Below are 140924 nucleotides of genomic sequence, written 5' to 3' on the forward strand. Positions count from 1 at the left end.
GACAAAAAACTTATGGATGGTGAGGGGAGGGCAAGGCCATGCCCAGCCAGGTTGCCTGGGCAGCTTCTGGACATGGCTGGTTCTTTTTTTTTTTTTTTTTTTTTTTTTTTTTTTTTTTTTTTTTTTTTTTAAGGAAACTCCCTATTTAAAAAAAAATAAAAAAATATATATTTTATTGATTTTTTACAGCGAGAAAGAAAGTCAGAAACATCGATGAGAATCATCGACCAGCTGCCTCTTGCACACCCCCTACTGGGGATGTGCCCACAACCAAGGTACATGCCCTTGACCGGAATCGAACCCGGGACCTCACTGAGCCAAACCGGTTTCGGCTATGGCTGGTTCTTGAGTTGGGCTTTGAGGTGGGAGTTTTCCATCCGGTAGAGGCAGGGTGAGGGCACTCCAGGCAGAGGGACAGGCATGGGCAGGGCCTGGAGGTGGGAGGCCCCCAGCTCAGTAAGGAACAGCAGGTGGCCCTGGGGGAAAGCTAGTCCTGGAGGCCTGCAAGGCTGGGCCCAAGCACCTATAGTTACCTCCCCCCGGGGGCAGCCTACACCCTGGGCTTCCCCCCCTCCCTCAGCTGCAGTCTTGCCACAGAAAAACGGAGACTGTTTGAAGCTGTTGACTCCTGGAGATAGGGGGCCCCACACAGACACATTTCCTCTTGGACTCCCCACTCCAGGGAGGGAACAAGGCCTCAGACTTGCCGAGGGTGTGAGAGGGGTTCTCTGTCCTTAAAGGAGACCTGAGGAGGTGTCACCAGCCCCACCTCTCTCCGAGAGACCACATGGACAGTGGAGCAAGCAGGCGGCCCAGCAGCCCCAAAACCCGGCTGAAATCCTGCCTCAGCGCTACAGATGCTGCCTGCTCTCAGCCTTCGAGGGTGGCGGGGCACAGGGGTGCTTGGGAGAGGAGCAGGCAGGCTGGGATCCTGGCTGGAAATGCCTGCAATGCTTGTTTTTTCTTTTCTTTTTAAAAATATATTTTATTGATTTTTTACAGAGAAGAAGGGAGAGGGATAGAGTTAGAAACATCAATCAGCTGTAACCAAGGTATGTGACCTTGACCGGAATCGAGCCTGGGATCCTTGAGTCCGTAGGCCAATGCTCTATCTATTGAGCCAAATTGGTTTTGGCTGCAATGCTTGTTATTTCTATTTTCTTTTCTTTTCTTTCTTTCTTTCTTTTTTTAAAAATATTTTTATTGATTTTTTTACAAAGAGGGAGGGAGAGGGATAGAGAGTTAGAAATATCGATGAGAGAGAAACATTGATCAGTTGCCTCCTGCACACCCCCTACTGGGGATGTGCCCGCAACCAAGGTACATGCCCTTTGTACCTTGAAAATCGAACTGGAGACTTTTCAGGCCAGTTTTGACTATTTCTATTTTCATTCTCCCCTCAAACTGAGGCCCTTTCAGACTTGTTAAGCGTTATGAAATGATGTGTCCTCTTCACTGCACCATCCCTGGGGGCATACAATATATGTCTATCCCATTACTGGTGGTGTTACTTTGATCACTTGGTTAAAGTAATGATTGTTGGGTTCTGGACTGTAAATTTATTCTTGCTATGAAAGAGTATTTCGTAGAAGCGATACTCTGAGAATACGCAATGGGCAACCAGATGAAATACAGGAAGCCCACATTTATTTGAATTTCAGATAACCAACAAGTATTTTTCAAAAAGTGTATGACCATCTTCCCAAATTACTTACCTAAAATTCAAATTTCATTGTGTCTTGTATTTTTAAAAATATATATATATTTTATTGATTTTTTTACAGAGAGGAAGGGAGAGGAATAGAATGTCAGAAACATCGATGAAAGAGAAACATTGATCAGCCGCCTCTTGCACATCCCCTATGGGGGATGTGCCCGCAACCAAGGTACATGCCCTTGACTGGAATCGAACCGGGACCCTTGAGTCTGCAGGCTGACGCTCTATCCATTGAGCCAAACCAGTTTTGGCTTGTACTTTTTTTCCTCTTTCTTTCTCTTTCTTTCTTTCTTCCTTTCTTTCTTTCTTCCTTTCTTCCTTTCTTTCTTTCTTTCTTTCTTTCTTTCTTTCTTTCTTTCTTTTTTTCTTTCTTTCTTTCCTTTTTCTTTTCTTTTCTTTTCTTTTTTTTTTTTTTAGCAAATAAGAGATACTTAATTTTAATTTTTCAATGACAGTATACATTCAATATTATTTTGTATTAGTTTCCGGTGCATCTTGTATTTTTATTTGCAAGACCTGGGAACCCTACATGTGACTATCTTGTTCCAGATCCAACTTCAACCCAACTGTTTTGACATCCATTGACGATTCTGAATCAATGGTTCACCAAATTCGTTGTTTTCTGACTCCATCATTCTTTTACACTTATTTATTAGTTGGCACTTTACCTGCCCACCTTTTTAGCCACTCTTTAAGGTAACAGGCGGACAGTAGGCGCTCAGGTACTTATTAGTCCCAGCAACGAATGAACCAATAAATGCTCAGGTTGGTTGGGTTGGGAGACCAGCTAGCCGCGCCTGGCAAGGGCTTGCCTTCCTCAGCCAATCACCGCGTGGTCCCGAGGCCCCGAGCCTTCTAGGGCCTCGCTCCGTGCCCTCCTTGCTCCAATCACAAGCAAGGCTTTCCCGGACAGGGACCAATGGGCGCCGGCGGGGGGCGGGGCCCGGCACGCGCCCGCGGTATAACAGCGCTGCCTGAGCGCGCGCTTCGCTTCGGGCTCCGACGCGGCGCGGGGGCATGGCCGCCTCATCCCGCGTGTGCGCCTTGGCCACCCGGCTGCTCCGGCCCGCACGGAACTGCTGCTTCCGCCACCGTCCGCTCCATCTCTCGGCTGTTCGGTAAGAGAGCAGGGAGCACGTCCCGCCCGGGCTCCGAGGGACTGACTTCCTGAGCATCTGCGTCCGGGGCGGCTTGTCCGCTGAGCGCACCGGCGGGTCGACGTGGCAGCCGAGCGCGACTGCAGCCTGAGACCGGGGTGCCCGCCCGGGGCTGAGGCCAATGTGGCCATGCCAGCCTTTCGGAGGGAGTCTGTCTCCCCGCAGGCTCGGGGCGTCGATCTTTCCCGGGGCCAGTCCTCTGGCGGGACGGGGTCCCCGGGGCGGAGCAGGGGTGACCGGGCGAGACCTCTGGGCTGCCCTGGTGATGCCAAGGTCCGTCTTGGTCTTGGGGGAAGCAGAGGAGGCGCTTTGGCGCCCTGGGAAGGGTTCAGGGTGAGCAGCTTCGGCGGCAGTCCTTCCCCGGGGCCCTAGCGGCGGCGACGGGCGGTGCAGTCTGATGAAATCCCCGAGCCACCCGGCTCCGGGGTACCCGCCCCGCTCCGGGGTACCCGCCCCGCTCCGGGGTACCCCACTTCCCACGGCTCCTGGGGGTGGGGGTGGCCTTTTCCCTCCCGGGGGAATACACGCTGAGATCACCTGGCTGCAGCCGGTCCACGAGCTGGTCAATGCCAGGCAGTGTCATTTGATAAATGCCAGGAAGGAGGAGGGGAGCTCTGCGTTTCCATTGGGAGGTAATAGTTTGTGTTTTTTTCCCCCCGGGTGGGTTTGTTGGTTTTCCCCGGACCTCACACTCTCCATCTTAAACCTAGATTGCAGAGCCTTTGGGGTAGCTGTGATTTCTTTCCCTAAAAATCTGTGCGCTTTTCCATCTTTGGAGTCTCAGCATTGCCAGCGACCTAAGCCTTGTAAGAGCAGCCCTTACTCTCCTGCAGGCGCGGTGCTGTGCTCCCTGTGCGAATTCAGAGGTGATGAACACTGCTCCTTATTGGAACTCCCCTGTCCAGGGGCAGGACACACGTGTGTCCTCTCCTCTTAGTGTAAAAATGTTATTAGAGCCATCACCAGGGAGCTGTAGAAACACAGAATGCGGATTCATGCGCTCCTGAAAGAAGACATGGGCTTGGGCGGGGACACTCAAGGCTTTTCTTCCTTTTTTTTAAAGGCTTTTTTTGGTCTGACCCTGACCTGCCTCTCCAGTATCTCTGTTACAGTCCGTTCTCCTCCTCCTTCCTCCCTTCCCGAGTTTGGTCACTTGGGCCGTGGCTTTTATGACTAAGTAGAGATTTATAACTGTCCTCTAGTTTATTGCCTACAGAACTGGACCAGTTTGGTTGCTCCAGCAACAAATACCCTCCTTTTCCTTACTTTTTGAATGAACAAGTAAACTTCCACATCTCTGAGGGCAATATTCAGTTTGGTATTCATGGTCTCGTTGTATTGCTTTACTGCTGGCATGTAGGACTTTCAAAAACTTTATTATTATTATTATTATTTCTAAAGAGGCTACCTTTATTTCTTTTTTTTAGGGGGTTGGTCTGAGAGTTTCACGAACATAAACTCGGTGAGAGAGGGAGAGAACTGTAGTTTTGGAGGCAGAGGTTTGCATTTGTAACTTGTATCTACTGTCTTCAGTTTCCCCTTCTGCATAACAGGGTTATTATAACAGCCCCAAGGTAACAGAGTAATGAATGCAAAAGTCTTAGCAAAATACCTAGTGTCGAATAGATATTAGTTCCATCCCACTTTGTGTCTGTCTTCATTCGTTTCTGGTCCCATTTGTGGATAACAAGAATTCTTTCTAAAATAATCTGATCGTGGATTGAAAAAATGCACCTGGTGTTAATTGGATTAGGAGGAGAGTGGAGGTGCTACTGACTAGAATTTTAGTTTTGATTTTGAATAATCCTCGTGACTTCTTTCTAATTCTTAATTTTAACGGAAAGTTTCCTAAACACATCCTGAAAGCACTAATTGCAAAATAGGTATTAGCTACTATAGTTAATGTATTTTTGGTTTCCCATGGAACTGAGTCTATTTGTTTATTTTGAGGTATCTGCCCTTTGGCAAAAAAGATGATGGGAAGTTAGGTAATGACTCACTTGCTTCGGGCTGTTCCGCACTTTGCTGAGCTGTGGCATGCAGAGGAGGGCTGAACGGTTACTGTATGAGAAAAAGCAGTGTGGCTTTTCTGTTTTGGTTCTTGTTATTCTTTGATAGTTTTGTCTTTTTTTAAAAGTATATTTTATTGATTTTTTACAGAGAGAAAGAGAGAGGGACAGAGAGTTAGAAACATTGATGAGAAAGAATCATTAATCAGCTGCCTCCTGCACCACCCCCACCGGGGATGTGTCCGCAACCAAGGTACATGCCCCTGTCCGGAATTGAATCCGGGAACTTTCAGTCCGCAGGCCGACGCTCTATCCACTGAGCCAAACCGGTTTTGTGTCCTTAACTTCAGTGTATCATTCTTAGCCCAGATGTTCTGTTATATTCTAAGTTTATTGCTTTCAAAGGAATTTTTTAATGAATTGCAAGCTAAGTCCTTCTCATGGAATACTTATATGTGGATGGAGGTGTGTGTGTGTGTGTGTGTGTGTGTGTGTGTGTATATATATATATATATATATATATATATATATATATATTTTTTTTTTTTTTTTTTTTTTTTTTGAGGCCTTGTGCATGAAATTTGTGCACTGGGGCGGGCGGGGGGGAGGGGCGGGGGGAGTGTCCCATCAGCCCAGCCTGCATCCTCTCCAATCTGGGACCCCTTGGGGGCAGTCAGACATCCCTCTCACAATCTGAGACTGCAGGCTTCTAACTGCTCACCTACCTGCCAGCCTTGTCACCCCATGCAGCCTGCTGTTCATTCATTTGGTCGTCCCTCAAGAACCCCCTGCCAGCCTTGTCCCCCCACGCTGCTGTTCGGTCATTACTGTGATGGCATCCTGGACAATTTGCATATTCCTCTATTAGTATAGATATATCCTTATGAGTATATAAGTAGATAAATATATCTATTGCATATTAAGGTTACATATGTATGTATGTGTGAATATAAATCTAAACAATAGAAGAGAATAAGAAATTAATTTTTATTGAATATATATACGCCTGGAAGTTTATATGTTATTTCATTCAATATAAATGAGTGTCCTAAGCCCTCCGTAGTTTTTCACTCTATAGTGTCCTAAGATTGCAAAATGCTTTTCTGACCTGGTGGAGGTGGGGTATTCCTGGTACTAATACAGATCAGGCATGTTGCCAGGGGTACTTGTATCATCCAAGTCCTTTATTTCTTCTTCATATATTTTTATTGATTTCCGAGAGAAAGAGAGAGATAGAAACACCAGTGATGAGAGAGAATCATTGATCAGCTGCCTCCTGCACAGCCCCAACTATGGATTCAGTCCTCAGGCTGACGCTCTATCCACTGGGCCAAATCAGCTAGGGTAGCAAAGCCCATTTAATGAAGACCCCTTCAACTTCAGCTAATTCTGAACTGGATTTGTAAATATTAACATGTTTTCAATTCCTTAATGTACCATGGATCTATGTGAAATGATATTAATTTGTGCTGTGCTAGTACTATTAGATATAATCTGGGTAAAAGTATTTGGTTGTAAAAAAAAGTATTTGATGTGCTATATTTTGATATCCTCTTAAAACCTCACAAGATGCAAATACAGACTAATATAAGGTTTAGATATAAAATTACTGTTTTGGCCGAAACCGTTTGGCTCAGTGGTAGAGCATCGGCCCGCGGGCTGAAAAGAGGCAGCTGGTTGATGATTCTCTCTCATCGATGTTTCTAACTCTCTATTCCTCTCTCTTCCTCTCTATAAAAAATCAATAAAATTTATTTAAAAAAATAAAATAATAAAATTACTGTTTTGTATCTAAGACATTGAGATGTAAAGTACTTAATCATAATGCAAATAAAAAGACAATAAAGGCTTAAAGACTGTTAAAACTTTAAAATTTGCCCTAGCTAGTTTTGCTCAATGGATAGATGGTTTTGCTTACCAACTGAAGGGTCCCAGGTTCATTTCCGGTCAAGGGCACATGTCTGGGTTGCGGGCTCCATCTCCAATAGAGTGTTTGCAGGAGGTAGATGATCAATGATTTTCTCTCATCTTTGATGTTTCTATCGCTCTCTCTCCCTCTCTGAAATCAATAAAAATGTTTTTTAAAAAAAACTATTTTAAAATTCTATTTTAATTAGTAGGCCTTGAGAGTTAATCATATCTGACCATACAAACCATCCAGTACCTTGATGTTGTCCTTGAGAATTAAATATGTGTGATGAGCCTGGCTGGCATGGCTCAGTGCTTGAGTGTCAACCTGTAAACCAGGAGGTTATTATTCAATTCCCAGTGAGGGCACAGGCCTAGGTTGTGTGCTCAGCCTTCAGTGTGGGGCATGCAGGGAGCAGCTAATCGATGATTCTCTCTCATCATTGATGTTTCTATCTCTTTCTCTCCCTCTCCCTTCCTTCCTGAAATAAAAAAAATAAATAAAATAATAATATATATTTTTTTTAAGTGCCAAAAGGGGAAATAAGATTGTTTTAATGTTTCAAACAGTTGTGTTTCATTGGTCTTGAGGTTAGAGCATTCCTCATGACCTGGAGGACACATCTAAAGGGAAAGACTTGTTTTCAGTGACAGCTTTGTGCTTAAGGAGCAGATGCTTATCCTACTTTACGTAATGGGAACTTTGCTGTAAGGATTTGTGTGGAAATAAGGATACAGGAGCCTTCCACATTGGAATGCAGGAAGAACTGTCTGACCAGCTCCCAGTTCTTGTTGGGAAGAGACAGCCTTTCCAAGATCTGGACACGGTTTTGGTGACGAGGTCCCTTCCCGTCCTAGTTTTCTCACTGCCCCACCCCAACCAGCAGTTTTCCCTCCAACACCACTACTCTTCCCTCTGTCCTGTGACTGGATGCTAACAAAACGGGCGAAGCACAAACTACAAAAGATAAATCAGCACATAGGAAGAACTGTTTAACCTCACAGTGGAGAGGGGGTAAAATAAAACAATGATTTTATTTATCTGTTTATTTAGCCTATCAATTTGTGAATGTGCAGGAGAGGCTGTGACATTAAAAGCCCACACTCAGGCAACAAGCCAGTCAATGAAAGAGAGACACCACATGACCTTACTTATTTATGGATGATAAAGAACATTATAAACTGAAGAACCAAAAGATAGATATAGAGACAGTAAAGCAACAAGCAGACTGTTAAATTACAGCGGGGAGGTTGGGGAGATCTGGAGGAGATAAGAGATCAACCGAAGGTCTTGTATACATGCATATAAGTACAACAACCAATGGACACAAAATTCTGGGGAGGGAGGGTATGTACGGGAGGGGGGGGCAAGGGTATATGTACGAAAATAATTTAATAAAAAATAAAATAAAAGCCCACACTCAGGACTGAGACAGACCCCACTTTGCCAAGTACCAGCTGTCATTCACTTAAACCCTCTGACTAACTGTATCAGTCAACTTTCTATGTAGCTGAATACAGATTTCCCACTTGGAGCTTGCTCTTCAGATTGCACGTGATCCTCAGGTTAGGCACCATGTATTTTAATTTAAACTTTAGGTTTTGGGTATTTCCCCCCCTACGATTATTGAGAAATCGACATATACCACTGTATAAGTTTAAGGTATACAACATGATGGTTTGCTTTGTCTATATTATGAAATGATTACCAAATAGGTTTAGTTAACATTCAAATCATTTCATGCAGACACAACAAAAAAAAATTTTTTTCTCCTTGTGCTGAGAACTCTTAGTCTACTCTCTTAACAGCTACCTTTCCTCTGTATCATGTGGCAGTGTTAACTATAGGCATCATGTTGTGCATCACATTCCTTGTACTTAGTTATCTTTAACTGGGAATTTGTGTCTTTTGACAACTTTCCTCCAATTCCCCCTCCTCTCCCTCAAAATGGGGGTATTTCATACGCTTTTTTGTAGTCTGATCTTCACTTTTTACAAACACTCAAGCTAGCATTTGGTTTTGTGACTGTTGCCTCCTGCAGAAATGAAGCTGTTGTCATTTCTGGAAAGAAGCTCGCCCAGCAGATCAAGCAGGAAGTGCGGCAGGAGGTGGAGGAGTGGGTGGCAGCCGGCAACAGGCGGCCCTACCTGAGCGTGGTTCTGGTCGGCGAGAATCCTGCAAGTCACTCCTACGTCCTCAACAAAGCCAAGGCTGCTGCCGACGTGGGTAGGTGTCCCTCTCGGATCCCGGTCACTTTAGAGTGAGGCTTCTGCTTTTATTTTATTTTTTTTTTAAATATATATTTTATTGATTATTTTTACAGAGAGGAAGGGAGAGGGATAGAGAATTAGAAACATTGATAAGAGAGAAACATTGATCAGCTGCCTCTTGCACACCCCCTACTGGGGATGTGCCCACAGCCAAGGTACATGCCCTTGACCGGAATCGAACCTGGGACCTTTCAGTCCGCAGGCTGACGCTCTATCCATTGAGCCAAACCGGTTTTGGCGAGGCTTCTGCTTTTAGAGTGAGGCTTCCCCCGTGGCAAACCCCATGTCATTTATTACTCTTTTTTTTTTCTGACTAGAGACCCAAGCAGAAGAAGCTAATATGATTGAATAATTGACAAATCTTCGTCAGAAACAGGGTGTATCTATTAGGGAAGCTTATAGACTATGACAAAAGAAATATGATTTGGTTTATCTTTGCCTCTGGTTTTAACATTGGACCGGTGGCCTTGAGCACTTCTCCTTTTCTTGAGCAATGATAGGTATCTGCCTGAGGTGTTTGAGCACTTGCCTTTTAAGGCAGTAGCTGGGGGTGGGGCAGATTGAGGAGACCTCAGGTAGCCTAGGCCACAGCATAGAGTTGAACGAAATGAATAACTGACTTCTGGGAAATACCTTTCGATTTCTTCACCGGTGGTTCCAAAGCCAGTTGAACCTTGCCATTTAGAAGAGGTTGAAGTTTTGAATGCCGAAGGCGTGGGTCTGGGCGGGCGGTGGGAGATTTGTGGTGTAGGTTTCGCTGTAGCGGAGATTTGTGTGGGGTAGACCAGAGGTGGGTGGGCTTGTCTGTGGGTCAGTAATCTGAGCAGGTGCCCTGTCTGTCCTTCTGAAGGGCTGTGAAAGGATTGACGTGACTGGGCAGTGTTACTGGACTTTACTTGGTATATACTTTTTTCAATTGGTAAACTCTTCTTTTCAGTTGGTAAACTATTCTTTTTTTTTTTTTTTTTTAAATATATTTTATTGATTTTTTTACAGAGAGGAAGAGAGGGATAGAGAGTTAGAAACACTGATCAGCTGCCTCTTGCACACACCCTACTGGGGATGTGCCCGCAACCAAGGTACATACCCTTGACCGGAATCGAACCGGGACCTTTCAGTCCGCAGGCCGACGCTCTATCCATTGAGCCAAACCGGTTTTGGTAAACTCTATTCTTTATTCCTGAAGAGTGAGGATTCCTGCCCTTCTCATTGGAAAACCCTTAGATCCTCTAGAAAATAGCAAGTTGTGTTTTCCTAAGACATTGGGAGGTGCCATGCTGCAGGGGGAACGGGGACTTTGAAACTGGAAGATTGGTTTCACTACTAGCTGGCTTGTTTCAGTTTCGCTGTGCCTGTCTCCTGTCCACAAAATGAGGTTAATGAGGATTACATAAATAATAGACAGAAACATCAAGCTAGCATTCTGTAGTATATATATTTGTGACGTTACTGGTTCAGGTTCGTTTTGAGCTGATTCATGCTTTTCGGCTACCAGGTGGATATGATAATAAAAACCTCAATGCAGAAGCTGTGGCAGGCAACATTGCATTACTCATTAAATGCCTCAATACATATATATTCTAATATATTTTTATTGACTTCAGAGAGGAAGGGAGAGGGAGAGAAATAGAAACATCAATAATGAGAGAGAATCATTGATCAGCTGCCTCCTGCATGCCCCCCTACTGGAGACCAAGCCTGCAACCCAGGCTTGTGCCCTGACCAAGAATCAAACCCGGGTCACTTCAGTCCACAGGCTGGCGCTCTATCCACTGAGCCAAACTGGCTAGGGCATGCCTCAATATTTTTTAACTTTGAAATTTTCTTATAGGAATCACCAGTGAGACAATTTTGAAGCCCGCTTCAATTTCAGAGGAAGAACTGTTGAACTTAATCAATAAACTAAATAATGATGATAACGTCGATGGCCTCCTGGTTCAGCTGCCGCTCCCTGGTGAGTTTTGGGCTCTACCATTTAAAAGGGTTTCTAAGGAGTAGAGAGGCCTGGTTACTTTATACTGCTGCTGGCCCCTAGTGTGAATCCGACTCAAAGGAGAGGTAAAGTTCAGAAAGTGCATTTTTTATTAGGTATGGGGCAGACTTACTCAATGAGGGGAAACAGAGTTTGCCACCCTAAAATACAGCTTTGGGGTTATTGATTATTTTACCCGTATTTTCTGGTATATAAGACGACTTTTGAAACGGAAATAAAGTCAACCGAAAATTGGGGGCAAAAGACCAAAATTGCACAAAAATTACCTGCAGATCTTGACGGCAAAGTAAGTCTTTTCTTTCAAGTGGGGGGTAGTCTTATACAGCGAATATAGGCCTAAACCTGTTTTAACTGTAAAATTAGGGGGTCATCTTTTAGATAGCGGTCCTGCTCCAGGCAGGGAGATAGCATCAGAGATATGAACCTGGTGTGATAAGCAGAGAGAAGGTTAGCAAGCCCCTTTAATCAAAGTCTTCTCTCAGTCCCATTGTTAAAGATGGTCCAACAAACATTTATTCACCAAACGTTTGTTTTTCCATCTCCACGTGAGTTACCTTCCAGTTCCCAACCACAACCTCCTTTCTCCTTAGCTCACAATAGCAAATAAGCCTCAACTCCCTAATCTGTTCTGGGTCTCATTATTTTTCTTTCATCAGAGAGATAGGTAGAGAGAGGAAACATTGATCCATTGTTCCACTTGGTTATGCATTCATTGGTTGACTCCTGTGTGTGCCCTGACCAGGGATTGAACTTGCAATCTTGGTGGGTTGGGAGGACACTAACCAACTGAGCTCCCAGCCAGGGCCAGTGTCTTGCTCTTATGGAATCCTGGAATATACATAATAAGTTTGGACATACATAATAAGTTTGGACATTTTCTCCTGTTAATCTATCTTATGTTCATTTGGTTATTAGTCCAGCCAGAAGAATATAGAAAGATAAATTTTCCTCTCCCACATCAGAATAGCAATTACTCCCTGATTTGACATTGAGATCTTGGTACCAGGAACAGGGCAGGGAAGCAGTCATACAAGAGGCCATTGGCTTTGATACTGGCATTTGGCCTTGATGTGTTCCTTCTGAGTGGACGGAAGAAGTAAATCATTGAGGCACGTAGAGGCAAGTTGTAGAACAAACCAGATAGGCTAGGGTCAAGCAGGAGTAACTATGCAACAGTGATAGGCCACTGGTCCGGTCTCTCTTTCAGAGCACATCGATGAGAGGAAGATCTGCAACGCTGTTTCTCCAGACAAGGATGTCGACGGCTTCCATGTGATTAATGTGGGGCGACTGTGTTTGGACCAGTATTCCATGTTACCGGCTACCCCGTGGGGCGTGTGGGAAATAATTAAGCGAACTGGTAGGTCTGTCCCACAATTGTATCTGTTAGTATTATGAAAGTAGTACTTGCAAATAGTAAAAGAGTGAAAACTCCTACCCGTGACCTCTAGTCTTACTCCCCAGAGCCTTTCTAGCAGTTGCCTATGACTGTTTACTTTTTTAAATTTAATGTTATTGTCGATAATATTAAGAGATGTCTCCCATTTTTTCCCTTATTGACCCCCTCCACCCAACCCCCACCCCACCCAGGCCTTCCCCATGCTATTCTCTGTGCCTACGGCTGTTTAGTTCTCTGCGGACAGAAGCCTCAGAGAAGGAAGCTTTGGTAGTGGTGATAGTGCACATGTATGTAACATTGTGTAGTTTACAAGATGTTGTCTTTAAGTCTTGAAGTGATAGGGCCAATTGACTGAGGCAATCAGCTTGGCGACTTCATTCATTATTATAATGAAAGTCACGTCCTAGGCCGTCTGCCTTTTCCTTTGGTGCCATAAGATAGTCTGGCATTACTTTTCAATATATATTATTTTTTAAAATAATTCTTTATTGTTGAGAGTACTACGTATGTCCCACTTTTCCCCTCATTGATCCCATATTTGTTTTTAAATAGGTATTCCCACCCTAGGGAAGAATGTGGTTGTAGCTGGAAGGTCCAAAAATGTTGGGATGCCCATTGCAATGTTGCTACACACAGATGGGGCGCACGAACGCCCTGGAGGTAAGCGAATCGCTTTCAGGAGAGTGTCTTCTCCCTTTTGGGAGACCTTCAGAGGCTGTCCTGGGGACCAAGTGTTCGCTTCGTTAAACATCCAAGGAACATTGTATTTGTTTGCATTTGTTGTAATTTTGTTAAAAGATGTCCTATATAATAAAACCCTAATATGCAAATTGACTGAACAGTGGAACAACTGGCGGAACGACCGATCGCTATGATGCACTCTGACCCACCAGGGGACAGAGCTCCACGTAAGAGCTGCCCCCTGGTGGTAAGTGTGCTCCTACAGGGGGGGTGGCTGCTCAGCTAGAAGCCAGGCTTATGGCTGGTGAGCACAGCAGCCGTGGCAGGAACCTCTTGCCTCCACTGCAGGTGAGTGGTAAGGAGCAAAGGGATCGGGCCTAAGCCGGCAGGCAGACATCCCCCACACTGTCCCAGACTGCTAGAGGGTGCAGGCCAGGCTAAGGACCCCTCCCCCACCCCCCGCCAGTGCACAAATTTCGTGCACCGGGCCTCTAGTTTGGGGTATAATCTTTGTAGGAGAAGCTGTACTTACTGTCACCTAAAAGTTTATTTATATTCATTTATTATGGAACTAGTTCAGAAATGGATAAGCCTCAAAAATTATAAGTATAAGCATGGTTGTAGGCAAATAAAAGTTTTCAGTTATGGCTTTGATAGTTGGAATTACGAGGCAATTTGGTAAAAGTCACAAGAAGTTGAGTATTAATTAAAAAAAAAAAAGACAATTGGCTGTCCAGAAAATATGGCACATGAATTAAGCCAATTATTTTCTCAGACATTGAGTATCTGCAATGGTTTGCCTAGTTGACACCTCCTCCAATCCCAGCTTTGATTCAGAAATCAAGACATTTACTTTTTAATTCATAGGTGATGCCACTGTTACAATATCTCACAGATACACCCCCAAAGAGCAGCTGAAGAAACATACCATTCTTGCAGATATTGTGATCTCTGCTGCAGGTAAGAGCACCAGGGAAGGGGACGGAAGGACATCCACAGATGGACCTCTTGTCTTAGAACTTGCCTGCTCCACTGCCATTCCTTTCATTAGTGCCCCAGGATGACACCACGAGCCGCCTGCAAAGATGAGGAAAGAGTTGTGCTTGGTATAGTGGTTTCTGTCATTTCATCATGGACTTGATGGGATGAAAGTTATTTCTATAGTCTCAGAGGATTTCTATTTACTCCAGGAAGTTTAAACGTTTCCTTGGTGAATGGTTCTTGTAGGTATTTATAAAACAAGCTAACTAGTTCTTCCAGGTCTCTTGAAATTGAAATTAGATAAGAATCTGACAGGCGATTTCCGATGTTTCAGTAAGGTGATCGATCATTCCTGTTTCCATTTCCCCAGGCATTCCAAATTTGATCACAGCAGATATGATCAAGGAAGGAGCAGCCGTCATTGACGTGGGAATAAATAGAATTCAGGATCCCGTCACTGCTAAACCCAAGTTGGTTGGAGATGTGGATTTTGAAGGTAAATAGTATAATTTTAAAAAATATGTAAAATCAATAACTACCACCATTAGTGGGCCTTTAGGACTAATCATTTTCATATAAGTTTTAAGCTCATGTTACTCTGGTAATACCATTTAAAAGGCTTTCATCAGGAATTAAGAGATGTTTTTTAAAGTTATAGACATTCTAGCCAAAACCAGTTTGGCTCAGCAGTAGAGCGTCTGTCTGCGGACTGAAAGGTCCCGGGTTCGATTCCGGTTGCGGGCACATCCAGGGTAGGGGGTGTGCAAGAGGCAGCTGGTCGATGACTCTCTCTCATCGACGTTTCTAGCTCTCTATCTCTCCCTTCCTCTCTGTAAGAAAAATCAATAAAATATATATTAAAAAAAAGTTATAGACATTCTAGAATTATTTTAGTTGTTTATATCATAACATTATGGACAGCAGGTATAAACTTTTCAGGGAATTGTTTTTCCTTAGTGTTATTTCATAATTAAAACATCTTTAAGACTTTATTTTAATTATTTTTATTTTTATCGATTTTGTACAGAGAGGGAGAGAGATAGAGTTAGAAACATCGATGAGAGAGAGTCATCGATCAGCTGCCTCTTGCACACCCCTTACTGGGGATATGCCCGCAACCAAGGTACATGCCCTTGACTGGAATCGAACCCGGGACCCTTCAGTTCCCAAGCCGACGCTCTATCCATTGAGCCAAACTGATCTCGGCCATCTTTAAGACTTTTAACAAGTCTGAAAATTTAATGAAGTGATTTCCCTAAACCTGTGGGCAGCAAACTTTGGCTTTCTGGCCCCTAATTAAAGTAGGCTCTTCCACAAAAATACCACGGCCTGAGCGAGTCTATTTTGAAGAATTGGTGTTAGAAGAAGTTTAAGTTTAAAAAATTTGGCTCTCAAGAAATTTCAATCATTGTACTGTTGATATTTGGCTCTGTTTACTAATGAGTTTGCCGACCACTGCCCTAAACCATTGAGTCTCCTAAAAACTGTTACAGATTTCTCATTTTAAGAGGAGATCCCAGCCCTGGAATGTTAAAACAGTCCAGGAAAAAGCCATGTTCTTGAAAATTTGGCACTTCCTAGTACTGTAGGTGTTTCCTTTCAGTTCATAAGGCATTATGTTTATCTGAATTTTACGCTGATATTTCTATTAAAGCAGTCAGACCCAAGCCTAGGTAACCAAGTGTTTTTTTCTTTAAGATTGAGTTAAAGACCTGGCCAGGTGCTCACCAGTTGGTTAGAGCAGTGGTCGCCCACCTTTCGGACCTCACGGACCACCAGTTAACTCCTGGGTTAGAGCATAGTCCCGATTCACCAAAGTTGCAGGTTCAGTCTCTGGTCAGGGCACATACAAGAAGCAACCAGTGAATGCATAAATAAGTGGAACAGCAAATAAATGTTTCTCTGTCTCTCCCCCTTCCTCTCTCTAAAATCAATTTTAAAAGATTGGATTTAAAAATGTTGTTTCTTTCCAGAAAATTGCTCTGCTTGGTATTTTGGGCAAGCAGTATGAATAAATATAGCATATAAAATTAAGAAAATGTTGCCAAAACCAGTTTGGCTCAGTGGATAGAGCATCGGTCTGTGGACTGAAAGGTCCCAGGTTGGATTCCGGTCAAGGGCATGTACCTTGGTTGCGGGCACGTCCCCGGCATGGAGTGTGCAGGAGGCAGTTGGTCGATGTTTCTCTCTCATTGACGTTTCTAGCTCTCTATCCCTCTTCCTTCTTCTCTGTAAATCAATAAAAATATATATTTAAAAAAAAAAATGTTTCTCTCTCCTCTCTGAAATTAATAAAAATCTATTTAAAAAAAGAAAGAAAGAAAGAAAGAAAATGTTGTAGGCAGGTATTAATTGAGGTAATGCTTATAGTAGACCACCCATACAGTCAATCTACTGAGATGTTTCGTTTTTTTGTTTTGTTTTGTTTTAATATATTTTATTGATTTTTTATAGAGAGGAAGAGAGAGGGATAGAGAGTTAGAAATATCAATGGTAGAGAAACATCGACTAACTGCCTCCTGCACACCTCCCACTGGGGATGTGCCCGCAACCAAGGTACATGCCTTTGACCGGAATCGAACCCAGGACCTTCCAGTCCGCAGGCCGACGCTCTATCCATTGAGCCAAAACGGTTTCGGCGAGATGTTTCTTTTTAAGTAGACTTGCTATGGAGGAAAGTGTGGCTGGTAGATTATAGGTGATTTAGATTTATAAATATTCCTTGAACAACTTTGCTTAGCATGTACATGTTATTTTGTTAGTATGTTCAAAAGCCTTTATTCTTGAGTAATTAGATGTGATTAATACGAGTTTGAGGTTTATGAAGGTGCTTATGTATATTATTGCTTTTTTCCCCCCCAATGCTTCCCATGTTATGTTAAAATACACACATGTGCTTTGTCATAACTAAAGCAGTCTGCTGTCTTGTTTCTTCTACACAGAAGTCCGGAAAAAAGCCGGTTACATCACTCCGGTCCCTGGGGGCGTTGGTCCCATGACAGTGGCGATGCTAATGAAGAATACCATTATCGCTGCCAAAAAGGTGCTGAGGCTGGAAGAGCAGGTGGTACTGAGGTCTAAAGAGCTTGGAGTGGCAACTAATTAACTCTGTGTCTTCCGGGTCATGAACAGTGCTCCACGCCAGCTCAAGAGGCAAAACAGGCCAATAGGAATGCAGCATCTCTTATTTATTCTGCTGACAGGGTTTTAAACAGTGCTTTGTATTTATTGAAAGCTCACATGTATGGGTGCTTGTGCACATAGCTCTCCCCAGCACCTCACCAGGGACCATGCCATTATCATGCTGGGTCATGTGATCGGGCCAGGAGAGGAGCCGTTAGCCTGGTGGTGGCATGCGGGTGGACACTCAATAGAGAAGGGCTGCTCTGCTCTGTCAGACCTTCAGTTACAGATTGCCTTCTCCAGGATTGCATTTCCCAAGTGCTATTCCAATAAGGGTTGATGCTCACTTTAGGTTCCAAACCTTTTGAGCTCAACTGGTCAAACCAAAGGAAAAATGTTGCTAGAAAAAATTAGGGAAACAGTACAAAAAAAGAAATGATAGTAATTTGAGGAGAAAAAATGTACCCTAATTTTATACTGACTGATAACCAGAAGAAAAGCTACCCGTTAATAGTGTCCTGTCGCTTTAAAGCTACATTAGTCATTGGGAAAATGTCTGTGTGCTATTAGCCTTTATTTTATGCGTGGTCCCATTCATGAGGTCCCCTTTTGGTTTTCTGGGGTCCAAGGCTTATTTTATAAGTAATTCACATGTATTGTCATATTTGGTTTTTCCTATTTCCTTAATTGTTAATTTTTTTGTACTGTTTGGGAGGTCTGTATGGTTTCTTCAGTAGATCTTGAAACCTATTTTTGAATAACAAAACTTGGCTTGATCATCATGAGGGCGGTTGTATAAGTATGCAATTGCCTTTTCCACCAAAGAATTGCCAGCCTGCTGCCTGCTTTCTCTGATGTACCTATTGGCTTTCCCCGATAGGTTTTTGAGAGCTTGAATTAATATTGAATTTAATCAGACTTTCTGATTAAGTTTTTTGTTTTATTTTATTTTATTTTTTTAAAATAAAACACTGACTAGTATGAAATGAGTTTCTGAAATACTGTATCTAACTGCTACTGTATTGTCTTAGTTGTGACCTAACCACAGTGTCCTCATTGGCTATAATCGATCCAGCTATTTCTGTAAGTGGTAACACTCACTCCCGTGCCTTACACAAAGTGGTTTAAAGAGTGTGGAGAGACTTGCCTCGTCCATTTAACCTCCAACAGGTTATGCCGAGCCGGGATCTTAATCGGTGAGATTCACGTAAGTGGTTAATGTTGTTCTGAGTATTTTCTAAATCATGCATTCATTTTACACATTGTTCCATTTACAAACAACTTGATGTGCTTCCCAAGTTTCTCCTCTCTTGCTCATCATGTGTGTGTGTGTGTGTGTGTGTGTGTGTGTGTGTGTGTATGTGTAACTGATGACAGATTGGAAGGTATTGGTGCACGTTTTGTGGCTAGAATAGGTCCACCAGGACTGGGAATTCTGGCTCTCTCGCAGGCAAAAGCAGCTGTGGCTCCAGGCAGCTCGAGGCAGATGGAGAAGGGAGAACAATGGGGATTTGACCTATTCCCTCCTGTTCCTCTGCCAGCTGCCTTGATTCTTTTGATGATTTTCTGGAGATGAAAGAAGATGCTAGTTTGTTAGAGATGTTTTTTTTGTAAGTGAGAGTAGCTGGTGTCCATAAACCATGCCTGCTGACTTACCTAAATTATTAAACACGGAGGAAGGTGAGCAGACAGGATTACATTTTATTGAACTGCAGTTACAGCGGGAAAATGGACTGACCCGAACGGAGAAGTAACATGTCACCCTGTTCAAAGCTAAAATGTTAAAATGTTAGTGTATATACAAAATATAAATGACATATGAGGTGAAAATTACACTGATCAATTTACAGAACAAAAAAATTAACATTGTGGTTTTTCAGTTTGTTTGATTAATCCAGCACATTTACTCCTGAATCCATAACATTTCTACAATTCAATTTGGACAAAGTGCTACTAAAAATCAGCCAAGTTTTAACAGTGAGATGTTAAGGGTAGGTTGTTAGCTCCCCAAGGATAGGTACAGATGAAGATAAAGACTTTATACTTAAACTCAGGTGATGCTTCTAGATTAGTGGGCAGCGAAGTAATTCAGCTGCTATAGAAGTAACAGGTTTAGAGTTTTACCTCTTGGCAGTATCCCCTGGAAGGGAGCTCTGAGATTTAATTTAATAAACAAGTAAGAGCTTTCTGTGGGCCAGTCACTACGAGGCTTTAGGAATTACAGAAACCTTTAACTGTTCTGTTGACTCAAGTTGTTAACAATCTAGTGTCATTTGTCTAAAAAGTAGGAATAAAGAAAGAGCACCTGCATTTGTCACCTTGAATAAATGTAACCAAAGTGATTTACTCAAAGATTCAAATCCTAGTTGTTTTAAGTCAGGTGCATTGTGGCTATTAGGCACATAGTAGTTGTTAAATGAAAACTTGGTTGGTGTTGGCTAAACATGGATTAAAGATAAAGACTGATCTTGTTCCTTGAGGAAAGGATTTGCTTCATTAATGATGGGTTTTAATCCACCCAACTTGCTTCCAATCATTCCTTGAAAGCATTAGTCTCATATTACAAAGTTATAATCTTTCCAAATTTGACATCAGCTCTGCCCAACTGCAATGTTGATGTGAATGGGAGTTTGACTTTGGGATGGGGCCATTGAAAACTTGCAGGAAGGACCTACCCACGAGTCCTGACATTCGATTCTGGGCATGAAAAACCAGTGATGTTAATTCAGAGGATCATTTTGTTGATTTAACGTGGTTTGAGGTTTTACTCTATTTTAAAAATATTTATGCTCTCCAGTGTGTTGGTTCTTTTATTAACAGACTTTTCGGTCTGGGAAAGCCCCAGTCACACTTCTGTGCTGGAGCAAGGCCCGTTATGCAGAGAGGTCAGGCCTTTTGAACGATCCTTAGCAAATGGAACGAGATGGAGTAGAAAGATAGGACTTTGAAGTGTTTCCTTGTATTGTGAAAAATTACAAGATGAATTTTTCAGCCTTGCTCTACTGAAGAGCAGGTATTTTAATAATTCTTTCAAAATCATCTAGATCTAGACACTTAAAAAAAAACAAAAAACCCTATTTTCAATAAAAATGGACTGTTGCACCTTTAACCACAGTTTTGGGAGGTAAGCCTTTTTTTTTCTTCAAAAGAAACGTTATAATTTCTATGCTGACTTGCATTTTAAAATAACGTATAACATGTTGCTTTAGTTATTGCATAACTACAAAGGAAAGGGGAGATTTTGCACCTAAGTAGTGCTTTTCATTGACGATTCCCAGTTTTTTATCAACTGGAATAATGACTGTTGGGTAAATAAGGAAACGGGCTCTGAGAAGTTCAGGGTTGTGGCCCAGGCCCTCAGGATAAAGACTAAACCATGCCCTCCCTCTGCCCCCCCCCCCCTGTCCCCCTCTGGGGACTCTGTGTCCTCCTAGAGGGAGGTCTCGCCGACAGCGTCTCTTCCATACATGTCCATGTCTGTGAAGTCACAGTCTGACTCCATCTCTATCTTCACCTGCGGCACCATGAACACTGGCCTCTGAGAGTAGCTGAAAGCAGGTGAAGCAGGACAGGAAATTTTGAAGTGCAAGGTGATGCTGAGTGAGAAAAGGGAGCGTGGTTTACCCAGTGTTTGGTGTTTTTGTGCCATCCCCCGGAGCAGGGCTCTAACACAAGTAGTTCTGTCTCATGAAATCTTATCACAGCAACTAGCGGTATCCTACCTGCTTGGCCTTCAGCTACAGACACTGCTATTGCCCTGTTTCAACCTATTCACATTGCTGCCAGAGCGAACTGTCTGGATCACAAACCTGTCTGTGGTCCCCCACTTTAATCTTTCCGTGGTTTTCTACTTCAAGATGTAGCACTGAGCACCTTGGCGCACAGGCTCCTGTGCTCACCCTCCTGTTCACTTGCAGTTTGACTGTGTTCTTTGGCCTGTGTGTGTGTGTGTGTGTGTGTGCGCGCGTGCTTCCGTGTGCATTTTCAAATGGCATTTCTGGTCTGTTCTCATGCCTGAAATGCCCTTTTCCCCCTTTTCCTCACTCTAGTGGCTGGTGGACTCCTGTGTATTAATTCCCAGGTGCTCCAGGTAAGGCAGATCGATCCTTACACCGCTGTCCATTATTATTGGCACAGGGTGCTGTTCGTCCCTGTCCACGTGCCTTCCTGCTTGGTAGCTTATGATGCTAACCTTTGTTAAATTATTTCATGTTGCTGAGCCTTTTTCTCCACTTTTTCTCCTGCTGCTCCGTGGTCTCCGCCTTCACGGGTTTGGTAAAACACCGGTGCAGTTGGGAGGTGCCGCTGCCAGTTACCACATTTGTCCCATGCTTTGTATAATTTAACAGCGTTTTTGAAATGCCCTATCTTGGTCCAAATTTCCTCTCCACTGACTGAAATTGGGGCAATCAGAAATTCAATTTAGTGTAGGCTATTTTAAAGGGAACGTAAGTCAGGGCGGACAGATTGCTCTTCTAACACATTTCTCTGTGAAGGTCAGTGGAAAGGGTAGAGGAGCCTTGCTGGGGAGGCGGGTGAGAAGGCGGGCAGGGAATACTGGGGCGTGTGACACTCCTGGCTGGAGCAGCCCCGGCCAGCTGCGAGGGAGGCTCGTCCTGGTGACGAGATTCCTTTCAGCGGGGCCTGTGATAGCAGTTCTGACTTCGAGCTCAGAAGACCCGGTACGTGTTTCCTCAAACCCTTGAGAGAGTGCCGTGTAAGTGGAGGGTTATCTGCCTCCAGACACCTTCACTGTGACCCAGTACTGAGGGCTTTCCGTCCAGTGTGGGGCACAGTGTAAGCAGGACTGGCCCTGCCTTCCCTAGTATTAACTGAGACAGACTGGTTTGCCTCTGAGTTGTTCTTTTCCATTTTTGAGCCTCCTTTGTTTTCAGCCATCAAGGAGCCCCACTTTCTCCATGGGCGGCTCTCATTTAGATCAGATAGGAACTGCCTTGTGTTGAATGCTTTCTGGACTGTCCTTGTCTCCCCTGATCTTTGATATTCAGTTCTTTTTCCTTGATACCCCCCTGACTGCTAACTAATCATGCTATCATTTGATTGCACAGAGTATTAGGGTTCCTGATGCTTGGGACCTTAGAGTTGCCTTATCTTGGCTTTCCATAATATACAGTACTTAAGCCACATCTGGTTTTCCTCTTAGGTTGTTTTCTGTTTTTCAGTATTTACTTTTCATTTTCACTTTCCCTAATGGTTTATGATAAATTCCTCCCCTAAAATTGAATACCTTTGTGTGTTGTAATCATGTTTTTATGTCTAGAGTACAATTTTGTTATTGCACACCCACTAATCCGGACTGTCAGCCTTTCTCTCCTCGGCAGACCACAAAACAAAGGCCTTTTGCTGAGACACTGGCGAGGCTGGGAGTTCCTAATCCCTCAACCTTCCTGGCCACTGTTTAGTTTCCTATCCAATACCCAAGGAGGACACGTCATGGCTGTTACCTTCGGTCAAGTTCTGAGTCACTGAAGGAAGAGTCAGAACGAGTAACTCCAACTGGAAGATCTTTTCCCTGGCAGGAAAAGTAAAATGTCAGAGGCGGAGCAGATTTGAGGACTCCACTAGAGGAGATCCTTTTTCCAGTGCTTCCCTTACCCATTCCGTCTCCTTTCTATTCTCTGGCCCCAGGGCCAACACTGCACAAGAGGGTTACGGGGCCCTCGCTAGGCTGGGTGGTTTAGTTGTTCCTTCATTAGAAGGCTCAGCAGGGTTAGGAGGTGGGAGCATGGGGAGGACCAGGGAAGAGCGAGAAAGGGTGATGGGAAGTGGGGAAAGGAAGTCTCTGATGGTGAGTGTGATGGGAAGCTCTGGCAGGGTCAGTGGCAAGCTCTATATTAGGAGCAACAGGGTCTGGACCCAGGTTGTGATCTCAAGCTGTCTTGTCTCAATGACAGGACTGTCTGCCAATAGGGAGCTGAGGCTAGGAGCGGGTAAAGGCAGCAACAGAATCCCCCAGGATCTTCCCTTCCAGGAAGCCTCCCTGTCAGCGGGCAGAAGATGTTTGCTATGTACAGAATAAGCCCAACTACTGTGAACCAAGTTACACTCCGAGTGCAATGCTACCTATTTCACTAAAGGACAACTCACTGGGCCAGCATGGCTCACTGGTTGAGCATCAGCTTAGGAACCAGGAGGTCACGTTTGATTCCCAGTCAGGACATATGCCTGGGTTGTGGGCTCGATCTCTACACACCCCCCCCCCCGCCCACCATGTGGGGCAGCCAATAACTGATTTGAATGATTCTCTGATGATTCTATCTCCCTCTCTGAAATCAATAAAAATATATTAAAAATACATAAAATAAAGGACAACTCAGATTGGATTTGAGCTCTCCGTTATCTCAACCTTCACCAAGAAACATGTTCTGCCTAGCTCAGCGGTCCTCTAGCATCTAAGACCACCGGATTCCCTGAATTCAAGATGGACGTTCCTTGAGGCGGAGGGATAGAAAGGAGGAAACACCATGCGTTTTACTTACTGGCAATGCAGTGGATACCGTTTTGGGGGTCTATTTGGACACTTTCCATGGGGATCTTTATAACGGAGGGAGGAGGGAACTGGGGCTGGAGAGAAACAGTGGGAAAAGCTGATGAATACCAATACAACAGCGTTGCCTTTCTGGCCAAGATGGAAAATACATCATCCACAGTGTGCACAGTGCCATCCTTGCCTCCAGACTAAAGGGGCTGCTGCCGACAGGCATCCCACGGTTAGCCCGCTGTCCTAGACAGGATGAAACTACCGGGAACATTACTCAGAACGGTTTCAACTGTTCAGGTGACCAGTCTCGTGGGAGTGAACCTCAGTTGTGTGTAAAATGAATTTGTGTAAGTTGAATCCCCCTTTTCCATTGGATATATCATGTAACCAGAGATATTTTTCCCCAACCCTGGAATAGTTCGGGGCACATGGTAGCCATTCAAGTATTTATTGAGTGAATCTGAAAGAACAGTATTTGTCTCTAAAAGGCACTTCGACTTGGTTTCTTTGTTCTTAGAACCTGTCTTTGAAAATCGTTTAAACCATCAAAGAAAAACATGAATGGGCCTCTTCCCTTCCTAGGAGAGTATAGTACTGACCAGGGAGTTTGGGGCTCTCACTTCCGTCAGAAGATGGTTGAATCAACACCAATCAGTCAGCAAGGATTTACTAAGAAGAGTTTTGATCTGCAAAAGGCAAGATCGCTAGAACAATTCAAGGATGATGCGGGGATGTGGTTTTAGGTCAAACTGGGAGAAGGGGGGGGGCAGACCTGGTATTGGGAGCGGTCATGGGCAGCTAGGTATACTGGAGATGACCAGATGCAAAGTCAGGAGTGATTGTCTTAATTCTCTCTAAGGCATTTAGCTCTGTCCATCTTGGGTGAATCACTTCCCTTTAGTAGTGAGCACTTGAACTAGACAATCTCTCTGCCTAGCAATTTGTGACTTACTATAAGTTTTGGACTGGCTTCTTGTCTGTTGACTCCCTAAGTGTTTGGGGGGTGGGATGGGGAGGAGACATGGGAAAAAGGAGGGGTGGTCAGGGCAACCGAGTGTGGGCATCTGGGAAAGGTAGCCCCTCCTCTCAGGACTGTGCCTCTTCCCACCTCCTGCCCTGACACCCTAGGGGCAGGACTAAGCAGACCTTGTCCTCACCCTCCTGTCTGCCCCAGAGTCCAGTCTCCTGGTGAGCTCCCGTCAGAACCGCCCCGCCACCTGCTCCATTCTTTGGAGGCCAGTCCTAACCACCTCTGTGCCTGTTCCTTTAGGGGACTGCACTGCTGTTGATAATGACCAACGTTTCCCTGGGTGGGGGCTCCTTCACTCTGGCCCACCCTGATGATCGTCAGAAAACAGACAAGCACTCGGCACCCAGACCGAGATAAGCAGAAGCCTCGGCCCATCCTGGACTGGTTGCTGCAGGCTGCCTGAGAGGCCACCCCATTCCTGGCCCTGGCTGATGTGAAGGGAGGGTCTCAGTCCAGCCCCACTTCCATCCCCCTGCTAGGCCCAGGCTCATATCCTCCCACCTCCTTGTCACTGTCCTCATGGACCCCTTTCCTGCTCTTTTTCTTCTTATCTGTCTCCTTCTTCTCCTTCTCTGGGAGGATGTTGTCGATCCAGGCCAGGTCGTGCTGGGAGAAGACGAGGTCCAGCAGCCTCCGGACGATGATGAGGCCCAGGATCTGCAGTGAGAGGTGGGAGGAAATGGAAGGCTCAGGTCCCCACACTTGGGCACAGATCTCCCTCAGCAGCCATGTTCAAGGACATCTGGTCAGTGTCTTTGGAGCCATCCCAAAGCTCCCACAACCGTTATTCGCCAACTGCCCGCCTTGGATCCTGACTGGCTTTCCTCAGTGGCGATGCCTACCCGTGACCCTCAGGGACAGAGCACACGATGGCTGAGGCGGGGAGCCAGGTGGCAGCCATGGTCAGAGAACTACAATTGTCCTTTAAATCAGTGGTCCTCAGACTTAAGCTTGCGTCAGATCCCACACTGTTGGGTGCTGGGAGACCCTATTGAGAAGCCTGGATCAAAAATCACTACAGAGAGCCCTCCAGGAGGGCACATGTCACATCCCCCCCCTGTCCTCTCTGGCCCCGGCTCCAGCCCTGCAGGCTTTGGGGCCACCAGCGCCTGGGGCCACTCCCCTGTGCTGGGCTTCTCTAGGAGCCAAAGGCAACATGATTTTGGCTTTTTTAAAAATTTCTTTTGGAATACTTTTTTAATACATATATATTGATATTTTACAGAGAGGAAGAGAGAGGGATAGAGATTTAGAAACATTGATGAGAGAGAATCATCAATTGGCCACCTCCTGCACACTTCCCTCTGGGGATGTGCTCGCAACCAAGGTACATGCCCTTGACCGGAATCGAACCTGGGACCCTTGAGTCCCCAGGCCGATGCTCTATCCACTGAGCCAAACGGTTTCGGCTGGAATACTTTTAAACTTACATAAAATTTGCCAGAACAGCCACAGAACTCTCATGTCCTTTCCCCAAACGTGATGTTAATGACATTGGACTTTGAAGTTCTTCATCTCTGATTCTAGCTCTTCCCATCCCCCAGGTAGCTTCTCAAATTCAGTTAGTCTGAATGATGCAAGGTTGCCTCCTTTCCTTCCTTCTTTCCTTCTTTCCTTCCTTCCTTCCTTCCTTCCTTCCTTCCTTCCTTCCTTCCTTCCTTCCTTCCTTCCTTATTCCTGACCTGAAGATAACTTTCCATTGAGTTTTCAGGAAAGTAGAAAAGAGAGGGGAAGACAGAGAGAAATATCCATGTGAGAGAAACATGGATTGGTTGCTCCCTGCACAAGGCCAGCCAAGGCCGGGGCTGGGGAGGATCCTGCCACAGAGACACATGCCCTTGACCAGAATCAATCCTGGGACCCTTCGGTCCACAGGCCCAAAGCTCTATCCACTGAGCCAAACTGGCCAGGGCAAAGGGTTTCTATTTAGCAAGATCCACTTCTGCACTTGGCTTGAATGTCAGCAGTGCGGACCTCAGTCACCTTTGCCCAGCTTCGCCACCTGCCCTAGAGCCGGGCGGCTGGGTGGCTTTTGCACTCTCACCTGAGCTGAGCGGAGGTGGGAGCCACGGCAGCGTCTGTCCACCGCACAGGCCACCTTCCCGGCCCTCCTCGCCACCTGCCCCGCCCCACCCGCCTGCATTCACAGCTCCACTCTTGTGCTGTGCCTGCCTGACCGGAGTCAGGCCATCAGGGCGGAGAAAGCCAGAGCGGACCTCCAGCGGGCGGGAAGCCAGCCCGCCTCACTTACCATGACCGGGAAGATGATGGCGGCCACCGTGGACTTGAGGATCCAGAGCACGGCCAGGCAGAGGACCTGCACCAGCGTGAAGAGGTGGATCCGGCGCAGGGGCACGTGCCGCAGGAAGGCGTGGTCCGGCTGGTGCTTGGCCGGCATCAGGAAGAGCTTGCAGCGGTCCCAGAACTGGGGAGGGAGCAGAGGCTCAGCCAGCAGCGGGGACAGGAGCCCAGCTGGGGGCCTGGGAGCGGGGAGCGGTGTGCAGTGGGTGGGGGGCCTCAGAGAAGGGAGCCCTCGGTCAGGCGTTAAGCATGCGCAGAGAGAGAACCGAAGTCTAGGAGGACATACAGCGAGATCTTACTCAGCGAGAGCTCAGGGGAGGGCAGGGCCCTGGAACTGGCCACGGTCAGAGAAAATGCAACTTAATTGCAACAGAAGTAATTCAAGACATCCTGGTTTGTCATGGTAAATGAAGAACAAAACAAGCCCGGCCGGTATGGCTCAGTGGTTGAGCACGACCTGTGGATCAGGAGGTCAGGGTTTGATTCTCAGGGCACATGCCCAGGTTGCAGGCTCATCTCCAGTAGGGGGCGAGCAGGAGGCAACTGGTCAATTATTCTCATCATTGATGTTTCAAGCTCTCTTTCCCTCCTCTCTAAAATCAATATCAATAAATATATATATATAAACAGTGTTCTGTGAGTTGGCCTAGAGAAGTCAGAGGTGTAGTGAAATGCTCACTGGAGTCAGCCTCACCTGAGTTTTGAATTCTGAGCCTCTTATTTCCTCATTTATAAAATTGGTATCAGAGGGCCTCCTTACACAGATTTGATTATATAACACTATGAAGTGCCTGGGATAGTTGTTTTACTTGGCACATACATAGTCAGTGGTAGTCTTATTATTACCATCATTATTTCATTGAGCTGGGAGAGCGAGCACTTGGGGTCTTGGTGACACGGACCCGGACGCGGAGCGCGGACCCCCGGGAGGGGAGGGCTTACCTGGATGCCGTTCAGGGAGGCCACGCCCATGTAGAGGAAGACGCCGTACAGCACGGGCATGGGGATGTACTGAAACGAGAGGGGAGCGGCTTCGGCTGAGCCTCTGCCTGGGGCCAGCTGTGGGCTGCCCTGCTCTGTTTGCAGTTGTCTGCCGGTCACAGAGGCAGCCCGCCCGGCTTCCCTGGGCGGAAGGAGCTGGGGGTGGAGGGTCTGAGAGCAGATGTGGAGCCAGAGTGCCAGTGGGGAAGGCGGTGGCCTCTGGGGCGCTTCTGCCACCCTCCTAGCTGGGTGGGCAGTCCGTGTGCAGTGCTCCCCAGCTTGGCCCCCTGCTTCAGGTCCTGGAGCACCACGTGGTCTGACGACATAGCTTCTGGAACGTGGGAAAGCTCCATAGAGAGCCCCCTGCTTATTCCTGTCTGCCCCTTCCCGCTTCCAGCCCCAGCGGAGGGCCCGAAGCGCGGCAGCTCAGCTTGTAGGGAGCTGGGAGTCTTTAGCGAGTGACCTGCACCTGCTAACAAAGCCCATTCATCACACACGAGCACATGAAACAAACCAGAGGAGCCCGGTCGGCATGGCGCAGTGGCTGAGCGTCCATCCGCCTATGAACCAGGAGGTGACGGTTCGGTTCCTGGTTGGGGCACACGCCTGAGTTGTAGACTCAATCCCTAGTGGGAGGCCTGCAGGAGGCAGCTGACCCATGATTCTCTCTCATCATGGATGTTTCTACCTCTCTCTGTCTCTCCCTTCCTCTCTGGAATCAGTAAAAATATATTTAAAAAAGAAAGAAAACAAGAAGAAACAAAACAATGTACATGCCAACCACCACTGCTCACCAGCTCACCACTAGTGCTCACAGGTAGATGGCTTACTTTTTCAACAACGGCATCATATCATTGCACTGTCCTGTAGTCACCATTATGGCTCTTTAGAAGCCTTTTGAGGTATCTCCCCACGGTCTTTTTTTTTTTTTTTTTTTTTTAATATATTTTATTGATTTTGTACAGAGAGGAAGGGAGAGAGTGAGTTAGAAACATCGATGAGAGAGAGTCATCGATCAGCTTCCTCTTGCACCCCCCCCCTACTGGGGATATGCCTGCAACCAAGGTACATGCCCTTGACCGGAATCGAACCCGGGACCCTTCAGTCTCCAAGCCGACGCTCTATCCATTGAGCCAAACTGGTTTCGGCTCCCCACGGTCTCTTTATGCTGTGTTTTTACTTTTCTTTCACTGTAGCTGCTCCTGCGGCTCTTCACTATGAACCAGGCTGCTCTGCCTCACTCCCGGGGTTTTCGTGTTGGAGCACGTGACGTGGAAGAACCAAAGTGCCACGCCCAACAGTTAGACACTATTTCAGAAGGTCAATAAATCTAGCCAAACATCCTCTTTTTAAAAGAAATCAGACTGTGTTCCTTTTTTGAACATAAAGCATGACTTGGACCCATAATGCTATAAACCTATGACATCTGAGCTGAAAGACAGGAACTGTGGGGCCAAGGCGTCATTCCATTTGGACACAGCTTGGGAGGTGTTTGCTGTTTTATGAAACACGGTAAAAGTGTAAAGGAACTACACCAGTTCTCAAGCTAGAAATACTTCCCGCGGCAAAGGAAATAATGAACACCATGGCTCTCCCGTTTTTGTTCTTCACACGGCACCCTGAATGGGTGGGTCATTCTGAGATACTCATGTGGGAGGGGGGGCAGGGCAGCTACAACTAAGATGAACTCCAGACAGCAAAGTCTTTGTGGGCCATGATTATGGGAAAGGGCCACTGACAGGTGTTCCGTGAGGAACTGTGTCCCCAAAATTCACGTGCGGAAGTCCTAACCCCCAGGATCTCGGAGTAAGGACACACTCCGAAGGAACTCCCATTGGATGATTTCGTCTCTTCCAGCTGCTCTGGAGGGACGGATGGGAGCAGAGGAGCTTCAGACCGTGTTGGGAAAAGTCACTATGTGCCCAATACACGCAGGATAGAAACGCAGGAAACAGGCCCTGAGGACACGTAGAGAAGACTCCCTGCAAGTTTTAAAGCCGGGAGGCCTCTCGTGAGCCATAAACACAGCGACGTGGACACACAGCCAGCTCGGGAAGCCCCTGACCTAAGCGGTGGGCCTCGGCAGAACTTTCTAAGGGCGGCGTCTCACAGGAAGGTGAGGTGGCTCCTGGGAGGGGTGATAGAACAGCGAGGCCAATGGCTGCTGATAATAAATGACACTATTCCAGAAAGCAATGATGATGATGAAACGTCTCTTTGACCTCATAGAATCCTGCCTTTTTAGGGGCCATGGGGGACCCTGCTCCACCTTGGGGGCATCAGGCCAGTGGCTTCCCAGACAGAAAGCGTCCTGGGGAAGTGGGCGGGGCCTCACCTTGAGGACAGGAGCCAGAAAGACGGAGATTCCCGTCAGGACGAAGACGATGGTGCCGGTCACTCTCTGTTCCCTGGCAGAGAAGAGCACATGGTCAGGTAGACTGGGAGATGCTCCATGACCATCCCGTGACCCTCTGTGGGCACCTCAAGGTCATGGCCAAGGCCCTGGCCTCTGCCTTGTTCCCCCATTCCAGAGAGTAAACCTGCTGCTCAAGGCCCAGCTGAGCACACACAGGAGGAGAGGGGGAGCCCGACAGAGGCGAGGGTCTTCTGTAGGGGTGTCCGGGAGGTTGACCACTGCAGTGACTAATAGTGGGGGGCTCTGCCGCTAACTGGTGGTGTGGCATCAGGCCCTAAGTGTCTTCACTTCTGTAGGAGAGAGATAGTGGCACCCACCTGGGGGCTGAGTTGTTGTGAGAATGAAATGGGATATAAAGTGCTTATTATAGCCGAAACCAGTTTGGCTCAGTGGATAGAGCATTGGCCTGTGGACTAAAAGGTCCCGGGTTCGATTCTGGTCAAGAGCATGTACCTTGGATGTGGGCACATCCTCAGTAGGGGGTGTGTAAGAGGTAGCTGATCGATGATTCTCTCTCATCCATGTTTCTAACTCTCTATCCCTCTCTCTTTATCTCTGTAAAAAAAATCAATAATATATAATATATATATAAAGTGCTTATTACACCTGCCCTTTGGCTATAATAAGATCCTATAATAATTTGTAGGGCACGACTAATGAGGATTGGGGGAGGGGGCCTGGCTGCTGGCGGAGCAGGTCTGACCGAGGGGTGGGAAAGCAGGTGTGTATTCCCGTGTGCCCAGGTCCGGACATGGTGCAGGTGGGAGCTGGGGGCTCTGGGCAGATTGCTCAGGCCCCTCTGTCTGGGGGCTGGGGGTCGGGGAGGGGACCCTGCCCTGATCAGAGAAGCCTCTCTCTGGGCAGCCTGGGAAAGTGGGGTCTCCTGGGGCAGTGGGGGGAGCTCTTAGGACAGCCACTTCTGAGAAGGTCAGTGTGTGGGGTGGGCTCAACCCAGAGAACCTCAGAGGGGGAGGGTGTGCTTCTGTGTCTAAAGCAGATCAGGGGCCTGACATGGGCATGAGAGGAGCGGAGGGGACAGGCCTTGGGCCTCAGCCCAGGAGTGGGGACGGTCTGGAAGGCTCTCTGAAGGAATGGAGAGTGAGCAGGACCCAGACCCAGAGGAGGGCTTCGGGGACAGTGAGGACGGGGTATCTTGGAGAGGAGACAAAGGGACGGGTCAGAAGCGGCTGAGGGGCTCTTGAGGGGCCCATATAGGCAGGAGCTGAGCGTGTGAATATGGGCCTTGGTGGTGCTTGGAATCTATTGAGACAAAAAGCATCACTTAGCCGAAACCGGTTTGGCTCAGTCGATAGAGCATCGGCTTGCGGACCGAAAGGTCCCAGGTTCGATTCCAGACAAGGGCATGTACCTTGGTTGCGGGCACATCCCCAGTGGGGGGTGTGCAAGAGGCAGCTGATCGATGATTCTCTCATCGATGTTTCTTACTCTCTATCCCTCTTTCTTTCGCTCTGTAAAAAAAATCAATAAAATATATATGTATAAAAAATAATTTAAAAAAATTAAAAAAGCATCACTTAGAACTGAATTTTCACCTCCCTTCAGTTGAAAATTGCTGCTCTCCGTGTGGCTCCTGAGCTGTCAGAGCAGGGGCCCCTTTTTCCCAAATACCCTGATGGCAAAAGAAACCTACTTCCCCTCCCCCAAACGGACCACTCCTGCTCAGGGGGTCCCCAAGCCCAGAGCCCCACCTACCTGACCCCCAGGAACTGGGGCTGCTCCCCGGGGGCGCTGGTCTCGGTTTCCATCTTGAGGCTGTCGATGTGGGCGATGGAGATGACGGTGGCCGCCACGTACCAGGGGAGCCCCATGAAGGAGCACAGGGCCATGAGGAGGCCCACCCAGAGCAGGTCCAGGTGGTAGCCGGCAGCCTTCTGCAGGGCGGCAGGGGAGGGGGGCTGTTGCTGACGGGGGCAGCGGGGGGCGGGGTTTAGACAGAAATCTCCCCGAAGCAGTCATTTGGTGGAGCATGGTTCAGAACTCCCCTTGACCTTCTAGAGCAGTGTTTCCCAAAGTGTGGTACGCGTCCCCCAGGGGTACAGGAAGAGTTTGGTGGGGGTACGCGTTGCACCGGAGTTTGGTGGGGATATGCACTGCACCGTGCTTAGCTGCGCCTAATTCTATGTTCTCCTGAGTACAAGGGGTACTCAGCGTTATGAAAATTATAGAAGGAGTGCACATATGTCAAAAGTTTGGGAAACACTGTTCTAGAGGGTCCGCTGAGGGGCTGCCATCCTACAGTGCCCAGGCCTCATCAGCCTCAGGGTTTGGTGAGCCAGGGAAGGGGCAAGGTGAGGGAGGAGAGGGGTGTTCAGACTCAAAGAGGCCCTGCGCTGGCGTCCTTGGGGAGGAGGGCTTCTGCCAGCGGCCACAATCTCTCTGCAGTTCCCGAATGGGGCCCTGGCTGGGACAGGCCCTGGACCAAACCTAGAGTGGTCCAGGTTGGGATGGGGGAGAGGGGAGCCTGAATCTCCCCAGACCCAGAGGCAGGGTGGGGCGTTGCAGGAACAGAAGAACTAAGGATGCTCCTCTGCCTCATGGTTCTGAGTCAAAATCCCGTTAGGATCTGCTCTGACTCCCAAGGTCACTGTCAGGAGGCACAGAGCTGGAGGGTCTCCTTGGGAGAAGGTGCCCAGTGGCCCACACTGGACTTTGTCCTGGTCTTTGGATCAAGTCCCTCTGGCCCTGGTGGCCTTATTGCATTTGCAGGTCACGTTTCTCCCCCACACACCAGAACTCAGTCTTATGGCCTGATATATCGCTTCAGAAATGGCCCAGAGTTCTGATAGACGCACCATCTACCCGCTGAGTTAGCTCTGACTTGGTGGGATGAGGGAGGCTGCATCCCTGCTCCCAGCACCAGCCTTACCCTCAGCTTGTTTTCCTTCCTGTTGACGATGACGGCTGTGATCTGCTGGTCCATGAATATCAGGATGGTCACAAGCAGGGCAGGCAGGATGCTCGCTGGGTACACCCACCACGGGTTCTTCCCAAAAGGGGCCACGAACCAGCCTCGGTCTGCCCGTGTGGGCTAGTGGAGCAAACAGAGAGGGTCCTTTCCTCTCTCCCTTGTCCCAGGGCACTGGCCACCCAGGGCCCCCCTCCCCGCCTTCCTGCCTCCATCTGGGGCACTTTTCAAGTGCAATCTTTTCCCATAAAGACATTGACACCTGCAACTTCAGAACAAAGAGAGCCGGAGGCAGACAGACTCGGGAAGGAAGGACCCCTTGTGTCTGCAGAGCTAAGGGATCCTTTGTGGCAGCTGCCAGGGGTTGATTAGGAAACAGGGTGTTGGGAGGGAGCTTGGGGTGTTGGGAGGGAGCTTGCAGCCACCACTTAATTCCAAACTAAAAAGGTGCAGCAATGAGGCCCAACAGGCAAGAATAAAGACTTGGATGGGCCTACTGCCTATCTGGGGTGCGCTTGAGCTCCTTAGGAGAACCTCCAAGTGACATTGTGAATGTCAAGTCCTCAAAGTCAGGAAGGGCCAGTTCTAAAACCTGCACCTCCCAGCCCAGTACAGAAGGAGGGAGCTCCTTGGGAGGCATTGGGACTCAAACTTAGCTTACAAGCAAATGGCACAAACTGTGGACTCTGGGGGTGAGGGAGGGGGGAGGATTTGTGAAGCAGTGGTTCTCTTGATGCTGGTCTGGGACCACACTTTGAGAATCACTGTTCTAAAGGGTCGTTTTTCAACAGAACCCAGGTGACCAGGCTTGCAGACTGCCTGGAGTCAGGGTATTGTAGGCCCTCGAGTGGCAATCAAGGGCTTCAGCTATTGTAGATTCCATTCCATCACCTCCCCACCCTGTGGCCACACAGTGGGGTTTCGTTGTGAATATGGCCCCAACCTGTCAACCCATAGGATCTCCCTCGGGAGGCTGTTCTGCCCAGAAAGGGTGGAGCATGCACAGAGAACCCGCAGGGTCACTGGGCTGAGAGTCCTGACTGTCGGATCAGGGTACAGGGGACTGGATCTGCAGCCGGTGAGTGGCGGAGCTACTGCCCAGAGCAAACCTTGATGACACTGGGCACATGCAGCTTGGGGGTTTCCAGCCCGAAACAGGCATCGATTCCACAGAACAGCAGGATGGAGAAGACAATGGAAAAGTCAGCTACCAGGGCCCGGATCTGCAGAAAGATGAGCAAGTGATTGACATTACCCACCCACCTGCAGGTGGGTCTAGTTCCCAGGCAGCAAAGAGGAGGATGGTTAAGAGCGTGGGCTTGACCTAGGCTCAGCCCTCTCTGGCTATGTGATCTTGGGAAAACTCATCATCTCTCAGAGCCTCGGTTTCCTCATCTGTTTAATGAAGATAAGGATACACCTACCTCATTGGCATAGGTGAGCTACAATGCATTCCAAGGGCTTGGCACTTATTAGTCCAGTGGGAACTGCTGTTATGCACAAGGCATGGCAGCCATCGCTGACATTTTTGGTATGACAGACTGAACCGCGTCACCCAGCAGTGGTGGTAAGGACAACGGCTAAGCTCTGAAGAAAACCTTAGCTCCTAAAAATGTGTGACAGATTGTTGCACTGCCCCCCGGGCTGGGACGGAAGGCCCCCCAACTCTTCCGAGGACCCCTGACTACCCTCAGACCTTCTTCCCACGAAGAGTCCGTGACCTCTTGCTTCACTGTTTCAGAAGGCCCATCCTAGGCCAGGCTCTGGACCTCATCTCCCTGCCCTTCCACACCACTGGCTACCCTGTCACCTTTTTTGTCTCTCTTCAGAAACAGCAGTTTCCAGAGAACAATAGGGAAAGCAATTGGGAGGGGCAGGAGAAGGCTACATATGGCACAATGAATTTGTTCCCTGTACCTCCTACTCCCCTTTAAAATCGGTATTAAAATATCATATGTAATTAATTTAAAACATTATGGAAAGAAACAAGATCTTAATAAAAAGGCAAGGCATATCATATTCATGGATCAGAAGACTCAAAATTTGAAGGTTGCCATTTTCCCCTACATTGACATGTAGAGTTAATATAATCTTATCAAAACTCCAATAAGTTTTTATTTTGGTGAAATTTAAGATGATTTAAAACTTACGTGGAAATGCAAAAGGCCAACGGATTATTGAAAAAAGGGACAAAGAGGTTAGTCTGCAAGATATACAGACTTATAAGATTGTGAAGATTGTGTTATTGGCATACAAATAAACCAATGAAGCAGAATAAAGAACCTAGAAATAGACCCCATCTTGTGTGAAATTTGATAAATGGCAAAGGAAGCATTGAAGAGCAGTGGGGGAAAGATTTTTTTCAAGTGCTGGAATAATGGACCATCTATATAAAAATACTATTTCATACTATATGTCAAAAGCAATTCTGATAGATTGTAGATCTAATATGAAAGGAAAACAATGAAACATTTAGAAGATAACATAAGAGAATATCTTCTGTCCAATATTTTCCTTGAGGAAAATTTTGATATATTTGATTATAGTAAAATTAATACTTTCTATTAATAAAAAGATATCATTAAGGAAGTTACAAAGGCCAATAAAAGAGTGTAAGAAGATAGTTGCAACACATCAGGGAAAAGGAAATTTAAAAAACACAAAGAGGTGTTACTCCCCCAAAAGATAAAAGTCTGACAATACCAAGTGTTATCAACAAAGGGACCCAGTTCTCTCTGACTCCAAGTCTGGGCTATTTACCTGAAGAAGCTCAGTGAGCCCATGCCGATGTGTCCATCCTGCGAGTGGGTGGGAATCTTTCCAGGGAGATCTTGTGAACAGTCTGACTCGAGGCCCCCTTCTAACTGCAGGGTGAGCTCACCTTGGTAGGAAAATAGCGGCTGAACTTGAACTTCTTCAGGGTGAGGGTCATAGAGTACGTCCCGAAGAAAAGGATGAAGGACATGAGTGCCAGGTCGGGGATGAACTGGCAGGAGTTCCCGAGCAGGCGCCCACCGTAGTTCAGACACTCCTTCTTGCTCAGCAGGGACCAGTCCAGCGCTGTGAGGTTAAGGGGGTTGTACTTGGGGACCAAGCACAGGAGAGAAAGGGTCAGAGCCATCCTCATGGGTCAACTGTGGCCCCTGCCCCTGCCCTGCCGTCCCTAGGCAGCCCACATGCCCCTCCTGCTCTCTGAGGGGCACTAGCCTTTCTGCCCCATGGCCCAGCAACAGAAGATGCTCCTGCAGACAGGCTGCTTTAAGGAAGGACCTACAGGAGGCTCCGTTGGGCGATTAGAAGCGGAGATGTGTTCTAGGATGCACTGCTGTTAGCACGGAGGAGAAGCACAGAGGGTGGGATGCCCTCCTCCTCAGCAGGCCTCGCTCCCAGCTCAGGCCACCTCCTTCCTGGAGTGTCTCACACTGACTCTTCCCTTTCCTGTCCCTGTACACACCCTCTCACATATTGGGGCTCATATCCCACCCATGTTTGACCCTTCTTAGATCAGCTGCTTCTGGCACCTCCCCTTTGGTATCCCCGATGCCTAAAATCCAGGGCACACGACCATTTTACATGTATAAATATGGAGGACTGTATAGTATATATTCTTATGTATATTCCTATGCACATGTTCATATACACTGAGTGGCCAGATTATTATGATCTCTGGCCACTCAGTGTATACCCTATATAATAAAAGGCTAATATGCAAATTGTCCCCTCGACCAGGAGTTTGACCAGCAGGCAGGGTGGCCAACTGCCCATGTCCCCTCCCTCTGGCTAGGCTGCTGGACCCCACCCATGCACGAATTCATGCACCAGGCCTCTAATACACACACACACACACAAACACCCTGAGTGTCCAGATAATTATGCATTCAGAGATCATAATAATCTGGCCACTCAGTGTATATACATACATAGGTATGTTCCTAAATGTACATAAGTGTACATATATATTCATATATGTCTCTAAGTATAATAAAAGGAAGAATAAAAGGAGAGTGTTTTGTAATAAAATTTGATGTATTTTTAAAATTTAATGTGTAAAATTTTGGAACCTATAATACATAATGAAGTAAACAGATGCTTGCAATTATAATGGATGTGTGGATTGAGAGAAGTGTGGTAGTTTGCCATAATGACAGTGTCCTAATGAATCATGACTCCCCGTGTCCACACTCCTTTGCAACGTGACACTGACAGTTCTCATCAAGGTGCAGTCTATTTCTCCACCCCAGGGCCTGCTGAGACCAACAGGAGGGAGAGGAAGTGGCTCCGCGAGGGTTCTGAGCCACGGCCTCGTGGGGCCTTGCGGCGTCTGCTCTCACGCTCTTGAGGCCACGGTGCTGTGAGAAAGCTCAGGGCGGGAGGAAAACCACACGGAGAGAGAGGCCCAGCCATCTCCTGTCAGGTGCCCCGGATCTCTGACGCAATTAAAAACGCCCCCTGCAGGGTAGTGCGCCTCTGCTTTCCATTGGTCTGGCCCAGCGTCTCTCTCCCAGCTCATCTCTTGTGGTTTCCCTGCACAACCCCCACCTCACACTGTCTCAGCCCAGCGGTCCACTCACTGTCCTGGACAGGTTTGTGTTTTTCCTTTTGTGCCCTTCTGTCTGTGCTGGTCCCTCAACTGGAATGGGAATGAGCTTCTCTCTACAGAAGCAACTTTCCCGACCTTTCAGCCCCGATGGCGTTCTAGGGTCTCCGGGAGGCCTTCCTCTCTAGCGTGGGAGCACACGCGGCCTGCCTGGCACATGGCATGCTCTGCCTGTGCTGTCCAGTACTTTCCAGTCCGCAGGCTTAGGACAAGCAAGTGTGAGGGCAGAACCGGGTCTGTTTCCTACAGGTCTCCTTATCCCTCACAGCACACACTGCACCTTGCGGATAACAAGTATGCAGACTCAGGTGCTGGCTGATTCCATTCTTCCCTCTCATGATCAGATATTTGAAAAATCTTAGGTTAAATTGCCAACTGAGCTGGCAGCTACCTGCGTGGGGGTGACTGAAGGAGAGACCTTGGGGACATGAGAGGTTCAAGAACCACCCCGAGCGCCAACCTACCCTTCACCTGGTTTTGGACTTCCCACCATTGGAGCCTGAATCTTTTCACATTAAAGTTTTACAATATACATTCAATTTTACTATAAATTACTCTCTAATCATGAGGGCTACTGCTTATTATTATTGGGAAAAGCAGGCCAGGTCTGAGGGCCTGGGGCCCCTGAGCACAAAGGACAGATCAGACAGTGAGGGGGGAGCATGAATAGGAAGTAAACAGAGAGGGGCCTGCAGGTGGGAATTGGGGATCCCAGGTGGAAAGGCAGGAAGAGGAAGGAAGGTGGGTGGGAAACTGTTCACAGCATTGTTTATGCAGTCTTATTTATTCCTCATGTCCACCTCTCCCCTTTGTGTGTGTGTGTGTGTGTGTGTGTGTGTGTTTGTGTGATATTTATGCACATACATCTTATGGAACAAGGCATGTTCTAAAAAGGGACTTTGACAGAATGTACATAAAATTAAAATGTGCATTGACAAGGCTCCACAGGGGACCTGTGCAGTCTGGGTTGACCTCTGCAGTCTGGGGTGCCATAAGATGGCCTCAGTTTCCCAACTTTCCCACTCTCCCCACAAAGCTCTCAAGTGTAAGCGGAAAGGACTTACCAGAGAAGTGTTGGTGTTTGGTGGCAGCAGGGCTGAGGCATTGAACCCGGTTATGTTCACTGTGGGCGAGCGTAGGACATGGGGAGGGTCAGCAACTGCTGGGCAGGGGCCTGTGACTCCTCCCCCCCATCACGGCCCCCACCCTTCCCATCCTCCTCCAGTCCCATAGAGCCAGGGATTGGCTCCGGGGTGAGGGTGCTCATCGAGCCCCCCCTCTGCACTCTCCCCACTTTGTCCAGGGACAGCAGGGGGCAGGGAGGTGGTGGTGGTGGCCAGGCTAAGGCAGCCGCTCTCTGAGGCTGGAGGGCTGGATCGATAGCCTGAAGGAAGGGAGCTGTTGCCAAGACCCAGGGCTGACACAAATCAGTGAATAACGTGCCTTGTGCATCCCTACCGGCCACTGGACTCACGTCTTCAAACATTTTCAAAGAACCTAACACTGTGCCATGCACCTTGCCAAACCTTTACACACACCATCTGGCTAAGTGCCTAAATCTGAAAGAAGTCCCCCCATTTTAAAGATGAGGTAACTGAGGCCCAGAGAGGTCAAGTAGCCTGCCCTTTGCCCAAGGTCACACAGAGGGTACTCAGAGGAGCTGTGACCCATCCCAGGCAGGCCCAGAGCCTAGACACCTCCCAGCTTCACCCAGCAAGCGCCTTCCTGTCCTCCTCCTCGCCCCACACACTTCCCTTCTCCCCGGCCTGGCCCCGTCCACATGGGCCATTTTTGTTTGTTTGTTTGTTTGATTGGTTGGTTTTTAGGTCAGCTGGCCTGAGGAGCTGGTTGGCTTTGCTGTTGTCTTCTCTAATCTGCGCTTGCTCCAGTGGAAGCAGAGGAAGCTTAAACCCGGTCCAGCCTCAGCTTCCCTAACACTGAGTGGAGCATGTGAGGGTCCCACCAGGGCAGTGAGAAGAGTGGAGAGAAACTGTGAGGCCTGCCCTGGGGGTTGTGACCACTCATTACCAAGGCAGGTCTTGGAGGGCCACTGCTGCCCTCCCTCTTGCTCCTGCACTGCAGGGGTGCGCAAGGGCCACGTCCTCCCGCCTTCCTCCTCCAGGGGGCGCTGACTGAGCGGTACCTCTGCAGCAGGTTTGGGGAGGGAGCAGGCCTGCCCGCTAGTTTGCTGGTGACAAGTCTGAAATGCACTGCCAGCCCCATCTAGCTCCTGCTGCCTGTGGTTAGGAGCCAGAGGGCAGAAGAGGCTATTCCTGAAGCTTCCATCAGCCCCAACAAGCTGTCCTGGGTGGATGTGACCACAGGGCCCTCTGAGTTGCTCACTTCCGGGGAAACTGGTTTGGATGTGGCTAAGGGACTTAGCTTCGACCTAGGTCACAACACTCCTAGCAGCTTCACATCCCAGAGAAGCAGTCGCCAACCGGTGGTTCCAACCGGTGATCCGTGGATCACGGGTGGCCCGTGAGGTCCGAAAGGCTGCCCTAGAGGGTTGTTACCATTATTCCGAGGAAAGCTTCATTTCCTAGAAATCAGGACATTTGCTGCCTTTCCTCACGCCACTGACCAAGAAGGCACGATGCATGATTAACAACGGAATAGACCAGGTGGCAAGAAGGCAGGCTCAAGTCACTCAGCTCAGTCACATCAGATGCCAATCATACCAGATATTCCTGTGGCATCCTCTGCTTAGGCTTAGCCATTCTTTTCTCCCTCTCTCTCTCTCTCTCTCTCTCTCTCTCTCTCTCTCTCTCTCTCTCTCTGTCTTAAAATATGTTTCATTGATTTTTTTTTTTTTCAGAAAGGAAGGGAGAGGGATAGAGAGCTAGAAACATCAATGAGAGAGAAACATCTATCAGCGGCCTCCTACACACTCCCCACTGGGGATGTGCCCGCAACCAAGGTACATGCCCTTGACTGGAATCGAACCTGGGACCCCTCAATCCGCAGGCCGATCCTCTATCCACTGAACCAAACCAGCGCAGGCTTGCCATTCTTTTATATAGGGAACTTTGTAGGATTTATCGGAAAGCCACTTTGAGATGAAGGAGGAAGGATTATATAGCATGGAATCGTCCAGAGAGTGTCCCAGGATCAAACAGTTTGAAATTCTAGTGTTTGCAAATGGTACTCACTTGGGATTGAAAGCAGCCAAGTCAGTGTGTGCAGCATCCATAAACAGAATACAAACCAGTTACGATGGAAACAAGGTGAAATTTAAAAAGAAAGTGCCCCGAACAAGCCTTTGTGATGAAGAGTGACAGTGAGTGACTGTGCCATCGTCGGACTCGGTTTTGCAGGAACACCAGGGAGATGGAACCATTTGCAAGCAAGTGGCCCGTGGGCTGGGAAAGAAACCCACCTCTTTATAATAGCTACATCCTCCCCAGTCTCCTACATGTCTAGAACTTTCTTCCTTTTCAAAGTCTTCTACTCAAAACAACTTGTCCTGGTTCCCGTTCCTTTATTCTCTGATTACACCCCTGGGCTCTGGTAGCATGACCCTCCTTAGAGTTACTGTCCCCTCAGGTTTTCTTCCAAACATGGGGCTCAAGACTCTGCATTTGCTCTCTTGGGTCAGTAGTTGCCCATTCAACGCAAGCTCACCCTCCTGCATTTGAGAAGAGACACAGGAGGAGGGGAAGGGGATAGGAGGGTGGGTGGGGGCCCAGGGCAACACTGAGGTCACTGCTCACCTGTATCCGGAGCGACACACTCGCACTTATAGGAGGTGATGGAGTCAGGCTTAAAGTCCGTGTTGATGGGGTAGTACTTGAAGGCACTGATCATCTTCTTGATGGCATCATAGATGAAGATGAAGCTGATGAGGGTGGAGAAGCCTTCCTCGGTGAAGCGGGTGATGTACTTGATGATAAAGCTGGCATCCGTGGCCACCAAGACCAGGCACTGGATGGCTGAGTGCAGGCCAATCCAGAGGCGGAACTCCATGTAGTCCAGGCCATTGCCTCTGGAAGGCAGAGGAAAGTGAAGGGCCTCCAGCCCGGAACTCTGGGCAGTGCTTGGCTCCCCAGATACCACCTGAATGACTCATCTGTCCCTGAATGACTCATCTGTCCCTGAATGACTCATCTGGCACCGATGCCCTCCTAGGAGCTGCAAGAGGACTGGAGACAGGGACACTTGGGACAGTTTCTGGGTGGGGTTGTCTGGTCTTTGAGAATTCTGAAAAAAGATCTCATGGGGTGACAGGAAGGTGCCAAGACATCTCAGTTCTCACATTTTGGTAACAAACGTGAATGGGGCGGGGGAGTGGGGGGTAAGAGAAGGAACTTCAGACTGATGGCTGGGCAGGCCTTAGAATGGCTTCCTGGCTGCCCAGGTTAGATTGGAGCCTTCTGACCTCCAGCTCAACTTTTCATGCTCTGCACTGACTTCCAAGTCATAACTGCTCACAAGCAGAGTGCTGTGAATTCTCTCCTCCCGTCTTGCCTGGGTGTCTCCCTGTCCGCTATGCTAATGTACACCAAGGTGACTCAGAGGCAGGTGGCTAGAGGAAGTCAGAGGGACCACCTGGAAGTCCTCTCTGGACAGGTACAGACAGCTTTGGACCTGCTCGCCCGGCGTCCCCTTTGGGGTTTCCCCCGCCCCGGTCTCAGCAGACTGCCCGAGGAACACCTACTTGCTAAAGTCGAAGAGGAGCTTCTCGAAGATGAGGATGGGCCCCGTGCTGCTCAGGATGATGAGCGGCTGTCCCGAGAAGAGGCAGAACAGGACGCCGGCCATGGCAGTGCCCAGGAAGCTCTCCATCACCCCCTGGGGGCACAAGGACTGTAAGGCTCCATGGAGGCAGAAGGCATCTTATGACACAAAACACATCACACCTCTCTCACCAGGGACCCAGGCCACAGTGCTCGCCCTTTATTCTAGGCCAGTGGTCAGCAAACTCATTAGTCAACGGAGCCAAATATCAACAGGACAATGATTGAAAGTTCTTTTGAGAGCCAAATTTTTTAAACTTAAACTTCTAACGCCACTTCTTCAAAATAGAGACTCCCAGGCTGTGGTATTTTGTGGAAGAGCCACACTCACGGGGCCAAAGAGCCGCATGTGGCAAGCGAGCCACAGTTTGCTGACCATGGTTCTAGGCCCTCTACTTCCCAAGTTCTGCTCCCCATATCCTCCTCCACAATCCCCCACATCACTTAATCCCATTGGGGAAGAGGTCCTGCATGACTTCCTTTCCGCACCCTAGGACCTAGGAAACAGGGGTGCCAGTGGTTCTGCTTGTCCCCGTGCCCATTCTACTCCCAGAGGACAGCCCATTCATCCATTCAGTCTCTCAGTCATTCTGCTAGATGCTTTTGGAGGTTAGACCATTCATTCATTCAGAATTCATTAAGTGCCTACTAAGTATCAGGCATTGTGCTAACTATTGGGGACTCATCAGTAAACAAGATCATGCCTTTTCAGTCTAGTGGGAAATATAGACAAGTAACCAGGCAATTTCTATACAGCAGTTTCTCAACTTCAGTACTACCGACATTTCAAGCTTGATAAGTCGCTGTGTGGGGGCTGTGCTGTGCATTGCAAGGTGTCTAGCAGCATCCCTGGCCTCTACCCACTAAATGCCAGTAGCACCCCTTTCCCATTATGACAACCCACACTATCTCTAGATATTACCCAATGTCTCCTGGTGGGTCAAAACCATCCCTTGCTGAGAACCACTGCTAAGAAGTGTGAGAAGCTGGGATCAGGCGAGGGTGCCAGAGGAGCACACAGTAGGAGTAAAGGAGTGGTGAGGAAGGCCTCTCCAGAGATAGATATGTGGAAGCTGATACCCACACACAGAGCAGAGAGGAAATGGAGTGATGTGAGTGTCCTGGGAAGAGGGAACACTCTATACCAGTGGTCGGCAAACTCATTAGTCAACAGAGTTGCAAACATCGGCTTGTGAGCCGTAGTTTGCCGACCACTGCTCTATACAAAGGCTGGACCTGAAGAGAGCATGGCTTTGAGGAACTGAATGATGACAAAAGGCTGATGGAAATCAGTGCAGAATGAGCGTGGTGGACAGGGGTCTGAGAAGGAAACACTGGAAGATGCGATGTGAGAGCAGGAATGACCATGCTACGAGGGCCACTGGGGGAAGCTGGTTATGAGTCAGTATGTGAATAACTGGGGCAAACCATGGTGTCACCGGCTGTGATGGTAGAACAGCAGGTCTGGAAGGAAGATGGTGGATGCCATGTAGACCCTGTGAGTTGGGGGATTCCATATGGATATGGTCAGATGCAGCTGGATATTGGACTTGCAGCTCGAGAGTGGAGTGGGCTGGTGGAAGGGGTTCATCTCAATTTATCTGGGAAACCGTGTCTTCACCTTAATGTTTTGAGCTTTCTAGTGGTTCTCTCTTGAGGGCTCCCTTCAGAGAAGACCCTTGTTTGGAGCTCAAGCTGATGTCTGCTGAGCGGGTGTTTTCCCCAGGGAGGCCTGAATCATCATGGAAACAGTTTACCATCATTCTAAAAATGTCTTAACTCCAAGTTAAAGGTTTATGATTGGTGAGGAGAAGGACACAACCAACAACTCGTTAATTGTGTTGATTCAGTTCACTCAAGCAGTGTGGAAAGTATCAAACAGAGCAGACGATTCCCCTTAAACGTTTGATTTACACAGTCTTAAATTTAGTCATTAGTAACACGGTTTAGCCTTAGATCTTTTAAGATCTTGTTACTAGCCGAAACCGGTTTGGCTCAGTGGTAGAGCGTTGGCCTGCAGACTGAAAGATCCCAGGTTCGATTCTGGTCAGGGGCATGTAATACGCTGGTTGCAGGCACATCCCCCGTAGCGGGTGTGCAAGAGGCAGCTGGTCGATGTTTCTCTCTCATCGACATTTCTAACTCTCTATCCCTCTTTCTTCCTCTCTGTAATAAATAAATAAATAAATAAATAAATAAATAAATAAATAAAATATATATATTTTATTGATTATATATATAAAGATCTTGTTACTAACCTTTTGAAGGGTAAAGGATTACTGAAAGTGATGGTCTGAGCCTGGATGGCAGACTTGGTTTGGAGATTCTAGGACCAAGCTCCTTACTGCCACCCAGTGGCAACGGATTTTACCGAGGTTGGCGCATGTCCTGCACACACACCTGGTAATTGTCAGTGGCATCGCCCAGGAGCCCTCCGAAGGTGATGGCGTTGGTGATGCAGCCGAGGTAGATGAAGAGAACGGCGGAGATGGACTGGATGTGGAAGCCATCGTAGAAGTCGCTGAGGAACCAGGGCAGCTTCCTCTTGACGTCCAGGCACAGGCCACCAAAGCACCTGCTTAAGACAGGCCCACGCGCTGCTTTCTCCCCACCAACCCCAGGGCGGGGGCGGGGCCACTGACAGGAGTCTGCAGCGTCCGGGGAGAGGGAGGGAACTTGACTAGGCGTGGATGGGGGCAAGGATCTTCCCACCAGAACGTTGAGGACCAGGGAATGAAGAGGACTAGGGCTGAGAGTTTGTGGTCGGCGCGGTCTCCCAGGAGAAGCGTGGTCACAAACAGTGTGGGTGGGAGAGAGAAGGCCTGATGGGAATATGTCCTGGGGTGGACCTAACATTCCATGGGGTCCACAGACGGCTGCCCCCTCATGTCCCTGGTCATCCGCAGGGCACCTGTGCTCGGTAAACACAGCTGCGTCCGAAGCTGAGGCAGCAACAGCCCTGAGCATAACACACGTTCATCGTGTTCTCCTAGATCTTAACCTCTGGCACCTGTGAACGTGACCTCATTTGGAAACAGGGCCTTCGTAGGTGCAGTGAGGCTAGGATGAGGCCATTGGGGTTGGCCCAAATTCAATATGACTGGCGTCATCATAAGAAGAGGAAAATGCCATGTGAAGACAGAAGAGGGAGAACATTGTGTGACAATGGAGGCAGAGGGGGGCACTGCGCAGCTGCTGCCAGGGAACCAGAGGCCTGGCGGCACCACCAGAAGCTAGGAGGACACAAGGACAGAACCCCCTGCCCGCTCTGTGCCCACAAGTATAACATTCTCCCCAGGGTCTCAGAGGGAGCACAGCTGACCTTCCGACTGGGAACTCCTAGCCTCCAGAATTATGAGAGAATAAAGTTCTGTGGTTCGAGCCACCTCGTCTGTGACACTTGCTTGTGGCAGCCCTAGAAAACTAATGGAGGTAAAAGGGGCGTCTAAGGAAAAGTTTGGGTTCCTCCATTCCTTTGTTGGGTCCCACCTGTCCTCTCCTGGGGAACACTTTGCTGGGTGCAGGAGGGGCTTTGAGGGTATGAGGAAGAAAAGAGGGCAATGGCCAGACCTCAGGGTGAGGAGCGGGCGCTGCAGGGAGTGGGGGGGAGGGTTCCTCCAGGGAGGGGGGAAGGAGACACGTGTAAAGGATGCCAGGCCTGGGTGGGCACCTTCCTGTCCAGATAAGCTCCTCCCCGATTTCGTGCTTGACGGGCATCTCTCCGTCATCCGTGCTGCTCCCTCCGCCGAGCCCGCCACCGCCGCTGCCACCTCCAGGGCCGCCTCCTGCGGCCGCACCGCCTCCCGCCACAGAGCCGTTCATCTGGCCCAGCTCGGCCAGGGAGAACACGGATTTCCTGGAAGAAGAAGGGGGACGTGGGGCAGTGTGGCTCTCAATCCTGGGAAGGGCCCAACCCCGCCCCCTGCCCCTGGACTGTCCCAGAACACCTCTATGTCTCCAACAAAAATTATAAAATATTTAAACTACCGAGAAAAATGTGAAAAATGATGGAACAATACCCACACACAGGTCACCCAGGTTTTATAGATGTTTAAATTCAGCATTTTTGCTTCTGATTTTTTTTTTTTTAGAGATACATAAAATGAAACTTGGAAGTGGGAGGGGGGGGAGTATAAACCCCAATATGCTGACATCTTTCTTTAAAATCCAAAAAGAGACAAAAAAAAAAAAAAAAAAAAAAAAAAAAAAAAAAGGGCCAGACTTGAAGTTTCCTTTGTACCACTCCCTGCCCTCGCCACCGCTTCGTTCACGTGCTCACCTCTTGTCTGCGGAGGGCACCTTCTTGGGGGGCTCGATGCGGATATTGGGGTCCCATTCTCCGGGGGGAAGGACGATGACCTCGTCCAGAAACTCGTCGATGCCAGCGATCAGATCTTCCCGACTGCGGGCCTTGTAGGCCACGCTGCTGAAGAGCTGGCCGTGAGGAGGAGACGGTCAGCTCTCCGCCGGCTTCCCCGAGTTCCCCCCTCCCGGGAGCTCGCCGGGAGGAGATCACGTGTGGCTCCTGCGGCCAATTTGCTCTCGGATTTTGAAATGAGAACAACTACCCGGCAGGTGCTGCGAGGCCACTGGGAAGCAGCAGCCCGAGGGCGCGGGTCCCTCTTGGGTATGAAGGCCTGGTCTCCGCGGTCCAGCTGCCGGACTTCTGTTGAGTGGCAACCTTTCTGCTTTCGGTTTTGCGCCGAGCACGCTCATTAGGAAACCTGAGCAGAGCCCGCACGAGAAGCTCAGCTCTTTCAAATCTGTTTGTACCGCCCCAGCCTTTCATCCTTGCCTCATTCCAGTGGTCGGCAAACTCATTAGTCCACAGAGCCAAATACCAACTGTACAACGATTGGCATTTCTTTTGGGAGCCACATTTTTTAAACTTAAACTCCTAACGCCTCTTCTTCAAAATAGACTTGCTCAGGCCATGGTATTTTGTGGAAGAGCCACCACACTCAAGGGGCCAAAGAGCCGGATGTGGCTCTCGAGCCGCAGTCTGCCGACCACTGCTTCATTCCACAACGTCTCCAGAGTGTTCATTCTGACTTGAAGATCTGCCTGTGGTTAGGCCTGTAGGCTCCCATCACTCCTGGAAGAGCCCATGCTCGGCTCCGCCCACAGACTCAGCATGGTCTCTGATACTCTCTCTGAGACACCTCCTGCTCTTGAAGCTCTAACACTGAGCCTACATAGAACCACTTCCATCCAGCTCCTCTATCTCCCAACCCTGGCCCCCGGTCCCTTTGTCCGGAATGCCTGCCTCCCAGGCTCATAGTGGGTCTACCTGCCTCCTCCTGCTCATCGTAGCTTCAAAGCCCCTCACGTGTGGAGCCTGCTGGGACTTCCTGGATTATAGGTCTTTCTCCCCACCCAGTTGACGCTCCTAAAGGGCATCAACTATTCTGAGGATGACTATTCCCTCATCTTCATAGTCCTCAGCACCTACACAGAGCCTGGCACACAGAAGGTACTCAATGTGCCTATTGGCTAAATGAATGAGTGAAGGCTCAGTGCTTGAATACGTTCCTCGTTCCCACTTACATCATCTACCATGAGGGTGGCAATGGCTCGGCCAATCTCATTGTAGGACTTCGCTCTCCCAGAAGGTCCCAGCAGTATGAACAGGAATCTGCAAAGAGATGGAGGAGGAGGAAGAGGGATGTGAGAAGGAAAAACAGAAGCAGATAAAGAGAAGGGTTCTCTGGCTCCAAACAGTATCGATTCTTAACTTTTTAACTGGCTGTAAACGTGTCCATTCCTTCTTTAAAACATATTTTTTAAATTGATATTCAGAGAGAGGAAGGGAGGGGGAGACAGAGAAACATTGGTGAGAGAGAATCATTGATCAGCTGTCTCTTGCACACCCCCTACTGGGTATGTGCCTTGACCAAGAATTGAACCATAACCCCCTGGTTCATGAGTCCATGCTCAACCACTGAGCCACAGCAGCTGGGTCCCTTCCCTCTTTTGATGCCCTGTTTGCTTTGGAGAGACATTTTCTCTTCACTCCCACACCTCTTCCTCGAGCGTCCTCCCTCCGTTCTGGTGTCCCAGAGCCACCAACAGCATCTCTCCCAGCTGTGGGCTCCTGCTTTCGAGTGATTGCTTTAAATAAACGCTCTAAAACTCTTCCCGAGTCAAAAGACTTCCCTCCGCAGCCAATTCCCTGTGGTCCCTCTCTGCTTTAGGGTTGTCCTCACCAGCCCCGCATGCTGCCTGCATGGACAGCCAGTGGCCTGAAGGCGGTCGTGGGGGGCAGATCTCAACGGCCCTCACCTGGTGGGCACGGGCACCTCGGTCACCCCTCCCAGCATGGCCGACTGGACGAGCCGCACGAAGGCGATGAAGGGCTGGTCCAGGAAGTCCACCTCCCCCACCAGCACGTTGGAGGCTTCTGAGTCCTTGGGGATCTTCTTCATGAACTTGTTTTTCCGCTGGCCGAGGAGGGGAGCGAGGCGCCATGGTTACTCACCTGCAGGGGTTCCAGCTCTCCCGCATCCCCTTCAGATGGCTGTGGAGCCCCACCTTGGAAAAGTTCCCCAGCCTGTCTCAGAGAGAAACGACCACTGTCCCCGCTTCTGCAGGGGAGGAGACTCAACCCCAGGCACCAGCTAAGCCTGTGAAGACGGGGAGGCAACGACTCATCCCTAAGACATTCCTTGCTGAGTAAAAACTTAGCTCAACCGAAGTGTGAGCTGAGGGCTTGCTGGGTGTCCCGTCTCATCCCGCAGCCCCTGCGGCTCAAGCAGAGGGACTCTCGGCCTTGCACTGCAGCTTGCCACCCCTCCCCCTCTGCCTTCACCTTGGGTGGCCGCGGAAGGGATGGGGCCCCTTCCGATGGCCAGGCCCATGCACCGTGTTTTCCCTTTGCCACCGCTCCCTGGCTCACAGGAACCCCTGAACCATACCTCCAAGTCTGTGGGAGACTTCCGGGCCCCCAAGTCACCCCGAGGGGACCTCCCAGGAAACTCATAGCGTCTGAGACTTTACAACTGAGACTTCCCAGGTGCCCTCTCGCCAGCCCCTCTGGCCAGTGTCTGTGCAGAGCAGGAGGTCAAACAGAGCAAGAGGCTGAGGGGAGAGATGCTGGAGACAGTCCTCTTCCCAAACGTATTCCTGCCGCCTGCGTTCATGATGCCATTCCTTCTGGGCCCTCTTTTACGAAGAAAACGCCCAGGGAGGGACCCATACAAGCTCACATCTTGGGATGCTCTCATTTTTCAGATCGCTTTCCCCTGGGCAGCAAGGGGCTGGGCCAGGGACAGAGACAGCTTTGTACAGAGATGGTGGAGGGGGGAGCATCTGGAAGGGCAGGGCTGGTGGAAGTGCACAGTGGCCATCAAAGGGAGTAAGGGCCCAGAAGTTAGAGAGATCTCCTCCAGACCCCACAAGCTTGCCACCATTTCTGCTAGGTCTCTCCTGTGGGCACAGCCATGTCTGTTTCCCATAAGCTCAATGTCCCCGCTTCACACCCAGGGTGGGTGTGGTGCACACTGGGCTGGGTGGCCTACCAGCATGAGAAAGGGCACGTGAGCCAGAGCTGCACCCTTGGAATCTTTGACACCCAACCCCAAACGAAAACTCTGTACAGCCACCCAGGCAGCAGCCCCCAAGGCCCTAACGCAGAGAGGACAAGTGAGGCCAGGAGTTAGCGGGAAGGCCAGCGTCCTCACAATTCAGAAAGTCCCTTTGTCCCTGCCAGTCGGCTGACGGATTCATAAACAGCGTTCTTCAGGATGGAGGGCTGGGTGTGCCAAGGCAGCCGCAGCCCCCTGCCCGCTCTGTGCCCACAAGCATCAGACAGGGAGCAGGTCCCACAAGCATTAGGCGGGGAGCAGGCCCAGGGGACAGGAGGAGCGGAGGGGTGGCAGGAGTGCCCTGGAGAAGGAGTCTTTGGAAGCAACAGGCGTGGGGGCAGCCCAACAGCACACTCAGAATCCAGGGGAGGGGAGGAGCTGGAACGGGCCGTGGTCCTCCCTGGCAGGTGGTGACAGGTTCGGTAGAGAGGCCGGCTGGGGCGGGGACATCCCAGAAACCGGCATGCTGCCGCTCTGACCCCCTGGCTTTGGCCATGGTTTGGACCAGAGCCTTGCTGACTCTACTTGCTGAACCCACAGGGAGTCTGGTCCGGCTCTCTTGAGTGACCACACACAACTATGGCGTCTGAATCCACCCTCTGCTTCACCGGGATCCCACGGACAGGCGTGGAGCCATGAAGAAAGAGCCTGCAGAGCCAACGCCTCTGGGCTTGAGCCTAAAGAGCGCCCCCTGGTGGACAAAACGCTATTCCCACAACAAGCCTTTGCAGCTGCAAATGGTACCGAGAAGCAGTCTCAGCTGGTCAGTCAGGAGAGCGGAATGTGGCTCCAGTCCCTAAGTCAAGGCAGCATTGCCAGGAAAGTGACAGCTGCTATTCTTTTTAAAAATATTTTTTTATTGATTTTGTACAGAGAGGAAGGGAGAGAGATAGTTAGAAACATCGATGAGAGAGTCATCGATCAGCTGCCTCTTGCACACCCCCTTCTGGGGATATGCCCGCAACCAAGGTACATGCCCTTGACCGGAATCGAACCCAGGACCTTTCAGTCCCCAAGCCGACGCTCTGACAGCTGCTATTCTTATCACCACTGCGACACATTAAAACTGACTAGGCTGAAATCGGTTTGGCTCAGTGGCAGAGTGTCGGTCTGCAGACTGAAAGGTTCCGGGTTCGATTCCGGTCAAGGGCATATAATACTTTGGTTGCGGGCACATCCCCGGTGAGGGGTGTGCAGGAGGCGGCTGGTCGATGTTTCTCTCTCATAGACGTTTCTGGCTCTCTATCTCTCTCCCTTCCTCTCTATAAAAAATCAATAAAATATATTTAAAAAAAAAAAACAAAAAAAACCTGACTAGGCAGCGCCCCCTTATCTTGGCCCCGCTGTCTGTGTGCTCTAGTGGGGATCTTCTCTAAATAACATCCCAGAATACTCAGTGCTCGGTCACTGCCAGATGAAGGGCTCTTGGCAGACCGTCTGGGTCAAGTCACGGTTCTCCTGCATGGACGTGGGCACGTGATTCAACTGCTTTAAGGTTCAACGCCCTCCCCGGGAGACTGGAGATAGTATAGCACCTTCAGATGCATGCGTGGCGGTGCGGGCAGTGTGTGGGTTTAAGTGCTGGCTGATGCTCTTGTCGTTGCTATTTTAATATTTGGCCACCGCACGGTCCTCGTGATACTGACGGGAGGGGCTGCTTTTGTTTTGCCGGCTACCAAACTCGGGGTGCCCTGAAGGCTAGGCTTTCGCCCGGGGTTCCTGAGAAGTCTTCACCAAATTCCAGGTCTCTTTCATCACCTTTCTCCCTGCTCCTGGGGGCACAGGCAAGGGGACCCTGAGACTCTGCCCTGGAGGGGTGCAGGGGTTGGAATTGAGGGGGTTCCTCTGGGCTTCCCCAAAGGGGGCTTCCCCACAGGGTTCCTGGACTGTGGGCCTTAGAACATGGACTCAACCTGTTGCAGGAAATATCAGGAGATGTCAGTCAGGCTGGTGGGAGACGGCCTGCCTCCATCCTGCCCAGCATGGAGGAGACACGCTGTTGGGTGGTCCCAATGATTCGCTACCCCTGCTGTCCCCCCAGGGAGGCCCCACTGCAAGTCTACCAGCCCATACCCACTCCATCTTTAGAGGTACTTGTGTGCCATATGGCAGGTGGAACTAACTGCGTGCTGGTCTCTCCCCAACAAATCCCAAGCTCAGAGGCAACCCCTCCCAGGGCCAGGCACAGAGCCAGTACTTGGGGCTCAGTCAACACCCACATGATGGCATGGGCAGAATCACCAGGCCGCCCAGAGCGCGCACACACACACACGCGCACACACACACACACACACACACTCCCATGTCCTTCCTGGAGACTCCCGCTCCTTCATGGGCGTGGAGCCCTGCCCACAGGGACTCCCTGCCCCTGGAGCCAAAGGCTCCTTTCTTCCCGCCCGGCCCCTCCCGGCAGCCCAGGCCGAGGGCTTTACTACCTGGTCTGGGTTTTGGGTGCGAGGAATGTCACTCATGCTTCTGCTCTGGACGTGACCTGGGAGAGAAGGAAAAGAAGGTCCATGAGGGGAAGCCGGGCTCAGCAAAGGAAGAGCCCCTCTCCCCTCACGCTGCAGCCCCCCGAGCTGGCCTCCGCTCTCTTTTCTTCCCTCCAGCGGCAGCTCTCTCCCTTTTCAGATTTTAGTTTATTTTATTAATGGGTTTGCTGTCCCACTTACGCACGCAGTCAGCAGTTGATTCTTGCATGTGCCCTGACCGGGGACGAACCCAACATGTTGGCCTATTGGGACGACGCCCTAACCAAATGAGCTGCTCAGCCAGGGCTGGCGGCGCTCCTAGAAGAGCTGCCAGACCCCAGGCTCTCCCTTCTCGCTACTCCGCCCGCTGTACTCTGGTCTCTACCCTCACCCGCCTTTCCTGGGCAGAGACAGATGTCTGTTCTGTGCCAGACCCTGGGGGCGGGGAGGCGTCGCTCAGCTTGGGCTTTGTTGGAGAGAGAAGACGGGTTTCACCTCCATCCTCCATGACCCAGGTGAGTCTTTTCCCACTGATTTCAGGGAGGAGGGGGACACACTCACACAGGTGGCCGTAGCTCACGCTCGGCTGCAGCCGCAGGTCCTGGGTGGAGCGGTGCAGGCTGGGGCCGGCCGGGGGGCTCCGGGCGAGGCTGCGGCCTGGGAGGAGGAGGAGAGAGGGGGTTTGCCGCCCCGTCCGCGCGGCACTAGGTGTACTGTCACTTCTCCTCGACAGAGCTGGGCTACAAGCCCTGTCCTTCCTCCTTCCAGGAAAGAGGGTGTGTTTGGCAGTGCTGCTTTTTGTTCTTGTTTTGGGGGTTTGTTTGTTTTTGGTCTTTATTTTTTTTTTTGGAAGCAAGTTAACAGTCTGAACAAGATTAAATATTTGTACTGTTGAACGCGAGACAGATGACCAAGTCCTCAAATAGGCACAGGTGTTGTAGAAGGCCTGGCTTTACCCCGGATGGCACCTCTGGCTCGGCTGTGTGACCTTAGGCAAGTAACTTAACCTCTCTGTGCCCCAGGCCTCTCATGTGTCCGATGGGGAGGATGAGAACAGTAGCTAGTCACGGGTGATGGTGAGGTGTGAGTCACGCTTCAGTGCTGGAACACGGCAGGTGCCGCGTGTGTGCCTGCCGCTATTAGGATACGCTAAACATCCTCCCCCCTGGCCCCCATTTCAGACAGTTCCTAAAGAAATTCCTCAAGGCTCACTGGTTCTGCGGACTGCATTTCTCCGGCAGGTCCAGCAAGGCTAGTAGTGTCTGGGCATCTCAACTCGGGGAGGTCAAGAAGGAGGTGGCAGGTTTGAGATGTGTGAATGGAACAAGTTACTCTCCCCAATGCTCCCCCGCCTCCCCCCCTCCACCCCACCCCGTCTCTGCTAATCAGAATGACCAGCTGCCAGGGTTACAGGGCCTGGCACCTGAGATGGCCCAGCCCCTTCCACCATCTCAATGTGGGCCACCTTCTCTCGGGGCTCCTGGCTGTTCTTGGGGGGCTCAGTGGGGAGAACTTTAAGCGCTTACCATAAACACGCCATCTCTACAGCCTTTTACAACCCCGGCTGCACACGAGAGCGTTCCAAAGCCCCGTTTCCAGGCCACTCCCCAGGGTGGGGCCGAGGCGTGAGGACCCATGCCATGTCCCCTCAGCCCCTGCACACCACCCACTCCCACCTCCACCCCCGGGATCAAAAGGCCCAGCCCAGGCTGAGAATCAGCTCTCTTCCTAGAAACGCTGTGGGTGGGGACAAACCGGGGTGAGGCTGGGGTTCCTGCAGGCTGCTAGAGAAGGAGGGTAAGGAACCCCCAGAACGTTTCGGCTTTGTGAAGGGCAGGAAGCTTCCCAGGTGCCCAGGCTCTCGCTGACCCGGATCAGCTGGCACCAGGGCCGGCACCAGCCCCTCCCCCGTGCCGGGGCGCCCAGCACGGCCCCACTCACTGGTGGGGGAGGAGACGGACTTCCCGATGTCCACCAGGGAGCGGTGGATGGGCTTCTTGGTCTGGTGCCGGTGTTTCCGCAGGAGGACGTAGCTGACCCTCTCCCGGAGCTCCGGCCGCAGCAGGCCGTCCTCGATTTGCTTCTCGATGACGTCATCTAAGGGAACAAACACGCCTCGTCCGTCCAGAACCGGACAGAATGAGCAGGGTGGAGGGTCCTCCGTTTCATCTGTCATTTGTGGGATTAACAGTGAGCTGAAGGAGGCAGGATGCGGACACAGTCCCGCCTGTACCCACAAACTCGGGCTCATCACAAACCCTCAGCCTCCCCCATGTTCGTGAGTGTGCATGTGCGTGCACGCGTGTGGGCATGTGTGCATGTGAGTAGAATCCTCTGCTCTATCAATCCTATGTCAAAAGTCAGTGAAGCCAGCCCTGGCCGGTGTGGCTCAGTTGGCTGGTGGCATCCTGTGTGCGGTGCACCGAAAGGTTGCCGGTGGGATTCCCAGCCAGGGCTCAGGCGGGGCTGTGGGTGGATCCCCGGTAGGGAGCCTGCAGGAGGCAGACCTCTGATGTTTCGCTCTCACATCAATGTTTCTCTCTTTTTCTCTCTCTCTCTTCCTTTCTCTCTCTCTCAAAAATCAACTTTAGGATATATATTTTTAAAGTAAATGTAATCAGACATATGGAAATACCCTGAAAAGCACAAAGGCACCATGGTAAAGGATCTCAGTCCTCACATGAGTTCTCTTTAGGAAAGTATTTTGGGCAGAATGCTTCTGGCAACATTGAGTGTTGCTAGAACAAAATTCACAAAAAGTCTGAGCGATGACAAGGCAAGCCGCCCCCCTCCCTCTGCCGCCCCGCAAAACGGGAGCTGATCTCCTAAAGAGGAACGATGGTCCGTTCACCCTGCGGGACCCAGCTTGCCGCGGCCACAGGTGTCTGCAACCGCACGAAGAAGCCCTCTCCCGGTGGCCACACTGCACCTCAGAGGATGCTCTTTTCCTCCGCTGGGACTCCACGGGGGACTGGACCTCGGGGCCGCAGGCAGCGTCAGAGGTGAGAATGGCCTGGGGCTGGGCAGGAGGCGGGAGGGGGGAGAGCGGCCCTGGGTTTGGAGGGCCCTCCGTGGTCCCCACTCACCTATGATCTGCGGTAAGGAGCCGCTGTCCAAATCGAGCAGCACCGTTCCCGTCTGCAGGCAGGTGCGGAGCTCGAAGAGGCTGTGCAGGGACAGCGTGGCCACGTGGGGCTTGCTCCAGCGTTCGCCTCCTTCCTCCACCTTTTCTTCAAACTTTATCCACCTGGAAGGGGGGAGGATGGAGCTCAGTGGGGCCGGCGTCCTCGGGGGGCCCCTCGCTGGGTCTCCTCAGGAGAGGGTGCTGCCCTGCAAGTTGTTCCGTGCACGGCGTTGGGGCGTTGGCTCCTGACTCACAGGCGGGGGATCGCTCAGGGACCTTTCCCTCTGTCCGCACTCCTCGTGGGGCTGTGCTCAGGGCAGAGTGGCATCCAGAGGGCGACCACCAACGGGCACAAGGGACCTTTCGCAGGGGTGGTGGGCATGCTCTGGAGCTGGAGCTGGTGATGGTGGCACCACTTCGCACATGTACCAAAAAGCCTTCAACTGCACACCTACAACGAGGGACCTTTGAGGTGTTCTGGAACAACAAAGCTGTTCAAGCTTCCATTGGAACCCGGTAACCTGGGGCTCGTGCGTGCAGTGTCTGCCTTATGGGGTGAGGTTGCTGGGAGCACTTCCTGACGGGTTCTACTGCAGGACCTGTGGTTCCCAAGCATGTGCCCTGGATCTTTATCCTGAATGTTCAGGTTAAAATCCAAATGTCAGCTGGGGAAGGAAAGACGTTAAACCACGGATGTGTAAGAAGTTGTCCTTTCTAGAAGCCTTGGAATCAGGCTGGGTGGGGAGGGCCGAGTGGGAAGGCCCGGACACAGATAGCACCTGCCTGGGCCTCCCTGCAGAGGGCAGCACCTGATCGCCCCTGGAGAGCAAGGCCCAGCTCTGTAAGAAGTCAGCCCCAAATTAGTGGGGAGCTTCCAGCTATTCCAATCAACCCCAAGGGAGAGTTTGTGGACCATGGCTGCCTAATTCTAAAGTTCCCCTGAAAAAGGCACCGTCTGAGGACGGTGGGGGAAGTCTGTAAAAGGAGAAGAATGGGGATGGGGCATTCCAGTAGACAGAAAAATTTCTAAAAAGCTTCAGTCATTAAAACGTGTGGTTCCAGTCCAGATACAGACAGACGGAAACAACTTTAACCCCCATGGGAATTTGGGTTTTGATGTTTTAAAGATGACCAACCTGCCTGGCTAGCGTGGCTCAGTGGTTGAGCCTTGACCTCTTAACAGGAGGACACAGTTCGATTCCAGGTCAGGACACATTGCTTTCAAAATGTTAGAAACAATAAAAATAAGGAGGTAAAGCCATTCAAAGCTCTCCCAACCAGAAGACACCATGGTTGACATTGTGATGACTATCCTTGTAGACCTCTGTGTGCATGAACACACATGTGTGCACATACAATTTTACATTGTGGACACCTGGGGGATGATATCTCATGGACATCCTCTAGTGTTTATTAAATTGATATCATTTTAAAGGATCTTTGGTACTCTGTTGTATGAATGGACCATAATTGATATGAATAATCCTCACTTGGTGGACATTTATTTAGATTCTCTCTAATTATTCTTTATTATAAACTAGAGGCCCAGTGCACAAAATTCATGCATTGAGGGGTCCCCTAAGCCCAGCTTGGACCCTCTCTGGATGCAGCAGTCAGACATTCCTCTCACAATCCAGGACTGCTGGCTCCTAACTGCTCACCTAACCTTAACCTGCCTGCCTGATTGCCCCTAACTGCCAGCCAGATCACCCGTAACTGCATCTGCCTGTCAGCCTGATTGCTTCTAACTGTCCCCCCCCTGCCAGCCTGGTAGCCCCCAACTGTGTCCCCCCCACCCCCCGCCTCCCTGCCAGCTTGGTCACCCCCAACTGCCCCTTCTACCAGCCTGGTCATCCCCAACTCTCCCCCCAACCCCATTGGCTTGGTCGCCCATAACTGCCCCCCCGCCCTTGCCAGCCTGGTCACTCACAACTCCTCCCCCTGCTGGCTTGGTCTCCCATTACTGTCTCCCAGCTGCCAGCCTGGTTGCCCCTCACTGTTCCCCCTGCTGACCTGGTCACCCCTCACTGCCCCTTCTGCCAGCCTGGTTGCCCCCAACTGCTGCCCTGCTGACCTGGTTGCCCCCAATTGACACCCCCGCCAGCCTGGTTGCCCCTCACTGTCCCCCTCTGCCAGCCTGGTCGCCCCTCAATGCCTCCCCTGCTGGCCTAATCACCCCCAGCTGTCCCCCCCACACTGGCCTGGTCGCCCCCAACTGCCCTATCTGCTGGCCTGGTCATCCCACACAGCCTGCTGGTCAGTCATTTGGTTGTCCCTTGCTAACCCCCCTGCCAGCCTGGTTGCCTCACGTAGCTTGCTGTTCGGTTGTTACTGTGAGGGTGTCGTGGCCAACTTGCATATTACCCTTTTATTAGTATAGATAGATTGGTTTGAATGTCCTTGGCCCCTGCCCAATAATTTCCTTAGAATAAGCTCTAAGAGGTAAAATGCTGTCTGCATATTTCTAAGTATATGGCATACATTGCCAAACTGTCCTCCAGAAATTGTGCCAATTTACACTTCCACCAGCGTCTAGGTCACTTCACATTTCTCCAAAGTCTCTCAAACTCTAGCATTGCCATTTTTTCACCTTTGTTCTGGAACTGAAAATCATATTGCATTTGCATTCTTTTGGTTACTAATGGAGTTGAAAATGGTTTCCTTTGCCAGCTTCCCTTTGGACACAATTGCATGAGTACTTTGCATTATCAATATTTAATGTTCTGATTCAGTATCCTCATTTGACATCAGTTAACCGGGCACCTGGTGGGGCCTGGAGGGCTGGAATGGACACAGGATGGGAGGTCTGGTTAGAGGAGACCTGGCAGGTGAAGACCTAAAACACAGGGGCTGGAGCAGAGACCACGCAGACACTTGTCAGAGACTCACCAAAGTGCCACTAACTTTTTAAATGGGGAGCTCCACCTGGTGAACACCATTTAAATTATAGCAGATCCAAGTCTGTGTCATACTGATCCAAAGATTTTCTAAACATTCTACAGCATAAGGACTTGCAAGGAAGAGACGAAAGAACAAGGTCAAATGTTTTGGTCAAGAAGATGCTCACCTTCTCCCTGAGAGTCTTTCTTCTACTCAACAATCACATTGCCCCTTTTTTTTCCTCTTAAAAATGCACAGAATAGCCCAGCCGACACGGCTCTGAACCAGGAGGTCACGGTTCAATTCCCGGTCAGGGCACATGCCTGGGTTGTGGGTTCAATCCTCAGTGTGGGGCGTGCAGGAAGCAGCCAATCAATGATTGTCATCATTGGATTTCTATTGTAGCTCTCTAGCCCGCTCTCTTCCTCTCTGAATTCAATAAAAAAATCTTTTTTAAAATATAAAAAATAAATTATACTGTTACTTTGTCACTGAAGATGCTATTGCTACTCCTTGGCCTTATCCCCTTCCCACCTCCCATCCCGCCCCTCTGTTCCCCCAAAGGTGATGTGTCCCAGTGCACTTGAGTTGCTTTCTCTCTACACTGTCCCCCCAAACATCCTGGGGGACATTCCAGAAAGCTCTCTCCTTGACATCCCCTTCTTCTGCTTTCCACCTGCCCAAGTGCACCTCTGCCTGGAAGGAGGAGTGAGAGCACACCTCCTCTTTGAAACACCCTCTTATTAACTTCAGATAGCAAGGACAGTCAGTCCTCTCCACCTCTACATGTCTGGCACCTACAAAGCATCAGTTCAACACACACACAGACCAGAGCACCAACCCGCCCGAGCTGTCTGCAGAAAAGCCCAGTCACCCATTCCTGGGCTCAGGGAAAATGCCAGAACTAGGTTTCTGCCACTGGCATCCCTAACCTGATTTCCAAAAGTTCACCTGACGACTTCAAAAACACCCGAGGACTTCAGGAGGAGCACCTCTCCGGTTCTCCTTGCAACAGTTTTGGGAATCAAGATGTGGAAACAGCAAGCCTGCGACTGGAACTCGATTTTGTGGTTTTGTGTTTTTTTTCTTCTTTTTCTAAAACCAAATCTTTATTCTCTAGTTTGAAAAGGAGGCTGAATGGTGGTTCTGGTTAGTTCCAGAGAACATTAATTTTGTGTTTTTAATGGCGACAGCTAGAGACAGAGCTCACTCCGACCTTGAGCGGGACATGGACAGACGGAGGACCCAACCACTGCAACAGAGGTTTCCAACGCTGACTGCCTGTTAGAATAGAAAGCCCTGCAGCCTGGATGGTGGCCCCTCAGGAGGCGGCCTGGCCATGGAAGCTCCTAGGTTATCTGACTGCGCCCTAAGGTTGAGGAGCCCTTGTTCTGCAACCATAGAGAACTGTGTGACGAGGGGTGGCTGGACCTGTCTGGGTTCTCACTGCAGGCAAGCCGCTCTGGCACATGGGTCCCATTCTCCTCACCTGAGGGTATTTTCTCCATTGATTTTTATTTTATTAAATATATTTTTTATTGAGTTTGTGTGTGTGTTTTTTTGTTGTTGTTTGTTTGTTTGTTTTTTTACAGAGAAGAAGGAAGGAGAGGGATAGAGAGTTAGAAACATCGATGAGAGAGAAACATCAATCAGCTGCCTCCTGCACACCCCCCACTGGGGATGTGCCCACAACCAAGGTACATGCCCTTAACCGAAATTGAACCTGGGACCCTTCAGTCTTCAGGCTGATGCTGTATCCACAGCCAAACTGGTTAGGGCTCCACTGATTTTTAGAAAGAGTGGAAGGGAGGAGAGAGAGAGAGAGAGATAAACATCCATGTGAGAGAGACACAGCTATTGGTTGCCTCCTGCATGCACCACACCTGGCCCAGTGCCAGGGAGAACCTGCAATCCAGATATATGCCCTTGATAGGGAATCAAACCGAAGGCCCTTCGATCCTCAGGGACTCTCTAACCACTGAGCAAACTGGCCACTTTTGTTTCTTACTGTGCCTACAAATCACCTGGGCATCTTGTTAAAAATGCATGTTCTGATTCAGCAGGCCCAGGAATGGGGTCCAAGATTCTGCATTTCTTACAAGCACCCAGGCAGGTCACCGTCATAGATCACAGGTCTATGCAGTTCCTCTTCCTTGTTTTCCAGATCCAATCCCTTCTTTCTTCATCGCCTGGCAAGAGTGCCACCTTTCCTAAAAGCCTCTCTCACGCATCCTCCTTATTTCTCCTATAACAAACATCTTGGGCAGGGTTTTTGATCTTAAGTAGGCATCAGTGTCATCTGAAAGCCTTGGGAAAATGCAGATTTCAGCTTCTGATTTCATGGGTCTGGGGTGGAGGGGAGGGAATGTCAAGAATGTGGACATTTCTAACAAGTTCCCTGGCACTGGTGCTGCTGGGGACCACACTTTAAGAACCACTCTCCTGGATCGACGATTCTTTTTTCTTTTATTTTTTTTTTCTTTCTTTCTTTTTTAAAAAAAATATATTTTATTGATTTTTCACAGAGAGGAAGAGAGAGGGATAGAAAGTTAGAAACATCGATGAGAGAATCATCGATTAGCTGCCTCTTGCACACCCCCTACTGGGGATATGCCTGCAACCACGGTACATGCCCTTGACCGGAATCGAACCCGGGACCTTTCAGTCCACAGGCTGACGCTCTACCCACTGAGCCAAACCAGTCCCGGCCTTTTTCTTTTCTTTTCTTTTCTTTTTTAATATACTTTATTGATTTTTCACAGAGAGGAAGAGAGAGGGATAGAGAGTTAGAAACATCAATGAGAGAGACATCAATCAGCTGCCTTCTGCACACCCCCTACTGGGGATGTGCCCACATCCAAGGTACATACCCTTGATCGGAATTGAACCCAGGACCTTTCAGTCCGCAGACCGATGCTCTACCACTGAGCCAAACCGGTTTCGGCTGGAACGACGATTCTTAAACTTGGTTGCACATAAACATGGCTAAAATGCCTTTAAATCTACAAGTCTAGGTCATCATTGATGTTTCTCTCTCCCTCTCCCTTCCTCTCTAAAATCAATAAAAATATAGTTTTAAAAAATCCATAATATTAAATTATCTGCTCAAAAAAATATGTCTACAATCCACCCCCTTTCTTTATTGATGAGAGGGCAGGGCGGGGCGAGGATAAAACTCCTGACTCCACTGTGGGGCAGGGCGGAGTTATCCTCCATTGGCTGGACCCAGCCCAATCAGGGTCCGCCAAAGCAGTGACATCACCACCGGAGTAAAACCCCAGGGCTTGGCGAAATTCGCTCTCTTCAGCCATGCTGTCGGCGTGAGTGGGACAGAGCCCATGCTAGCATGGTGAAGGCTCTTTTGTTTTTGCATCGGACTCGGCTCCCTGGTGGTCCTTGGGGATCACGAAGTCTGGGCGTAACATTCCCACTTCCAACATCTTGGTTCAGGGTCTTGTCATGTGTCACCTGAACCAGCCTCCTAACTGGCCAGGTCTTGCCTGACTGATCTCTTTCAAACAGTCAATCCCGTCCCTTTCCTCCCCAAACCCTTCAGCGGTCCTCTGCAGCCTATGGGAACTCTGTGCTTTACCAAGCCCCCCAGCACGGCCTGCCTAGGACCTGCCAGCCACTGCCATCCCAGGCCCTGCTCTGGAGTGCAGCCACAGGGATCTGTGCTCCTTCCTGTGAGCTTGCCCCTTCCTCTGTGTGCTTGCTTTCCCCGCTCCAGGGCCTCTCCCCCTCCCTCGCCCTCTCCTGGTCAACCTCGGCCCACGCTTCAGGTCTCAGTGTGACCACCTCTCCTCCTGGACGCCTCCCTTGGCCCCCATGTCTGTGTAGGTGCCACTGTGCTGTGCTTACAGAGAACCCCCAGACCAAACGCCCCGCTGTTCACTTCCGTGCCTCATTGGCCTGAGAGGAGAAACGGCACCTGCTGTGTGGATTTTTGTACCTCCAGCTCCTGGCTCAGGGCCCACAGTAGTTAACCCTGAGTACCTAAAAGGTGAACGCATGGGTGAGGTGTGTTGACTTCGGTGCTAAGAGCTCTCAGCTTCCTCCTCTGTTTTATGCATGAAGTGGTCAGCTCTGGCCTCGGAGGGTGACCCCAGGTGAGTGGTGAGAGCAGAGGGCTGGGGTGCGTTGTCCCAGACTAAGGGCATCGTGATGGTAGGAGGGCAGCCTACACCAGCTCTCTCAGGAGCAGCTCAGAGCTGAGATGAAGCTCAGGCTTTCTCCTCCAGGCACAGAGGGAGAGAGCATCCCCACCTACGTGCCGAGAACCTATCAGGGCTTTTGAAAGTGTCCGGATCTGGTTTGACCCAACTCAGCTGACCTCCTTCCCCAGCCCCTTTCCGGTCACATGTTCTCAGAGCTATGTGTCTCACAGGAAACGTCTGCCAATTTCATGCTGTTGGCCTCCTCGGAGTTGAGGTCAGAGGCGGCCTGGGTTTGAAATGGCTTTTGGAGCTCTTGGAAGGCTCTCGGCTCTGGGCATTTTTGAGTAACACTGAAGAGTCCTCCACTTTTGGGCGGGTTCCAGCTCAGGCCACTCTCCTTCCCTTCCGGGCCTTGTACCCAGGCAGACTTGGGCTTAAGAGAGGATGGAATTCTGGGGGAACTGTTTGCTGTCGGGGAGGGTCGCCTGCCCACACCCCACCTGGCACAGCCCTCCCCCCGGGCAAGGTCAGTCCCAGCAGCCACTGCGCTTCCCTCCCGGGAAAGCTGAAGAGCCAGCGTTCGTAAAAATCTATCTCATGAACAGCGTGACCTACTGGCATCGATCACACTCGCATCGATGCCTACACACAGTCCCCGTTGTGCTCCGAGGGGCAAGGCCCAGAGGAGCTCAAAAAGCCACTTCAATCCGCCCACGGTGACTTCTCCAAGGGCCCGAAACATCCCCCCACCCCCCACCGAATAACCCCCAGCAAAGCGCTGCCGGGAAAATTCCTTGCGGATTTGAGATTTCCACTGTTAATCTCCTAACCCCACAAAGCAAACAGCCCCGCAGCAGCAAATTAAGTCCTTTTATGAAAGGGTCCCCTCCCCCGTCCTCTTTGGTGTGGGCACGGACCCTCTCAGGGCCTGCGTGTCTGGGAAGGCGTGGCCCCACGCCCCGCCGTTTCCTCCTGTTACTCCAAGGAGCCCCAGGACCCACCAGAATGTGTTGATCTGGGGATTCTGGGAACTTCTGAGACCTCGGACTTCCCTGAGGAAATTCGACAGCCTGTCAGCTGAGGGAAATGCTCCCCGTTCTCCTGTGGGGGGTGACAGGTCTCAGACAGGCCTGGCCCCGAGCACCTCTACCTTTCCAGTGTGCCCGGGGAGGCCCCAGCACAACTGTGGGGCCAAGTGATCAAACTTGGCGTGGAGGCCAGTAATCAAACCCTTCTCTGGCCTCTCTAGAAGCCTGCAGGTCACACCCCCAGGAGGTGGGGTGAGCTGAAGAGAAGATCAAAGGAGGCTGGGGCAGAGAAAGGAGACCCTGGGAAGGAGGCCCTGACTCCCCTTCTCCCACTACTTCTCACCCCCAGGTCATCCCTCAAGCTGCTGCCTCTCAGATCTGCCAGGAATGTGTTCAACCATTTTATTTTGTTTTATTTTATTTTATTTTATTTTATTTTATTTTATTTTATTATATATGTGTGTGTGTGTGTGTGTGTGTGTGTGTGTGTATATATATATATATATATATATATATATATATATATATATATATAAAATTGATTTTTTACAGAGAGGAAGAGAGAGGAATAGAGAGTTAGAAACATCAATGAAAGAGAATCATAGATCAGCTGCCTCTTGCACACCTCCTACTGGGGATGTGCCCGCAACCAAGGTACATGCCCTTGACCGGAATCGAATCTGGGGCCTTTCAGTCCGCAGACCAACGCTCTACCATTGAGCCAAACAGGTTTCGGCTGTTCAACCATTTTAAGTCACCACTTGCCTCTCACCATTAGCTTGAAGTTGTACTGCGCCCCGCTCCCCACCCCCAGCATCCTTCGATGCTGCCCTTAGGAAACCTGCCCTGTGGGGAAGCCAGCAGCTTGCAGGCACCTTTGTATTTCAGGAGCCTCCTTCTGGGAACATCATCATCTATAATTTATCAATTTCATCGCCGGGTCTGTAGTGTGGATGCTCTGTGGATTCTGGAAAGTGGGTACTCTATCTACAGGGATGGGCAATCAGGTCTCTGAGAGACTATATGTGGGTATTCTATTTATGGGGATAAACAGTCGGGTCTCTGAGGGCCCTGAGGCCTTAGCAGCAAGGGCCAAGTGTGTGTGTGTGTGTGTGTGTGTGTGTGTGTGTGTGAGTGAGAGAGAGAGAGAGAGAGAGAGAGAGAGAGAGAGAGAGAGAGAGAGAGAGAGAGAGAGAGAGAGAGAGAGAGGCCCTCAGGGAAGTCTGGTTCTGGGAGTTATTGCCAGGAGTTCTGGATGCAGACCTTGGCCATGGTGGGAAGAAGGCACCCTCCCCCAACTAGGCTCCTGAGAAGGCCATTCTCAATTTCCCTTCTTTCTGTGTTCGCTTGAGCAAGAAAGGCCCCTGCTCAGGGAGGCACTAGCCCCTCACAGGCATTAAGCCACAATAGCCCAGGCTGGGCCCTGGTCATTTGAATATCCTCCCAACTTTTGTCAGACCTGGATAGACTCCCCGGGTTCTGTGGCTGTCCCCCTTTACCTCCCATTCAGCGGAATTACCTCCAGATTTATGTCCTCCCATGGGCATCAAGAATTCCTGGAAGTTTGAGGAAAGAGAGAGAGAGGCAACTGGCAAAACGAGGAAAGCATGACAAAGTGCGTTAAGTCTTCAAGTTGAGGAGTCATACAGGCCTGGGCTGGAATCCAGATCAGCTACCTGCACACTCTGACCCTTGCAAGCTATTTGCCCCTCTGAACCTCAGCATCTTCATCTGTAAAACGGGGATAATAATGGTTTCCACCTTCTGTAGTGTCATTGTGCAGCCTGAATGAGACGAGCCTGTGAACTGTTCAGCACGTGATAAGGGCTCACTGAATGGGCTGATTAGAAGAGGCCTCATGGCTTCCAGATAGAGATCGGGCCCAGCCATGAGGCTAGAAATTCCTTCCTTCCCTGAGACCAACGAGGACCTGCTAGTCCTCCCAATGGCCTTTCTTCCAGGAGCGACTGGAGCTGGGGATGTTAAAATTCGTTTCTCTGTGCTCTGCAGAGCAACCACCCAGGTGAATAAGGGTGGTGGGCAGGGAAGGACCCAGGCCATGGTTGGGAGCAGCTGCCAGGCTCTGGGCATCATGGCGGCCACCAGGCAGAGCCAGTCCTGGGCACAGGTGGTCCATGCATTCTCTACCGGGAGATGTGAGCCCCAACAGGGTGAACATGGATCTTGGAGGAGCAAACACGTTTTAGGTATTACCATGGTTGTGGCACTCCAAAGCTCAACCCTCCCTGGCAAAATCTGATTTCTTAGTAGTATTTCATTTCTCTCATTAGAAATAAAGTCAATTCTAATTTAACAAAATTAGCTTACATTAAAATTTCCTTGGCGTGGGGGACGCTAATTGTAAAAAGGTCAAGACTAGATGGTTTGGCTCAGTGGATAGAGCATCAGCCTATGGACTGAAGGGTCCCAGGTTCTATTCCAGTCAAGGACACATGCACCCAGGTTGTGAGCTTGAACTTCAGTAGGGAGTGTGTGGGAGGCAAGCAATCAATGATGTTTTCTCATCATTGATGTTTCTCTCTCTCTCCCTCTCCCTTCCTCTTTGAAATCAATTAATAGGTATATTCAAAGAGAAAGAAAGAAGGTCAAGAAACAGGTAGGGTCTGTCTTTCAGAGTCTCTCAACTTCCTTCCCAGGCTCCCTCCTCCTCTCACCAGCCCCTCCTGCTGCCTCCTACCATATCCTTCCTTCTCCTTGGGTTCCTGGCAGCATTCGGCAGTCCAGTTCAGAGGTCACTCTGTCCCAGGGTTTGGCCAGCACTCCTCCTCACCCCGATCTTCCCTTGGCGCCTGTGACTCCACCATGTGCCTCCTCCCTCCTGCCTTCTGGCTCTTCTCTTCCTTCTTCTGCCCTCTAGACAGCTCTCTGCTCCCCACACAAGCTTCACTCTGCCCCAGGCTCCAGCACCCACTGGAGCACACCATCTGGATTCTTCCTGACACACATTCTCTCCCTTCCTGTCCACCCCGGCTGGCTTAGTGCATCCCCTTCTCCTGTAGCATTTAGTTTGAGCCATTTGACATAAAATAACATATGCCCTTGTATTAGTCTCTCATGGTCTCATGGGTATCAGATCTATCTTCCCATTTGGATTTTAATTTCTTTGAGGATAAAGACGAAGTCATAAGTCTTTGTTTGTTCCTTAGTGTCCAACCCAATTCTGGATACCAAGGAAGGCAGATGGGAAGGTCTTTATGGGCCAGAAAGTGCCCTGCAGAATTCAAGTTGCTAAGCGCCACTGGTCAATGATCCTCCCACCAGAAGAGCCAGCCCAGCCTGGCCTAGGCAAACTACAGTGGGCCGCCCCCCTCTCCCAGTCTCCTCCTCACCTGGCTGACTCCTTCCACTCCATCTGGTCTCCGTCGTGCTGCAGAGTGTCCATCTCTGTGAAGAGGGTGGGGTTGGGAGCCTCATCTTCCTCCCCCAGGATGTCCTGGAGCTGCTCAGCAGCTGGAGGCCCTGAAAACAGAGACAGCAGGCCCGCTGAGCACTCCGTGGGGGACAGAGGGCTGCAAGGCCGACTGAAATGGTGCAGGAGCCAAGCACAAGGGAAAACATTTCCTAAGTAAGTAAAACTAGGGCCGGCTTCTGGGCCAAGCTGGGTTCAAGCCTCCGTGAGTTGCATGTGCGTGAGATATTCTTTGGGAGAACAGAGATGAAAGGATCTAGTCTGCATTCAAAACCCAGGGTCTTGTAGCTGATAATGAAGGATGGGAAGTGGCCAGCGCCAGGCCAGCAGCGAGGACGGAGAACAGGATAGAAAAGTGAAGCGAGAAAATCTACGGCCTCACTTCAGTGCAACAAACCCAGAGGGACCCCTTTCCAGTCACCTCCCACAGGTGGCCTTGAAGGAGAGACTGCCACGCAAAAGGTGGCTTCACCAGGAGCCACCTGGGCCAGCTTCCTACGTGGGCAAGATGGCAGCCTGTTCCTGAGCTCCGGTCTGCTTTCCAGCTGCCCGCGGATGTCATCTCTCAGATGACTCTCCGCAACCTCAGAAGTTGGCATTCCGACACTGAACATGTACCCTTCCCCAGACATGCTTCTCCTGTTTTCCTTTCCTCCCTTCCTCCCTCCCTTCCCCCCTCTTCAACCCCTCTTCTTCTCTCCCTCCTTTCCTCCCTCCCTTTCTTCCTTTCTCCTTCCCTTCCTTTCTCTCAATATTTAATGAATGTATATTATGCACCAGGCATTGTTCTAGGTGTTGGAAAACAAAGCTATGAAGAAGGCTGATATGTTCTTGCTCTCTTAAATAGTGGGAGAGACAGACAATAAACAAATCCATAAACAATTATTTCAGGTAGTGATAAGTGTTCTGAAAAAAATAAAATAAAATGACCGGGAGCTGCGTTAGCATGGTCAGGAGTGGCCTCTTTAAGGGCGGGTATTTGAACTGTGATGAAAAGGAGGAGCCACTGTGCGCTTGAAGAAAGAGTGCTGGGGATGCAAGCTCGGTCCCCAGTGAGGGTGTGCAGGAGGAAGCCAATCCCTGACTCTCTCTCATCATTGATGTTTCTATCTCTTGTTATCCTTGAACCAGTAAGTTAATACAAGCAATCAAACCAGCAGGACTCTACAGCGATGCTCTGGCTTATTTCTCTGGGACATCAGTGGTGCTGACCACTCCCTCGGAACGGAAATGCTACGCTTGGCTCTCACAATGCTACACTTTCTTGATATTTTTTCCTGTCTCTTTGAGGACTGCTTTGCTTTATCCTTCCCCGGTCCCTCTTCCCTGATTCTCCCCAGGTCACCCATGTCTCCAGGCCCTGCCTGAATCAAGCGTCTCCCACTACCAACTGGACTGCTCCACCTGGGACTTATCAAGTCAGACTCAGCATATTCAAAACAGCTCTGCATCCCTTGTTGCAACACCCCAACCCTGCCCTCCTCTGTTTGATTAATACACCGCTAGCTACCCAGCCACCCAGCGGAGAAATGCTGGACTCACTCCAGAAGCCTCCTTCTCTTTCACCATCCAGGTCCGATCAGACCCTGACTTCGTTCATTTGCTTCCTCAATATTTTTTATCCTGCTCCCTCTTTCCCCACCCTCCCATTGCCACAGTCCTGCCTCAGGTTCCCATTATTTCCTATTCCAGTCACTGCATTAGCCACCTAACTGCTCCCCCACCACCACCACCAGCTTCTGGGAGCCCCATCCACTTCCATCTCCTATGTAGCAGCAGAGTTTGCTTTTATAACATTTCAAACCTATTCACATGGCAGACTCCAGAGAATCAGGCCAGCACCATGAAGTACTGTGCATATGAGTTAGAAAGAATTTTACTAGCAGAAAAGACTATTTGTGTATCTGTATCTAGTTCAATTGATCTCATTTATTTAAATAGACTTTATTTGTTTTATTTTCTATTACTTTAAACTTACTCCCCCACCCCCACTGGCTTTTCTTTTTAATTTTTTTAAATTTAAATATATATTTTATTGATTTCTTACAGAGAGGAAGGGAGAGAGATAGAGAGCTAGAAACATCGATGAGAGAGAAACACTGACCAGCTGCCTCTTGCACACCCCCTACTGGGGATGTGCCCGCAACCAACGTACATGCCCTTGATAGGAATTGAACCTGGGACCTTTCAGTCCGCAGACCGACACTCTACCATTGAGCCAAACTGGTTTCAGCCCCATTGGCTTTTTTTTTTTTTTTTTTTTAAATATATTTTATTGATTTTTCACAGAGAGGAAGAGAGAGGGATAGAGAGCTAGAAACATCAATGAGAGAGAATCATCGATCAGCAGCCTCTTGCACACCCCCCAGTGGGGATGCGCCCGCAACCAAGGTACATGCCCTTGCCCGGAATTGAACCTGGGACCTTTCAGTCTGCAGGCCGACACTCTATCCACTGAGCCAAACCGGTCCCAGCCCCATTGGCTTTTTAATAGCTGACATTTGCTAGCAAACATCAGAAGTCTAAGGAAACTTTATAGAAGGAAAACTAACAATTGAACAAATAATCTCACTTTTTTTTTTTTTTTTAATTGGGAGAAGGCTGACTGCTAGCACCCTAATTCTCCATGTGATCAGAGTTCAAGAACTACTCTTCTACAATGTAGTTTTGGTCATGTTACTCTCTAGGTGAAAAACCTTCAATGGCATGGCTCAAACATTCCTTGTGATCTGGACCTAACTTGTCTTTCTAGGTTCTGTCATGGCCCTCACCCAGCCACCCTTCACCCCAGCCATCCTTCACCCCAGCCATCCTTCACCCCAGCCACCCTTCACCCTAGCCACCCTTCACCCCAGCCACCCTTCACCCCAGCCATCCTTCACCCCAGCCACCCTTCACCCCAGCCACCCTTCACCCCAGCCACCCTTCACCCCAGCCATCCTTCACCCCAGCCATCCTTCACCCCAGCCACCCTTCACCCCAGCCATCCTTCACCCCAGCCACCCTTCACCCCAGCCACCCTTCACCCCAGCCATCCTTCACCCCAGCCACCCTTCACCCCAGCCACCCTTCACCCCAGCCATCCTTGACGCCAGACTCCAGCCACACTTGAACCCAGATAACCTAGACCCGTGGTCGGCAAACTGCGGCTCAAGAGCCACATGCGGCTCTTTGGCCCCTTGAGTGTGGCTCTTCCACAAAACACCACGGCTTGGGCGAGTCTATTTTGAAGAAGTGGCGTTAGAAGAAGTTTAAGTTTAAAAAAATTGGCTCTCCAAAGAAATTTCAGTCGTTGTACTGTTGATATTTGGCTCTGTTGACTAATGAGTTTGCTGACCACCGGGTAAGGCATTACCCTTACCCAGAAGTTTTGACTTCAAGTTAACGACTTTAGTACATTATTAAAATGGGTTATTTTTTTTTTTAAGTGTTTTTCCCTAAGGCAGTTTGCCAAACACTGCCCTAGACCCCAGCCATTCTTCACCCAACATGACCTTGACCCAGACACAGCGATCACACACAGTTCTCTGAAAAGAAGGACAGATCACTCCTGGGACCTTAGCGCCTACAATTCCCTGAGTCCAGAGCCCCTTTCTCCCTTCCAGGCCAGATAAGAAGGCAAATAAATGGAAAAGCATTGGGAAGACGAGACAGGGCCGGGAGAGGATCCCTGAAGGAGCCCTGTCCGGGCATTACCTGCTCCCTGGAACGGCCGAGTGCAGGGGTCCTCGGCTGCCGGCACTGCCTCTGGCCCCAGCCTGTTTCTGCTGTTGCCACCCCGACCACTGCCTCCGCAGATCCGCTCACTTTTGTTTCCAGTTAAGCATCAAAGGAGGCATGGGGTGAGGAGAGGCGGGCGAGGGAGGTGGGGGGAGAGAGAGAGAAGGAAAAGGATGAGTGACTGGGAAGCTGGAGAGAGAGGACTAGTTGTGAGAGAGAAGAGAGATGTAGTTAGTGTGAGAGAGAAGAACTATACTGAAAGGGAAATAACGATAATGTGAGTATGAGAGAAGTGTGTACGTGTGAGAGAGATTGTGTGTGTGTGTGTGTGTGTGTGTGTGTGTGGAGAGAGAGAGAGAGAGAGAGAGAGAGAGAGAGAGAGAGAGAGAGAGAGAAGGGAGGGAGACTCAGGTGCCCTGGGAGAGAAGGGCTCCGTGGCTGCAGCAGAGCTCAGGAAGGCAGCCACGGCTCCGAGGGGCCTGACAGACTGCCCCTCCCCCTCCCCCATGAGCCCTTCCCACAGTGCCCGGCTCTCCTGGAGCCCCGGGCGCCTCTCCTCGGCCCCTTTATAGGCAGAGGTAGGATTTGCCTTGAGGCTCCCCGGCAGGTGAGCTGGCTGGAGTGGCCTGGCAGGCAGGGCTAAGCCCCATAGCCCTGGCGTGGAGGTGGGGTGTTGGGCAGAAGGCTGCTGGGGTCTCTCACATTTCACAGCAACCACGCCTGGTGCTAGTTTCTCTCCTCCTAACTTTAAACGCTTCTCCTCCTCTTCAGCCACTTCTCACTAAGACAAGTCCCAGATGTCACCACTCAGGGGGAGTTTCCTGCAAGTCCCCGGACGAACGGCGGGAACCGGTCACTCTGGGTGCGTGGCAAACCCCACCAGGAATCACTGCTCTGCCGAGAAATTCCTAGTGTCCTGGGCTCAGTCCAGCGGGTGCTCACTGAGCACTCAGAACGCGCCAAGGTCGACTAGAGGTCACCGCGCGGAGGCTGCTCCCCGGCGCGCTGAAGCCTGAATTCACGGAGGCTTAGAGCTGGCAGGGAGCTTAGCAGGTGCCCAGCACAAAGCCTTCAAACCAAGCCCCAGTGTACGGCACAGAAGGGCCCACAGGCCGGGCGAGGGGAGCCTGGAGGAGAGCTCAGTCTGCTGACCGCCGCCCCCCACAGCCCCACCTTCCGCACCCCTCCCACCCCCCGCCCCGCTGGCTGCCTCAGTCACCACATTTCCAGACCTGAAGCTCCAGGGTCTAGTATGGTCGCTCTAAAGCCGAGAAAACAGCAGAGAGGGCCAGGGGCATGTGTTTCGGCGCAGAATCTAAGCAAACCCCACCATCCAGGAGCTCCTGCCTTGGCAGACTCCTCAGCAGGCAGGACCCTGAGCGGCTGGGCCCCTCTGGGGCCCCCAGGCCCACGGCTCATACCGCGCGGGGGGCCCAGCCCCTCCTGCACCACAGGGCAGCCTCTGCACACCGCACGCCGGGCGCTGTGGGCGACCTGGACCCTCCGAGAAATGCCAGAGACCACCCAGGGTGCCAGAGGGTTCTCTCCACTCGCGTGATTCTTCCTCAGCCCAGATCTGGGTTCCACTCCTGACTCCCGTTCGTTACAAGCAGAAGGATCTCGGCGAAGCATTACGTTCTCTGAGCTTCGTTTCCCCATCTAAAAAGTGGGAATTTCCCCACTCCCCTCGCTGGACTGTGCTGGACAATGAGATGCGATGCGCAGTGTGGTTGGCACAGTGCTCGGCGTGCACCAGCCACCCAAGAAATGACGTCACGATTTTTGTTGTTGCCAACAAGTGACACCTTCCTCCCTGATGACCATCTCCAGCCTGGCCTTGCTAACACTCCAAGGGCTCGATCCTCCTTAACGTCTACACGGCCATGGAACCCCCACGGTGATCTCCTACGCTGCACCCTGCACCCCTCTCCTCTGTCTGCTCCTCCCTCCCGCCCAGGGGAGGGTAGGCCACCAGGTGCTGGGCTCCTGGACCAGGTGGCTGTAACGCGTGCAGCATTCTATAGCGTTTAGCGATGCACAGCACCTTAGGGTGCCCATCCGTCCCGGTTTGCCTGGGACTGACCTGGCCTTAGCACTGCAGGTTCCACATCCATTGTCCTGGGAAACCCCAGGGTCCCAGGCAAACGGAGGCAGTTGGTCATCCCACCACCATCTCCCCGTCTACAGATGAAGATACCGACTCCAGGGACTGCACAGCCCGGGGGGCTTGGCTGATTGTGTTTCTCTTGGATCTTGGCTCCGGGTCTTATCATCGGCCTAGAAAAGTGGAAATGCAACCCCATTTCTAACGCTGCTTCTGTCCACCTGCTCCTCAGGCCTCTCCGGAGGTGCTCGGGGCCAGAACAGGCATTGTCTCCAGGGCAGGAAGCATTGCTCTTACTGGCTCTCACCACAGCTTGACAGTTCTGTTCCCCATTTACGCTCTGCTTGAGTTTCAATCGATGGGCTGCCGAGTATTGACTTTCTAAAATTATACTCCCATTGGGGGAAGGGGAGGTACGGAGAGAGAAAGAATAAACAAACCAACTGCTAAGGCATTTCATTCACTACCTACCCATTCCTTTCACCGCACGGCAGCCGGCTGCTTGGAAGCTTGGCCTTCGCAGCCTGTGCGGAATATGGTGACTGAGCAACGCGGTCTCAGCAAGGACAGGCGTGGGGCCGGAGGGGCACCCTCAGGCTTTGGAGTCAACAGCCCTGTTTTCAAACCCCAGCTTCACTGATTACAGCTGGGTCACACTCGTCCCTTGGAGCCTTGATGTCTCCATTTGCAGATGGGAGAGTAACAGCTCCCTGTTGTGAATACTATACAATCGGTTAACAGAATTATAATGAACTGCCATTTCGTGGCACAACCCGCTGGATCCTGGCTGTCACTCCGGGAGGCCGGAGCTAAAGGTGACTCCTGTCAGTTCTGCATCCGCACAGCCCGCCTTACGCTCAGGCCCTGCCACACCTAACCGCCCGGCCCGGCCCAGGCCCCCACATTCTGCATGGACCCCGTCTGGTGCAGCGGGAGTTCCCACTGGGCCTACGTGGCCAGGCCAGCTGGACCCCTGCCTGGGCTGTCTGCATGGATTCACAGAATATACAGGACACTCAGAGAGGAGAAACACACGTGGTCAGGTGCTCTACAGCAAGGAGAAGCGGAGATTCAGACAATTATCTAGATCCGTGGTCTGCAAACTGCGGCTCGTGAGCCACATGCGGCTCTTTGGCCCCTTGAGTGTGGCTCTTCCACAAAATACCACAGCTTTGGCGAGTCTATTTTGAAGAAGTGGTGTTAGAAGAAGTTTAAGTTTAAAAAAATGTGTCTCTCAAAAAAAAATTTTGATCGTCATACTGTTGATATTTGGCTTTGTGGACTAATGAGTTTGCCGACCATAGATCGATCTATATAGATAGATAGATAGATAGATAGATAGATAGATAGATATAGATAGATAGATATAGATAGATAGATATAGATATAGATATATATAGATATATAGATATATTGATATATATTGAGATATATTGAGATATATTGATATATATTGATATATATTGATATATATTGATATATATATATATTTTTTTTTTTTAATTTCAGAGAGCAAGGGAGAGGGAGAGCGAGAAACATCAATAATGAGAGAGGCATCAATCGGCTGCTTCCCATAAGCCCCCTTCTGGGGATTGAGCCTGCAACCCGGGCATGGGCCCTGCCTGGGAATTGAAGTGTGTCCTCCTGGTTCCTGGGTCAACGCTCAGTCTCTGAGCTACAGGGTCCAGGCTATTCTGCCGTGTTTTGCTCTCCTTTTGCAGGTCATTGTCCCTGGGCCTGCAAGCAGGGATTGTATCTGCCTCAGAGGCAGTGCCCAGTGGCTTGGAAGATGTGAATGATGGAGGGGCCATTCTTCCACCTTCACAGCCCAGGGAGAATGGCAGGAACAGGTCAGCTGCTGACTTTGTTAGCAGGCTTTGTGGCTCCCTTAAGTCCAGCGCATCTAGAACTGGGTCTGGAATGTATTCTTAGGGGTAGGTGGGTTCTATGGAAAGCTTTAAAGTTTGTGCTTCCATTTTGATGATAATCTTTAAAAATTTTTCTTATATCAGCAATGGCAGCGACGGAGCAGAGGGAGACTAGGACACGAAGCCACGTCTCGGGAGACTCCCTCCTGCCCGGCCACGCCCCGCCTGCACCCACAGCAGACGGCTCCCCAGAATGCACCCCTCCAGAACTCACGGGTCCTGCTGGCACGATCCACACCGCTGTCCCCGCTGCTGGCCCTGCTCCCCATGCCGGTCTGGTCCCTGTCCGGCCACAGGCCCCAGCAGACCTTCTGCTGGCCTGCGGGATGTCCCTTCTGGTCTCTCTTCCTTTGAAGGTAACTGGGGACTGAAAGCCCAACGTGGATGGAATGGCCGTCTGTGGGCACAACACAAGAGGGGGGAAGCCAGGAGTGACGAAAGTTGACATTTCTCCTTGACAGCCTCCGGGCACAGAGAGCTAAGGGAGACCTGGGGTTCCTGGCCTGGGCTTGACAAAACCCCACTCGGGGTTCAGGAAAAGCCACCCTTGGCGCTGCCACTAGAACTCTGGCAGCATGAGCAGAGCTCCCAGCTCCCTGCTCATCCAGGCAGCGATGACCACATACAGCCTATGACGCAGGACAGAGGCCCTCGGGGGAGTCCCAGGCTTAGTCCAAAATGCCAAGCCCCTCTGGCTGGTACAGAAAAGCCGGGTGCACCTCCATCGAGGGCCATTTTTACTAACAACCAAGGGCTACATGAACCACTTACCAGAAAAGCAAGTTATTAAGGGTTTCTCAAAGCTGGTTGTGTAAACTAGAATTTTCAAGAACTATAGTTACCAGGAACCTTAAATTCAATATTTACTAGGAAGGCTGGCTGCTGCGCAATCACACACACACACACACACACACACACACACACCGCCGTGCCTCCCACGTTGGGGCCACAGAGACAGCCGGGATTCTCCCAGCCCTCAGGAAGGATGAGCTGCCTAGCTTCTCGTCAGTGCTGTCTTGCAGACAATTTTTAGAAGTAATTAATAGATTGTTTAGTACTGTTTTAGACATATGGAATAATTGAGCAGATAGTACATAGAATTCCATGTAGCTATCCCCATGCCCCACCTCCACAAAGTTCCCTCTGTGTTTTTTTTTAATTGAGGTATAATTGACATATAACATTGCATTCATACAAAATAAAGATGTGATATGTGTATACACTGTGCAGTGGTTATTACAGTAAGTTTAGTTAATATCCCTCATGACACAGTTATGTTTTCTTCTTAGCATGAGTCCTTTTAAGATCTACTCTCTCAGCAACTCTCAAGTATACATTACAGATTAACTACAGCTGAACCTGACATCACAGAACTTACCTTATAACTGGAAATTTGTGCTTTTGACAGTCCTTACCCATTTTGTCCACCCCCCCCCCCACTCACCTGCCTTTGGCAACCACTAATCTGTTCTCTTTTTCGATGAGTTGGGTTTTTTAGATTGCACATATACCAGTAAATGAGCTCATACGGTATTTGTCTTTTTCTGTATGACTTACTTCACCTAGCACAGTGCCTTTGAGACCCATCCATGCTGTTGTAAGTAGCAGGATTTCCTTCTTTCTAATGACTAAATAATATTCATATACACTGAGTGGCCAGATTATTATCTGAACACATAATAATCTGGCCACTCAGTGTATATCCTATATAATAACAAGTTAATATGCAAATTGTCCCCTTGACCAGGAGTTCAACCAGCAGGCAGGGTGGCCAACAGCCCATGTCCCCTCCTCCTGACCAGGCTGGCTGGACCCCACCCATGCACAAATTCATGCACCAGGCCTCTAATATATATACAATATATAGCATATAACTGGTTTTAACTGAACTGCCATTTTTAGAATCCATAACATGTTGATACTTGGCATTTAGTATGGTTTGTAGATCTTGTAAAGTTAGGTGAGTTTAATTTTGTGCCCTAATCCACACAAGCAAAGTGCCACTCTCCTAGCTTCAGCCTGACCACGTGGTCCCTTTAAGATCCAGGGAAAGCTGGCTCCACAGGATGGAGAAGGGACAATGTGGGTGAGTCAGGAAAAGGGGCGAGCTCTCCAGACTCACCAGCTGGAAAGGTTGTTTTAAGAATATTCAAGGGATTCTCAGACCCTCGTGGGATCTGCATCAAGCTCTCAAGGTGACCTTACCTTGCTGGTCCTGACATTGCCTCCTGTAGTTCGCAGGGTCCAGCTTCCCCACCCCAGCCTTCTCCTCCTCCACCTTCATGACTGTAAAGTAAAAGACAAACTCAGCCTCAGTATGTGTACGACAGGAGAAGCTAGGATTTCAAAGGGAAATGGTTAAATCCACATACATAGTGGGAAACTTTAATGCAAATTGAAAATTTCAGGCAAAAGAATGTATAGCCCTAACCAGTTTGGCTCAGTGGATAAAGCATCGGCGAGCAGACTGAAGGGTCCCAGGTTCCATTCTGGCCAAGGGCATGTACCGTGGTTGTGGGCATGTGCAGGAGGCAGCTGATCGATGTTTCTAACTCTCTATCCCTTTCCCTTCCTCTATGTAAAAAATAAATAAAATATGTATTTTTAAAAAGAATGTATAGACCAATTGAAAAAGCTCAACTATGTCCAACAAAAAGAGAACACACCTGTTTTTCAATCACTAATGGAACATTTATAAAGAGAGCATGTTTACTAGGTCACAGAAAAGCCTTAGTACATTTTGAAGAATTAAGAATTTTGAGAATTAAGCCATTTTTTCTGTGTCACAGAGCCAGGCATGGTGGAGCCAAGATTAAAATCAGAATCTCCCAGATTCCTGGATCCAAGGATGGGAGGGAGGAAGAGGAGGACAGAAAGAAATGGAGACATGGGAGATGGGAGGGAGGGTGGTCTAGATAAGCCCCCCCCACTTCAGGGTTTCAGGCCCTTCCTTCCTAAGGTCTAGCAATTCCTGACACTCCCAGCAGCCCCCTTTTCTCTTCCATTGATTTGAGTTACTTGTATCCAAAGAGTACTCACCAATACCACCATCCACAGTAAAATGTCACCTAAGGAATTGTGTCAGCAACACACCAGCCCCTGCCATGCAGCAAATGATAGAACCTGTAGCAGCAGTGTTCCCTACCCCAGCCCCTCTACTACCCAACCAGCCACCGGCTATTTTTCACTCACCTTTAGATCAGGGATAGTTGGTGGGAAACATGGCTTGACAGTGAGAGATCAGATCAAAATATCTTCTGTGCTCAGTCACTTAAGGGCCCCATTACACTTTACTGTCCCTGCCAGCAGCCTGGAATCGTATCTGGGCTCCCTGAGAATCCTACTGTAAGGTTAGGGACTGGTGCCACACCCACACACAGACACACAGGGCCCCTGCCCAAGTGGCCTTCTCATCTCCTGCAACAAGGAGATGGAGATACAGCCACCCTTATGGATGGTCAGCACACTTTGGCCATCAAAGCCCTGGTGACCGAATTACCTGCCACTTAACACTCCCCCCACCCAGCCCCCATCCACAAGGGTACATCCACTTAGTCCAACACATCTGCTTTGTTCCAGGTGTTTGCGTAGACACTGGAAGCAGAACAAATAGTTCAATTGCTAGGGAAGAGGGGCATAATAGGTCCTCATTGAGATAAAAGCCCTCACGATTAGGCATCATGTCTCTGGAAGAAAATTAACTAGGTTGTGCCATGTCCATCAGTCTTTTGAGAGCTTTTTCTCCCATCCTATCTTTTAAGCCATTTGACCTTATTGTATCCAAGAAAATGGGACCAGCTCAGCAACGCACCCAGGGGGCCCCTCTGAGAGCCCGAAGTAGTTCATTGAAGGACTCATCTGGGATTAGTTTATAAACCAAATTGACAAGAATGACACAGGGTCATGCTGGGCTTTAAAAAGCTAAGCGAGAGCCCAGCCAGTGTGACTCCGCGGTTGAGCATTGACTCAGGAACCAAGAGGTTAGCATTGACCTATGATCCAGGAGGTCACGGTTTGATTCCCAATAAGGCTCGATCTCCAGTAGGGGGCGCGCAGGAGGCAGCGGATCAATGATACTCTCTCATCATTGATGTTCCTATCTCACTATACCTCTCCTTTCCTCTCTCTCTACAAATCAATAAAATCATTTTTAAAGTATTTAAAAAAAAAAAGCTAAACTAGAAGCTAGAGAAAGGCTACCCACTCAACATTGCACCTGCACCTTCCCTTCCACCACCACCCCCAACCCCAGACATACCCCAGGAGAGGAAAGACAAAGCAAGCAAACAGAATATCCCTAAGCAAACCACCAGTAACAAAAACAGGTACTGCATTCAAGACCTAACAACAGAAATGTATAATGAGCCCTAACTGGTTTGGCTCAGTGGATAGAACGTCAACCTGCAATTCCCGTCAAGGGCATGCACCTTGGTTGCGGACACATCCCCAGTAGGGGGTGTGCAGGAAGCAGCTGATAGATGTTTCTAACTCTCTCCCTTCCTATCAAAAAAAAAAAAATCAATAAAATATTTTTTAAAAAAGAAATTTGTAATTGAAGGAGGCCAGCCATGATTCAGTTTCTACCCCGATATGTTACGCAATTTATTTTCCCATAGTTTTCTTGGAAAGAGGAAAATCTCAGGGGGTTTTCCTACTTTATAAATATTTCAGCCAGTCTCATAAATTTGGCAAAGACGATAGAAATGCACATGACTAGAAGAAAAAAGTCTCAGCTCCATCTCAGAGGAGAACAAAAAACAAAAACAAAAAACTAACTCACCAGGTGTCAGAGGGAATGAGTCTCCTGTCATTTCTATTCTCGGGGAGTGATGTTTTGTGCCCCAAACCAGCGAACTCAAGGCACCAGGATGACTAATACAGTATCATCGTTTTTAAGGAAAGGCAAATGTCCAATGGCCATTGGGAGCATCTATCCACCTTTCATGGTGTCTTCTTTCTGCGAGCGTGGAGTTCAGTCTTAAATGCCCTGCACTCACTGTGAAGCGCATGTCCCTTATCTGCACAGCACTGTCCACCACCCCTGAAGCTCTGAGATGTAAACTCACCTCCACAGTCTGAGCACCAGGAACCACGGCCCGCGTCTCCAGAAGGCCAGACTCCCTCGCTCTGTTGCTGTTGGATGGCAAGAAGGACACGCTGTGATTTCTAGGCTGAACGGGATTTGGGGCATGGGAGATTGACTTGTGGGCTCGAGGCGGCCAGCCATGTGACCAGGGTGGGGGCAGGCACCGTCCGGCAGGGTGAGCCTGCTGGCTCACAGACCGGCCGAGATCATAGGCAGATGTCTTTGCTCTAAATTTCTTCTTGGATTTTAACTTGGTGATCTCTTATTTTATTTTCATTTATTTTTAACGTGGTGATCTTTTTATGGGAGTGTGAGGTCTCAGCCTGGATTCCGAAGGGTTGCTTTATCTCCCTGCATAGTTTCTATTGGTATTCCAGATACTTTTCGGATTCTGTCTTGCAGGGATGTTAGAGGTGGAGGTCTGAGAGTCCTTACCGATGACCCAGCCCCATCCCAGGGTCACCCATTATTACAGACAAGTGGTGGCTTATCCAGGAGCCGGCAGAGGCCTGGATCTGGCATTACCTATTGAGGTGACCCCGATGGCTGGCACCCAAAATTACAACTTCCTTGAATATCTTTAACTTGTAGGTCATTACCTATGAGAACTGCTGAGGTGCCAATAGAAGACCTTACCACATTGTAGGTGCCTAAATCTGCACCTATCAGAATCGGACATGGCTTAGAAGTTGTGGCAATCTGTACTCGTGATCAATGTTGAGTTTGTATAAACATGTGTACTTATGTTTCTTATCTTTATCACAATCTTCATTAAATACTCCAAGGTTATCTTTTTTGAGGGATCAGGGAAGATCAAAAGCTGGAGAGGTGCTGGATCTCAAAGACTTGGAGACTTTTTGAGACCAGAGCCTTCTAGTTCACTTCTGCCTCTCCACCCACATGGTCCATGCTGGCTGCCTGCTAACAGAGGGAAAGTGATAGTAATGATGGTGGAAATGGCAGAGGTGGAAATGGTGGGTGTGGCAATATGGTAACTGGGCAAAAATTGAGGTGGTGAGGTGTAGATGGAGATAGTAGAAGTCTAGATGGAGCTGGTGAGGTGTAGATGGAGGTGATGAGGTGTAGATGGAGGTGGTGAGGGGTAGATGGAGGTGGTGAGGGGTAGATGGAGGTGGTGAGGAGTAGATGGAAGTGGTGAGGGGTAGATGGAAGTGGTGAGGTGTAGGTGGATGTGGTGAGGTGTAGATGGAGATGGTAGAAGTCTAGATGGAGGTGGTGAGGGTAGATGGAGGTGATGAGGGTAGATGGAGGTGATGAGGGTAGATGGAGGTGATGAGGGTAGATGGAGGTGGTGAGGGGTAGATGGAGGTGGTGAGGGGTAGATGGAGATGGTGAAGGTAGATGGAAGTAGTGAGGAGTAGATGGAGGTGGTGAGGAGTAGATGGAGGTGGTGAGGGTAGATGGAGGTGGTGAGGTGTAGATGGAGATGGTAGAAATCTAGATGGAGGTGGTGAGATGAAGATAGAAATGGTGGAGGCAGAAAGGTGTTGGAGGAAGGGATGAGAAGACCTCTTAAATGATGAAGTAGGAGATTCGTGTGACCTGCTGCGAGTATATAAAAGAATAAAATGGTGAAGCCTCGGCATTAGGAGTCTAGTGAACCTTATTCTGTCCCCAGAGCTGTGTGGAGCAGAGCTCCCGCTTAGTAAATAGTGGCTTATTATGGGGAACTCACCTCTCTCCAAGCACTTCCCCTTTTCCTCTAAGTAGAAGCTTCTGTCCTTTCTGAAGTCTTGAGAAAGGTACTCCCTACTCACCTCTCAGTGGAGGGTGAGTGGCTCGTGTGTGTGAGAATCTGGGGGAATAAAATGGTCCTGCGCCATGACTCCTCATCCTGAGAACCACCTGCCCCAGCGAAGGCCCGAGCTGCCCCCTCACCCCCCCCCTTCACAGTGAACTTCCCAGGACAGGTTCTTACCCACGTAGGGAGTCTTCCAGTGCTACATAGACACGTTTGATTCTAGGGAAAAGTTAGGAAGCTTGATTGTTATACATCCTAAACCAAATTCTCCCATCAGCTTTACATGTTATAAAGCTATCTTGAGTTCTAGGTGTCTGACTTCTGTATCGTATTTCTCACTTGATTTCAAGCACAAGGGAAAGATTGTGAGTAAATGCCATCCCCAAATTCCAAAACCAATGGATCAATCAAAGAACCTGCGTGGAGTCGAGGGACTAAATGGTCTCTAGGTTTCCTTCAAGCTCTAACATCCGGTGATGTTGACTCTGTGTCTCTGGAGCATAACAGACATTCATGGAGCTGGGGTGAAGGTTGAGAGTCTTTGTGGACAACTTCCCAACCTCTGACTCTCTTCCTTCCTGCTTTTCAATCCAGTGAAGACCTTGAGTCTTCAAACATCTTCCTCTTCCCCCTCCATAGTCCCTCGTGGCTTTGTGTACTGCCACCTCTGGTCTGGACCTCACTGTGCCGAGTCGGCATGGCCGTGGGTGAACCTGAGAGGGGGTGGTGAAGGATTTAAAAAAGACGGACAAGAGAGCATAAAGCTGAGGCTGGGTAGGACGCGGCTCTCTGATGGAGAGACAGTGCCATGGCCTGCAAGCTGAGTCTTTATTTAAAGCCAGATTCCACAAGGCAAAGTAAGTCATAGCCAGATTCCACGAGGCAAAGAACATTGCGTGGTCACTACGTGCTCGTGGGTTTCCGACCTACTCAATTACATGCACCTGATCAAGCTTTGTTTACGTGCTGTACCTCCGCAGTCCATATCACTCAACCACGTGGGACCACAGGTTCAGACCATAAGATCAAGCTTACAACTGTAGCCTTTGGCTGTAATTGTGTTGGGACTGCACGTGGCTTTGCCACGAGAGGATTGTGCCCTCTCATTGAACCTGTCCAAATGCTGTAGCTGTTCTCCCCACCCCACGATGAATCCCTACCTCATTAATACCCATAACCTCGTGGTACTGCCTATAACCTCTTGTTCTAAAACAGCCCACTATTAGCCTTCTCATCCTGCACTCAGCAATCTCTGGAGAAAGCCTGTCTTCACAGGGGGAGAGTAGAGCCAATGCACAGAGTGGCAGAGGAGTGTGTGTGTGTGTGTGTGTGTGTGTGTGTGTGTGTATTAAAGAGCCATGGTAATCTGCAGCTTTTGACCTCTGTGCCTCCATTTCCTTTAGAGATCTGGCTGACAGGGGTGGCTGCTCACAGCGACAGGTTTCCTTCCATCTCTTGGCCAAATACCATCAGAAACCCACCTGCGCTTAACACATGGCAAGGTTCAGGCAGGATTGACCTGGGGCCCTGGCATGTGGTGGGGCAAGGTTCCATGAAGAGAGAACGGGGGAGGCCTGTGGTTCGGGCCCGGTGTTGGTGGGCATATGAGTTCACTGAGGGCCCCAACAGGCTTATCAAGAATTTACCCACAAGAAAGTCCCTGTGAGCTGGGCAAGACTACTTCAGTACGTGTGTGTAATTTTTGGCTCTCGGATTGTTTGCGCCAAGCTTTGGCGGGTGCTACAAGACTGGCTGTCCCAGATTCTTGTCGACTTTAGCGGCTTTTGAACTGCATCCAGGGTTGAGGAGGGAACATACTGTGATGGTGTCAAGACCGCAAAGGAGGGAGGGGGGGGAGATTAGATATATTATAGGGAAGCTGAGGAGGCCAAAGAGGTGGACGGGGCCTCTTCCTGCCCCATTTCATCTACTCCCTACCCTGCCCCATCACTGCTGTGACCCGGGACCAGCCAGCAACAGCTCAGACCTCAGCTCACTCTGCACCAGCCAAACTGCACATCCTGCTGCTCCTCTCACACCTCAAGCTCATTCCCACCTCAGGACCTTTGCACGTACTGTCTCCCCAACAGTGGGCATGTATTCAGCTCTCTGATCAAATGCCATCTACGCAAACGGGCCCTCCCTGACCAACCTTCAAAATGCCCCTCCCTAGTGCTTAACTCTGCTTTTGTCTAGATGGCATTTCTGCTCAAAACCATATTATGTATTTATTTGTTTACTCATTTATTGTCTGTTCCTCTAACATTGCAGGGACTTTGTCCTGTTCACCGATGTATTCCTGGTACCTGGATAAAGGCTCATAAATGGTTGTGTTCAAATACTGGCTCTAGCCCTAGCTGATTTTAGTGGATAGAGTGTGGGCCTGCAGACCAAAGGGTCCCAGGTTCGATTCCAGTCAAGGTCATGTACTTGGTTGCAGGCTCCTCCCCTGGTTCCGGTCAGGGCTAATCAATGTTTCTCTCTGTCTTTTCCTCTTTCTTCCACTTTCCCTGAAAATCAATGGAAAAATATCCTTGGGTGAGGGGTGGGGGGAACCAAACACAAATACTGGCTCTATTAATTATGGGATCTTGGATAAGTCCCCCCCCCCTCTCTTTCTCTTCAATTTCTACCACTGAGTTTCTACCTTGAATTGTAATGAGAACTATATATATATATTAGGGGCCCAGGGCACAAAGTTTGTGCACAGGGGAAGGGTCCCTCAGCCCAGCCTGTGCCCTTTCACAGACTGGGAGCCCTCAAAGGATATCCTAAGCCTCAGTTGGGCCTCCCTTTGCGGGAGGCGACTGGGATGATCAGGGGAAGGCACCAGCCCCATCACCCTGCTGCTGCAGCCACTGCCAGTCACTGCAGCTGCCAAGATATTTTGATCAACATGGACTCCTGTCCCTTCACCATGAAAAAAATGACAACTTTCTTTAGGCATTTTCAAGAGGAGTTTTTCATAGGCTATGACATTTCTTTCTTTCTTTTTCTTTTTATCCTCACCTGAGAATATGTTTCCATTGATTTTTTTCACCTTCCCTCCAATTGTAGGCTTAGTCCTTGCCCCTCCGATCTCCAGCTGAGCCCCTGCCCGAGCCCAAAGCCTTGGCCCAAGGCTTTGGGCTTGGGCAGCCCCTCCACCCCTCGCTCCTCCGATGGCCGGCTGGGAGTGACCTGGTGCTGAGGATGTTCCCAGGACTCAGATACATATGCAAATTAACCACCATCTTTGTTGGGTTAATTTGAACACTCACTCTGATTGGCTATGGGCATAGCAAAGGTACGGTCAATTTACATGTTTGTCTATTACTAGGTAAGACTAGAGGCCAGGTGCATGAAATTCATGCACGGGTGGGGGGGGGGGGGTAGGAGGAGGTGGGTACTTCAGCCCAGCCTGCACGATTTCCAATCTGGGACACCTAGAGGGATGTTCCACTGCCCATTTAGGTCCGACTGCCCATCACTTCACAATCCAGGACTGCTGGCTACCAACTGCTCGCCTGCCGGCCTTCCTGATTGCCCCTAACCACTTCTGCCTGCCAGCTTGATCATCCCTAACCACTCCCATGCCAGCCTGATTAATGTCTAACTGCTCCCCTGCCAGCATGTTTGCCTCAAATCTCTCTCCTCTGCTGGCCTGGTCACCCCTAACTGCCCTCCCTTGCAGGGTTGATCAACCCCAACTGCCCTCCCTTGCAGGCCTGGTCCCTCCCAACTGCCCTCTCCTGCTGGCCATCTTGTGTTCACATGGGGGCAGCTATCTTGTGTGCTGGAGTGATGGTCAATCTACATATTACTCTTTTATTAGATTGGATTAGATAGGATAGAGGCCTGGTTCATGGGTGGGGGCCAGCTGGTTTGCCTTGAAGGGTGTCCTGGATCAGGGTAGGGGTTCCCCTGGGGCATGGGGAGGCCTGGGCAAGGGGCCTGTGGTGGTTTGCAAGCCAGCCACCACCACCCACTCCCTCCCCTGGGTGATCCAAGCAGAGGCCCTGGTATCTGGAATTTATTTACCTTCTATAATTGAAACTTTGTAGCTTTGAGTGGAGATCTGAACCAGCCAGAGCTACAGAAGCTTGGCTTCCTCCATTGCCCAGGACAACTCTAGCCTCCTGCTTTTCCAGCTCCATGGCTGCTGCCATTTCTGTTGGAATTTATTTACCTTCTATAATTGAAAGTTTGTACCCTTGAGTGGAGGCCTGGGCCCACCAGGGTGTGTGGAAAGCTTGGCTTCCTCCATTGCCAGGGCAACCCAAGCCTCCCTCCTACTCTCTGTGGCCACAGCCATCTTGGTTGGGGTTAATTTGCATGCTTGCTATGATTGGCTGGTGGGCATGGCTGGTGGGTGTAGCGGAGTGATGGTTAATTTGCATATTACTTTTTTATTAGATAGGATAATCTTAGGTTAATGTCTGGCCTACAGGAAATAATTAGTGTTAATTAGCAATATTATTATAATTATGACACTCCCAGGAAGCTCACGGCACGTCTATTGTGAGGAGGTGGGAGAGGTATTCCTGGCAGTTTGCAGGAGTGGAGCAGTCATTGTTGTTTCTCAGGGAACCAAGATCCCCCTGCAAGTCCAGAACCAGGCACCTTTCCTTCCTCTGTGCCTGCTCTCTGCTGCCCTCTGGAGGCCTGGGGTGGAAGCTGGCAAAGGTGGACTGTTAGGGACTCTACAGATTCTGTATTTCCGAGAGGAGAATGAGGCTTTACTACTAGATAGAAGACCCTTTATCTAAGCGGGCTGGCCCTTGAGAAGGCTGCCACTGGAGCCATCGTTTGGCAGACGTGTTTGGAATAATTGAGGTCACAGAGGAACTGCAGGTACCTGGGAACTCATCCCTCAGACAGGCCCCAGGAGAGACTCAGCGCTAGCCCACCCCTCCCCACCCCCGGCTATACTTCCCAGGCCATGGGGCAGCTCTCTGGCCACCCGCGCCTCATTTTCTACCAGAGGGTATGCGATCTTACATTGTCAACCTAAAATGAGAGGGCTGTGGGCCCTCTGGGGGGAGCAGAGGTGGGATTCATCCATGACAACCTGGAAACACCAACACTGATTAGAAGATATAATAGAGGGGAAGTTATAAAAATAGTCATGGGGATAGGTAGGGAATACAGTCAATAATATTGTAATAACTATGTATGGTATCAAGTGAGTACTGACTTATTGGGGTGATCACTTTGTAAGTTATATAAATATCTAATCACTATACTGTATACCTGAAACTAATGTAATATTGTAGGTCAATTTTAATTGAAAAACTTTTTTAATTAAAAAAAAGACAATGTGGAAAATATTTTCTTTTCAATAGTAACAAAACTCCTAAAACATATATAAATGAACTTATCTAGAAATGCACGTCTACATATACAAAACCCTAAAATGCAAATAGACCGAACAGCAGAAACAAACAACCAGTTGCTATGATGTGCGCTGACCACCAGGGGGCACGCATGGAACATGGCAGGTGTTAATAGCAGGCAGCAGAACATAGAACATGGTGGGCATTGGCTGCAGCGGGATAGTGGAGCAGGTGAGCAGGGGCGCCAGACCAAGGCAGGGTGCCAGTCGCTGTCATTGGGGCGAGCCTCTGGTGGTTACTGAAAATTCTTTGTTCCCATGCACTGCGGTCTCATCTTGCACTCACACCTGCTACCAGCACTGGCTCCAGTCGCACTTGCAGCCGGCGCCAGAGCTGCCAATTGCAATTGCTGCTGGCACCCAGCACCAATCGCTCAGCACCATCAGCGGGTGCAAGTGGCAGCTGCTGGCCTCTATCTCCCTTAAGGGCTTCTCTGCTTCCCCCTGCTCCTGAGAGGTGATCGGGGCAGCAGCCGCAGCTCCCACACACTGATGGTGCCAGCCCCTCTTGCCCCCACTGCTGGCGCCATCAGTGGTGGGAGTGGTGGTGGTGGGAGCAACAGTGGTGGGAGCAGGGCTGCTAGTAAACAGGGAATGGGGGGAGGGGCATGGAGGATGGGCTGAGACCCGCCCCTGTGCCCACCGCAGCCCACAGTTCCTTTCAAGGTGCATGAATTCATGCACTGGGCCCCTAGTGTCTTATATGAGGATATATGATAAAATTTTGCTAAGAAACATAAAATAAGGTATCATATTTCTGGATGGGAAAACTGAATAGGGCAAATATATTAAATATTCAGAAAATTTTTATACATTTTAAATGCAATTCCAATGACATTTGTGATGCAAATGACCAAAAATCATGATTAAAATATCAGCTTAGAATTTATTGAGCTTTTACTATGTATCTCATAGGTTTATGGTCAGGATAAAATGGGCTAATATACATAAAACATTAGAATAGTGCTTGGCGAGTGTAAGCACTCATTTACAGATGACATATGTGCTCTTGACCAGAATTGAACCAGGGACCCTTTGGTCCACAGGCTGAGGCTCTATCCACTGAGTCAAACCAGCTAAGCCTTGAGTAAAGGAATCTTGAAGGGCTCTTGTCCTCAGGGTTATACACAACCATCCCAAATGATGTACTTCTGAGATAATACACAAGCGGAAACACAGAGCCCTGTTCTTCAGATAGGGACAGAGATCTCAAGAAGCTCAAAAAGCAAACTTTTCTGCATTTCAGCGGAGGAAAGCCAGGGCCAGCTGATTCTGGTTTGGGGATTGGTAACATTGGAGAACATACTGTCTCACCAATTTCCTGTGCCAACATCACTCATGCTGATGTATCTCCTTTGTTGCCATGGCCACCATCCCTGGTCTAGGAGCAGGGAAGGGAAAAAGAAGGTGTTTGAGTGCCTCCATTGCTAGGTCTAAGTGCTCCATTCCTGCCTCTCTGGGAAGAGGCACTTGACTGCAAGGAGAGTGAGCAGGCACTCAGTCAAGCCACAGCCACTTAGAGCGCCTACAGGGCTCTCCTTAGCTGGGGAAAGGGGAGGAGAAGCATAGCTGGTGGGTCATCTGGGTACTCCTGCGACCATGAGCTCAAGGCTCAGTTCCAAGTGCCCCAGCGCCCGCTTAGAGGGTTAAACACACACACACACACCCCCCCTGCCTTGGGGACAGAGGGCTCTGTGTTCCTAAGCCAGAATTCCATGAAGGGCTGGATGACCCTTTTCTTGGAAAGCTAACCGATCTCCAGGTTCCTGACACGCAAGAACTGCGCAGCCTGTGACATCCCGGGAGACAGATGTGGACTGGTTCCGGGGCTTCTCAGGCATCCCTCTCCTCTCATCTCCTAAAGAGCCCAACAAGCAGTGAAAGGACACCAGCTTAGCTGAAGTGGGGATTTTTACACAAGTCCATGCCTCCTGGGCTCTTAGGAGCTTCCAGGATGATGCCCTAAATGACCTGACTGAATTGGAAGAAGGGCGAAGTAGGCACAGGACCAACCACTGTGAGAAGCCTGGATTGAAGAGAGGTAGTCCGATCTCCGTGCGGAGAATGTAACCAGGCATAGATCTCAGCTCCCACTTGCAGGCCTGACATTGCCCAGGCAGGGACACGCTCCCCTCTCCGAAGGTGGGGACAAAAGAGTATAGAAAGCGACACTGCTCCAGACAACCTGGCCACTGTCCTACTTGTCTTTTACTGTGTAGGAATAGCTACAGATTCACTTAAACAGATTGTCCCTTATCTTTCTAAATCGATGAGCACAGGCCTTTGGCAAAGTGATTAAACCCTAATCGGTTTGGCTCAATGGATAGAGCGTTGGCCAGAAGGCTGAAGGGTCCCAGGCTCAGTTCCGGTCAGGGGCATGTACCTTGGTTGCAGGAGGCAGCTGATCGATGTTTCTCTCTCATCGATGTTTCTCTCTATCCCTCTCCCTTCCTCTCTGTATAAAATCAATAAAATATATTTATATTTTTTAAAAAGGGATCAAATTCTGACCTGACCCTCAGTGGGCTGGGGGATACTCTCCATACTGTTGGGTTCATTCATTCACATCCCAAACCAGCATCTACAAATCTGTTAACTCAATCATTAAAATCCACTGTACTCACCCCTGCAGTGGCCCGCTGCTCCTGGGTAGGCCTTGCGATTGGAATCCACCCGCCTCTCCTTTTGCCTACCTCTGCAATTAGCATAGTCCCTCCTCTCTTGCCTCACCAACCATTTTAGAACCAAAAGGTCTTTGTCTATTCATAGACACTGGAAAAGTAACATTGGTCTTATGCTTTTTAATCTAATGTCAGTGTCTTCCATGATTCTCATTGGTTTATCTAATCAGCATGTCCTAGGGAGGTTTATTACGTGCCCCATTCACTTATCCAGTCACCATGGAGCCAGCGAAGGCAATTCCCTGGGTAGAATGGGCTCCTCTAAAATAGACAATTCTCAAGAAAAATGTCAGACTGTTTGCCTCCTTTCCCCATGGGCCAGAACCTCCCAAATCCCACCTCCAATCTAGCTCTTCCAACCCCAAATCCTGATTCTTCAGAGAATGATAAAGACAAGGACAATAAGTCATTTGAACAAATCAAACCCTGAAAGAAAAAAACATTACGAATGGTTTTTCTAAATTTTATGCTGATTTTGGCCTCGTTTTTATTAATTCTCTTCAGCAAGTAGGAAAGATCTGATGACTTCCTGTAGCTCTGGGCAATGTCTATTTTATATTTTAGTTGTATTTTATTGAAATTGTTGTGTGCGGCTGTGGTTAGGTGTTTACCTGTGCAGCCATCTTGGATCCTCCCTCCTTTTCTTTTTTCGAAAAGATCTGATGAGGAGGAAGTGGGCAACAGGACGTTTGGAGAGAGGAACAAAGGAAGAGACAGTGAGTGGGAGGTAGATGGGGGAGGTGAAGAGGAGCATTCTGGGAAATCTCCAGCAGTGAGGCAAATCCAAGTGCCAGGTTTGGGCCTGGTACTACACACGCCTTCCCTCATCTAACTCTCTCAGCTGTCCTATGAAAAGAGAATTTCATCCCCAACCTTGTAGATATAAGACTCAGAGAATACTACTTGCCCGTGGGCTCCTAGACATTGGAGAGAGAGCAGGGGTTGGAAGCTCCATTAAAAAATGAACTCTGCCTCTTTCTTCCTCAGGCCCTTCTGTGGATTCTAAGTGCCTTCAGGCCCATATCTTGTGGTTTACTTTCCCTTTCAGGTAGGAAATGTATCTTCTGGTTTAAAGTCCTCACTCTCTCCCTAGGTAAGGCCAAGTTCTCCCTCGGTGAAGCAACCCTGCTCTGGGGCCCAGGGCCACGAACAGCAGCCCTGTGGAAAGCTGGGTTTCAGAGGCCGTGGCTGACATATCAGTCACCCCACATCCTAGTTCCTCTCATTGATCCATGGAACAAAAACGCCAGACTATGTGACCAGCTCATCCCAGTTTCCCCGCGGTGACCTTTGGCCTCTTCATTTTTTACAAACGAGAATCAAGACGGGTTTTCAGTGATGTATATTGGATTTTGTTCCCTGGGGCTTTGGAAACAAAGTTCGATTTCACAACTTGGTAAGCAAGTTGTTTTTACTCCTTGAGTACATGAGGTCCAGTCCTACCCTCGGTCCTTGCTCAATTGTTTGAGGTCCTGGTTGCCTGCCAGGATGACCAGCCCTGGCCTGACCTTTCCCACTAAAGACAGAAGGGTCACTTCTTGCAAAACGGCCTGGCTTTCACATTTTAAAAAATATATATTTTATTGATTTTTTACAGAGGGGAAGGGAGAGGGATAGATAGCCAGAAACATCGATGAGAGAAACATGGATTAGCTGCCTCCTGCACACACCGCCCCCCCCCACCACCACCAATGTACATGCCCTTGACCGGAATCAAACCTGGGACCCTTCAGTCCACAGGCCGACGCTCTATCCACTGAGCCAAACCGGTTTCAGCTTGGCTTCCACTTTTTACGGAAACTGGACAAGCCATTAGTGCCGCCGCTGGAGGGCCCGCCAAGGGCCTTTCTAAAGCAGGGGGTGCCCTTGGCTGCTGAGTACTCAGGAGACCTGGAGCTCCAGAGGAGGAGCCGCCACACCTAAGCTCCCTTGTCATATGGGAGTGTCACAATCTGATGGCCTAAGCATTGAGAGTGAAAACTCGTCTCTTCACTTCCCTGAGAAAGGCAAGGAACAGCCCTGACTGATGTGGTTCAGTGGTTAGAGCATCGGTCTTCGGACTGAAGGGTCCCGGGTTGGATTCCAGTCAAGGGCATGTACATTAGTTGTGGGCACATCCCCAGTAGGGGGTGTGAGGAGGCAGCTGATCAATGTTTCTCTCTCATTCATGTTTCTGACTCTCTAGCCCTCTCCCTTGCTCTCTGTAAAAAAATCAATAAAATACATTTAAAAAAAGAAAGGCAAGGAGCATTGGGCCATTAGTCATCATATATCTAGTTTTCAAAGCATGTTAAATCAGCTAAGTTACTATCTAACCATAGGCCTATCATTCCAACTGTTCTGACATTTTCAAAAGTTTTTTGTTTTTTCATTGTTAGGAAATAAAAACCTAGAAACACCTGTATGCCAATCCATCGATAGCCCAACCCCTACCTCACCCAGAATTTCACCTACAGCCACCCCTATAGTTTACCCCACCCAGATGGTGACCTTGACTAACCCCACTGGGATAGGAATTAGCCGCTCCCAGAGTACAGCTAGCTTTGCATGTAGAGCTGTATGCCCACATTTTCTATTCTGCCGTGGCCTCCGGCAGCAGATACAGGCTAGGATTTGGCCCAATCTGCTTAGACTGGTCATGGGAAGTCACTTTAAATGGGAAGAGTGCCTTTGTCAACATGAGTATAAAATATCACGTGTGCAAGAGGCAGCTGATATCATCGATGTTTCTGACTTTCTATCCCTCTTCCTTCCTCTCTGTAAAAAATCAGTATCATGTGAGCTCTTTGCTCAGGCACCAGTAGAAGAATGCCCTAGCACTGTTGAGGAGACAGTGACAGATTCTAGCTTCTACTCTGTAATCTGGTTCCCGGATGGACACTGGGCATAGCGCTTTCATTGGCATTCCCTTCATACAGCAGGACAATGTCTTTAATATCCTTTTGCAGAATCATTTAAAGTGAGCAAAACAGGTATCTGAGATGTCCAAAGGCCCTGAAACCAAATATGGCGATGGAAAACCACTCCCCCGACTCCCTGTAGTACAGGAAATACAAATTATATGTATTTAGCTATATTGTATTCAATTATTGTTGCACTTAGCTTAAAACAAGGATTGCTATTGTATTTAAAGGAATCGATGAATGTTACTATTCTCACCGGTGACCAAGTCCTGGGACACTGTTCTCGGTCTTCTCCATGTTGTATTGTTTGTATTCTCAGGATAATATAGGATATATTAGAAGTGCTGACCCATTGAAAATGAAAGTTAAGATGTATACAACTAAAGCATATGTTGTATGAGAGGCTGGACGAGACCCAAATCAGGGATGTGCCACTATAGTGAATTTCCATTTCCAATTCTAGTTGGAAGAACCATTGAGGCTTTAAAGCAGGGAGTGGCATGGCCCAGTCTGCACTCTGAGAGGTGCCTCTGGCACCAACGAGAACTGGTTGAGAGGAGACAAGGGAGGTAGTGACCAGCTGACAGACTGCTGAAGAACACAGAGCAAGAAATTGTACACAAAGTTAGCAGCGGAGGGTTGGAAAGAAGGGAGCAGATTTGAAAGAGAGTAATGAAGGAAATACTAAACAGGACTGAGTAACTAAATTAGCTACAGAGAACAAAGAAGGCATCAGAAATCCAGGTTTGTGACTCATCGCACCCAGGACATGGAAGATGATTTCTGGCTTAGATATGCTGATGTTGAGGCAACCGGGTGAGTGAGTCTGGCATTTGGGAGAGCAGCGGTGAGCCCGAGGCAAAAGAAGGAACAAGCCCTGTCCTCTTCTCAACCAGCCTCTGGGTGCTGTCCTCAGTGCCTTAACCACCAACAGAGGGCAGGCCAGCAGCTTGGGCAGAGGACAGGAACACAATCCAATCCCAAAGGAAGGGCAGTGGCTGCCGGGTCCTTGCCTTCCAGAAGCCTGGTTAGGAGAGGTGAGGTGCAGACTCTGGTATGGAGACACAGCAGCCCTTCTCAATCAGTTCTGTGAGAATTAAGCCCTAACGCCCCACCATGTCCCTCGTGTGGAGCAGATTCTCTCCTGTGCATCTAGAATGGTGTTAGCTACGAAGCACCCTTGAGAGTCCTGAGGAAAGTCACCAGATCGTTTTCTCTTGGAACTCCAGGTGAGAAAGGCTAAGGTACCGCACAGCTATCAGACACCAGAGAGCGTCTGCCCTCCCCAGATGGTGCTCAACTGGACACGTGCCCAGCGCCATGGGCACTGGGCTCCAACTCCTCCTCCTGTTGGCTTCCCTCCTGCCCTGGAGGAAGCACGCGGAGAGGCCTGGCCTAGCTGGAGATGCTCCTACGTGCCATGGGGCTCTTCCTCCAACTGGATCGGAGGCCTTGGGGAAGATTAGAACTAGACTAAACTGGTCTAAGCTCTAAAATGCTGGCGTCCTGGCCTAAGGGCCTTAAATCTATGTGATTTCAGCAGGTCTGGATCAGGGCTCAGAAATGTGTACATTAGTTAAAGAAACGCCCCAGACACTAATTTGTAGAGGGACTTTGCAACTTCTTCCTCACCAGTCTGCTCCTTTGGTCTTCCCTCACTTGGCCAATGTTCCCTCAGAGGGACCCCAGGTCTCATGCGAAGACACGGCCAGTGCCTCCGAACGCTGGCGGGGAAGTGACCACATCGTTAGCCCAGCTCCCCCACCGGCCTGAAGAGCAGGGAAGGCCCAGGAAGCTGCGCCCTCCTAGCTCCACAAACGAAGAGGTGTGAGCCTGGGTCTATGTTTCTCCCCGCTCACAGTAAGATACTGCGTGTGACTCTGACTGACACAGCGTTCCACTGGTCACTACAGAGGGGGCCCAAACACGGCACAGCATCCCTTCTCCTCCATCTAGCTCGGAGCCCAGGACCCACGGCCAACACCACACAGGAAGCATTGAAGCAGACGTTGCTTTAATCAAGGGGTGAAGTCCTCGGTCGGGGGACCTCATGCAGCCTTTGGTGGTGGGGTCGCAGGCTCTCCCCCACATGCCCTGATGCCCCTCCAGAGAGAGCACCCGGCAGAGGCCCGGGGCCGGAAATCAGGGAACCCAGGTCACTGGGAGGACAGGGCACTGGCAGATGGAGTGAAGCTGAACTGGGGCCAGAACAGCTTACACACACGCTTCTACCTGGGCCGGCTGAGTGGCCGGGCATCAGGCGGCGGGGCCAGCGGGGAAGGAGCACTTAAAAGATGAGGCGACCGTGCAGCTGGTGCAGCTGCTCCTGGGTCAGCACCAGCCGGTGTCGCTGTCCGAGGCCAGCCGCACACGAGAAGGTCACTTTGCCCAGGTAGACAGTGTCGTCCTGCTGCTCCTCCTTGGCCTGGGAGTAGGTGAGGAGAGACCCCCTTGTCAGGGACCCTGAGCCTGGAGACCAAGGTGGTCCCTGGGGACAGGTTTTGGGGCTCCTGGGCTATGGTGATTACGTTTTCCAAATAAGAACTGGGGCACACAGTCTGACAATGGAGTTTAGAACTCCTTCCAGCGTCAAAAGGCAGAGGAGTGGTTAAACTACTAAAACAGCGCGCCTGCTGGAAGCAGTGCAAGAACTCTCCGATAGAAACCTGGACCTGAGACCCCAGAGGCCTCTTCAATTTCTGGGGGAGAGGGAAGGACCACCTGAGCCTCCACACTGCCCCTCCCCATCCCCATGCTCCCGCTTACCCTGAGGAAGGCTGAGGACGGGAAGGTGGCAAAGGCCGTGGGGACTGTGGCTCCAGGGCGCTGCGACACAGTCTCCTTGAGGACCTCATCCTGACGGCAGAGGGGGAACCAGGGTTCGTTTAGGGGACCCACACAGGTAGCCCATTAGGTCACAGGGACACTAGTGCCAGGGACAAGGGCCCAGCCTTTCTATCCCTTCTGCTCTCACCTGTCCCATTTCCACCCCAACATCCTGATGTTGTAGAGTAGGGGTGTCGAACTCAATCAGAGAAGGGGCCAAAATCTAAAATCCAGCCTAAATCGCGGGCCGAATGGTTTACTGAACAGTCATAAACTGTCATTGTGATGGAAACGCAGCGGAGTGCAGTGATGACAGCGCGGTGCGGGCCACACTGCAAGGCCTGGCGGGATGGATTTGGCCCGCGGGCCTTGTGTTTGACACATGTGTTGTAGAGACTAACCCCAAGGCCCAACCTTTCAACCTGCGAAGATCTCGGCCGACAGAGCTGTTCCTGAACTCTAACGTGACCCAGCTCAGCCCACTTTGCTGATGAGAATCTGCCCTCTATTTGCACCGAGACAGTGAGCATCCAAGGCAGGGACCTTGCCTTCCCTTCCACCTCCCCTGCCACGTGCCATCGCACAGGACTGGGCCAGGGGACTCTGGGAATGCCTATGGAAATGAACGAGCTAAGGCTCCACCAGGGAATGCTCCAGAGCAAACTCTGTAGGGGGAGGAAGGACTGGGTCAGAGCTGACCTTGAGCTTCTCGATGGTGTCACTTAGGGACTTGAGCTGAGCCACTTGCTCCAGGAGCTGGGCCGACGGGCTCTTGGCAGCTGTGAGAGAAAAGGCAGTGCAGGTACTGGACCCTCTTAAGGAGCAGGCACATAACAGTGATGGATCACGTAAACTTAACACTAGACCAAAGAGCAGTGTGGGCACTGCCTGGCCAGGGGCTACATCCCTGGGGCAAGGGCGGGTGTGTTCCTCGTCCCGGGGGTTGGCGGATCCATACCAGGATTGATGGGTCCATACCCGGGTTGGTGCGAGTGATGTCTACAACGTGGGTGTGCGTGCTCAGCTGATTCAACGTCTCCAGCAGCTGGTTGGTCTTACGATACAGCGCTCCAGGGGCCAGCTCACTGCCAGAGCCCTCACGGGGTGGGAAGGAGAGCTTTGCCACGTGCAGAGGGGGCAGGGCTGCTAAGGAGGCCTTCATCTGGGCGCCCTGTGGGGGGGGAGAGGGATGGTGGTAAGGAGTGACAGAAGGCCCTGACATCCATCGTCGACGGGACAGGTATGCGCCACCTCCATCCCGGTCCTCCCCTGACCCCCTCACCTTGAGGATGCTGTTCTCATGCTGAAGCTGGGAGATGTGCAGCCTCATGGCAGAGATCTGCTGAAGCAGCAGTGGCGAGTCCTTCACCAGCCCCGGGCCTGGCATAGACCCAGATGCCTGCCCAGGCGAGCCTCCTGTAATGCCACAACAAATGCCATCCGTCTCAGGTGGAGAGCGGTGAAGGTGGGCTCCATCCCTGCTCATCCCTTTCTTTAGCTCCTCCCACCCCCAGTACTGGCTGCTCCCCAGGCCCCAATTCCCACCAGCCCTGGCAACCCCAGCCGGGCGGGTCTCTACCTCGCTGTGGTTCTTCTGTGCTCAGGAGAGCCCACGGCAGCAGGAGGAGAGAGAGAGGAATTATTAGGAGATTTGAGGGTTAGGGGGACACACCTGCAGGAAAAGCCTTTTTCCTGACCACCATGTCTTCTCTGACAAGACTCTCTCTGCCCTCCACCTCGGAGGGAAGAGCAAGTGTGTGGGAAAGAAAGATAGGAAAGGGGAGTGAGGCCGTGAGGCAGGGTGTGACCTGTGAGCCAGAGTGCAGTGGGCTGTGCGTGGAGGAAGCACCTGGGGCATAAGGCAGTGTCTCTGCCTCAGACTCCATCTCCAGGAAGGGCAGAGGGGACACTCCCGAGACCTGACATATTGGTGCCCCTCCTTCTCCCAGTTGCAAAGCTTACGTCGAGGATGCAGATGCATTCCTGTGCTCCTCAGCTCCCCACTGCTCTGAAACCCCTCCCCCTCCCTAAGGAATGGAGCCATCTGCACCACAAAAGTCTACAGTCAAGGAGGTACTTGGTCACCTCTCAAGATCAAGAGGTGCCAGTGGCAAGAGGCTTTGATGAGGATAAGACCTAGGTGAGAGCAGCTGACAAGACGTGTGGGAAGCAGGAGGGTAGGACAGGGCTCAATTCTAGGGCGTGTCTTCCAGAGATGAGATGGCTAATGAAGAGAGAGCAATAAGCAAACTCTAGGGCAGGTGAGAACTAAGATGGAGGTGGCCACTTCCTTGGTCAGGAAACTGGGGACAAACCAGACAAACTCAAGGTAAGGAGCCCTGGCCACACTACGAGACCAGGCCAAGGTCCGAACACAAGCCCCAGTGAAACTGAGAGAAGTCAGCCATGAGGGGCCAGCCTCACCAGAGGGTGAAGCCACCTGGACTCTGGGGAAATGAGCCCAAAGCAAAGAGCAATCAAGAGCAGCATCAGGCCCTACTGGAGCCACAGCATCACCAGCCTCCTGCAGGCTGGTGGCCCTCAGGATACGGAGCTTGGTCAGAAAGGCCAGCCTGCAGAGCCAGGAGGGACAGCTACTAGAGCCCGATGCCACCATACTGCACTGACCACTTGTGAATGCCCTACCTTGGCCAGAGGGACTCTGCACGTGTCTTCGGGGGGAGTGAAATCTTGGTGAAAGCTGCCAGCGTGAAACTGGGCAAACACCTTCCTGGCTTCACATCCAGGGGTAAGAAGGGACAAAAGTAAAACCGAGGCCACAAGCCGGAGGGAAGCCCTTCAATCTCCTGTGGGCCAGTGCTGCCTGTCCCACTGCACTCACCACCAGCAATGCCAGAGACCAGGGTGGCAATACCCGAAGGAGGGGGCCCCCGGAGTCCCTCGATCGTGCGCTTGGACTGGCTGTTCAGCCGCTGCTTCAGCTCTGCCTTCTCTGCCTCTAGCTGGTCGATGTCGGCCTGGAGTGCATCCATTGTCTCCTCGAAGTCTCTGTGGCAGAGAATCGGGCTGGGGCAGTGTCCCTTCGTGGGGGAGGTCCCTGGCAGGTCACCCGGCTGGTGCCGTAATGGCAGTGGGCGAGGAAAGTGGTGACTGTTCGCCTGGGGAGTCTCGCTGTGGGAGGGATAGCTGGGAGGCAGAGAGCTGCCGCGGGAGGGCGGGCTGAAGCAAGCAGGGCCAGGGAAGGGCTCACTTCTCCTTCTTCCGCAGCAGGGCCTGGGTCTCCTCCAGCCGCGTCTGGACCTTCTCGATGCGCTCGTCAGCGTCTTTGGCCGCGCTGTCCAGCTTCTTCTCCAGGAGGCTCAGCCGCACGTTGGCCTCGCTCAGCTCCTCCCCCTGGGCCAGGGCAGAGTTCCTAGTAGCTTTACATCCTCCACACCCCCTCCGGGGCCCAGGGCAGACCACGGACACAAAGCTCCCTAAGAGCCCACTGGAGCTCCTACTGATCACAGGCACCTCTTCTGCCCTCAACCCAACCCATCACCCATCTCAGCCTGATCCCCTCACTCAGCTGCCCTGTGCCCAATACTCCCTGGCCCCCAGATCCTGAGCCTCCCCTCCCCTCACCTTGATCTTGAGTGACTTCTTTAGCTCCTTGATAACTGTCTCTCGGTCTTCAAGCTTCAAGCCCAGGCCTTCGGCATCCGTGATCTCTGCACGAAGGGCTGCAGCCCGCAGCTCGACAGGGGGAGGCTGAGGGCCGAGGTGGGAGCGAGGGAGAGGACATCATCCATGTGCTTCTAAGCAGGATGGTGCTCTCCAGATTCCTTCCTCCACCTCCAGCCTCCCACAACCAGCAGCAGCTCTGCTCCTCCAGGCCCCTGAGTCCCTCCGAGGAGCTCCCACCCAACCTTGCTGGGGGGCCGTTCAGCATCGTACTCTCCCTCCTGCATGGCTGTGGCCAGCTTGTTCATGGTGCTGATGAGGATGGTGCATGACTGGCGCAGACACTCATAGGGGCTGCTGGAGGGGCTCCCATAGATCTGTGGGGCCAAGGGCAGCAGTGAAAACCTCACTCCGGCCACCTGACTCCTCTATCACCTTCCGCCCAGCCATCCAGGCCCACCTGCTCGCTTGCTTTGAAAGCCAGCTCCTCCAGGGCAGCCACAGGCAGTCCCTCGTTCTCCGCCAGAGGGGCAATGAGCTGGGCAGCAGCAGCTGCCACCTCCTGCAGGACAGCCACCACCCATGTCAAGTGTTTCCTGCAGTCCAGGAGTGTGTCGGACACCTGTGCAACAGGCCAGAGTCAGGAGCCGCTCGGGTCCAGTACCACAGCTCCCAGCTACCTCAAAACCATTCTTGCCCCAACCAGATCCCAACTTTGACATACTGAGCCCCTCCTGGTTCTACTCAGCTTCCTTCCCTTCCCCGTCGCTGCCCGAAACCTGTGGTCCAAAGGCCAGAGCCGCTGGGATCCCAGGAGCATCCGTCCCTGGCATTCGCCTTCTGATCTTCTTGCAAAACTGGCGGATGTCACTGCACGATGTATCCAGGTCCCGGAGCAGGAGGGCAATGTCTGAGGCTTCCTGCCCGCCCTACTCAGGGAACAGGAAGTGGATGGGGAACAAAGTCAACATCAGCTGAAGGTGAGGAGGGGGAACTAAGAAGGCAGAGGAGCTCAAAGAGATCCAGCTGTGCTTTTACCTGCAAGAAGGCACGCAGCCGCCCCACCTCCACGCCCATGCAGTCCAGGGCACTCTGGGTGAACTGTGAAGACAGAAGAACCCTCATCATCTCTAAGAAGTCCCCACTTTATGCTGACCCCCAGACATAAGCAGGTTCTCTGGCTTCCCTGATCTGGCCTTAGGGATGCTGTTCCGGTCTTAGGTGAACCCTGAGGGCCAGACCTCTTGACCTGTACAGGGGGTTTAACCACCAGCCCAGACACTTCACCTTGATGTGGTCAGCTAGCTGCATGGTACTGTCCTCAGGCTGTTCGGCAAGGTGGATGCTGTACAGATGCTGAGAGATGACAAAGAAACAGACAACCTTCAGGTCTTGGAAGAATGGAGAATTGTTCCAAATAGTTTTCTGGTTTTTTTGTGTGTGTGTGTTTTTTTTAAGTATATTTTTATTGATTTTTTACAGAGAGGAAGGGAGAGAGATAGCTAGAAACGTCGATGAGAGAGAAACATCGACCAGCTGCCTCCTGCACATCCCCTACTGGGGATGTGCCCATAACCAACGTACATGCCCCTGCCCGGAATCGAACCTGGGACCTTTCAGTCCGCAGACCGACGCTCTATCACTGAGCCAAACCGGTTTCGGCTGTTCCCAAATAGTTTGACTCCCAGTCATCACAGGGCTCCAGAGGTACCAGAGGACCTGAAACCCCCAAGAGGTTTCAGGCAAGTTCAGCTACAGTGAGCTGAGCCTTAGGCACACGACCTGGGCTACACTGGCCGCAGCGCAGAATGAGAACCCTCCCCTCCCTGCTGCACCAAGCTGGAATCCTCGCACAAACCTGGTAGTACTTGATGGCCTTGGTGAGAGGCTCGACGTTGACAGTCTCATCCAGCTGGTCCTTGTGCAGCAGCTCAATGAGGAAGTCCAGGGAGCGCTCATGGGCACTCATCTCAGGATAGAGGCTGCCCACCTTCTTGTACACATCCACGTTGCACTGAGAGAGGGCACTAGAGACCAAAGAAGGGCCCCGTGAGGCCAGGGTCTGCCAGGCAATCCCAGTTCCAACCAATTTGGAACCTGCGGCCTGGAACGGGGGTCAGGGCTCACTTACTGCTCATAGCGGTGGAGTGTAGCTTGCAGCAGACTCAGCGAGTACGCCAGCCCAGCGGCAAAGCTGAGCTGCTCCCCCACAGCTCCTCGAAGCCCGGGCCGCTCTGAACAGCTCTCACTTAGTTCAAACTTCTCCTGGGCCTGCTTCCGGATCAGCTCTGCCTGAGGGAAGAAGTGCCAGGGACCTGGGCTCAGAGCAGGGGATGGAGAACAGACTCAGGAATACAGAACACAGGTGAGCAACTATGGCAAGGGTGGGAGAAGGAGATAAAACAGAAACAGCTCTTAGCAGGGCAGGAAGTCTCCCATGGAGAAAGGGCAATGACGTGGTGATTACTGAGCTGTGAAGATCTGAGATGTGGGGATGAAGGGACTGGGAACCAGTGGGACCAAGCTCTTTCCTGCAAGCTTCAAGCTGCTGCCTGCTACCCTTCCACCAGCATGCTCCCTGTCCGTTACACCCCGCAATCTCCACTGCTAGTCATCTCCTGGGTCTTAGCTCAAATGGTATTCCTCAGTGACATCCCTCCATCTAAATCAGCTCCCCAACTGTGCACTCTCAAAGCTGCCTCCCCTTCATAACAGGCCCCATCTACAACTCTGCTGACTACATCCCTCCACTACATCATACACTGTGTGAGTAGCGGCGCTGACTGCGGCTTCACTGGGCTTCCTCGCAGCAAGTTCAGCAGGTTCCTGCCGAACGTGTGCCCGTACCTTGCAAATGAGACGAGGCATGAGCAGCAGCACCAGGACGCAGTCATGGTCGCCTCCTGGCCGAAGGAAGCTGTCGGGCATGAAGGCTGTCAGCAGGGATGTGTGCCGGTTGGCCTGGGCCACCTCCATCTGCCTCAGTTCCATCTCAATTGCCTGCGAGGTGGACAGAACGGCGGGCTCTCAGCCAGGCTGAGAGAGTCCCAGACCCGTGTCGCCTTGTTCCCCCAGGTCCCCTGCTTCCCCTCCTCCAGGAGCCCCACACCAGGTCAGTCCACACCGCACTCAAGCTGAGCTCCCAGCACTCTCCCCTCTCTGGCCCACTTGCTTTCCTGACCTTGGCATGGGCCTTCGTCTCAGCAAACTTGATTTTGAAGTCAAAAGTCTCCGGGGGTGGCTGCTGCTGCCGCTCCACAGATGCTTCCTGCTGGTTTGTCAGTTCCCGATTCACATCCTGGGAGCAGAGATGGACAGTGAGGCACAGCTGGGTCATGAGGGAGGCCTGGGTGATCCTGGGTGGAGGGCAGGGGTGCACAGGCACCTGCAGGTGGGCGGTCAGCTGGCGGTATTTCTTTATGGTTTGCTGGTAGTCTGCAACTGTCTCCTGGGCTGCCTCCACACGCTTCTGGGCCTCCCGTACCCGGGCGCCCGCCATGTCCAGCTGCTCCCGCAGCTCCAGTTCTGTCTCACGTGCATTCTCCTGCAGCTCATCGTTCATCTCATTTATTGCTTCCTGGGAGACCACAGGGGAGTTGGGAAAGGAAAGGCAAGGTCAGGGTAGCAGACAGGGTGGGCCCACCCACCATACACCCTGCTCAAAGGTCAGGGGTCATGTGTCAATCCCTCTCTTGGCTAGTCCCTTCATGGGGGTCAGAAGTCATGCTCTGCTCTCCTCTTACCAAGTCCCCCACGGTCTCTCTTAATTCCCGCACTTTCTCCTCCAGGTTCAGGTTCCGGTCTGTCAGCATCTCCACCATCTCCTCCGCACCCAGAGCAGCATCCACCTGTGTCCCAGGGAAGGAATGGGAGACGGGCTGCCGGAAGGTGCCTAGAGAGAGGAGGCCCCCACAGGAGTCTGGAGGGACCTATAGGGGGACTCTGGGTGAGAGGCTGGGCTCCCCACACCTGCTCCTTGAGTTCATCGATGGTGCTTTCTGCTTGGCTCAGCTCATCCTGCAGACGCTCCCGCTGCTGCCTCACAACCTCCAGCTCTTGGTTCTTCTTTTCCATGAGCTTCTGGAGTTTCACGTGCTCCTGCTTCTCAGAGGAAGAAAGATCCCGCATCCTGTGGGAATCGGGGAGAAAGAAGAGGGAGTGCGTGTCAGAGACACTGGGCAACGGCGCTCTCACGCACAGGCACAGCGGTGAAGGGACCTACCTCACCAGGGCATCCTTCAGGCGGGCGTTCTGCTCCTCGAGCTGCTTGAGCTGATAACTGGATGCAGCTCCATCTGAGCCTGAGGAAAACCATGGACACCTTCAGACGTGATTCCAACCCCACCATCTGAGCCCCCGCAGCTCCGGGCCCTTTACCCTTCTCTTCAATCTCAGCCTTGAGAATCTCCAGGTCAGTGGTGAGCTCATCCACACGCTCCTTCAGCGCCTCCACCTCCTGCTGCAGGGACTCGGCCCGCTCCTCGGCCATCTCCTTGTCCAGAGTGGCCATCTCGATGGCGTCGGCGGTGTCGGCCATCTCCTCCATGTAGCGTTCCTTTGCTTCCAGCGCCTCCTTGGCTTCCTGGGGGGAAGAGGTTGGTGGAGGCACAGGTACAGAAATGCCTCATGTGCCCTATCTCACAGAACGTTCCAGGCTCCAGCTCCCGCTGAGTTTCCAGTTCGCCGTTTCGGGCCCCAGGCCTCCCAGCCACCCCCTTCCTCCCGAGTCGCACCTTCCTCGCCTCTTTGAGACGCCGCTGCAGGTCTGCCTGCTGCTCCTGCATTTTGCTCTTCCATTCCTGCACCTGCTCCAGCTGGATCTTGTGCTTCTCCAGCTCTTTCAGCTTTGCCTTGTCTTCTGCCCGTTTCAGCCGCAGGGTCTCCAGTTTCTCCTCCAGGTCCCGTACCTGGGCCTTCAGCCCCTCCTCCTCCTGCGAAGAGACCCCTTGTTCTGCGCACAGTGTCCCCCTCCTCCCCACTAGAGCTTATTCGTCTAAGCTGGAAGAGAAACGATAGGAATGTGTGCAAACATCATTCCAGCCCCAGACTCAAAAGCAAGTGGCATATAAATATCTGAGAAGAGACCAAACGTACGGGGAAAGTATGAAGAAGGACAGAGAAAGCGTAGCTTAGTCGATGGCAGGGTACCCAAATGCCTTGTCCCAGCCCTTCTAATCCAAGTTCTGGATCTCCCCCAGCCCCGGGAAATGTCCAAGACCTGCCAGGATCGCAGGCCTCTTTGTGTCTTGGCTCATCTTCACCCCACCCCAGTACTTACCTTGGAGGGAGAAGGAAGTGGGGGGGCTGCTCCAGGAGAGGCGAGGGCCGGCGTGGGGATGACAGGTGCGGCCAGTGGAGTCTGAGCCGGGGTGCTGGGCTCACTGCTACTCAGCTCCCCTGCTGATGCCGAGCCGGAGGGGCCCAGGGAGCTACTGGCTCCGGCCACCCCAGTACTACTAGCTGGACGGGTGGGCTATTCAGAGGGTAGGGGCAGATGAGAAAGTAGGGGACAGAGGTTGTGAAAGAGAAAAAGACAGAATATGAGAATATGGCGAGGGAAGGAGACAGAAAAAGGAAAAAGGCAGAGAGTATCAAGTACAATGAGAACAGAGAAACAGTGAAGGGAAGAAAGAAAATGACACAGTCAGAGATAGTGACAAAGGACAGGGAGGAGAGAGGGAGGTGGAGGGGAGGGGGAGAAGGGATGGAGGAAGACATAAGATTATAAGGCTCCTCCCTTGGCACTGGCCCCACATCCCTCCCAGCCCCAGCACTGTCCCCTCAGAGCAGGATCCCTTACTCCCCAGGACGCTCTTCTGTGACCCCTTGTGATCATCCCAGCAGGTTAGTCCTCCCAATCCTATCGTGCTCTGGGCCTACGCCCCCCTCCCCCAGAGAGAAAAAGGGCCTGGATGTCATTTCCAGAGAAAGAATAGACTGCAGTTTGTTCTCTTTCAAGTCCCCAAGAAGACTGGCTAAATGTGGGTGCCAGGCTCTATACCCAGCCAGGCCCTCCCCGCTCTTTGGGAATCAGGCTGACGCTCCCTCCTTTGGTCTATTTTAGGGGACCCTGCATGTACAAGGGCCAAGGTGAAGGTTGTATCTCAGACACTCCCTTGAAACAAGGCCAGCACAGCCAACCCTTCTGCCACCTTCCTCCTCCAAGACGAAGAGGCTCTTATCAGGCGCCGCCCCCAGGCCTGTGCAGGGCTGGGCGGGGAAGCTGCCGAGGCCCCAGGCCTTAGAGCAGACAGGCCTGCCCAGTGTTCGCCTGAGTGCCGAGCCCGGAAGCTCTGACACTCAGAAACCACATGTATTGACAAGCACGCCTACCTCCCTGTCCCCTGACATTTGTAAGGCCAGGTTCTTCTTCACCTGTCTTTCAATGCCTGCCCCATCAAAACTAGTCAAACATCCTTCTTCAAGAAAGCCTGCCTTATCCACAACCGCTCTCATTTCTCTTCTGCATTCAAATAACTGGCTCAGACATCCTCCCAAAAGCCAGAGTCTTTTCCCCAGGAGTGATCTGTCACTTCCTTCAGTCCCCTCACTCCCATGAAAAGAGAACCCAGGATGCACTGTGACAAACTCCTGCTTGGTCATACACATGCCACATACATGCACATGCCTGAACTTTGTGTACACTCTGCAATGGCTTGCACAGAGGCCATTTTCTCACCTTGGGCCGCCGAGTTGTGGTCTGGACAGGCAACAGGAGCCAGAGGAGAAGTAGTCAGGAAAGAAAGGACAGTGGCACAAAGACAGACAGGAAAAGGGGCAGCAGTGAGAGCAGAAGAAGTAACAGCAATGGGGCTACGATTAGCCACCCTACCCTCACCCCGGCCCACCCCCTTCTCCCTCCAGTGAATCATCTTGTTCCTACTCCAGGAACTCAGAACTTTAGCCTCCCATTAGTTCTTTCTCCCCCTTATGCCCAACCCCTGCAGACCTCACCACTTCAAACACCCTGGAAATCCCAGAACCCCATTCTCCTTGACTGAGCCACAGGGGACCAAAGGCAGCAGCTGGTGGAAAAGGTCTCCAGAGACCAGGCCTTCTGAAAACAACTTCTGGCAGCCTAGCCCAGAGCCAGAGGCCCTGCCCACCCACCACTCCCAAGGACTTTGCCCGGTCAACCTCCTTCTTTCAAGTGCTGGACTCCAGAGAGGATCCCCTAGAAATAACATGTGACAAGACTGGTGACAGGAGGCCAGAGGTGAGGGATACTATCCCAAGGGAGGAAATCAGGCCGCCAAGGCAGAACAACACTGCTGTCGTCCCTACCCCCCCCACCCCCACCCCCTGCCCAGGAGCTGATCCTATAGCAGCTCCATCCCTAGGGCCAGAGCTCAGGTGTCAGGACCGTGAGTGCTGCATTAGCCAGAAGCCCGGAGCTCAGCAAAGTAACCCCACCCTGCTGCAAGGAAGGAGGAGGGGGCAGACAGCAGCATACATCAACTACTGCTGAAACCAAGTCTACAATCCCTCGGGCTACTGCAGAGTAGTAAGTAGATGATGAACTTCAACCTCAAACAGCATTCTTGATACCAAGTATCTCCTGGTTCCAGCAAAGACAAGATTTGGCCTGGGCCCATTTGTAGGAGACACTGAGCCCAAGAAAACCAACCCCCGCCCTCCTGCCCTGAGCTAAGCCTCCATGGCAGGTTGTAGGTAAAAAATTATTCTAAGGTCTTCATCCCATCTTGGGAAAGTCCACTGATACGAGCCCTGGTGGGGGGAAGGGTGCTGCTGGGAGTACAACCAAGAGTCATTCTAGCAAAGGTCAGGGGAGGTATGTCTGCTGGAGGCAGGGAGACATCTGAACCTGCTTCCCCCGATTCTCACAGGAAGCTCCCAGAGCTGCTTCGCAGCAGAAACTGCCTGAACCCCAAGCCTGAAGGCCACTGGGTACAAGGCCTAGAACACAGACTCAGAGCCCCAAGCAGGCGGGGCAGGGAGCAGAATGCTCAGGGCACGGGCCATGGCAGGGACACACACCTCTCCCAGCCCCCACCGTCATCTCTGCCCTCCTCCCCAACCAGGTAGACAGATGAAGTCCCCACCCCCACCCAGCAGCCTGCTGCCATCGCCCTGGCAACCCGGCAGCAGGACCAGAACAAGCAAGAGTACCTTTCGGGCTGTCGGTGCCTGTCTCATCATTGCAGAAAACCAAAGAAAGCCAGGACAGGAAAGAGGCCAGACAGAAGAGGATGGACACACGGAGGAAGGACAGACAGAGGGAGGGAGGGAAAGAGACCGAACAGAGGGAAAGGCGGCGGAGACAGGAGATTAGTGCATCAAATCCCAACAATGCAGCCTCAGCTTCCCGGCCAGCAGCTTCCCGGCCCGCAAATGGCTGTGACTCGGATGCAGAAGCCCCACAGATGCACAGGGGGGCCACCAGGCTCCTGCGGGCACCAGAGGCGCCGGCCCAGTTCTCCAGCTTAAGGCTTATGGCAGCCTCAGTGGCCGCAGCACCAGCTCCACCTGACGTCATGCACCCACCCTCCTTTGCTCCTTGGGGGTGGAGCCACTGCTCTTCGGTCACCTAGCAACCGCCTGACTCCGCAGGCTCCTCCTCCTCCTCCTCATGACTGGACAAAGTCCTGCGCAGAGCCCGCCCAGCTTCTTCCTCCTTCTGAAATGTGTGTACTTTTGTGTGCACGTGTGTGGCTCCTCCCTCTCCCCTCCACGACCATCCCCAACTGTTCCAAGAAACTGCGCTGGGGGCCATTCCAGAAATAGTACCTTCTGGGGCCAGTGATCACTGCGCAGGGATCACTGCTCCATCAACCTCGCTCATACTCATCCTCCCCTCAGCCTGCAACCCCATCAACTCTACTTCTCTCTTCTCATCAGACACACACACACACACACACACGCACGCACGCACGCACGCACGCACCCCTCTTGCAACTGGCATCAGCTCTGCGGGCACACAGTGAGATTCAGAAACCCCGGGACCTTCAGCAGCAGCTTTAATGACCCTCCCCTGGCTGCAGGCAGGGTAAAGCCTGTCTCTAAAGGGCTTCCAGGACGGACTGGGCACCTTGCAGACACATCTGGGTTCCCTTCTGCTCTCCCTCTCACAGTATGTTCTTTTGTTCTGGAGTTAGCTCCCTGCTCCCTGGCTAAGTGCGCTGCTGTGAGAGGACACTGGAGACGGAGACCTGGGGGGGGGGGGGGGGGGGGAGACTTGACTGACATTGCACCATGAGCAGAGGCTATATCCCAGCTCAGACAGCCCAGCTGGGCTTTGCCACATTTCCCCCAGGATTTGGGCATGGCTCAGGCTGCAGCCAGAACTCCTCCATAGACATCAGACTACAGGTCCATGCTCTTCTCTACTCCGAGGCCTGATGTGAGAGGAGAGCCTCAACCAGGAGACAATCATCCAGGGAAGAAGCCAAGTTTCCATGACCTTGGAATAGGTCCTTTAGAGCATTATTTTCCTTCTTACATTCCCATTCCACCAGAGCCAAGACCCCAAAGCAAGTACCAGCATGTTGTCTCTTCGATGCCAAGACTTCAAAGTGAGGACCCATCACCAACCAAGAGTTGAAGGGAGATGTTTTCCTCTCCCCTCCCACTGTCCCCCATCCAATAGCTTTCCATGCAAGGTCAAAAGGGCCTAAGACAAGCTGGCAACACAGAAACCACAGGATTGCACATACAGCACAGTACATACAGGTCAGACAGGCACATGCAGGTCAGAGACAGCCTGGGCATGGGCCCACGGCACGGGCTGGTGTGAGGAAATGGCCATGGCAGCAGCTGAAGAATTGAGCCCCCCTCCAATGTTGACGGAAGGCTGCAAGGGGTAGAAGGTGGGCCTCGGGCACATCAGAGGAAAGAGGAGGCAGGGAAAGACTGGTGGGACGGAGTGAAAGTGGGCATCATGGCAGTGCCCACCCAGAAGTAGGCACAGACTCTCTGGCTTTCCACCCTGGGATGGTCTTACTGTGATCTGACTTCCCCCTCTTCTTGCCCAACCACCTCACATAGTAGTTTCCGCATCCCCCGCCCTAAAATCTCTCCTCCCACTGCCCCAAGCTTCAAGAACCCACTGTAACCCAGTGAAGGCTCCAGTCCATGCTGCTGCTATTTATAGTCAAGTGATCGAAGTCTCTGACTGGAAGTCCTGAGGTGAGGAAGTGAGGAACTGTCCTAATGAATGCTACTTAGGCCTCGACACCGAGCCTGATATCCTCGCAGCCCTCAAAAGCACTCTGAAAGACAAGGCCGCCATGTCCTCTGGCCAGCCCAGCCCAAGGTCACACACACACACACACACACACACACACACACGCATGCAGCAGCCTGAGACATGCAGGACAGCTGGGGAGGGGGCTCATGGCCCTCACCCACCCAGGCACAAATAGTAAACACACCACCTTCTTAGGCTTCAGTCCCCGCTGCATGAGGAGTAGGAAAGGGAAGAGTTAGAGAACAGACGTCACCCTGGCCTAGCCGGTCAAACATTCGGAGTGGAGGTATTAATACCAATGCAGGCATGCACAGGCAAAGAGGGAGTTAGGTCACTGTCAAGCCCTGGGCACGTGACATGAGAGGGGTCTCAATAACCAGCTTCTAGCATGGCCACACCTTTGCCAGAGAGCTGAAGAGTCTGAGCCCCCCTCATACACCCCGTGCGGAGCAGCAAAAGGGAGCTAGGAGGGGCCCTCTGCATACCGCCTAAAACAGGTGGCAGAGGGCGAGCTCCTTACCATTCACTTGTGAACAGGAAGCCCCTTCTTCCTCTAGCTCCTCCCTTACCCTTTCCTCAGACCTCTTAAATCTTGGCAGACTTGGGTACCAAAAGGTAGGAAGTTGACAACAGCATACTAGGGTCAGACCTGTCCTTCCTATCACCCCTAGCCCAGGTACCATTTGACCCTGAACTTCTGGGCCCTAATAGTTGTTCCACCTTTACTCACTCCTAAAACAGCAACTCAGACCCAGAAAGCTTCCTTTCCAGGGAGGAAGGAGACTGGAAGGCTAACTCAGCTTACTCACCTATGGCTTCTACCTGCCTGACATTGGGTCTCCCTCTCCTTTCCTCCCTCTCCTCTCTATTACTTCTCACTCCCACCCCAACCACTCACCAGTTTGCTGGTCTTTGCAGCTGAGTCAGTTCCCTCTGTAGAAAGCAAGAGAACATTATGGCAGATAGGAAAGTTATAACAAGAAAAGATGGTGATGATGGAAAAAAATCTCAGGATCCACTGTGGCCACTATGGACTCCTGGATGTGGAGTGGCAACATAAGTGGGTGGTTGTTACCTCTTTTGAGGGCCTTTGAGGCAGAAGAATCAGGTGTCTCTGGGGAAGTTGTATCTGCTCCATCTTCAAACACCTGGATCTGAGGCCACAAAATAGATTCAATAAAGCCATATTAAGAATGTTACGCTGTAATATGGGGCCCTTCCCAGACCCCAAGCAAGCTTGGTGTACAGAGCAGAAGATAAGGGTATATCTTCAATCTTACCTCCCCCACTACCTCCCACTCCCTCAACCAGAGACTTCTGTTCATGCCCAGGAATAGGGAGCACCAACACATTAGCTGCACATGCAACAGAGCATGTGAACATGCGTGTTCACACACAGAAGAAGGGTGTGAGTACCTGGGATTGGCGCACGAAGATGCCATGCCCTTCGTCACAAGTGAAGTATTTCCTGCCTTGGACAGTTCCATCATTCTTGCCCTTTGCTTCATCCAGGATCACGCCTACCCATTTGCCAGTGGCAAAGAGTGTGGCTCCCACATAGGCCACGGTGCCTCGGTGCCCCTTTCCAATCACCTCCACTCGGGAGCCCACGCGCAGGGGCCGGGCACTGGCCTCTGCACTCATTCTGCTGCCGCTGGACGTCTGAAAGACACGTGCAAACATACACAGTTAAAGCCCTCAAAGGTGTCTTCCTAATGCATAAGAAGGGCCCCAGGCAGGACCCTGAGCTGAAGAAGGACCAAGAATCACTTCCCAGTACCCCGCTTACAGGGTGAAGTGGACCCCAAATTCCCTTCTGACAAAAAGTCTTCCAAGACTTCTCTAAACTCTTCTGAAATCTGCCAGAATTTTTAGGAGTTTATATTTAGATTCTATAACAAATCAGAATTTATTGACAGATCTGTGAATGTCACCACATGGCTGCTTTCTCAGGAGCACTGCCCCCCACACTGAAGAAGGGTGTGAAACTCAAGCAAATACTACCTCCATTTAGAACAGGAAAGATGGGTGATTCAGTAAGTAATACCCCGGACATCCATCCCCACCCCCACTGTCGCCTGTCTTCCCTCTGTTTTAACAGCTCTCCTAGGCCTCTCTCTTCCAGTCCTCAAGTCCCCACCGTCCTTCCTGACCTGACTCTCCTGACCCCCAGCCACACACCTGCCATGACACTCCGGGCTGCCTCACTGCAGCCCACTGAACCATTGAACTCCCTTCTTCCTGCCCTAGCACTGTTCCTCAACTCTCTCCCCCCACGGTGTGTTGCTACTAAAAAGTAAAGCAAAGGCCAGGGAAATCAGGTTACTCCCATCTGTCCTGCACACTGCCCCCGAGACTGGCCAGCAGTCCAAATGGATGGTGAGTGCCCCGAGGATGGACAAGGCACAGGAACAGACTAAACACTGTCCTTGGGAAGCTCTTGTCTCTGCCACACCAGTGATGACAGGACACAACTGAAAGTAGGTTCCAAACAGGCCCGTGGTTGAGGAGAAAATCACACCTGAGCCATTTTCGGCGATAGCAGCCCCATGAACCAGGGCCTCGCAGCACACAAGTGAAGGAGGTGTGAAGAAGTGACACTGTGGTCCTCAGGACTCCACGGGGCTCCCTCCCGATGCCTGCACTTGGCTCCAGAAGGGAGCCCTGCGAGAGCATGTCACTCCCTAACTCCCTTCCCCAAGGAGCACAGCCAGGGCGGCGAGGAAGGTGAGCTCCCAGGGGCTCCTAGACCCCAAATCATACCTGGGGTGTGTAGGGTGCCTCTCACGGACCTATCAATAAAAGGAACTGACACTGACACCAAGGCCTGCCCCAAACTTAGAGACGCTCCCCGACCTCCGAACCCTAAAAAGCCTCTCTGATGCAGGGGGACACACAGTGGTACTGATTCCATCACAGCCAGAAGGGAGAAAGGAAGTGACAAACAACAAAGCGGCTCTAAAGAAAGGCTTCATATAAAGCCATTCCAGCCCACCGACCCCATTCACAGCCACAAAGATTATCTATCCCCCAGCAGCAACCTCTGCCCTGGGGTCCAAATAAAGCCAAAGGGTGGGCCTCGCCTGCCCCAGCTCCGGGAGGGAAGCCGGTCCAGCCTAACCATCAGGGCTGCGAGTGGCCCGTCCCAGCTCCAGCCGTCTCCCCAGCCCCCACAGCCATGTCCACAGGCACCAGGCCTCTCCCAGCAGCCTTCCCAGGGCCACTGCAGATCAGGGCCACTTACCCGGCTGTACACGTGCCTCTTGCTCTGGGCCATGTCGCTCCCCGGGCCTGGCCTCTACCCCCTCCCCGGCTGACCAAAGACAGAGAGAAAAGGCAGAAACCCAGGCGAAGGGTCAGGGCCCCAGGCCCTCGTGGACAGACACAGAAGCCATCAGACGTGGCCCACCCCAGTCCATGGACCTGCTGGGACACGGGTGGGGACAGAGGTGGGGACTGAGGAGCAAGTCCCCTCTGCTGCCCGAAGATTCCTGAGCCCAGAGACAGGAATCCTGCTTGCCAGCTGATGAGTCTCACTCTGCGCTAGTGCTGCTCTAGACTTGTCAGGGACCGTGTTAGCATCTGGGTCCTAGTGCCCCCATGCTTCACCTGGGCCAGACAAGAAGGGCAGAGACTATGGGGCAAGGCCCAGCCACAGACCCTCAGCACTCATCTCCAGAGTGCAGCCCTGACATTCCTCCTACACCCCCACAGCACACTTGCCCCACAGGATGGGAGGCCTCGGCAGGCCTGAAAGCAACAACTGCCAGGGCCTCCACACAGCCAACATCAGGGTTATTCACCCCCTTCCTGGTGCTCTTCTCTCTCCCCCGTGGAAACTCTGGACTCAGGGTCCAGACTCATGATATTAGGGTCTGAATTGAATCTCACACTGAGGCAGAGGAGCCAGTGACAGCAGAGGAAGGGTAATAGCAGAGGCAACTTCACGCACAGAGCAAAGCAAGTCAATACCCAGTCCCACCTCGCTGGCAAAGACTGCCATCACTCTTCTCCCTCCCGGTTGTTGTAAGGGCCAAGCTCTGAACCTCCGGATTATCAGGTTCACCTGGATTCCTGGGGTGTGGTCAAAAGCACAAGGCCCAGCTTACCCCGACCACCTGCCCCGTGTACTTGGCCTTGCCTCCTAGGCATCTCCTTAACAAAAGTGATCAGATGATTCATTTTCTACACTTCAGTACTAGTTCACAAAGTGCCTTTAGCCATGAGTTACTTTTTAATGAAAAAAATTCTTAATAAGATGGTGAATTCTAGTCCGCCTCCAGAGGACTATGTAACGGTGCTGCTTCACTCATTTCACCCATCTAGCATGGGCGAGGACCAACAGACCAGGGTCGCTGCCACGAAGTAGCCAACAAGGCTGGCCTGGGGTCTGGCCGATGGCTCCACGGGGCGAGGTGTGGACCCGCTGGGCCTAGAGACAGATACCTGCCTTGTCTGACCTGGGTTTCCCTGGGCCTTCCTCCGCTCCACCCTCTAGGGCAGGCCAGGGAGCGTAAGAGTAGAATGACAGCCAACAGCCAGGTCTAAAGCCCCAAACACCTCTCCATACGGTTAGTCCTGGCCAACCCCCCAGGGAACCACTCTTCTCCTCTCCTGCAAAATCTCCACAATGCCTCCGTTCTTCCCTAAACACCATTACACAGGCGGACGGGGCCATGCCGGTCCTTGCAGCATGGACTTCACATGTTCAGAACACTTTACAGTCTACGGAGCACTCTGCTTTCTGACTCAGGCTGCTTACGTTCAATTCCTGGCTTCACCACCTGGTAGCTACATAAATTTGGTCCAGCCATTTAACAGCTCTGTGCCTCAATTCTCTCATCTGTCTATCGGGAAAAATCAAAGACCATACTTCAAAGAGCTGTTGTGAGGACTAGCCGAGATAATCCATGTAAAATATTTAAGACACTGCCTGGCCCTAACTGGTTTGACTCAGTGTTTGGAGCGTCTGCCCACGAACTGAAGGGTTCCAGGTTCAATCCTAGTCAAGGGTACGTACCTCAGTTGCAGGCTCAATCCCAGGCATGAGCAGGAGACAACCAATTGATATGTCTCTCTCTTTTACATCGATATTTCTCTCTCTGTGTCTCTCTCCCTCCCTTCCACTCTCTCTAAAAATCAATGGGGAAAATATCCTTGGGATAGGATTAACACACACAAAAAAAGACATTGCCTGGTATTTAGTAAGTATCCAACAAAAGTCAGCTAATAACATCACAGTAACACCATGGAAAGGCAGGCCAGGGAGAATGCTGACAGGGAAACTGAGGCTCAGAGAACTGAACCACTTTCCTGGCGTTACACAGAAGGTGAGGAATGGAGCCAGAACTGCAGCTAAAGCCTAAACTGAAACCCTCCACACATCCTGTTGTCACCTGTCTCTAGGCTTCCCGGCCTGCTCTTCCTCCAGACACACGGCCTTCAGAAATTCAAAAGAGCTGAGATCTCAGAACAACCTCACAGCTCATAGCCACACAGGTATATATAGCCACCTAACCTATTGGAGGCTGTTTCTGCTTCTATAATACGGGAATAATTATATTAATGTTATGAGGCTCCAATAAGACAAAACACATAAAACTGCTTTGTAAAAAGTGCAAAAGTACAAAAAAACCACCTGACATGGCAACAGTCTTAAAATAAAATATCTATACAATCAATATTATAAGGTTTACAGACAGGAAAAAGATGAGCTAGAAAGAAAAGGGGTGCCTGACTATGTCTCAGATTTTAGGTGGTATTTTGGATATGTTGAGAGGAAAGATCTACAAACACTTTAAGTGGTGAACACAGTATGAGTAGAGACAGAAACAATTTTGTTTCACTAGGGAATATCAAAGACTAGCTGAACTGAAGAATTCAAGATGAGTTCGTCTATTAAACTACAAGCCTTTTAAAATGGAGCCCACAACTCTTTCTCTTTATGATCCCATCACCCTTAGCTCATGGAGTCAAATATTTATTGGCTAAATGAACACATTAATATTGAGATATACTAGGAGGTAAGTATGGATAGTCAGGGGTTTAACATCATGTAGAGATAGATGGACTTGATAGTATTTAGGTCTAGTAATAATTAATGTCGTTTTCTAATACCTTTTTAAAATCGAATTTATTTAAACAACAAAATTTAAGCAACAATATAGTTGCCGTTTTCTACTACTTGTGCCCAACGCTCAGGAAGCATTTTAATCCCTCTGTTGTAAAATTCTTGTGATTTTGATGCAAAAAATTCGGTCAATGCATTTTTGAGGCATTCTTCATTATTAAATTTTTTTCCAAGAAGAAAGTTTTGCAAAGAACGAAACAAATGGTAATCGGAAGGGGCAATATCAGGAGAATATGCAGGTTGAGGGAGAACTTCCCATTCCAACTGGCGCAGTTTTTCAGCAGTGATTCTTGCAGTATGCGGTCGTGCGTTATCGTGGTGAAGAATTACGCCCTTCTGATTAATCAGCGCGGGTTCTTTTTCTCTTAAAGCTTGGGCTAACCTTTCCAATTGGGCACTATACACTGCACTTGTAATGGTTTGGTTAGATGGTAAAAGTTCATAATGAAGAATTCCTTTAAAATTCCACCAAACACACAACATCACTTTTTTCGCATGCAAGTCAGGTTTTGGCGTGGGCTGCGGAGCCTCATTTTTGTCCAACCATTGAGGCCGCCTTTTCAAATTAACATACAGCACCCATTGTTCATCTCCGGTAACAATTTGCTCTAAAAACGGCAAACGGTTTTGACGAGAGAGGAGCGAACTGCAAATTGTGACTCTTTGATTACGGTTGTTGTCGGTCAACTCATGAGGAACCCATTTTCCAAACTTTTGGACTTTGCCAAGTGCACGCAATTGATTGGAAATTGTTTTTTGTGAACAATTTAAAGTTGTCACAAGCTCTTGTTGGGTAATTTGAGGATTTTGCACCAAAAGAGCTTGAAGAGCTTCTTGATCAAAATTGGACACACGGCCTCGACCACTCTTGTCATCTAACGAAAAATTTCCCTCGCGAAATTTCTCAAACCAACGCTGGCATTTTCTGGCGCTAACTGCATCTTGACCAAGAGCACTACAGATGTTTTTGGCAGCCTCACTTGCTTTTCTTCCTAATTGGAACTCGTAAAGCATGAAGTGCCGAATATGCTCTTCATCCGCCATTTTCTTAGCCCTAGTTTTGCAACAAAAACCAAACCAAACACAAACTTTTTCAAGCAAAACTTGTTAATTGCACTTCACACGTTCTGTAGATATCACGTGTTTGAAGGTTATGTCAATACAAGTCAACGCCAAGCAAGATTTTAAACGAATGTTTAAAAACGACATTAATTATTACTAGACCCAATAACAACAGGAAGCCAGTCTCTTCCTGAGCAGGGGACGAGCACAATGAAAACTACCTTGGGAAGATCAAACTGGTGGCTCAGTAAATGGAGTGGAGACAGGAGCAACGTGGTAAAGATGGGGGTAACAGCACGGGGGCTCCTGCGATAATGAGTAAAGGGTGAGGAGGGTCTGAACCAGGTGAGAGAGAGTCAGAGATAGAGGAAAGGGGCCCATTTTGAGGCAGGAGCAAAAAGCCCAGGAAGACTAAAAGATGACACATGGGACAAGAGGCAGCGGGCCTGCATGGGCTCTGGAGACAGAGACCTGGCTACAGCTCTGGTTCTACTTCCTCACCTGTATGACTCTGGTCAGATATTTAACTCAGAGCCCGTTACCTCACCTGTAAAAAGGGGAAGTAATGCCCACCTCACAGCGATGTTGTGAGGATTCACTAAGGCTGAAATAAAGCATTTAGCACGGGACCTGGCAGAGAATATGTGCTCAAGGAATTGCTGACAACGTCTTCATCGTGACTGAGAGGGTACATCAATGATGACATGCACACAACACAGTAGGGATAAATAAGTGCTGCATAAATAAAGGAATGCACAAATAAGTGAATGAATGAATAAACGTGGGAGTTTTCAAGCATGAGTAATGGAAGAATGATGATTGAAAACATTAACAGAATTGGGGAGGGGGGAAGGAAGACTGAAAGCATTAGGAGAAAGTAAGTCTTGTTCTTAGGGCCTCCCCTGGGGCAAATTTATTTGTGTACACTAACACATGTATTCCACTGTCTCCTTCCAAAATGCACCCGTCATGCAGGCAAAACAGAGTCCATTGCCTTCCATCTACAGGTGATGGACTGAGTCTCATGGCCAGACAATGGCAGGGGCACATTTGACACGTACACAGTCCTTCCACAGCACACCGGGCCCACCCCACGTCACAGAGGACAGTTCCACGTCACATGTTCTCTCAGCCAAGGAGAAGACAGATATTTGCTAGATGTCTAATCCATTTTCCTCCCCAATGATATTAAATACTACAATATTAAAATGTCTAGGAAAATAGGAAGAGAAGAAGGGAAAATTGGGTCTAATAAATTAGTTACTACTGATGCTGGTGAACATTTCAGAATATGGCAGGATAACAGGTAGATTGCTGGGAATTAAGGAGGAAAAGCCTCTTTGGCACCCAGCCTGTACCACTTCTATCTTGCTTTTACTGACACCTCAGCATCCTATAAGCCAGGGGTCGGAAAACTGCGGCTCACGAGCCACATGCGGCTCTTTGGCCCCTTGAGTGTGGCTCTTCCACAAAATACCATGGCCTGGGCAAGCCTATTTTGAAAAAGTGGCATTAGAATAAGTTTAAGTTTAAAAAACTCAGCTCTCAAAAGAAATTTCTATCGTACTGTTGATATTTGGCTCTGTTGACTAATGAGTTTGCCAACCACTGCTTTAAGCCCTTGACCTCCTCTTGTCTTGCCTCACCTAACCTTGATCCTGGCCTAACCCAACTGTTTGATTTCCCTGACCCCACTCATAAAGGAAATCCAGGCAGTCGGACAGTGGGGTCCACTCACTTAAACTGAACTGCATTAGGCACTGGGCACAGACTAGTTTGGTTACAAAGAGATAATATGAAACACAACGGTAATTAGCAAGATCCAGATCTTAAGACTGGGGTAAAACTGGACATCTCTGAAAGGATGGCAGAGAAGGGATATGTGCGGATGGAAGTCCCCCAGGAAAGAAAAGGTTATGCTCTCTGAGGGGGAATTAAAGCCCGGGGGGCTGGAAGCTTGGAAGGCTGGATTCCAGATGCACACAGGAACCCAGAAAGAAAACGCATACTGAGCCCTTTGTTCCTAGGTCCTACTCCTACATCTGCTTTACAGATCTCACATGGAGAGGGCTAGACCCTAAATGGACTTTCTTTACCTCTCCAGCTCTTCATTATCCCCAGAACTGTCTGCAGCCCATTCCCAATCTGTAGCTCTATCCCCCTCCCAAAGTATCCTCTACTCCAGGAACACCCGTGACTGCCAGGCCAACCTCCAAGGGCCCAGACCGCCAAGAGCCAGCAAGGAAAGACACAGTATGTCTCACTTATGCTCAATAAGGGACCTTTGCAGGAAGGCAACAGGCACTCCAGCGAAAGTCTGAACTCAGGAACTGCGACCTTCCAGTGCTAGCAGGAGTCCTACTTAGCAATCTGTTTGAAGTTCCTGCTGGTTCCTCCCCATGAATCAACCAGCAAGTCCCTGGCACTAGGACCCTGCAGACAGGGAACCCTGAGCCTGCGCTCTAAAAAGAGAGATGCACCATTTCACAACTTCAGCAAAAGCCAGAACAACCAACAAAGCCACAGCCACCTGGGCTGTGCTGGGCTCTGCCTCTCGGACAGCTCCCTGGCCGCTCCCCAGAAACAGAGCATTCTGTCCTTTCTCTTTTTAAACCCACGTCATCACCTGATCATAATGGAAATCAATCTCAAGGCACCGCGCAAAGGCGTATCCATGGCAACCTCAAGAGGAAGGACAGAGAAATGATGCTCCAGTGGCTGCAGCAGAAAAGGTAAGTCCATTTCTCTTCTATCCATACCACCCAGCATCTTCCCCTTTCGTTCCAGTCAGGCATGCACCTTACCTGCAAATTCCAACGGTCACACCAATGGGGAAAACACAAAAGGTGGGTGTTAATAATCAATGCTATTATGTAAGGTTACAGGCCTTTCTAGTCCCATAATGGCAGAAAAAAATTCTTTTTCTGGCTGGCAAAGGCAAGACTCTTATCTTACTCAGTCTCGGGTGACACAGTCTCAGTCTACCTTATACTGTTAGTCTCTTGTCTGTCTGGTCAGGCTGCTGAGATAACACTCAAGGATTTCAGAGTTCCCTACATATTCGGAAAAAAGCCAGCAACGACACTGACCTTGCCATCCTGCCCACCCGTCATGATCATGCTCACAGACTGGCATGCTAAGCCTCCCTCCTTAGCAGCCCTAAACTCCAGCCCCTTAGTACTACTGAGCCCAAGTAATCCTCCATGCCTCAGTTTCCTCTTCTGTAAAATGGAGATAATAGGTTTCTAAAAGAGCTGTTGTAAAAAATCGCATTAAGAATGCCTGAACAGCCCCAGCCGGTGTGGCTCAGTGGATAGAGCACTGGCCCAGGAACTGAAGGGTCCCGGGTTCGATTCCAGTCAAGGGCACATGCCTGGGTGGTGGGCTCCATCCCCAGTAAGAGGTGTGCAGGAGGCAGCCGGTCAATGATTCTCTCGCATCACTGATGTTTATAACTTTCCTTCTCCCTTCCTCTCAGAAATAAAATATATATATTTTAATGCCTGAACAGCACACTTAGAAGAGTGCCTGGTACAAAGCGCTCAATAAATGCCAGCCATTATGATTATGAGGAAGAGGACGGAGAGACTACAGTATAGTTCGGGGGACACTCAACACTTTTTTTTTCTTCAGTCTTAAAAAAAATTATTTACATTTCTTAAAATCAAATTATTTGATACAATAAGTTAGTCAACACCAACACGACTGAAAAATAATGCTTAAGAGACACTTGTTAAACTTTTATAGATTTTTTTTTTCCTCAACACTCTTGGAGGGAATTTCACGTCTGCTGTCTCTCTCTCTCCTCTGGACATCTGTTTCCCTTACTCCTTTCAAGGCCCCAGTCCTATCTGAGCCCACCCTGGCGCTCTCGCCCCTCAGCACATAACCCCGCTGGGAAAGAAACTGAGCCTACTATACGATAATTCCTTTATAAACTTAGAAATATCTTAAATAGTCACTGTCCCTTTCTTCCCACATTCTTCCCTTTCTTCAGTCATTCCTCTTCAGAGGAAATGATGAGCCCTTCTTTTCAGGGCCGACCCCTACACCCTTCCATGGGGACCTAATTTTACAATCACTGCTCTTGTGCCTTCAATTGCACCCTCTCTCCTGGTTCTTCTTCTTTTTATTTTTTTAATATGTATTTTTATTGATTTCAAATAGGAAGGGAGGAGAGATAGAAACATCAATAATGAAAAGAGTATCACTCACTGGCTGCCTCCTACATGCCTGCTACTGGGGTCGAGCCAGCAACCAGGTCATGCCTGTGGCCGGAATCGAACCCAGGACCCTTCAGTCTGCAGCCCGATGCTCTATCCATTGAGCCAAACCAGCCAGGGCTCTACTGGTTCTTATGTATCATCAAATAACCTGTGCTCAAGACTTTTCTATTCTAGAAAAGCTGTTTCTAGCCTCTGTTACCTCCTCTGCAAGCTGTCACCATCTCTTTTCTTCCTTCCCTGCAAACCTATTCAGTGAGTACCCCCTCCCTGCCCTCACTTCCCACCCACTCCACCATTCACCTGACCCCTTCCCCACCCGCCACTGAAGCTGCTCACACTAAAACAGAAAGGGCACCCTGGTGACAGCCTCCTAACTGCCCAACCTCAGCGTGCCTTTTCCCAGCCCATCCTGCTCATCTCCCTGGAGCAACTGAGGCTGCTGATCCTGCTCCTGGGACTTTTCCCTCCCCTGGCTTCCTGACATTCTCTCTCACTTTGTGTACCAATCTCTCTCACCTCCTCTGTCCTCTGCAGCCTCCTCTTCAGTGTGGCTGAGCTCATTTACTCCCACAGCACTGACTACCACTTTCACCTACCTAGGATCGCCTCTCTGAACCTCAGACCCACATTTCCACATGTCTGCTACATGCCACAGACCCAAGTTCAACATGCCCCCAAACACACCATCTCCCCCCTTCCTCCTCTGTATTCCCTCTTCACTTCTGGCACCACAAACCATCTAAAACAGAAAATGGAGTCATCCTCAGCAGCTCCCTCTCTCTTGTTCTCAACAACCAATTGGTCATTATGTCAGATTAATTCTGTCTCTACAGTCTCTCAGACCCTCCCTTCCTTCCCATCCCCACTGAGCTACCCTATTCAGCCTTGGACCACACCGACTATTAGTCTCCCGAGAGCCCTGATCCAGATTCCCCCCCGCCCCCGCACCCCCCCCTCCGTCAGTTTCCTTCCCGTTCTCATCCCCTCCCTGCCTAAAACCCTCCCTCGGTTTCCCTGCCCACAGAACTGAATCATCTTAGCACAGCACTACAAGCCATTAAACACTTGGCTTTGTTATGAGTACAGACTCATCCACCACCTCTCCTTTGATCCAAGTTCTCTTACACTCCAGCCGCTTGGGTTTACTCTCCTCCCCGCTTCTCCTCTGCAAACGTCACCAGGGCCGTCCTCCCTCATCATCGAGGCCCCGCTCATGATGGCCTCTTTCCTGAGGCTCCCGCCCCCCCCCCCCCCCCACACACACACACACCTCCATGCAGAGCTCGTCATTCCCCCTCTGCCTTCCTACAGCATTTTGGACATCTCTCTGATATCTTTTACTGAAAATATTGGTTCCCTTATCCCATTAGGAATTCCTCCAGGGCAGGGAGTTTTTATTCACCTCAGTATCCCAAGCACGGAACACGAGAGACACTCGATGTTGAATAGGAGCCTGACGGCCCAGGGGAGACAGGCTGGCTCTGAGCCCCCACACGGAGCAGCCCCGCTCTCAGCCCTGAGAGCGTAAGCGGGAATTACCAGTCACACCCGCCACGGGGATAGCGCCTTCCTCTCCAGACAGGAGCCCAAGAAACTGAGAATGCAGAGACGGCCCCCAGGTCCGATGGGATTCGGTAGTGACACTAAGGTTCCATCTCTAGGCTTCCAGGACGAGAGGACCACAGCCAGACCACTAGGCACTTGAGAACATGCAGAGCTTCCGGGAAAACAGCTTCAGTGGGCGTGACAGGGGTCCAGTCTCTGCCTCGGTGAACACCCCCCTTCTAGCCCCAAGGGATACGTAGGAACTTGGGAAGGTCAGACTGGACACTGAATTTTCCCATCAGCCAAGTGCAACTGGCACTAGCCTGAACTTCAAAAGAAAAATGACATAAAGCCAAATTCAAGCCCCAAAACACGTGTGAATCAGTGAATTGCTCGGCACTTACTTTCTCAGGGGACGCTGAGGACCCAGCTCTCGTTTCCCTTGGTATGGGACAGATAATCCACATCCCCTGGAATCCTCTACTACAATCCCTCTCAGACCCTAACTCCAGGAAGCCACTGGCAAGGAGGGCAGAGTGAAATCTATGGTGGCAGCTGCGAGTGGCACTATGATTCCTCCAAGTATTTTGAGTCCTCCCTAACAACTTCTTCTCCTTGGTAGCCTCATGTCCGTCAGGCCCAATTTATCAATTTTTCCTTCGAATTGCCTCCAGCATCCTTTCTCTCCCCCCCATCACCACTGTCATCACTTTGGTCTGCCATTTAATAGCTTCGAGAATTAAGGCAAATCGTTTTCCCTCTTCGGTGTCTCAGCTATAACACAGGGTAACAGCTACCTCACAGGATTATGAAGTCAAATGGGATCATGCCTGTGAAAGGTTCTGTAACCTGTAAAATGTTATACATAAATGTAAGGCATTACTACAATATTATCAGCAATCTCGTCCTCTATTACTGACATGTGAAGCTTATCTGGCTCCTGGCCTCTGCTTTCCCATTTCCAACCACATTACACACCACAGTAAAACTACACATTCTGAAATGCTGCTTTCACTCACATACCATTTCTTACTTGAGCCAATGATCCTGGATCTGACGTATGCACTGTCATCTCCGCATCACTGTCAGCTGCTGAGGATGCTTTCCGCTAGTCTCGCAAGCCCCACCCATCCTTCAAAGTCCAGCTAAAGCCCCACTACACTCCATGAAGGACTCCATTTAAAAGAAAGGAGCTGAGCCTAGCCAGTCTGGCCCATTGGATAGAGCGTTGACCTGTGGACTGAAGGGTCCTGGGTTCGATTTTGGCCAAAGGCACACGCCCAGGTTGCAGACTCAATCCCCAGTAGGGGGCACGCAGGAAGCAGCTGAGTAATTCTCGCTCATCATTGATGTTTCTTTTCTATCTCTCCCTCTTCCTTCCTCTCTGAAATCAATAAAAACATATTTAAGCCAAAACCGGTTTGGCTCTGTGGATAGAGCGTCGGCCTGCGAACTGAAAGGTCCCAGGTTCGATTCCGGTCAAGGGCATGGACCTTGGTTGCGGGCACGTCCCCAGTAGGGGGCGTGCAGGAGGCAGCTGATCGATGACTCTCATGGATGTTTCTAACTCTCTATCTCTCTCCCTTCCTCTCTGTAAAAAATCAATAAAATATATATTTTTAAAAATGCACCAGGGAAAGTTTTAAAAAATTAAAGTTTAATCATATATATATATATATATATATATATATATATTTTTTTTTTTTTTTTTTTTTTTTTTTAATAAATAAATGGAACTGAAACAGTGTCATGGAGCATTAAGGGCAATTTCATTTGGAGAAATCTTGGTAGGAACATCTATCACATAATACTTAAGAGTCACCTTTTTAAGAGAGATTAGTTTTTTTCCCCTATTTGATTCTAAGAGACAACGTAGGAACACAGTTATGAAGATGTATTTCAGCAACAAAACTTCCTTATTGAACTATCCCAAGACAAAAGGGGATGCCGTAAACTTTCCATTATTAATGTTCAAGCCTAAATTGGCCATTGGGCAAGGCTATTTTAGATGGAAGTCCCAAGAGTAACTGACCCAGGATCATAGCATTTTAGATCGGAAAGGAACCTTAGCGATCTAGTCCAGTCTCCTATTTCATAGGCTTGGACAGGTGAAGTGACTCATTCAAGGCAACAGTTTGTTCTGGAAGCAGGAAGAACGTCTTCTCTGACTTGCAATCCATTGATCTATACCCCTGCTACTCAAAGTGTGATCCATGCACCAGCAGCATCAGCATCCCTTGGGAACTTGTTAAAAATAAACCACCAACCAACCAACCAGAATCTACATTTAAGCAAGATCCTTCCCCCACCACCACCAGAGATAGTCACCATTAAAATTTGAAAACACTGACCTACACTGCTGTTACCCTTCCAAACTTTGTGTTTCTAATGCTGAAAACTGCATTTCCCAAACTGTTTCAGAAGTTAAACAGGGAAGCACCCAAGGAAAAAACAGTATTTGGGAAAGCCTCCATATTATGCTTCTAGTAGGAGAGACTGGGTAATACCATTAGCATATTAATGGCTCTGAAATATTCTGTCACAGGGAAAAACTTGAACCATGAAGTTCCTGAACATACTTGAGTACAAAGTGCCTTTTAAAATGTATGAACATCCCCAGGGCTCAGGTTCTGGCAGGACACCGGATAAACAGTGTCAACTCTATCTCACAGCTCCGCGGTTCCCAGGACTTGACGCACACTGGAGGAGCAGGTGGTCAACATGGGCTTGCTGCTCTCTTCGCTGCAATGAAGGAGAGGGAGCTTTTAAACCACTTTCTCTTGAAAAATACAGCGGAGTTCCTCCTGTGTGTGTGCTGTACCTGCGGTTCTGCCCAAAGACAGGAGGGAGGAGCAAGATGACTCCTCCAGGGTCATCCTGCAGCGAAGGCGGACCGCAGCGGTGGGAGGCACAGGCACCCCAAACCCATACCCAGGTCCTGTGCTCCAGTCCTCTACGTTTTCTCATATTTTTTTATTTCTTTTTTAAATATATTTTATTGATTTTCCACAGAGAGGAAGGGAGAGGAATAGAGAGCTAGAAAAGTCTATGAGAGAGAAACATCTACCAGCTGCCTCCTACACATCTCGTACTGGGGATGTGTCCGCAACCAATGTACATGCCCCTGACCGGAATTGAACCTGGGACCTTTCAGTCCGCAGGCCGATGCTCTATCCACTGAGCCAAACCGGTTTCAGCCTAACATTTTTTGTTTGTTTGTTTGTTTGATGCAAACTTCTCACCCATGTGCCCACAGGAAACCTGTGGCTCGGAATGGGTTCGGGGTGCCTCGGACACGCCCCAGGAAGGAGCGGGGCAGCCTTACAATTCCGGGGGGATTCGGAGGCACCATCACCCTGGCCCCCAAAGAACCCCGCCCGCGGGGTGGGACCAGCCCGCCCAGCCCCGCGGGGACGACCTTCCCCGCCGCGGCCCAGCCCCGCGGCCCCCGCCCCGCACCCCGGCTCCATGCTGCTCCCAGGCCAGCGCCGACCCCCCGGCCCGCCGCCCGCAGCCTCGCGAACACGCGGGGGCGGCGGCGGGGACGGTGGGCAGGGTCGCCGCCCGCGTACCTGTCCGGTCAGGGGCTCCGCGCCGGCTCCGGCCCCACCGGCCAGCGACGCCCAAGACCGAGCCGGTCCCGCCCCGCCCCGCCCCGCCCCGCCCCGCCCGTGTGGGCTGCCCGACGCGCCGTCCGACCCCGCTAGGCCCACCCCGGACCCTCTCCCCCCGAGGCCCAGAGGCGCTCTGGGTCCAGGGGACACCCTGCTTTTCCCAAAAAACAGGTCCGGGTTGAAAGCTGCGCGCCGAGCGCGGCCGAGGACACACGGGTCAGGCACAAAGCTGGACACCCGGAGGGCGGCGGCGCGTGCGCACTGTGCCTGGGAGGCCGCTGAGGACCGCAGGAGGCCGGCGGCGAGGCCAGCGCCCTCTGCCGGAGGTGGGAGGCAGCGCAGGGCGGGAGGCAACGCAGGGTGGGAGGAAGCGCGGAGGGGCTGGAGGGACTTGCCCCGGTCAAATGGTCCCCGAGAATAGCTAAGATTTTGAGTGCTAGACTAATTAAAATAATAGTAATAAAGCACAGCTCGTCATTTAGCATGAGGAAAAACTTGATTTTTGCTGCTACTCAATGTCATCACCATATGGGAATACAGGCATTCTCACGCCCTTATGATGCGGATATAAAATAACGCAAATTTGCTTAATGGCATTTTGGCATTTCTTTATTTGAAAAGAGAAAGCATTTTTTAAAAGTACAAGCCCTGCCCAGCCCGGCATGGCTCAGTGGTTGAGCATCGACCTATGAGCTATGAGGTTGGGGGGGGGGGGGGAGAGCATGCAAGTGCAGGAGGCAGCGGGTGATGTTTCTATGTCTCTCCCTTCCTCTCTCTAGAAGTAATAAAAGTGTGTAAGTGTGTGAGTGTGTGTGTGTTTTGTTTTTTTAAGTACCTCTCAGAGGGCAACTGTAAGGATAAAAGCCTATCTCATCCTTGGTTCTTGGTATAGTGTGAGAAAAATTCTTTCTGGTAACTCAAAATAATAAACTACTTGTACACATACAAAGTTGGGGTAAAAATGTATACCACATGAGTGCACCTCAAATTCAAAGATACAGTGGTCCCAAGTCAGTAGAGTATCCTGGGAGCCTGGCCAAACTCAATGTAAACCCTCTCTAGGGAATGCACTTTAACCCCGGGGCCTTAAATAATACCTATTGCTATAGTTCCAGGAACCATGAGTGTACAAAGTGACTAAGCACACTAAGAGAAAGAAGCTACCATAATTATTCAAAACTCCAATGATCACAGATACTGGGATTTTCAACTACTCTATGTAAAATGAATATGCTTAATATTTTTAAAAACAAATTTTAATATAACAAAGGAACAAGCAATTATAAAAATTAACTAGGTAGATTGGCAAAATAAGCAATTATAAAATACTAGAGGCCTGGTGCACGAAATTCGTGCATGGGGGCAGAGAGGGAGGTGTCCCTCAGCCCAGCCTGCACCCTCTCCAATCTGGGACCCCTCAAGAGATGTCTGACTGCCCATTTAAACCTGATCCTGGTGGGATCGGGCCTAAACGGGCAGTGGGACATCCCTCTCACAATCCAGGACTGCTGGCTCAAAGCTGCTCACCTGCCTGCCTTCCTGATTGCCCCTAACCACTTCTGCCTGCCAACCTCATCACACCCTAACCACTCCCCTGCCAACCTGATTAATGTCTAACTGCTCGTCTGCCAGCCTGATTGCCCCCAACTTCCCTCCTCTGCTGGCCTGGTCCCTCCCAACTGCCCTCTCCTGCTGGCCATCTTGTGGTGGCCATCTTGTGTCCATTATAGGGGCAGGATCTTTGACCACATGGAGACAGCCATATTATGTGTTGGGAGTGATGGTCAATCTGGATATTACTCTTTTATTAGACAGGATAGAGGCCTGGTGCATGGGTGAGGGCCAGCTGGTTTGCCCTGAAGGGTGTCCTGGATCAGGGTGGGGGTTTCCTTGAGGCATGGGGCAGCCTGGGTGAGGGGCCTGTGGTGGTTTTCAGGCCGGCCATGCCCCCTGGCGACCCAAGCAGAGGCCCTGCAATCTGGAAGTATTTACCTTCTATAACTGAAACTTTGTAGCCTGGAGCAGAGCCAAGCCTCCGGCTCACTCTGTGGGCGGCAGCCATTTCTACTGGGACTTATTTACCTTCTATAATTGAAACTTGTAGCTTTAAACAGAGGCCTGGGATGGCCAGGGTATGTGGAAAGCTTTGCTTCCTCTGTTGCTGGGGCAACGCTAGCCTGCTCTCTCCAGCTCCCTGGCTGCTGCCATTTCTGTTTGGATTTGTTTACCTTCTATTATTGAAACTTTGTAGCCTTAAGTGGAGGCCTAGGCCGGCAAGAGCAGGCAGAAAGCTTGGCTTCTTCCCTTGCCTGGGAAACCCAAACCTCCCTCCTGCTCTCTGTGGCCATAGCCATCTTGGTTGGGTTTATTTGCATACTTGCTCTGATTGGCTGGTGGGTGTGGTTGGTGGTGGCGTGGCTTGTGGGCATAGCAAGGTGGTGGTTAATTTGCATATTACTCTTTTATTAGGTAGGATAGTAATAAAAATATAGGAATTAAAATATAGAGTTATTACATGGCACAAATAAAAGATTAGTCATAGCGATTAACCTAAAATAAAAAGCTTTTCAAAGTGAGAGGCAACAAGCATTATTTGAAATATATTTTCTTTGGGAAACACTGATTCAGCAGAAGCCCAACAGTGTTCCAATTAAGAGACAAAGGCAAGGAGTATTAATGAGAAAGGGAAGGGGAACAATAAATCAATAGAAGAAAGGTATTTCTATTGGTTGACATATGCTCACATAGTGATATTCTTTTTTTTTAAATGTGAGCCATTATTTTATTTTATTTTTTTATGTATATTTTATTGACTTTTACACAGAGATGAATTGAGAGGGATAGAGAGTTAGAAACATCGATGAGAGAGATACATTGGCCAGCTGCCTCTTGCACACACCCCCACTGGGAATGTGCCCACAACTAAGGTACGTGCCCTTGACCGGAATCGAACCCGGAACCTTTCAGTCCGCAGGCCGACGTTCTATCCCCTGAGCCAAACCGGTTTTGGCGTGATATTAATTCTAAACGTTTTTAATTTTCAGTCTGGTAGATATCAGTCCAGTAGTCATATTATCTGCTTTCTTTGCACACAGCTCTTTGGGAGGCAATGTTGCTTTAAGCCCAGCCAAAAGGTTATTTTGCAAAGCTTGGAGCATAGAATGTACAAGGCAGTTTCTCTGGGATTGCAGCTCTGACTCCATTTTAAAGTGGCTCTGTGGGCAGCTCATCAGTCTCATAAACTAGCTCTATTTCTATTATTTTTTTGTATAGCTGAAGAAAGAATTAATGAATTAGAATGAATTTCATTTCTTAAGATCTAATGAATTATAATAGATCTTAAGAAATGAAAGAGAAAAAAGAATAAAAATGCAGCATTAACAAGAAGAAGGAAAATGTGGAAGAGACATGAAAGATAACGTGAGGAGGTCCAACCTTTATCTAGTTGCAAATCCATAAATAAAGAAGAAAAATAATAAAAGAGAGACTGAATTTAAAGAGAAATACAAGATTTGCCAAAACTAGTTTGGCTCAGTGGATAGAGTGTTGGTCTGCGGACTGGAAGGTCCCAGGTTCGATTCCGGTCAAGGGCATGTACCTTGGTTGCAGGCACATCCCCAATAGGGGGTGTGCAGGAGGCAGCTGATCGATGTTTCTCTCTCATTGATGTTTCTAGCTCTCTCTCTCCCTCTCTCTTCCTCTCTGTAAAAAGTCAATAAAATATATTTTTTTTAAATTAAAAAAAATTAAAGAGAAATACAAGATTCATATGTATCCTCAGGTTCAGAAAATCTAAGGGATTCCTATCTGAGTAAACAAAGAAGTGCACATCTGGATTAATAATAGTAAAGCTGTAGAAAAATAATAACAAAGATAAAATCTAAAAGCAGCAAGAGAAAAAAGACAGATTCCCTGCAAAGTAACTGTTATATTAGCATCTGATTTCTCAATAGCAACAATAAAAGCCAAAGGACAAAGAAATATTCAGCAATATGAGAAAATAACTGTCAACCTATAATTCCTTAGCCAGCAAAATGATCCCTCAAAAAATGAAGGTAAAGTAATAAATAAATCTGAGGAAGTTTACTGTCATTAATTCCTGTATGCATTTTTTATTGCTACATCACAAATTACTACAAACTCAGTGGCTTAAAAGAACACATGTAGCCCTCCCAGTATGGAGTAGTTGAGCATCCATCTAGGAACCAGGAGGTCTCAGTTGCATTCCCAGTCAAGGAATATGCCTGGGTTTCAGGCTCAATCCCCAGTGTGGGGTATACAGGAGGCAGCCAACCAATGATTCTCTAACATCATTGATGTTTCTATTTCTTCTTCTCCCTTTATCTCTGACATTATATTATATATATGAAGGCCGGTGCACGAAGATTCATGCTAGAATGGGCTTTCATTTCCTTGGCTGCCGGCACCGCCTTTCCACTCTGGCCCAACCCCTTTCCACTCAGGCCCCAGAGCCACCTCTTTCCTCTCTGGCCCCTCCTTCCCATGAGGCCCTGAGAAACCGGGGGTAGGGCAGAACACCTGCGTTGTCGCCATGGTGACGATGCAAGTGTCTCACCCGACACTCAGCAGCTGAGTATGCAAATTAACCACCAGCTTTGTTGGATTAATTTGTGTATCACTCCTGATTGGCTGGTGGCATAGGGAGGTATGGTCAATTTACATGTTACATGTTTGCCTATTATTAGGTAAGATACCGTGTGTGTGTGTGTGTGTGTGTGTGTGTGTGTACACACTCTAGAGTCCCAGTGCAGATTCATGTACCAGTGGGGTCCCTCGGCCTGGCATGTGGGGATTGGGCCAAAACTGGCTCCTGACATCCCCCAAGGAGTCCCAGATTACAAGAGGATGGTTCTCGGGTGGCATATCCCAGAATCAGGCTCCCTCCTCTCTGGTTCCAGGTGTGGCATCTGAGAATTGCAGTTATCAAGTCACCGCAGCTCGGCAGCTCCTGCGTTGAGCATATGCTCCCTAGTGGTCAGTATGCATCATAGGTACTGAACAGTTGGAGGGTCAGATGGTCACACTAGAGGCCTGGTGCATGAAATTCATACAGAGGGGGTGGGTCCTCAGCCCGGCCTGCACCCTCTCCAATCCAGGACCCCTCGGGGGATGTCTGACTACTGGTTTAAATTGGCATTTGGACATCCCTCTCGAAATCCAGGACCATTGGCTCCTAACTGCTCACCTGCCTGCCTGATCACCCCTAACTGCCTCTGCCTGCCAGCCTGATTGCCTCCTAATTGCTCCCCCCTGCCAGCCTGATTGCCCATAACCACCTCTGACTCGGCCCCTGCCACCATGGTTTTGTCCAGAAGTACATCTGGAAGATGTCTGGCCTAATTAGCATATTACCCTTTTATTAGTATAGATACACACACACACACACACACACATATTGGCCCTCAGTTTCTGGTTCAGAAGTCTGAACACACGAAATTGGTTTGGCTCAGTGGATAGAGTGTCAGTCTGCAGACTGAAAGGTCCCATGTTCGATTCCGGTCAAGGACATGTACATTGGTTGCAGGGACATCCCCGGTGGGGGGTGTGCAGGAGGCAGCTAGTCGATGTTTCTCTCTCATCGATGTTTCTAGCTCTCTGTCCCTCTCCCTTCCTCTCTGTAGAAAAATCAGTTATATATATATATATATATATATATATATATATATATATATATATATATATATATATATATATATATTTTTTTTTTTTTTTTTTTTTTTTTTTTAAGAAGAAGTCTGGGCACAGGTTAGCTGACTCCTCTGGGACTATTTTTTTTTTTATTTTTTTTATTTTTAAATATATATTTTATTGATTTTGTACAGAGAGGGAGAGAGATAGTTAGAAATATCGATGAGAGAGAGTCATCGATCAGCTGCCTCTTGCACACCCGCTACTGGGGATATGCCCGCAACCAAGGCACATGCCCTTGACCGGAATCGAACCCGGGACCCTTCAGTCCCCAAGCCGACGCTCTATCCATTGAGCCAAACCGGTTTCGGCTCCTCTGGGACTTTAGAGTCTCACCAAGCTGAAATCAAGCTGTCTGTCATCAAAGGCTGTAATCTCATCTGGGTTTTAGGTTCACTTCAAAACTCACTGATTATTGGGAACTGTAGTACTGAGGTCGTAATTCCTTGGGGCTATGTGGCCACCTCCAAAATGTGAGTTTGCTTCTTTCATTGTAAACAAGAGGATCTCTGACTTCTGAGAAGGTCCGACACTTAAAAGGCTCACCTGATTAGGTCAGGCCCGCCCAAAATAATCTCCCCTTTAACACAAAGCCAACTGATTACGAACTTTAATTACTTCAGCAAAATCCCACTTTTCAGGTATATAACATAATCACAGGCATGAAATGTCATCATATTCACTAGTTCTGCTCACACTCAAGGGGAGAAGATTACACAGAATGTATACACAGAGGGTATGAATCTTAGGGGCATCTTAGAATTCTGTCTTCCACAAATCCTCATTAAAGGGACTTTTAAAGAATGTACTTTGAATAGAAGGAAAATAACCCCAGATGGAAGATCTGAGACACAAGAAAGAAGAATGAACAAAGAAAATATTAAACATATAGGTAAAGCTACACAAATTTCAACTCTATAAATAATAGCAATATATCTGATTTGTGATATTAACAAAATAGCAATATAATTAAAGCACAAAAGCATACAAACTCAAAGGAAATAATGTTGAAGAACTCTAGATTGTGGGTCTTAGAGGATCAGTCAGTCTTGTTTAGGTTTGCTAGTTTGACTGAGGTATTCCAGAGGCTTTGGGCCATCTGAGGATCCTGAGCAGCTTCAGGGGGAGAAGTTATCACACAGGAACTGCTAAAATATTTTCCAGAAACACCGTCTAGCTCCTTTGCCAAGCTCAGGTAGAGAACTGGGTTTGCACCTTCTATAGGATCCTGTGGAAACACCGAGAGTGGGGGCTGAGGGGAAGGATGGGCTGTCTCACCAGACAGGCTTCAGCGGGCTGGGGACGCTGAAAAGTAGAGCCCTCCACCACCCTCTTCAAGCCAAACCAGCTCCTCCTCTACCCACCTTAATGAAGAAGCTGGAGATCCAGAAGGAGAAGCGGAAATACCACGGTAATTGCCTCATGATGTCCGTGTACACATAGCCTGGTTCCACAGAATTCACAGTCACACCTGAGAAGGTAAGGCAGAAGCATGATGCAAAGCAAAGTGAAAGGATGATGGGAAGAAAGGATGGAGTGTGTTTCTGCAACATGCAAGGAGGGAAGGATCCCACCAGGTCTGTTGGGTAAAGGTGACCAGAGACTTGGGGGTAGTGCTCTGCAACTTACATGAATGGTGCTACCCAAGCCAGTAAGGAGACACAAGTATTTGGAAATGATGAGTTAACTTTAGGAGGAACATGATGTATGGTGTTGGTATTGGAAAATACTGAGAGAAGAGGGGTGTTACGGTGATAAGAGAATTGAAAAAGGTTGAAAAAGACATGAGGACAGGGTTGAGAGAACTATTGGAGTACAGGTGGTAAGTGCAAGAACTTAACAGCTGGATTGGGGGATATTGGAAGTATTTTATGGCCAAGACATGTTGAATATTTTATGGCCCAAGACAAAGGATTGGGAGTGGAGGAATAGAGGGTGTCAGAGGTAGTTACCTGTCCCTTGAAGTCTCCGAGCAAATTCCCCAGTGATTGAGGTCAAAAGCAGTTTGCTGCAGTAATAGTTTTGGTTGAAGGTCAAAGGTCCACCAGCCCCTGTCAGATGTTCCTCATCAAAGTACCCATGTGTTTGCCAAGCGGAAGAAATATTTATCACCCGAGCTGACCCTGCCCGTTGTAGCGCTCCTGGGTAGAGAGAAGACCACATTCCTTCAGTCTAAGTCCTAGTGTCAACTCCCATGCCCACATCCCAGGAGAGCAGGCCCATCCAGCACTTCAGGAGCGGGCTCCCCACCCCCACCCCCACCCCAGGCACCAAGGCTAGCCACAGGGGAACTTAATGGGAACAGAGACTTCACTTTCATCAGCTGCTTTCCTAACACACTCTTCCTCTTCTATTTTAGTATTTAGTGCTTTTCTTCTATTTGCTAGCTGGAACTAATTTAATTGATCCTTATTTATGTTTGATGACGCTGACCACTAAGAGGGGAAAAGGAGAGGATGGCCCTAGCTGGTTTGGCTCCGTGGTTAGATCATTAATCTGTGGACTGGAAGGGTTGCAAGTTCGATTCCAGATCAAGGGCACATGCCTGTTGTGGGTTCCCCAGCCCCAATAGGGAGTGCATGTGGGAAGCAACCAATCGATGTCTCTCTCTCTCTCTCTGTCTCTCTGTCTCTCTGTCTCTCTCTCTCTGTCTCTCTCTCTCTCTCTCTCTCTCTCTATCTCTCCCTTTTCCCTCCCTTCCACTCTCTCTAGAAATCAATGAATAAAATATTCTTGGGTGAGGATTAAAGAAGAAAGGAGAGGCTAGACACACTGTCAGAGTTGTCTATCATGTATTCATACACTCATTCATTCCATAAATATTCATTAGGCCCCTGGTTTGTGACAAACACCAGATGGGTGCTAAGGATATAAGAGCACTAGGTTTGGGGGGAAAGAAATATGCAGATACCTGGAAAAGTAGTTTAAAAAAAAAATAACACTCTCTCAAAGGAACAAAAATAAAATTATAATCAATAAAACAAGTTAAATCTTTTTTTAAAAAAATGAGTATTAGCCCTAACTGGTTTGGCTCAGTGGATAGAGCATTGGCCTGTGGACTCAAGAGTCCCAGGTCCAATTCTGGTCAAGGGCATGTACCTTGGTTTCAGGCAGATCCCAGTGGAGGGTGTGCAGGAGGCAGCTAATTGATGTTTCTCTCTTATCAATGTTTCTAACTCTCTCTCCATCTCCCTCTCTGTATAAAAAATCAATAAAATATATTTTAATAAATAAATATTAACTACACACAAAAAAAAGTCTGGATTATATAAATTATGAAAAACAGTAATTGTCACATGAGTTTACAGTATTGTTTTTTAAATGCTCAAACTATTTTGAGCCCTACATTGAAATGAAGAATCACAAATAACAATTTGAACAGATTCTATTTAGCCAAAATTTGCTGGAGAGAAAATTATTCTTAAAGAGGACAATAGACCCCAAACTTGCAGACAACCTAGATAATAAAAGGCTAATATGCAAATCACTATGATGCACACTGATCACCAGGGGGCAGCTCCTGCATTGAGCATCTGCCCCCTTGTGGTCAGTGTGCTCCCACAGCAGGAGCACAGCTCAGCCAGAAGCCCTGAGCCAGGCTCACAGCTGGTGAGTGCAGTGGCAGCCCTACGGATGTCTGACTGTTGGCTTAGGCCCACTCCTTAAGCCTTCACTCAGACATCCCCCAGGGCTCCCAGACTGCAAGAGGGCACGGGCCAGGCTGAGGGACCCCATTAAGTGCATGAATTTTGTGCACTAGGCCTATAGTCGTGACATAAAAAACAAAGGGGCTCACAGCCTAGTTGGAGACTGATCCCCATGAAGCAATGTTAGTTTGAGAACAGAGATGTACACAAGGGGTTTAGGGGATCCCTGATAATTGGGGGTAGCTGGAGAGTTGGAGGTGTCAAGGCAGGATCCATAGCACAGACTATATATATGCTGAGTCTTGGCAGATGAACTAAAGTTAGCCAGCTAAAGTTAAGGGAGTGGGAAAAGATGTCCCAAATAGAGGAAAACACAAACAGGGGGGGGGGGGGGGGGGGGGCGGGGAAATAGAGTGTGTTCCAAGATCTACAGATGGTCTGGCTGGAGATTGGGAGTGGGGAGAGGAGATTAAGGAAGGGCAAAAAGGAAGGTTCTCAGTCTTGTAAGTAAAAAGAAGAGAGTTAGAGTTTATCCTATAAAGGACAGAGTACCTTCAAAAGGTTTTAAGCAAGAAAGTGATATGGCTAAAGGTGATTTCTAGAGGTGGCAGAAGGGAGAATAGATTATACTAAAAGGGGAAAGACAAACAATTTAAGAAACCGTTACTTAGGAACACAATTTAGGTTGCCACCTGAATCTCTATATTCCAGGCTGGAGCAACTTTTGCTCAAATAAGTGCTTTTTTATAAAAAAGAAAAAAACACTAATACTGAGGAAGGTGCAACCACCTTGTTACAATTTGGGGGAAGAGTGGGAAAATATTCATACTCAAAAGTGCATAGAGTTTTGCCTTGCTCTTTGTTCAATTTCCAATTGGGCTAATGCAATCAGCCACTAAAGGGTACGGGAGAGCCTGACAATAGTAGTTACCTCCAAGGAGGGAAATGGAAAGTTGATTTTCAAGGAGAGGAGGAGATTTTTTAACTTATTTTTTTCTTTCACTTATGCCATAGGAGCACATACTGATTTTAGAGAAAGGGAGAGAGAAAAAAACATCAATTTGTTCTATTTATTTATGCATACATTGATTGCTTCTTTTTTAAAAATAGGTTTTTATTTTTTATTTTTTTTAAATATATTTTATTGATTTTGTACAGAGAGGAAGGGAGAGAGATAGAGAGTTAGAAACATCGATGAGAGAGAGTTATCAATCAGCTGCCTCTTGCACATCCCCTACCGGGGATATGCCTGCAACCAAGGTACATGCCCTTGATCGGAATCGAACCCTGGACCCTTCAGTCCCCAAGCCGACGCTCTATCCATTGAGCCAAACCGGTCTTGGCTAAAAATAGGTTTTTATTGATTTTTAGAGAGAATGGAATGGAGAGAGAAAGATAGATAGATAGATAGATAGATAGATTGATAGACATCAATCAGCTGCCTCCTATTCTAAAGCCCCCTCCTGGGGATTGAGCCACAACCCAGGTATGTGCCCCAACTGGGAATCAAACCAGTAGCCTTTTGGTGCATGGGACAATGCTCAAGCAACTGAGCCACACCAGCCAGGAGGGCTCAGTGGTTGCTTCTTGTATGTGTCCTGATGGGAGATTGAACTCACAACGTTGACATAATAGGATGACACTAACCAACTGAACTATCTGGTCAGGGCCAAGGAAACTTTTTAACTTTATATATATATATATATATATATATATATATATATATATATACACCCTTTTATACACTTTAATTTTGTATTTTAGATATATATTACCTGACTAAAACAACACAGGGAAAGACTTGTATCGATGCATGTAAACATAACCAATGGATACAAGACATTGGGGGGGGAGGGGAGTAAAGGCATATGGGGGGGGGGTAGGGGAGGCTGGGGAGAGGTCAAGGGGGGAAAAAGGAGACATATGTACTACTATTTGTAATCCTTCAAACAAACAAACAAACAAACAAACAAACAATAAATAAATAAATAAATAAAGTAAAATAAATAAATAAATTTTAAAAAACACAGGAAAATATGTTATGGAGAATTTGCCTGCCACCCATTTCCCCCCACCTCCCCAGGAGAACCTCAAACCTCATTAATAAGAAAGAATTAAAAATTCAGAAAGTCAACAGACTTGGACCCAAGGCAATGAATTTTTGGCTGTCATCTCTAGTGGCCCCAGAAGCTTCTTGGTGTTTATGTTCCCTGTGACCTGCTGCCACCCTCAGGAAGCTTTGGTTGAGATGACTGACTCTTCTGGTCTGACTGGAATTCATAGCTGAGGGAGGGAGAAGTGGGATCTTATATCCTCTTGGTTGTATTTTGGACTGTCTGATTCCTTTACCAGAATTCTAATCCTAACTTGTGTCAGATGGTTACCCTGATATGTGCCAAAGGAAAGGAAGCTGCCAGGAAAATGCCAGGGGAATGGAGAAGCAGAGATGACATTTCCTTACCTTGCAGTAGATTTGTGAGCAGAAAGGGCCCAACATAATTGGTGGCAAAGGTGAGGTCAAGGCCCTCTGGGGTTAGTGTCGTAGGGATTCCTGGAAGGAAATGAAAACACATGAAGTGGATGATAGAGCAAATATACTGAGGGAGACAGAGTCTAGGGTGATATATTGGGGTTCAATAGAAATGTCATAGGAGCACGTAGATGCAAAAATGAGGCAATTAAACGTGAGGCTATAACATGAGGCAGGCTCTTCAGGGCTGTGTATGAACTAAGAGTGTTTCAGCAGGGTGCACAGGCTAGGCTTTGTGGTCCCTGATCTAGAAAGGAGTCTCCTAAAATGTGCTTGGGGGAAGCATGCCCAGGCACATACCACAGACTGCAGCATTGTTCACCAGCAGGTGTATCTCAGGACACTCTTGTAGAAGCAACCGGACAAAGCTCCGGATGGAGGCCATAGAGCTCATGTCTACATCCCAGAGCAGAAGGCAGGCGTCCTTACAGGCTGCTTGTATCTCAGCCAAGGCTTGCTGTCCACGCTTTCGGTTACGGCAGGCAAGGATCACCCTGGCCCCACGGCGGGCCAGCTCCTGGGACACAACCCTTCCGATACCTGTGGGAGGACAGCTTCAGAGTAGTTCCAGTCTGGGAAGTGACTAGAGGGTAAAGGAGCAAGAGGGAGGGACAGAGGTGTTGGCAGTGGGTGCTGTTTCTCCCCCCTGCCCTCCCTGTGAAGACTGTTGGGGCTGAGACCCCTAGTGAGGTGATGGGGTGGAAGGAGCACTCACCACTGTTGGCCCCAGTCACCACTGCCGTCTTCCCAGTTAGATCTGTGGAGCAGTGCTGGAGGTCCCAAAGCTGAGTCCTATGCCAGAGCCGCACACTTAGTCTAAACAGGTAGACCAGAAGGAGGAGGACAGAGCCACGGCCCAAGATCAGGGTGCTGAGTAGAGACCACAGTGACATAACAGATGACTGGCCTACTACCCAGAGTGGGAAGAGAATTTGAGAGAGTTAGTCAATGCTGAGTGGACAGCAATAAGGCTAGCGTGGAGCCCAAGATGCAAAATTTAAGGAGGCACTCTCACATTTGTTCAAGCAACCCATCTGAACCTAAGAGAGAGTTCCCCCTTATAAATTGTGTGACCTAAGCACTTGATTGCCTCACCTCCAATCAAAAATTAACAGAAGGGCTTTCCCTGAGCCTTAAACCCTGCCAAGGCTCAAATCTGTCTCTGAGCCAAACTTGGATTTGCATCTAAAGTGAACTGACAAACCAAACAAACTGCAGTTCCGGTCAGACAGCTCCAAAACCTCCAAACCACAAGCAAAGAGGAAAAAACTGTTGTTCTCACTGTAGCTCCTGCTGGGTGGCCTCAGACAATAGCTGACCTGCACCCCATTGGAGATCCAGAAGCTAGTGTATCTAGTGGTCTGTGTGAGACGACACCAGATTTCAACTACTCTCATAAGGGACACATTCAAGAGGCAGACTCAGTGAGCACCAAAGCCCCACTGAAACAACTCCTGCCCCATAAGCATGTCTCCAGCACAGCAATTCTTCCATTATAGACACAGCAGGTCCTCACAGCCAATTCCTCCCGGTGACTCTAACAACAATCAACTTAACTACAACAAGGCTGTATACACAGTCCACAAAGGAGTGCACCAAGAGTGTCCATCTCAGATAACTGGGAGGCCGACCAACTGGACCATATGGGACACCTAGCACACAAAGCCACCCTACCAACTCAGGGAAGCAGCGAAAATGAGGAGACAAGGAAACAGATCACAAACTAAAGAAATGAAGGAGAAAAACTGACAGGACACAGAGTTCAAAACTACAGTTATAAGGTTTTTCAAGAATTTCCTAGAAAAGGCTGAAACCGGTTTGGCTCAGTGGTAGAGCATCGGTCTGCAGACTGAAAGGTCCCAGGTTCGATTCTGGTCAAGGGCATGTACATTGGTTGCGGGCATATCCCCGGTAGGGGGTGTGCAAGAGGCAGCTGGTCAATGTTTCTCTCTCATCAATGTTTCTAGTTCTTATCTCTCTCCTTTCCTCCTCTCTGTAAAATATCAATAAAATATATTTTTTAAAATAAAATAATAAAAAGAAAATCTTTAAAAATAAAAAATAAAAAAGAATTTCCTAGAAAAGGCCAATATGAAAAAGGACCAACTAGAAATTAAACATACACTGACTGAAATAAAAAATATCATACAGAGACCCAACATCAGACTAGAGGAATGCAAGAATCAAGTCAAAGATTTGAAATATAAAGAAGCAAAATACACTCAACTGGAAAAACAAAAAGAAAAAAGAATCCAAAAAGTTGAGGATAGTGTAAGAAGCCTCTGGGACAACTTTAAGAGTACCAACGTCAGAATAATGGTGGTGCCAGAAGAAAAGAGAGAGCAAGATACTGAAAACCTATTTGAAGAAATGATGACTGAAAACTTCCCCCACCTGGTGAAAGAAATAGACGTATAAGCGCACAGAACCCCAAACAAAAGGGATCCAAAAAGGACCACACCAAGATACATCTTAATAAAAATCATATAGTCATATCAATTGATGCAGAAAAAGCATTTGATAAAATCCAACACCCTTTCCTGATAAAAACTCTCAACAAGGTGGGAGTACAAGGATCATCCTTCAACATAATAAAAGCTATATATGATAAACCCACAGCTAACATCATACTCAATGGGCAAAAACTAAAACCATTCCCTCTAAGAACAGGAACAAGACAGGGATGCCCACTCTCACCACTCCTGTTTGACATAGTACTGGTAGTACTAGCCATTGCAATTAGACAAGAATAGGAAATAAAAGGCATTCAAATTAGAAAAGAAGAAGTAAAGTTATCCTTATTTGCAGATGACATGATATTGCACATAAAAAAAACAAAAGACTC

General features: G+C 49.8%; 4 protein-coding genes across 15 annotated transcripts; 1 reads left to right on the top strand and 3 right to left on the bottom strand.

The window, feature by feature from the left end:
• The first annotated feature begins 2679 nt into the window (after positions 1-2679).
• MTHFD2 (methylenetetrahydrofolate dehydrogenase (NADP+ dependent) 2, methenyltetrahydrofolate cyclohydrolase) lies at positions 2680-17994 on the top strand. Its single transcript, XM_036435769.2, has 8 exons — positions 2680-2835; positions 8834-9018; positions 10894-11016; positions 12263-12415; positions 13007-13114; positions 14003-14095; positions 14487-14612; positions 17059-17994. The coding sequence occupies exons 1-8, from the start codon at positions 2735-2737 to the stop codon at positions 17220-17222; spliced, it is 1053 nt and encodes a 350-aa protein (XP_036291662.1). The 5' UTR covers positions 2680-2734; the 3' UTR covers positions 17223-17994.
• A 926-nt stretch (positions 17995-18920) lies between these two features.
• SLC4A5 (solute carrier family 4 member 5) lies at positions 18921-77505 on the bottom strand. Its single transcript, XM_036435760.2, has 25 exons — positions 77359-77505; positions 75368-75550; positions 67322-67451; positions 55869-56029; positions 54724-54879; positions 53344-53439; positions 52747-52802; positions 49011-49168; positions 48276-48363; positions 47008-47162; positions 46399-46584; positions 45129-45303; positions 42650-42783; positions 41706-41977; positions 39057-39115; positions 36277-36477; positions 34505-34618; positions 33357-33518; positions 32183-32361; positions 30389-30461; positions 28015-28083; positions 27023-27196; positions 25273-25428; positions 22705-22772; positions 18921-20835 (listed from the first exon to the last, which is right to left on the bottom strand). Exons 1-25 carry the CDS (start codon positions 77435-77437, stop codon positions 20670-20672), a joined length of 3450 nt encoding a protein of 1149 aa, XP_036291653.1. The 5' UTR covers positions 77438-77505; the 3' UTR covers positions 18921-20669.
• Positions 77506-94956: 17451 nt separating this feature from the next.
• On the bottom strand, positions 94957-126293 carry DCTN1 (dynactin subunit 1). 12 transcript variants are annotated; one of them, XM_036435754.2, is made up of 32 exons: positions 126152-126293; positions 111033-111278; positions 110692-110770; positions 110515-110549; positions 109804-109824; positions 107540-107557; positions 106089-106109; positions 104688-104882; positions 104143-104340; positions 103787-103991; positions 103632-103710; positions 103379-103538; positions 103153-103257; positions 102795-102986; positions 102591-102707; positions 102257-102409; positions 101541-101701; positions 101268-101436; positions 100697-100765; positions 100448-100510; positions 100189-100338; positions 99870-100031; positions 99655-99786; positions 99371-99496; positions 98997-99139; positions 98628-98794; positions 97365-97379; positions 97068-97201; positions 96764-96956; positions 96485-96564; positions 95726-95815; positions 94957-95384 (listed from the first exon to the last, which is right to left on the bottom strand). In XM_036435754.2, exons 2-32 carry the CDS (start codon positions 111258-111260, stop codon positions 95247-95249), a joined length of 3798 nt encoding a protein of 1265 aa, XP_036291647.1. In that variant the 5' UTR covers positions 111261-111278; positions 126152-126293; the 3' UTR covers positions 94957-95246. The 12 variants fall into 12 exon arrangements, with proteins under 12 accessions (XP_036291647.1, XP_036291642.1, XP_045436883.1 ...); XM_036435749.2 differs by lacking the exon at positions 126152-126293 and adding an exon at positions 112861-113157; XM_045580927.1 differs by lacking the exon at positions 126152-126293 and adding an exon at positions 112861-113120 and having other exon boundaries at positions 98661-98794.
• A 6202-nt stretch (positions 126294-132495) lies between these two features.
• On the bottom strand, positions 132496-139204 carry LOC118717561 (retinol dehydrogenase 12). The gene is made up of 6 exons (XM_036435770.2): positions 138795-139204; positions 138380-138619; positions 138011-138100; positions 133855-134043; positions 133267-133373; positions 132496-133130 (listed from the first exon to the last, which is right to left on the bottom strand). The coding sequence occupies exons 1-6, from the start codon at positions 138970-138972 to the stop codon at positions 132942-132944; spliced, it is 993 nt and encodes a 330-aa protein (XP_036291663.1). The 5' UTR covers positions 138973-139204; the 3' UTR covers positions 132496-132941.
• Between the last annotated feature and the right edge of the window lie 1720 nt (positions 139205-140924).

This window comes from Pipistrellus kuhlii, unplaced genomic scaffold, assembly GCF_014108245.1.
Source record: "Pipistrellus kuhlii isolate mPipKuh1 unplaced genomic scaffold, mPipKuh1.p scaffold_m20_p_13, whole genome shotgun sequence".
Taxonomy (NCBI): Eukaryota; Metazoa; Chordata; class Mammalia; order Chiroptera; family Vespertilionidae; genus Pipistrellus; species Pipistrellus kuhlii.

Bases quoted from the DNA above. Each gene is read 5' to 3' on its own strand.
- MTHFD2 (XM_036435769.2), top strand. From the start codon at position 2,735: ATGGCCGCCTCATCCCGCGTGTGCGCCTTGGCCACCCGGCTGCTCCGG. The intron at 9,019-10,893 runs GTAGGTGTCCCT...ATTTTCTTATAG, and splicing joins CAAGGCTGCTGCCGACGTGG to GAATCACCAGTGAGACAATT. The intron at 12,416-13,006 runs GTAGGTCTGTCC...GTTTTTAAATAG, and splicing joins GGAAATAATTAAGCGAACTG to GTATTCCCACCCTAGGGAAG.
- SLC4A5 (XM_036435760.2), bottom strand. From the start codon at position 77,437: ATGAAGGTGGAGGAGGAGAAGGCTGGGGTGGGGAAGCTGGACCCTGCG. The intron at 46,585-47,007 runs GTGAGCACGTGA...TTCTTCTTCCAG, and splicing joins GTGCCCTCCGCAGACAAGAG to GAAATCCGTGTTCTCCCTGG. The intron at 33,519-34,504 runs GTTTGCTCTGGG...TTGCTCCACTAG, and splicing joins ATGTGCCCAGTGTCATCAAG to CCCACACGGGCAGACCGAGG.
- DCTN1 (XM_036435749.2), bottom strand. From the start codon at position 112,893: ATGGCCCAGAGCAAGAGGCACGTGTACAGCCGG. The intron at 102,987-103,152 runs GTAAGAGGAGAG...GTGGTCTCCCAG, and splicing joins GAGAGACCGTGGGGGACTTG to GAAGCAATAAATGAGATGAA. The intron at 99,497-99,654 runs GTTGGGTGGGAG...CTCGGCCCTCAG, and splicing joins CTGAACGGCCCCCCAGCAAG to CCTCCCCCTGTCGAGCTGCG.
- LOC118717561 (XM_036435770.2), bottom strand. From the start codon at position 138,972: ATGTCACTGTGGTCTCTACTCAGCACCCTGATCTTGGGCCGTGGCTCT. The intron at 138,101-138,379 runs GTATGTGCCTGG...ATTTCCTTCCAG, and splicing joins GAACAATGCTGCAGTCTGTG to GAATCCCTACGACACTAACC. The intron at 134,044-138,010 runs GTAAGGAAATGT...CTCTCTACCCAG, and splicing joins GCTCACAAATCTACTGCAAG to GAGCGCTACAACGGGCAGGG.